A 144179-nucleotide genomic window follows, 5' to 3' on the forward strand; every position below is an offset into this window, starting at 1 on the left:
ACAAAGAGCACTTAGACTAGAACAGACACAACTACGTTAATCCTACCATAAAATAATAAGACACGGTATGACCTCTCATGCTCCCAAAGTGCTGTCTAATACACACAAAGTTTGCAGACTATCAAGGATCAAAACCTCTACCAATCTACAACTAATTACAAAACTCTAAGCATATATAAGTAAATATTTCTAAGCATAAATGACAATCAACAATACAAATCTAACAAAAACATTTAACACTTTTGAATTTGCTGTGTACTTGTGGGCACATGATGAATATGAGGGTCGTGAAAGAAAGAGGAACCCTTGACCAATTTGTTGTCCACCAGGCCACGGCAGAAGCAGATATGGTATGTAAACATTGTTGTTTTTTTAAACCCTCTGGTTAAGGTTAATATGGGCATGTGCAATGAATATCAGCACTGTGTGGCCAGAAGTTTGATAATATAATTTGTTTTGTGTAATAAACAAGGATAGATGATTACAACAAATAGATGACTAATACATAAAAGTAATACATAGATGAATAATGATGATGAGTTATGATGCGTAATCATGGGAACAAGCGGGTTTACAAACTGGAGCAGCTGATTAGCATTAGAAAAGCTGAAATAATACCTCAACTGAAGCCACAAAGCCCGAATAAGTTGACACAGAAGAGACTTCAGTTTCAAGGCAAGGCAGAGATCCTTCCTTCCCACAGTGATTGTGGTCTTCAACAACTCTTTGAAGACTTGATTAGTCTGAGCTGCAACAACACCTAATTTCCCTCTGGGATTAATAAAGTATTACTGAATTGAATATATATAAGAATACACATTATATTGAAAACATACATATATATGACCATACCCATTTCTTACAAGTTGCATGCGTAATTTATACTTTAAAGTCAGTTGATAAACTACACAAACTATACAGATATACTGTAATATATATATATATATATACAGTGGGGCAAAAAAGTATTTAGTCAGCCACCGATTGTGCAAGTTCCCCCACCTAAAATGATGACAGAGGTCAGTAATTTGCACCAGAGGTACACTTCAACTGTGAGAGACAGAATGTGAAAAAAAAAATCCATGAATCCACATGGTAGGATTTGTAAAGAATTTATTCATAAATTAGGGTGGAAAATAAGTATTTGGTCACCTCAAACAAGGAAAATCTCTGGCTCTCACAGACCTGTAACGTCTTCTGTAAGAAGCTTTTCTGTCCCCCACTCGTTACCTGTATGAATGGCACCTGTTTGAACTCATCATCTGTATAAAAGACACCTGTCCACAGCCTCAAACAGTCAGACTCCAAACTCCGCCATGGCCAAGACCAAAGAGCTTTCGAAGGATCTGGGGGTGGGCGTCCGGGTACACACCGGCTCACTCCTTGGCGGCCGCTTATTGGGGCTCGCTCGGGCCACTTTGGAGGTGGGGTGCCCCCGGCCTCTCGGCCTGGGGCTCGGTCACTCAGGCACAGCTGGCTGCCGGCGGAGCTCACGGGCGCGTCACTGCAACTCCCCCTGGCTTCTGCTCCGCGGCTGCTGAATGAGCTCTCATCTGGGACTCTCCTTAGCTCTTACTGGGACAGTGGCGCGGCTGCCCCTCTGTGGGTCTTCCTTGGTCTCTTGTGTTCTGGGGGCCTCTGGATGTCTGGAGTTTTGATCTCCTCCATACCTGCTTGATACCATAGAGGACAGGGCTGTGGCTCCCCACACTCTCTAGCAGATCATTACATGGAGAAACCTTTGGAATGCAAGCATGCTGATCCACACAGGTATGCACACAGGTGTACACATGGGTATTCACAGATGCGGACTACAGCTTTCTTGGCTGCTGCCTCAAAGCACACTGTGCGCTGTCTATCTTGCGTGCTGCACAATATTGTTTATTATTTAGTAACTATTGATATCTATGACTAGCTAGTTTATTGTGATGGTGCTTTTTTTTTTTATTATTATGTTGCTCTTTGTTGTTTGCTGTCACCCCTGTTTTTTTTGTTTTTCTTTCTCTCCATACAGGTGACCCAGGAGTTTTTTTTTTTTTTTCTCTCTTCCCCCCCTTCTCACCGTCTCTTCTCCCCTTTGGTTTTCTTTCTTCCTCTCCCCCTCTTTCTTTCATTCTTTCCCCCTGTCCTATTAAAAAAAAAAAAAAAAAAAAGGATGACAAAGGATGAACTGAAGCTCCGCCATCACGTGATGTCACATGCTGCTTGTTTCTGATGTCACTTCCAAAAAAAAGAAAAAAAGAAAAAAAAAAAAGACCAAAGAGCTTTCGAAGGACACCAGGAAAAGTATTGTAGACCTGCACCAGACTGGGAAGAGTGAATCTACAATAGGCAAGCAGCTTGGTGTGAAAAAATCAACTGTGGGAGCAATCATCAGAAAATGGAAGACATACAAGACCACTGATAATCTCCCTCGATCTGGGGCTCCACGCAAGATCTCATCCCGTGGGGTCAAAATGATCATGAGAACGGTGAGCAAAGATCCCAGAACCACACTGGGGGGACCTGGTGAATGACCTGCAGAGAGCTGGGACCAAAGTAACAAAGGTCACCATCAGTAACACACTACAACGGCAGGGAATCAAATCCCGCAGTGCCAGACGTGTTCCGCTGCTGAAGCCAGTGCATGTCCAGGCCTGTCTGAAGTTTGCCAGAGAGCACATGGATGATACAGCAGAGGATTGGGAGAATGTCATGTGGTCAGATGAAACCAAAGTAGACTTTTTGGTATAAACTCAACTCGTCGTGTTTGGAGGAAGAAGAATACTGAGTTGCATCCCAAGAACACCATACCTACTGTGAAGCATGGGGGTGGAAACATCATGCTATGGGGCTGTTTTTCTGCCAAGGGGACAGGACGACTGATCCGTGTTAAGGACAGAATGAATGGGGCCATGTATCGTGAGATTTTGAGCCAAAACCTCCTTCCATCAGTGAGAACTTTGAAGATGAAACGAGGCTGGGTCTTCCAACATGACAATTGATAGGTTTGTAGCTTGTACCTATCCGCTGGAACGTTGAAGACAATATAATTACACTGCAAAGCAAGACACAAGCAGGCTGGTTTACTCATGCATGAGGGAAATCTGGCTGGAGCCAAGTGTCGTCCCACCACCTAGCCTCCATCAGACTCTCAGCCAGGCTCCCCATAGCACTCCTTTTATTGTGGTTACATGAATATGCATAGGGTCATTAACATATGACATCTTACATAGGTATACATGTGAACAAAGAATACTGTGTGTGTGTGTGTGTGTGTGTGTGTGTGTGTGTGTGTGTGTGTGTGTGTGTGTGTGTGTGTGAGGTCCAGATGTGACCCTGTGAAGACTCCCCAAAGCTGGTGCCAGGAGTCTAGCGGTCCATCTGAACAAAAGGCTCTTATACTTAAACAGATATACGTGTGTTTGCTATACCATATATGTCATGATTCGGCCGTGTGGCAGGCAGGATGAGGACCCAAATTGCAAACTCACAGACACGGGGGATAAACTCAAAATGCAGCTTTATTGCTGACAGGTGATAAACAATAACGATGATACAAAAGCAATGCAAAACTACACTAAACTGGAAAAAGCTAAAGTAACATATACCGGAAGACATGGGGAGAACCACACACGGCATGAGGGAGAACGCGACGCCGAACAGAGGGAGACTCAGACAGAAATACACAGAGGGTAAACGAGGAAAGTTTGAACACACGGGGAACACAGGTGACACTGATAATCATAACGAGACAGGGCGGGGTGAACTGAACATGACATGTACAGGCACAGAGGTTCAGACAGGAGGAGAGAGAGCACGGGGAAAACACAGACATAACGGGCTGGGGAAACATGAAACAACCACAAAGGGAGACGAGGGCTCATAAATACATAGAGGGCACACAGGGGGGAGAGAGAGCACGGGGAGAACTTAGGCAGGGGAAACATGGAATAAAACATGGAATAAAACATAAGGAGAGACGAGGGCTCACAGATACACAGATGGGCACACAGGGGGTAAAAGCCATGAAGGGAAAACACTTAGGGAACAACACAACAGGGCAACTCAGAAAACATGGCCTAAATAAGAAACGAAATACAAAAATACAAGGAACTAAGAATACTGGGCCCACATGGCCCAGGACCACGACATCACCCCCCCCTAAAGGGCTGGCTCCCGACAGCCCAAACCCGAAAAACAAAACAAAAACGGAAAACAACCCACCCAGGGCGGGAGGCGGGGGACCAGGACGGAGGGACCAGAACGGGAAACAAGACAAACAACAGAAAACACAGGAGCACATGACCATAGTCCAAATAAAGTTCAGGGGGCTGACCCAGAGCCCACAGGCACAAGAGTTCACGGGTCACACGGTCGGGGGGCCGACCAGGCGGGTGGCACAGGTGACAGAGCTGGTCCGGAGGCCGGCCGTGCGGAAGGCAGCGGCGGCGGCGAAGGAGACGACGGAGCAGTTCAGGAGGCCGGCCGCGCGGAAGGCAGCGGCGGCGGCGAGGGAGACGACGGAGCAGTTCAGGAGGCCGGCCGCGCGGAAGGCAGCGGCGGCGGCGAGGGAGACGACGGAGCAGTTCAGGAGGCCGGCCGCGCGGAAGGCAGCGGCGGCTCTCCAGTGTCCGGCGTGCTGGCCATGGCTCGGTGGGCACAGGACCAGACGAGGCACAGGCTGAAGACTCAGAGGCCGGGCCAGACGAAGCACAGGCTGAAGACTCTGAGGCCGGGCCAGACGAAGCACAGGCTGAAGACTCTGAGGCTGGGCCAGACGAGGACGAAGACTCTGAGGCTGCAGCAGACGAAGCACAGGCCGGAGCTGCAGCAGACGAAGCACAGGCCGGAGCTGCAGCAGACGAAGCACAGGCCGGAGCTGCAGCAGACGAAGCACAGGCCGGAGCTGGACCGGGAGGAGCAGAAGCCAAAGCTGGACCAGGCGAGGCAGAGGTGGCCGCAGGTGGCGGCTGGACAGGCTCCTCGGGCCCTCCAGCGGTGACAGGAGGCTGAACGGGCCCCTCGGACCCTCCAGCTGACGAGGCATGAGGCTGGACGGGCTCCTCGGACCCTCCAGCGGAGACAGGAGGCTGAACGGGCCCCTCGGACCCTCCAGCTGACGAGGCATGAGGCTGGACGGGCTCCTCGGGCCCTCCAGCAGAGACGGGCGGCTGAACGGGCCCCTCGGACCCTCCAGCGGAGACGGGCGGCTGAACGGGCCCCTCGGACCCTCCAGCGGAGACGGGCGGCTGAACGGGCCCCTCGGACCCTCCAGCGGAGACGGGCGGCTGAACGGGCCCCTCGGATCCTCCAGCTGACGTGGCAACAGGCCGGACGGGCTCCTGGGGCCCTCCAGCTGACGTGGCAATAGGCCGGCTGCGTTCACATGACATCTTATAGGTATCAGTCCAGAAAAAAACAGGTGTGAGATGTCCTGAGGCAGAGACCAGCCCAGTCACTGCAAGACTCATGTTAGTTGACATAATAGGTTCAGAAACAGAAAGCCCTGTGTCTACATTCCGCCCTTCAGACTCAATCAATGACATAACGTTATGGCACAGGTAAGCAGGGTCAGCCACAGGGAAAACAAGGATTACTATATTACCCACAAAAACATGACTTAAACCTCCAGGGGGAAGTCCCTGGGTGAACATGAGATATTCAGATATGGATCTGGGTGATGAGAATTGACCAGTCTGATAGCGGTAAGTGGTACATTGACTTGGGACCACGCTAGAGGTGGACTGTAACTCAAGGGTGTTATGTAGAGTGTATGGTGAAATGGGTACGGATAATGCTGTGCTAGCAACCATAGCCGAGACGGGTGACATTTCCGGCTGTGTGCTGGTGTTAACATTAACCTTGGGACTCAAAACCCTGTCTGATAATGTGCTCACAGAAACCTCGGAGAACTGTGTCAAAGTAACTCCGTGAGGGGACGCTACATGGTCATTAATAGTGGAATTGTATCTCCTGGTCTCAGACTCAATCCTCTGAGTAGAGGCGGCAGGGATGGAGGTAAACAGTCCAAAAACACCCTGCTCACGACTGTGGGGAAAACAGAATTTAGGTGGGGACATTTCACAGTTCGTGTTACCCTGATTAGAATCCCTGTTGTCACCCTTAAGTCCCAACATGAGGTCATGACCAGCATTCTTATTTTTAAGTTCATTGGACACAGGAGCAGCAGGCAAAACATGATCACACCTCGTCTCACCCTCCGTTCTTATATGCTCTGCGACATGACCCTCCTCTAAAAAGTCCTCACTCGCTGTGAAAGCACAAGTGTCTACTTTAAGCACCTCGTAGGTGAGCAGAGCAGACTCAGGAAGGGAGGCGTTAGCCACAGGCAACTCAGCTTTAGATGGAACCCCAGGCGAAGCAGCGGACAACGGAGGAAATTCCTCCCCCCCTCTTGTCACACAATTAGCTTTTAGGTCTGTGGAGGTCTCCCTCCCTCTAAGTGTTACACCAGAGGTCCCTGCCAAATCACTAGGTCTGTCTACGGGTGTCTTCGGGGCAAAATCCCTGGGCGGCGGCCCGGTTAGCACTGTATTACTCAGCTTACAGTTAGCACTGGCTGTCTCTGAAATAGTGTCATTGTTTTCGCTGCAAGAAAAACACGGAACAGGGGATTCCCCGGTCGGCTCAGAGGCTGGACCGTCAAACTCCTGTTCCGGTGGCGGTGACGAGAACACAGGCTGAGGTTCTCCAGTGCTGGGATTTACAGTCTGTGTGGGTCTTACTCCCTGTTCATGGAAGCCAGACGAACTGACCACATCAGTCACAGTACTGGAGTCCGCCGCCTCCACACTATGTGTCTCCTTTAATGGTGACCCTTGAATCTGTAAACTTGAATCTAGTTCCTCTTCTACGGCTTCAACGGAGGCTGGTGATGGGAGAGTGCGTTCACTCACCTCCGGTTGTCGCGCAGCGCGACGGGGACGCGAACGCCGTTTCTTCTTGACTGCAGCTCCCGATGAACCAGACAACGGCGCTTCATGCGCGCCGGGCGGCGTCGCAGAGGCTGGTGAACTGGGTGCTGATGGAGCGGTAGATGAGAGTTCCTGGAAGCTCAGGGGACCCCCGAGAGCCAGGCGGGTTCCCCGGAAGATCTCCTCATAGTCAGGAGCTAGCCACGGCTTCCACCGGAGCTCTTCATCCAGTTGATCGCATGCTGCACGCTGCCGCTCCTCCAGGTCGAAATCCATGACCTCCCCCGCATCCTCGTGTGGCTCGTTGGAGGGCGAAACATGCCGTAGCGCTGGGCGACGGCGACGGCCGCTTCCTCTTTGAGGTGGTCGTGGATGAAACTTTGATTTCTGTGGCAACCGGCTCCTCGTCTTCTGACCACATCCGTGCCAGATAGGAAGCGGAAGACGGGTAGGTCGGTCGAGGCGGTGAGGGTGAACGACTGAGCTGCGACAGCGAAGTGGAAACCGGCGAGTAGAGGGACGGCGCCAGCGTAGAGGAGTGTGGTGCCGTGGCGAACCTCAGCGTGCCGACTTGTATGCCTACAGCAGGCGGAGGGGAGGCTGCGCGGCCACGGGGCTGTGGTGACGCAGTCCGCACACCGGACCGTTGATGCTGCCGAGGGCAGGCTGGGAGGATGGTGCGGAGGAAGTCCGAGATCAGAGGGGGTAGCGCCTCCCATAACCAGGGAAAAACCGTGACGCTTGTCCCCAACGAGTAAAGCAACTCCTCCCTCTCCTCCTCACTAGAGCTTCAGCTCCACTGGTAGCATAACGACTCCACCGCTTGGACTACGTCTCTGCCAGGAGTTGCTGGGTCCGACATGGTCAGGTCGTACTGGAGGTCCGCGGAGGGGTTGTGAACTGCTGGGTCCCTATCGTGGGCGCGTTCTTCTGTCATGATTCGGCCGTGTGGCAGGCAGGATGAGGACCCAAATTGCAAACTCACAGACACGGGGGATAAACTCAAAATGCAGCTTTATTGCTGACAGGTGATAAACAATAACGATGATACAAAAGCAATGCAAAAACTACACTAAACTGGGAAAAGCTAAAGTAACATATACCGGAAGACACGGGGAGAACCACACACGGCATGAGGGAGAACGCGACGCCGAACAGAGGGAGACTCAGACAGAAATACACAGAGGGTAAACGAGGAAAGTTTGAACACACGGGGAACACAGGTGACACTGATAATCATAACGAGACAGGGCGGGGTGAACTGAACATGACATGTACAGGCACAGAGGTTCAGACAGGAGGAGAGAGAGCACGGGGAAAACACAGACATAACGGGCTGGGGAAACATGAAACAACCACAAAGGGAGACGAGGGCTCATAAATACATAGAGGGCACACAGGGGGGAGAGAGAGCACGGGGAGAACTTAGGCAGGGGAAACATGGAATAAAACATGGAATAAAACATAAGGAGAGACGAGGGCTCACAGATACACAGATGGGCACACAGGGGGTAAAAGCCATGAAGGGAAAACACTTAGGGAACAACACAACAGGGCAACTCAGGAAACATGGCCTAAATAAGAAACGAAATACAAAAATACAAGGAACTAAGAATACTGGGCCCACATGGCCCAGGACCATGACAATATATCAGCAAGAGAAGATACGGCCTTTCCTAGGAGGTGTGTAATCTATGCCGGAACACTCTGTAGAGGGAGTGAACGCACTCCCCCTTCATGCTACACAGAGCTGTTACTTTAGGATGAAACATCCTTTCAATCCACCAATGATTATATACACTTCTAAGCATATATGAGTAAATATTTCTAAGCATAAATGACAATCAACAATACAAATCTAACATTACCCCCCTTTTTGACCTTTATGCTTGAAAAGTTCCCAGTTATGAATACCCCATGTCTGACAGTTTCAATGCAAACATTGTTATATTCAGCATATGTCAAATCACCCTAAATTACTGAAAAAATACACAGTTTAACAAATGTATTAGCAGTTGTCTCATTCCTCATTGATCTCATCTCATGGCAAACTGCATCCTACAAGCAAACAAAGAAATTGTCAATTTAATAGTGAAAACAAGAAAGTAACATTTTCAAAAACATCTCAGCTTGGTGATGCTTCCTGCGGGTGTGCAAATCACATGTCTCTCTGCAGGGTGGTTTGAGTTCTGCAGGGCGTCATGAATGTCTCTTCCAGATGTTTCCATCATTGTCCATAGGACCAGAGTCCAAATGTATGTAGAATAAACATTCAAACATACCAGTTGGTTTTGTTGTTTGTCAACATGGGTCTCAGCTATTTCCAGAGCTGCAGACCTCTCAGCACTCTAGTTTTATGGCCTCCACCAACCCCCATCACCTCATTTCAGGCCTTCGTCCTGCGAGGGGGATATTTATGACTCCTTCATTGTCCACGCTCTGCAGAGAAACACCTCTGTGAAAACGGTGCAGGGTTCAGTTGTCTTACTGCTGTTATGATCCCAGCAGCCTTCAGAGTGTCATCGTATGTACAGTATAGTGGCACCGCATTAGGTGATGTTCATAGGAAACTGCTGTCATCACCACCATAGCTTCTGGTTCCTGTGCTTTCACAGAATCATGATGTCATCCTCGACCTCCTTCTGCGCTGTCGATGGAGCTTGGCACGCTCCTCATCCCTCGAGTTTTTATGTTCCAACGCTGCTGAAGGTTTAAGGCAGAGCACGTCGTACACCTTAGCTGTCTTCCTCAGCGTCAATATTGAATCTTTCATTTTATTTAAAATCTCCTGGAAGCTCAGTAGCACAGCTCTCTGTGTCATGTCTGCTGTGCTGAAGATGATCTCTGATCCTCCTGAAGCCTCTCTCCTGGCCTCAGCTCCCATCTTGTGGACGATCCTCTCAGGCACTCCTTTTCGTCACGCATAGTCCTGATTTTGGGCCTGCTGGATCTGTCTCAAAACACTCAGCTTCTCCGCCTTCCTCCTGGTTCAGCTGATTCAGCCGTCACGCCTCGCACTTGGTTGCCTTAGAGTTGATCAGAGGCTGGAGGTTGAAGTGCGAGCTTACCCTACGGGGGCTCAATCAGCACTCCCCCCTCACCACTGAAACAACCAAGTGTGAGATTTCTCTATTGTGCTGTCTTGGGGGTGCCGGGGTTTCCTGGGACCTCGACCTCTTTGCAGTGGCTCCAAGGTCTGATCTCATGATGGGCCCCAACCAGCTTGACCTTTGACCTCAACCACTGCCTGGGCTATGCCTGGAATGTTTCTTGCTTCTCACTGCTGCACCTGTATTTCAGAAAAACTTCTATTTGGAGAGCATGTCAACAATCATCAAACCACATTCTTTAGTTCAGTGAACTTCACTTATAGGCCATCAAAGCCTCATCTGAACATGGATGCACCACTTGCATAGGTTTAATACTTGTAAATAAACGGCTAATCACACAAATCACTGCAACAATAATAGTAAACATTGTTTAATGTTAATTCTGGACCCCACCTCTTGACGCATGGACACTCTCATGCGTCAACTCACCAAACCTGGATCCCTGTCTTAAAAACTGGCTCCACCAGGAGCCTGCATACACAAGATCTGGAAATAAAATCAAACTTCACACGTATAAACAATTATATCAAAAGAGTAATAAGCATTCAGCACGGGCAAGACAAGTGTCATGTGCAGGTTTTCTCAAATCATTAAATCACTATTATTACCATAATTCGCCTCAAACATGGATCATCCCATGTGCTCAGTTAACATTAATGTAATCGGTGACTTCTCTTAAGCAAAGTCACTCCACTCACATATTATTATTATGGGCTCAAAGTGGCCAGCAAAGAGCCCATAATAAACTATTCCATAAATACCGTAATCTCTTATTTGTTTTACTCATGTCACTTGTCCATTTCAGCTGAATCTTCCACAGCATTCTCAAAGAAACAAACATTAGCAATACACATTGACTGTGGTCAGATGGAGGTCAGACACAGGTCAACAGGTTCCAGAGGTGCCATAAAAACACCATAAAATCAACCATCAAAGTAACGTCACATTTTCCCAAAACACAGTGTAACAGCATCACCACTCCTAACCTGTAAACAGTTTTCCTCACACATAAACCCAAAAATCCTGTAGTAGGAAAAACATCAACCAGGTGTCCTGGTATAAATCATGTGAGCAAACCACATGAAGAACTGTAATGCTCGCTGAATCCTTTTTTTTTTTAGGCTGGGACATAATTGTCCCAAATAAGTGGCTTTCTCGATCGGTCGTATAGCACTTTCAATTCCCGACGTGCAGATCTGCTTAAAGAAAAGAAATAAACAAACAAAATCAGTGCCTGTTCAAAAGATAAAAAATGAAAAATAACAAATTATCAAACCAAACTTTCAGTGCACTGTGAAAGTATCAAAATAAAAAGGCCTTATTAAGTCATGACACAAGCTCCTCATCAACTTCACAACAGGAGAAGAATCATCAGCTAGATTCACTCCAAACCAACCATCAGCTGCACAACACACAACATAACCCTAATGTCATATTAACTATGAGTTTAATCACCAGGTCTGTGCTCTTCACTCATTTAGGCCACAGATCTATTTTATTCAATTTTCCTTTTTCCCTTCATCATAAAACATGTGACATGCTGTCATGCACTTCACAAAAGACGTTTGTTCTGACGTATTCAGAGTTGTATATCTAGATACAGAATTCACTCGCACATCAAAGCAGGGAACTCAGTGTTTTAGAGTTTCCACTCAAACACATCTCATCCACTCGTGCTAGAATTCAGTCACCTTTCATTAATCTAAAACCGATCAACTAATTTGCATATCAGCCATTAACCCACTAAGTTGACAGGACAACAGGAAAGCATGTTCAAAATAGTATCACAAAAGACAATTTCCCTCATACAGTAAATTACTTGCTGCATCAATCAAGCAGGAAGCTTCTCCCAATTTACCATTTTAACACTAAATTTATTGCCTGATCACTGATTCATCAAACCAGGATTTTTTTGTTTTTTTTTCCCCACAAAGGTTAAATTGTTGTCCTGCAACTTGGAGAGTCAATTTTTTTTAGGATAAATTCAGTATTTGATAACAAGTGTCTGCTAAATTGACACTATTTTAACACTGATGAAAGATAACAAACTAATTTTCATTGCAGGTTTGTGTAATTAGACAGGTCTAATGCATGTCTGTGGAGCTGCATATCCAGCAGAGCATGTTCTTAAAGCTGCCTTTCCTACACACTTCTCTGCTATTATTTGATCATTTCTTAACTAATGTGCTATGAGTCTTCATGAGTCATTTTGTGTTTGGAATTGTTAGTAAAGTTAATTCATGTTCTGCTTGTTTGTGTGATTTTGTATGTTTCTATCTGTTTCAGACTCCTTCACAATTTTCCAACTTAAGCAGTCAGTTTTCTTTTCCCCAGATTTGCTAACCCAAATTTTCATTTCCCACATTTAATAACAGCATTCCTCTGTGTTTCCACTTACTCTCACTCTGTTGTCATCTCACTCTGTTGTCCTCTCCCACTTGCAACAGTCCCCAGCCGGCAGTTCTCCTTCAGCTTTGTCCTGTGTTCCACTGTCTCTTCTTGCCATTTTACTCCACAGGTGGCAAATGTCAAACTCCAACAGTCTCCTCAGTTCTCCTCAAAAGTTTTCTTCACATGCATAGTGAAGTTGCAGCTTGTTGTAAACACAGTGCCATTCATCCGATCAGTCAGGATGATGGGTTTGCATTGCTGCTGCTTGCTGAGACTTTTTGCTCAGGACTTGATGCTGTCTCTTTATCTGCCATGTTATTGCTTTGGAGCTGCATTCTTCAGGGAGGAGTGAGCTTGCTTGTGAGTTTGTGAGGTTGAGAAACACATTGCGCTGTATATAAGTCAGCCAGAACTTGGCCTGCATGTTTCCAATGATGTTTAACTATAAATTTCTTCCGTCCGACCGCTGCATGTGGAAAATTGATACAGGTCTGCTTTTCACCTGAAAGTGACAAACTAAGACATGTTCTGAAGGAAATTGCCTTCCCGGGTTTCCTCCGTGGCGTGAGCGATAAGCAGAGTTCTGTCCTTTCCTTATAAGATTCCTAATTATTTAAAGTAACACTCAGGTATGCCATTCAGCTGGGTTAGTTACGACGTCGGGAGCAGCTTGGGAGAACAAGGAAACACAGACTGCTTCAGGTTGTCTTCCCAAATCGACTCAAAGGTTTATTTGATACACAGCAGTTTATATAGAGGAAAAAAGGTTCGTGTGTCAGCTTTCCCAGTTCAAACCGGTACAGACTAAATAAGGAAACGTCTTCCTGCCTTCTGAGCAAAGTATCCCTTGTGTAGTTTATCAGTTCAGCTATAATTTATGATCATCCCAGCAAAATACACTCCTAGACATAAAATACAGAGTTCTTTCATTAGTGAATTCTGAAACGAACCACCTAGCCTTTAACGAGCCTTTTCCAGGAGATAAAGAAAAAGGGAGGATGGGAGTAAGGAAGTGGTCTCATCTCTGTGGTGTTTTTGACCTTCAGGTACCAGCTTGTGAGTCTTACACATTAATTCTTGGGTCACAGAGAAAGAGAAAAACAACTAGTAGATCGGCCTTATTGAGTAACAGTTTTCCTGTATAAAACAATATCCTGTAAATGCTTACCGTGGTATCAAAATATCACAACAGTTCCCCTCTTTTATTATTTTTTAAAAATAATAACTCAAATAGAAAGGAAAAATCACAAATGTAATAACATAATATAAAAAGCAAATCATAAAATGTAATAGTTCACAACCTAATGTTCAATATACACATCAGGAACATCATTGATGACATCTGACACATAATCTGGGTCAATTTGTGCCAATTGCAAATACATTGAAGTAGCTGTACTAGTAGCTATACGGGTTATCATTGAACGTACACAGGGTACTACACAACAGACAATAATCATCAAAAACATGCTGCAACGGTTACAAAGGCTACAATTAGTTCCTTCCATCTCCCAAACGTGTCCTGTAGCCACTTATGTAGCCACTGACCGTGACCTGTATTGGCAATTAGTTCTATCTGCAATGCTTCAAGTCTATTCATAGCTTGTGTGAATGAACCGTTAGGAGCGGTGTTATTGGGAATGAAAGTACAGCATATATCAACGGTTACTAAACCACAGGTACCGGTCCAATTAACAGGTAAAGCTAATCTAAGAGTATTATTGCACAACCAATAAGCATGTGGGATTGCTCTAGTTAGGCGCGTGACCATGTGTGATTTAACTAACTCCCCCCAGTCAGTGTCATTTAATACACCCTCTGGGGGAACAATGATCGATTCTCTGCTCGAACTTGAACTGTGTGTGTGTTCCTCCAGATATGATACAACTTCAGCCACAGAGACAGCTAGCCATGTCTCATTACAGCGTGCACCTGGGGAGTCAGAGAAGAATGTATAGTTATCCTTTGTATAATCTATGTGTGTGTCTGGGCCAGTTAACTTTAGTCTGCGCAGACATATCATACTAGTATTAAAATGGAGAGGGATCTGTCCTAAGGGCAGTGAGGGCTTTAACCTATTCTTAGGGCGTTTCATTGGGGCGCAGGTCCCTGCGGTGTCATTAGATAACTTCAATAATTCGCCTAATGGAGTCTCAGGGTTAGTTGGTGTGTGTGTGTGTCTAAGTAGGCAGTCGAGAGGGCCCAGAGTCAACTGTAAAGCGTCTTTAAAGAGAGCATTATTTCCGCTGATTTTCTCTAGTCCCTCAGTGAGGGGGAAACCGGATATGGGGTATCCTACTATTACCTGTTCTGGATTAGCCTTTGAACAGACATAACAGTTACTGTTTCCTAAATCACGAGCGGCTGTTCTGGCATTTTCATACCAGGCGTTAGCTCCTGTTCTAGAGGGCGCATAAAATGGTTTATTAGTGGCGTCTATGTTGCTATTTACTGATTTTAGGGAACGTGAGGAGTGCATTAAGTAGGTGTCTTGCAAAATGGAGCATGAGGTATAGTCAGCAAAATATGACCTGCAGAAGTGTGAACATGGTTGCAGTTTACAATACAAAATAGCAAAGAGAAATCCTAAGGTTAATGCGATAGATATAATAAATAACCTAAATATATAAGAAAGTATATAAGAAAAACAGTTCTTCAGTTGTCTCCTGGCCTGGTCCCAGGTTCGAGAGACATTGAATAAGCGTCGTATGATGACAATGGGCATTTCATTTTCTCCATTATCAGGATGAAATGAGTCTGGCTTTATCAGGTTAGACATCATGTGGTACTTTTGGCTTTCTGTTCCTGCTGGATGTTTGAGTACCTTGTTGTTGTTCAGGTGAAGCATCAAAGAGCTCTCTGAGTCTTGGCTCTTTCAGGCGTTGTGTGTTAATCAGTGATTGTGTGTGTGTGTACATTGGATCCGGGCGCTGGCTCGCCTGAGATGTCGTCTACCCGTGTGTTTATTTGCTCTAGTTCCGGGCGCTGGCTCGCCGGAGATGTCGTCTGCTTGATCCGACGCCTGAGATGGTCCGATTGGGCTGGTCTTAACCCTGCTGGCATGAATCCACTGAGGTTGTCCGTCTGTGAGGATGCTGGTTCTTCGTCACTGCCAGTAAAGCCTGGGGGCTGGAAAACGCGGCCTCCCAGAGTGTCCTTGGTTTTAGTGGCTTCTCCAACATGCGTCTCCTTGTCTCCACTGGTGGAACTGTGGAGGGGAAAAGCTGAGAGAGACAAACTTTCTGATAGTTATTATTCAGTTTTTCTACCAGGTTGTGAACATCAGTGGACAATGCAATATACATCACCTTCTACTAGCGGTGCCCCTCTGGAAGCTGACCATGGTCTTGGAAATGGTCTTATTTCAAATGGAGATAATTTGGTTACTGCAGATTGAGTCATTCCAATCTCACAGAGGACTTGAGTAAGTAATTTGACCCAGGTCATTAAAGTTTTAGCACATTTTTTAATTACTTCTCATGTGAATGAAGGTCCTCTATCACTGTTAATTTGGTGAGGTATTCCGAATCTGGGTATTATTTCATTGCTCAACTTTTGACAGACTACTTCTGCAGTTTCTTTTGAGGTTGGATAAGCTTCTACTCATTTACTAAATTGATCCACTATTACCAGTAAGTACTTGATGCTTCCTTGTGCTGGCATATGTATAAAATCAATTTGTAATGTATGAAATGGAAAATCTGGTTGTGGTAAATGCTGATGTTTTGCTTTTGATTTTCCTACATTAGTTCGTGCACATGTTAGGCAGGTTGCTAATATGCTTTTTACTGCATGTGATGTTTTCTCAATTACAAATCTTGATTTTATTGCCCCTATTACCCCTCTTTGTCCGACATGACTCACACAGTGAAAATGTCGGGCAAGGACTGGCATCAGGGAATATGGGAGGGCAATCAAACGCTTAAGATTTTGTATAAGCCATCTCCGTCATCTAAGGTACAGTCATTATTCTCCCAATAGGTGTAATCACATGCAGAGGCTTGCTCTTGTATGAATTTTAAATCAACATTTGTGTCTAAATAGTCTGGGAGTGTAACAAGTGGCAGCTGTAGGGGCACAGATAATACTTCCTGCGGCGGTGGGAGCTGTGATGCAGCTGCAGCCTTGGCTGTCACGTCTGCTAAGGCATTACCTGTTGCTTCGTCTGTGTCAGCTGTACTGTGTCCTTTCGTTTTTACAACTGCAATGGCCGATGGCAGCTGTATAGCCTGAAAAAGTCTTTGAACAAAATCAGAATTTAGCAATTTATTTTCCATCAGCAGATCTAAATCCTCTCTGTCTCCACAATGTGCCAAAGTCATGCACAACGCCAAATGCATAGCGGCTGTCTGTGTAAATCGTCACATGCTTATCCAAATGTAGCTCACAGGCGCGTATTAAAGCCATGAGCTCTGCTTTTTGTGCTGAGTGAAATGGTAATGAGTGAGCCTCTAGTATGATGTCAGGCACTGTTACCACTGAATAGCCACAAAGAAATGAGTTGTCATTCGGCCTTGAACAGGACCCGTCCACATAAACCGTGGCTGAGTCTGGGATAGGTGTTTGCTCTAAATCTGGACATGGTGCTGTGGATTCCTGTATACGTGTCATGCAGTCATGAACGTCAAGCCTGTCTGAGCCATCCTGTCGGTCAGAAGAACACAGCATAGGATCAATAAATGTGCTGGCGAATCGGGTGTGCTGCTCGCTTTTATAGTGAGATTTGCATATGTTGTTTAGTTATGTTTGCTACAATGGTCGTGACCTGGTGATTGGTGTGTAGAATAGTGTCATGTGAGAGTGTGAGCTTCCCGCAGTCCCTTATCATGATAGAGCAAGCTGCTACTGCCCTCAGGCAGGCCGGCATTCCTGAACAATTCAGGCAGCACCTTTGAGTGGCGGAGGTCAGCACTCCCTGTAATGCATTGAAAGAGGCAGTCATTTCTGTGGACCACAGTATTCGAGGAGGCTTGTCTTTTTTTTTTTACAACAGTCACGCAGAATGTGGTCATGAAAAGAACAGTCTGGTATCCACTGTCTGCAATAGTTCACCATGCCTAGGAAGGACAACATTTCCTTCTGTGTAGTGGGACGAGGGACGGAGGTCACAGCTTTGACCCTGTCTGCAGTCATGGAACGTTTTCCGTGAGACAGTGTGAATCCCAAATATTGAACACAAGTCTGACAGTACTGCATTTTCTTTGCTGATGCTTTGTGGCCAGTCTTTTGGAGGTGCTGGAGAAGCATGTGTGTAGCAGTTTGACATATTTTTTTCACTTTCAGCACAGAGGAGGAGGTCATCCACATGTGGATCAGGGTGCAGCCCTGGAGGAGTGAAGCACCATTGAGAAAGCAGCAGAGCTGTCTATCATGCCTTGGGGCAAACGAGTCCAAGTGTACTGCTTATTTCTATGTGTGAATGCAAATAACGGCTGTGTGTCTTCATGAGAAAAAGGAGCGGAGCATAAATCCACCACGGTAAAATGTGTATGCAATGCATGTCAATATGCTGTGAACATCTGAAACGAGAGGTGGCAGAGGAATGTTGACTGCATTAATTTGCCTTAAGTCTTGTATGAAACGCCATACGCCAGGTTTGTTAGGCTTTGGCACAGGATTGACAGGAGTGTGGGCTTTATTACTCCTGTAGTCAATAAATCTCCTATGATGACATCTAGAGCTGCGGCTTTTTCCGTGGAGAGGGGATGTTGCTTGACATATACTAGCTTGTTGTGTTTTAATAGGTGTACGTGATAAAGTGTACAGTCAATAAATCCTATATCATTCTCACTTTTAGACCACAATGTCATATTCTGGTATTCAGCTGGCAACGTAAGTGCAGAAATAGTACAGTGGATAGGGTAGGTTAGATCTATGTGTCGACATATTTCGTAACCTATGTCTGAGTTATGTAACAAGATCACTGTTTGACCTTCACTTGTGTGAGCAGTTATCATGTTGTTGAACAGTGTGAGAGAAACAAAAGTGTGGCTCCCAGTCATGGGATTACCTGTTAGTGGCGTCTGTACACGTTTTTTTTTTGGCACAGTGTGTGACATAGAGTACCGGACAAAAAGGATGTTGAGTTCATTCTCTGCTGAGGGTCCAGCTGACACAGAGGATGTTCCTTCTCCATCATGTCGGTACATAGGGCAGAGAAAACATAAGCTGTTATCAGTGTCAGCAAACATTTCACCCTTTATGTTAAATTAAATACACAAATTCATTTTTGCCTTGGGTGTCTGCGGCTGCTGGAAAACTGAGCTGAATTTGCACCTCTAGCTTGTCCAACAGTGCATAAAGCGTTTTATGAATACTAGGATAGATTCATCAGGCTTCTGTTTACACATAGTTACTGCATTTAAGTCACTTTTGTCTCTGGACATTGTTAGCAGGAATTTCTTTAGATTCTTAAAGAAATCGGCGACTTTGTCATTATTTACCCTCCTTTTGTCCATAGCGGTAACATTTGATGCATCACGTCGCGGCATTCTATCATATATTTTCTACAGGACTTTTTAAGCAGACTACTTTTCTTATCACAAATGATATTCAACATTTCTACTGACCTGTTTTCTGGCGATAATCGTTCGGGATAAGGCTCCGAAAAGAAATTAGAATGCATTGAACTTCTTAAGTTGTAAACAAAGTCAGTCACATAAGCACTTCCGCATGTTCTGGATACGTGATCATGGACGTCTTCACCGATTCGCGGACGTAGGTTACACGTAACCGGAAATGGGAGTTATACTGAGCCGTTATTTGAGACTTTATTTTGTATTTTATTAATTTTTGGTTTTACAGGTACTTTAGATTTTTTTATCGGACCTGTCTGTGGTCTTTGAATAATTCTGACCCATGTTCAGTGATTTCCAGAGGGGTTTACACGCTAGGAGGATTTAGGTTAGTATTTTCGCTGCGGCACAGCTGAGGTCACTTTAAATTTATTGCTAGCAATTTTTGTTTGGGTGAGCAACTCTCACTTAGCGAGCAACTCCTCGCAAAACAACAGGCAACTCCCTGTGTCTTTCTGCTTTTAATTTACTGCTTTTAACCCTTGAGACCCGTGTTTTGTTTTGTTTTTTTTTTAAAGAAAAATTAAACAATTAATTATTATTATTATTATTATTTTTTACGTATAAATGTGTTGTCTTTCCACTTGATTATAACTGATTTATTTATAACATTTTATATAAAAGAAAAACGAGAAGCACATTAATTCATAGTAATTTAACATAAAATTGTTTGATAGTGTTAATTTGGAAAGCCACAACTCTAGCGGGTCACAAGGGTTAATCTACTTTATTCGGGGACTGAGGAAGTCAGTCAGTGTATCTCTCTGGATCACTAAGTGAAACTTCGTCAGCATATCCCGTTTCTTTATTCGGGGACTGAGGAAGTCAGTCAGTGTATCTCTCTGGATCACTAAGTGAAACTTCGTCAGCATATCCCGTTTTTTTATGGATCGATCACTGAGAGAGGTATAATAGGTCTTTATATAAATATGAAAGACGCATATTTACCTTCTGTCAGTAATCCCACTTCTGACACCAAAATTGAAGGAAATTGCCTTCCCGGGTTTCCTCCGTGGCGTGAGCGATAAGCAGAGTTCTGTCCTTTCCTTATAAGATTCCTAATTATTTAAAGTAACACTCAGGTATGCCATTCAGCTGGGTTAGTTACGACGTCGGGAGCAGCTTGGGAGAACAAGGAAACACAGACTGCTTCAGGTTGTCTTCCCAAATCGACTCAAAGGTTTATTTGATACACAGCAGTTTATATAGAGGAAAAAAGGTTCGTGTGTCAGCTTTCCCAGTTCAAACCGGTACAGACTAAATAAGGAAACGTCTTCCTGCCTTCTGAGCAAAGTATCCCTTGTGTAGTTTATCAGTTCAGCTATAATTTATGATCATCCCAGCAAAATACACTCCTAGACATAAAATACAGAGTTCTTTCATTAGTGAATTCTGAAACGAACCACCTAGCCTTTAACGAGCCTTTTCCAGGAGATAAAGAAAAAGGGAGGATGGGAGTAAGGAAGTGGTCTCATCTCTGTGGTGTTTTTGACCTTCAGGTACCAGCTTGTGAGTCTTACACATTAATTCTTGGGTCACAGAGAAAGAGAAAAACAACTAGTAGATCGGCCTTATTGAGTAACAGTTTTCCTGTATAAAACAATATCCTGTAAATGCTTACCGTGGTATCAAAATATCACAACATGTTCATTATCATCACTGCTTAATCAACACACATCTCTCTCTCTCTCTCTCTCTGTCCGTGTTTGTGTGAACAATCCTTTCTTAAAGCAGAAAATGACATTGTAGTTGTTTTTTGGCTGATCAACACAAAACCTTTTTCCTATGATTATTTTTCTTCGTCTACAATGTAATTTGTCTCTTTTTCACTCTTTTTTTTTTTTTCCCTTTACAATAGCTTGTGATCCGCAAAATCACTGCTCTCACTCACAATCAAAGGCAATTACTTTTGCACAGTGCACAAAAACACTGTGATGTCAGACACATTCACACTCACTTTTTCATCTGCATAAATAAATTATATGGCTGGAGATATGTGCCATGGTGATCCATAGGCATGATCACCAGTTTATTTAATTATTTTTAATCCAACAAAACAAATAAACAAAAACATGATGCTGATGCTACACACACACTAGTCAAGGTGCAGGAAAACTGCTCACGGAAACGCTGCACACTCTCTGTTTCCCCTCTCTTTGAGTAGTTCTCAGACAGCTCTTGATCTGATAATGTGTAGCTTGCTCATCAGCTCAAAAAACAAAAACAAAACTGCAACGCGACATCACACAGTAGTTGCAGCATATTAGTTGTTTTCACAGATGTGCTCTATATCTCAACAATGGCTCATAATAAGACGACAGTCTTCCACACAGGTCAAGTGCCTCTATGCACTTCATGAGTGTAAATATTTACCTATATCACTTCACCTCACATGTCATTGTACTGAATTTGAGCAACCACAAGCTTAATGTAGGTTACTTTTAACAACTATCCACCTCAATGGTTTGGCACACAGGCTGTTGTCGAACAGGGCAAGCTAAAGAGTTAACATTTTGTGTCAGCAAGGGGTGGGGGGAAAGCCACCCACCAGAGCACAGCTGCTGATGTGGGCTGGCCTTTTCCACACACTCCTGGCTGCTTAGGAAACCATGATAACAACAACAGTCGGTGTCGCAGACCACGTGTTCTACTCCGCACACACTCACACAACAACAACAACAACAAATATCCTCACTCACAACCAACAAAAATTAGGCCTATTGTCTCAACGCAGTCTCACACAGTGACCACGTGCTCTGCCGCACACAGTGGCAAAGACTTACATGATAGCAGTGATCACGCGCTTTATCGCACACAGTGATAAAGACTTTCAACGCAACCTCACACAGTGGATGCGTGCTTTGCTGCACACAGCGGCAAAGACTTTCAACACAACCTCACACAGTGACCGCGTGCTTTGCTGCACACAGCGGCAAAGACTTAAACTTACTCGGTGTTGCTTAGCGTGTAATGTAGCCTCGAATCCCGCCGATCGTCATTCATCGAGGAGAAAGGACAGACAGCGAATCCACAGGAACTTCCTGGCTGACGTCAGTCTTTCAGCGTGCCTCTCCCCCCCCTCGGTGAATGCGATCCCAGGGCTCCGGCATCGAAGGACCAATTAATGATAGGTTTGTAGCTTGTACCTATCCGCTGGAACGTTGAAGACAATATAATTACACTGCAAAGCAAGACACAAGCAGGCTGGTTTACTCATGCATGAGGGAAATCTGGCTGGAGCCAAGTGTCGTCCCACCACCTAGCCTCCATCAGACTCTCAGCCAGGCTCCCCATAGCACTCCTTTTATTGTGGTTACATGAATATGCATAGGGTCATTAACATATGACATCTTACATAGGTATACATGTGAACAAAGAATACTGTGTGTGTGTGTGTGTGTGTGTGTGTGTGTGTGTGTGAGGTCCAGATGTGACCCTGTGAAGACTCCCCAAAGCTGGTGCCAGGAGTCTAGCGGTCCATCTGAACAAAAGGCTCTTATACTTAAACAGATATACGTGTGTTTGCTATACCATATATCAGCAAGAGAAGATACGGCCTTTCCTAGGAGGTGTGTAATCTATGCCGGAACACTCTGTAGAGGGAGTGAACGCACTCCCCCTTCATGCTACACAGAGCTGTTACTTTAGGATGAAACATCCTTTCAATCCACCAATGATTATATACACTTCTAAGCATATATGAGTAAATATTTCTAAGCATAAATGACAATCAACAATACAAATCTAACAACAATGATCCAAAACACACCACCCGGGCAACAAAGGAGTGGCTCCGTAAGAAGCATTTGAAAGTCCTGGAGTGGCCTAGCCAGTCTCCAGACCTCAACCCCATAGAAAATCTGTGGCGGGAGTTGAAAGTCCGTGTTGCTCGGCGTCAGCCCCAAAACATCACTGCTCTCCAGAAGATCTGCATGGAGGAATGGGCCAAAATACCAGCTACTGTGTGTGCAAACCTGGTAAAGACCTATAGTAAACGTTTGACCTCTGTTATTGCCAACAAAGGTTATGTTACAAAGTATTGAGTTGTATATTTGTTATTGACCAAATACTTATTTTCCACCCTGATTTACGAATAAATTCTTTACAAATCCTACCATGTGGATTCATGGATTTTTTTTTTCACATTCTGTCTCTCACAGTTGAAGTGTACCTCTGGTGCAAATTACTGACCTCTGTCATCATTTTAGGTGGGGGAACTTGCACAATCGGTGGCTGACTAAATACTTTTTTGCCCCACTGTATCTCTATTTTATAGGTGACTGCTGCAGAGGTGACCCATGTCTACCACACTGTAAAGCACGATTTAAGTTATAACTCGGGTGACTGTGCACTCAAACTGACTGTACGAATGCTGAATGACTCCAGTATTGCCAAAAAGATGTCCTGTGGGAGGACTAAAGCTGAAGCAGTTGTCACAGATGTCCTGTCTCCAAAGGCAATAGAAGAGGTGATCAAAAAATTGAAAAGTGGTGCAACTCCACTCCCATTCTCTCTTCACACTGATGCTTCAAACAAGGGAAATCGGAAGATGTTTCCCTTGGCCTTGCAGTTTTTTACACCAGAGGCTGGAGTTGTCAACAAGATGTTGGATTTTGTTGAAAATTCAGATGAGTCTGCAGAGGGAATAGTAAAAATAATACAAAGCTCTCTTGAAAACGTGGGGCTATCCTTAGATCAGGTTTCTGCATTCAGTGCTGACAATGCAAATGTAAATTATGGCATCCACAACTCAGTCTTCACAAAATTGAAAGAGACCAACAGTGAGATCCTTCGTGGCAACTGCCATGCACATATTGTTCATAACACTGTGAAAAAAGCCCTGGACAAGCTCTCAGTAGATGTGGAAAATATTGTCCTGAAGATATACAGCTTCTTTTCCACCTCTGCCAAAAGGAGAGAGTCCCTGAAAGAGTTCTGTGAATTTTGTGACGTTGAATTCCATGATATCCTGCGCCATGTTGTGACGAGATGGCTGTCACTCAACCCTGCAATCACCCGCCTGCTGCAGAACTGGGACCCGCTGAAGTCATATCTCATCAGCATTGGTGAGGAATGTCCAAGGCGCCTGAAGGAATTGCTGAAGTTGACAGAAGATGCTGCTGGAGTTGAGGGAGAGGCAGACATTGTGGAAGTCTACCTCCTCTTCTGTAATAATGTCATGTGTCTGTTTGAAGAAGTGGTGAAAAAACTGGAGAAGAATGTAACCACGTCTGTTGACCTCTATTCCATCATGGAGTGTTTCCTGACAAGACTTATTCAGAGAAGAGATGATGGGTTCTACGGGTACCTAACAAGACAAAAGCTCCAGCATCTATCGCCATCTGATTCTGATGGTGCCAGGCAGGAGTTTACAGCCGTCCTAGGCACTGCCATCAGTTATGTCCTGAAGTGGTTTGACTTTTCAGAAGAAAACTGGCTTTTCCACCTGCAGCCCCTCTCTCTAGCATCTGGGAAGATTTCCTTTGATGACATTGAGAAGATCATTGAACGGCTTCACCTGGCTGGCAGGTAAGAAGAAAACATTTGCCAGTGAAATGATAAACCATGTTTTAATAGTATTGATGGTTAAAAATAAACAAATACAATTGATAGATAACATATATAAATAAAACCATAATCATTAACTTTGTTTGGAGTGTATATATATATTAATTAGAAGTGAGCTCATTGTCAGTCTAAATTATGATATGTCTTGCTCAGAGTTTTACTCTGCAGTACTGAAAGACAAACAACTCCTAACTGCAGCAAGAGCTAAAAAAAAAAAATACAAATGGAAAAAGTAGTCTGTTTCCACATAATGTAGCATTGAGCTTGAGTTCATGAGTTTGTTGGGTTTTTTTTTACTTCAACTTTCAGCTACAGTCAAGGCCTTTGAGGCACAAATGTTGCGTTTACAGGTGTTCCACAAACTTTTTTTGCACTTTTCTAATTGCACTAAATGTGCACTGTTACAAGAATGTTTTTCTTTCTATTGTTTTCTATTAATTTATATAATTTTAGGTTAAGCAGGACAGAGTTCTTTGTGTTAATTTTGTCATTTTGCACAAAAAGTGAAGCGTACCAGTCTTTCGTTTAGGAAAGAGACCTATTTTATTGTGTTAATGTTGTCATTTTGCGTTAAAAATAAATGGATAAATGATCATTTGTTTCCCATGTGTTCATATCACAAAGAATATGCATCTACTTAAATCAACTTCAAGTCAAATGGTTAAAAAAAAAATTTCACACTCAAAAAAAAGAGCTAAAAAAATTCACCACACAGGGAAGGATGATGACAATTGGGTCGCCCGGCCCTGGCCACTAGGTGTCCCTTATTTTTTTTTCAGGGAGTTGGCAACCCTAGCTACGCGTACTCAGCTCTGAAGCTGTGTCAAAGTTTGCTGTGTCTTTTTTAGATTTGGCGTTTATGATTCCTGACTGCTGCTCAGTTTGCTCATCTGATGGTTATGCTGATATTTTGTTATCATTATTTTCATCTACCCCTGATTTGGCTGTACCTGATGACTGTTCTTTCTGCTCGGTTGATGGTTGTGCTAATATCCTGTTATCTTTTTGTTCTTCTATTCTTGATTCTGTTGCTCCCATCAAAATGAAGCACTCTAGAACCTACTCTCATTGCTGGCTAAATGATACTACGCGTGCCTTACAACGTGTTTGTCGCCGCGATGAGAGGAGGTGGAAAAAAGATAAACTTCAGCTTTCTTATGACATGTTACAGACAGTTTCAAACTGCTGCTAGAATGGCTAAGGCATCTTTTCTTTCCAAAGTCATTCTGGCTAATGGTCACAACCCCCATATGCTATTTAAAATTTTTCATTCTGTTTTTAATCCCTGTCCTGATATGCCTTTACTGTATTCACAAGCTCTTTGTGAGCGTTTTCTTTTTTAGATGAGGTTTCATCCCTTAAGCTTTCATCTTCGTCTGCCTCTTATCCCGTCTTTTCTTCTGAGTGTAATTCAACTTTTCATCAATTTGAGCCCGTGTTACTTTCAACTCTGAAGCAGCTGGTTGATCAACTGAAAAACACCAATGCTCTGTTTGATATTCATTGTTAAGGGCTGCTTTGATGTAATTGGACTGAGCATTCTATCTTAATGAATTTTTCTCTACTCTCTGGATCTGTCCCACTGACCTTTAAGCATGCTGTAGTCCAGCCTATTCTGAAAAAAAAAAGAATCTTTATTGTTATGATCTTTTGAACTATAGACCAAACTCTAAGCTTCCGTTTCTGTCCAAGATCCTGGAGTGACTAGTTCTTTCTCAGCTTCAGGCGTATTTAGACGCGAACAACATTGCAGAGAAATTTCAGTCTGCCTTTAAGCCATGGCATAGCACTGAAACAGCCTTGCTTAGAGTTCTCAATGACCTTCTTGTAAGCACTGACTCTGGACGCTCTGTGGTCCTGGTTTTATTGGACCTTTCCTCTGCTTTTGATATGGTCGATCATAACATTCTTTTACTAAGACTTGAGCATACTGTGGGTATAAGAGGCACTGTCCTCAACTGGTTTAAATCTTATCTTGCTGACAGGTCAGTTTCTCGGTTAATTTGGGCAACTTCTCATCTTCCTCGGTACCTGTGCGCTGTGGTGTGCCTCAAAGATCTGTATTAGGACCTATTCTCTTCTCACTATATCTGCTCCCTCTTAGAGCAATTTTTGAGAAGTATAATATTGCCTTTCATTGCTACGCTGATGATATACAGATTTATTTTGAGATTACTGACAATCTTGCTATGTCTTTTCACTATTTTCGTGAATGCATGCATGAGGTTAAAGATTGGTTCAAGAGTAATTCTCTTGTCCTGAACGAAAAGAAAACGGAGATCGTGGTGTTCGATAGTAAAATACCCCACGTGTGCTGCTCTGATGCCTTTTGCTAGCTCCCCTTCTGATTATGCAGGTAATTTGGGCATATTACTGGATAGCTCATTTAAATTTGACAAGCAAGTGTCTGCTGTTGTGAGGTCTAGTTTTAATCAGCTGTGCCTCATTTCTAAGGCAAAGCGCTATATTCCGCACAATGACCTGGAAAAACTTATTCACACATTCGTGACTTCCAGGTTGGACTACTGCAACTCTCTTTACATTGGCCTTTCCTCCTCCCTTCTCGTTAGATTGCAGACTGTCCAGAATGCGGCGGCACGCCTTTTGACAGGTAGTAGGAAGTTTTCTTCTATCACTCCTGTTCTTGCTGGTTTGCACTGGCTGCCAGTTAAGTACCGTATTCAATTTAAAATTCTACTTTTCACTTACAAAATTTTTAATAATTTGGCGCTGAGCTACCTCAATGAGCTTCTTAGGTTACACACTCCTGTCAGACCACTGCTACCCAACTTCTTCTGGAGCAACCTCGTTCTCGGCTGAAATCTCGCGGCGACCGTGCGTTTGCTGTAGCTGCCCCAGTCTTATGGAACAACCTTCCTGTTGCTATCTGGGCGTCTGACTCTATGCCACTGTTTAAATCACGGCTGAAGACTTATTTATTTAATCTTGCTTTTCCACCTAGTTAACATTTGGTGTGCGTTGGTACATTTTTTTGCGTTATGCTTGTTAACTACTTTTATATATTATGATTGTCAAGGTTTTATAATTGATACGTGCCATGTCCTTTCTCTTTTCCCTCCCATCTCCTTTTTCTTATTTTATTTTTTGTCAAGCACCTTGGTATACCCTTGGTTTTTTAGTGTGCTTTATAAATAAAGTTTATTATTATTATTATTATTATTATTATTATTATTAAGTGACCAATCACCTTCTCCTGACGTCATCTGCTAACTCGAAAAAACAAACGCCTTCAAAAAATCTACTTCACTTGCGAGAAGAGAAACTGCCCCTGTAAGGACAATATGTATAATGCTTACCATTTATTAAAGAAAGGTATCCTGAAATGCAAAGAAGTTCCTGGATCGGCGGACAGAAGCGGTTTCTCTTCTCGCAAGTGAAGTATATTTTTTTAAGGCGGTATTTTTCAAAGGTACAAAAGGGGGACATCACAACAATGTGATTGGTCACTTGCAATGTTGAACCTGGAACAACATTTATTATGATGATGTGGGAACAATACCAACACAAGGATATCAGATCGTCCTTTTTGGAAGACATGTATACCTATATACCTGTATACACTATATATCTATCTGCATTGAACATACATACTATAACGTTCCCGTAGACTCTTAAGCACGACAATTTTTGCCCTTACCATGGGTTATTAAGGTAGTACAGTAACAGGGCAGATAATGCTAGGGAGAGTCCTTCCAAACACCTCACTCTCCAGCTGTCAAGGCTCGGCTGTGTGGCAGGCAGGAGGAGGACCCAAACGCAAAACTCACAGACACGGAGATGAACTCAAAATCACAGCTTTAATGCTGGAGTGGCAGAACATAGGAAATACAAAACTAAACTGGGAAAAGTAAACTAACATACGCAGAGACACAGGGAGATCCACACAACATGAGGGACGACGTCACACTGAACAGAGGGAGACGCAGACAGAAATACACAGAGGGTTAACGAGGGAAGTGGGAACACACGGGGAACACAGGTGACACTGATAATCATAACGAGACAGGGCGGGGTGAACTGAACACTGACGGGAGAGGTGAAACAGGAAGTACAGGAGGAGAGAGAGCACGAGTAGAACACCAACGTAACAGGCAGGGGAGACATGGAACAAACACGAAAGGGGACGAGGGCTCACAAATACATAGAGGGCACACAGGGGGAAGAGAGAGCACGGGGAGAACTCAGACATAATGGGCAGGGGAAGCATGGAATAAAATACAAACATACAAGGAAACTAAGAACACTGGGCCAACATGGCCCAGGACCATGACACCAGCTCCAGTAACTAACAGAGGTGGGACCAAGTCATTGTTTTGCAAGTCTCAAGTAAGTCTCAAGTCTTTATCCTCAAGTCTCAAGTCAAGTCTCAAGTAATGTCAGGCAAGTCAGAGTCGAGTCTCAAGTCACTGGTGTAAAAGTCCGAGTGAAGTCACAAGTCTGAAATTTTGAATTTCAAGTCCTTTCGAGTCTTTAAAAAAAAAAAACGAAAAAAGCATGTTGCAGTTATATGCTAAATGTAAATATTAGACCATGTAATTTTTAAATCTGTGTTTTTCTCAACACATGACAAAATAGTGAACTTAGAAAATATACACAAATTGTGAAATTGCACCTCTTTAAAATGCAGCTCAATTAAACCTAGCTCCAAGAATAATTTTCACCGACAGTTCTGAGATAAGCTGCATGTTATTCTTGGATGCGGTTGTAGGACCGGCTTTAAAATCGCATGACAAAAATATCATACACATTAAAAAAACTGCATCACCAACGTAGCCTGAATAACATTTGCTAGTTAGATGAAGTCAGCTATCTCATTGTAGCATATTTATATGCATATTTATAATCATACGGTTCTTGGAGTGAGTGCACACACTTATGAAGTTTAGTAACTTCCGGTCACTGCAACAAGCCCAGGTACAGTTTACCGCCGGATGGGTACAGACCCTTGAAATGCACCGTGTAGAACAAAAGACCATCGTACGTATCATAAGTTTACCAGTCTCACAAATCGTCTTCATAAATACACATTCGTTAACCGTTTATTAATAGGACCTTTGAGCTCAATGGTAATTAATTAGCAGTGGAAATAATTTCTGGTACGCATCACAGAAATGTAGCAGTGACAATAATATTGTATGCTGTAATCGCACTGGGCAATTAGTGATACAAAACAACTGTTTTATCCTGTGAATAAAAGTATATGTTTTTGTCAATGTACCATGGTAATAACAGAAGTGAAACGCAATACTGTGTCAGGACAATTCACTATTTATGCACAATAAACAAAGGAGCATAGCGCGACAATTTCTGTTCAGCGCCAGACTTGCTTGTAACCTATATCACCAATTATGTTAAGAAAAATGACGCATTAACTACAACAGAAGACTGACCTTTGTGGGAATGCTTGGAGCAGACTAACCTGTGAGCTGGAGGGTTCTGGGACGTTATATTTGATCTTTGAATGGCTGCAATCCAGGCCATCCGTCGCCTGTTTGTCAGTGCCAAGAAACATCATGTTTCCGCTGCTGTTATCATTTTGTACATAAAACATGTTAATTTAAAATCAGGATAGTGTCGTGGTTCCGGGTCATTTGACCAAGAGTTTTGAGTTTACTTGTGTTTTGGTGACTGTTGTGTATTATGATTTCAGTTAAACTGGTTAGTTCTGAGTTAATTCTTATTAAGTCTCTGAGTTTAATTGTAATCAGATAGTAACACATGCCAGATATGTTTCTAAATAAAGTTCATGTTGTAAAATAACTCCAATAATGACTTTAAAATACTGAAATACTCACCTAAAACAAACAGGGGAATCAGAAACATGCCGACTGCCTCCATGTTCACAGACAGGCTACTCTACTGCCTGGATTAAAAAAAGAGAGATCATTTCACGTATGGAGCTGTAACACTGTGCTTAATATTTTTAAAGCAATTTCATAATAAAAATGTTCCTTGTCCATTCATACATTCCTTTTTCTTGTAGTTCTTTCTTTTTAAAATATGTTGAAATATATTTTAAAAAAAGCCTCTGTTCCAAGTCCGCTTGCATCTGCCAATCCCTCGCAACCTTCAGCGGGCCCAGGTCTGAGGTTGAGGGGCTTGTCCTTGGCTTGTCTCCTTCCCGGACAAATGTTGATGAAAACTGACGCTCCTCTTGGTTCTTGAAAGGTTGAGCGTTGATGGATTTTCTTTTGCACTCCACTTTCTCAGCTAGAGACCTGAGAACCTGGTTGTGTCTCCATGTGTATCTGCCCTGAGTAAGGCTACTCCTACAACTACACTCAAAAAAATAAAACATTAGATTTACTTAAAAAAGTTATGTCAAGTGGTTCCACACAACTGCTTTAAGTAACTTTTAAGAAATGTTGTTACTTAGTTTGAACTCAATACTGTTAAGTTAGATTTACGTAAGTGTATTGGCTAAATGTAACTTAATTGCAATGCTTAGCTGATACTTATCTTTGTTGCTTTAAGCCTACATAACTTGTTTAGGCAATATCTTTGTAATACTGTTACTTAGCTGGTACATAACTTTTCTGCTTTAGAAGGACATAACCTGGTTAGGTAGTATCTTTGTAAAACTGTTATGTAGCTGCTACATAACTTTGTTACTTTTGAATTATATAAAATTGTTAAGTAATTTCTATTCAATACAATTACAAATAAATCATTTACACTGGTTACTTCCATACAAAATAGCAAAGTTTCTTAAAAGTTACTTAAAGCAGTTATGTGGAACCACTTGACATAACATTTTTAAGTAAATCTTAGGGAGATCTTTTAGGAAGAAATGAAGACAGCACCCAAATTATCAAACACAATCCTGCCTTTAATAAGCACATTCAGTGCATATAAAATACTTTTTTCCAAGCACAACAGCTTAACACAAAGTGCAATCAATGCAACTTGTTACAAATTCCAAGTGAATATTTTGTGCAGAAAATGTAGATCAGTATAAAGTGCTAACCAACTTGTCGTCAAACTAAAATGATTAAAAAAAATGATCCAACAAAGTCCTGTCTTTACTAAGCACATTCAGTGCATATTAAATACTTGTTGACAGACCGAAAAGACTGTAGAGCCGTAGCTTAACACAAAGTGCAATCAATGCAGACAACTTGTTACAACTTTAACTAAATACTTTGTGCATAAAACAATATTTTACTTCAAAGATCAGTGAAGTGCTAACCAACTTGTCTTTCAACTGGTCCAGAAAGCATCCAAATTATCAAAAAAAAATCCTACATTTTACAGGACGTTTCAGGAATTATTTTCAAACACTGATAAGCATGAAAGAGCAAACTAAACTCATTTAAAACAGTGAAAATTGGCTGTTTTGTTCAAAAACTGTACTGTAAAACAGTGCTACTCAGTTTTTCAAGTTATGGTTACATCCCAAGTTGCAGACAGCTGCCAAATGTCACATTCTTTGAAATATCAAATCACAGCGGCCTAACCGCTAGAACTTTTTAAAATGTCTGTCATTTTCTGTATGTTGTCAAGTAGCAGTAGAAGAAGTGCAACACCAATTTTTTAAGTAACAGTATTTTGCTAAAATGCAAATGAACATTATTGTTCTCTAAAACTGGTGAATGTTCCCAAGAAACAGTACTGACAATGAAAAAAAGTGTTTATGAACAACTTAACTATACCTGAACGTAAAGCATTCAAACTAAGTTAAGCAATAAGGGCCTCCCGCTTCCTCCTCTTTATTCAAGGAGTTTGTTTCTGAGCACTTGAACTTTGTTTGATAGCTTCTTAGCATCAAGTCCCATCAGTACTTTCTGAAAAAACTCAAAAGTGTACCTGAGGTTGGATGGGTAGCTCATGTTTAAAGTGTAGATCAGGCCGAACAACAACACAACAGCAGTGGCAACATCAGGAAGATCTCTGAGCACAGCGACACCCTCAATTATGATACCAATGTCTTCTGCCGGGTCAAGGTCACGCTCTCCTTCTGGTTTGATGACGTAGATGCCAATGAGCGTCTTCTCCATTTCACTTTCGGCCTCATGGAAGTCCACATCCTAAAAAAATTAATAAGTAAATAAACATAATAATACAAGTTGCAGGGTTTCATATCAATTAAAGGGATATTCCACCCAAAGTGGAAATTTGTCTATTACCATAAATTGCCAAGAGTTAGATAAGTGAGAAAAAAGCATTTTGTAACCAGCAAAGTACATTTCTGATCTTATACCCATTGTTCCTGGTGAGCTCAATAATCATGTCGACTGCAAATGAAAAGTAAAAAGTAACACGACGGATTTGCAGGAGGAGGAGATTTAGACTTGGGCCTACATTACGGTTACGCCAAAGCACCCTGTAACCCGCCATGGCATAGCACTTGGATACAACAACAGTGGTTGAAAAAGCCTCTGGTTTCCATAAATAAACACATATTCGAATATCCATGCACCATGCAGCGGCGGCTTACAGTGTTGTATGTGGTAACCATAATGTATTCCCAAGTCTAAATCTACTCCTCCAAATCCTTCAAGTTACTTATTACTTTTCATTTAAAGTCGACATGATTATTGAGCTCACCAGGAATAATTCGTACCATTAAAGAGTCATTTGCAACCAAAATGCTTATAGTTCCCATTCACTCCATTTTTTAAATGCTAGGCAAAAGCAAATAGACTGCTGCCGGATCAGGAGAATTATTGCACTGGTTACAAAATTATTTTTTCTCACTTATCTTACTCTGGGTAATATGGTAATAGACCAATTTTCACTTTGGGGTGGAATATCCCTTTAAGCTGCAAAACAGTAGACAGCTCAGAGCGAGATGAGAGGTGTTGGTCCATCATCTAGATTACACGGCAGAACAACAAAGCAGAAAGACAGTACACTCAGCCCACATTACACCCCAACTGTAATGGCAAGGGTCACTCCCGCATAAGCTTGTGCTTTTATATCTCCAATAATGTTCTAATTTTAACTTTTTGTTATAATCTAATGAATGTGTGTGAGGAAAAATTACCGTCAGTTAAATTTTTATTACTGGAAATTGTTTCTATTTGATTACTTGCCTGATATTCTTTGATCAAGCTGTTCGGATCTTCATTGAGGTAGACTGCAAGTCCTTTCAGCGTACACACTCTTCTCATTGCAACTGTGTCGTTCTGTAAAACATAAAAGCAAATTTTACTTAGCTAAACTTTAAAGACATTTTCAGTTAACTTCAGCAAAATAAATGTATATAATGCTTTGAGAAAAAAAGTCCATGACACACTACAGAAGAACAACAAAATTTAAAATAAAAAAAATTAAGGAAAGAAGGAACATTATCATTTGAAAAAATGTGACGAGCAAAAAAAGGTAACCACAGGATCCCAAAAAAAACAGAAACCCGACCAAAAACAGCAGCATGAAGAATCCAGTGAGGAAGAGGATGAACAAGAGGTCACACCAAAGCCAGCCTGAACAGAGGATTTTTTTTTAAAAGTAAACCACTGAGTCCACTGATCTAAGGCTTAGGAGGAGAGTTCCAGAGTTTGGGGGCCACAGCAGCAATGATCTGTCACTTTTGGTCTTTAGACTGTTGTGCACTACCAGGCTTTGATCACTGGACCTCAGGGACCTGCTGGGGGTGTTGGGACTGAGAAGATCTCCATTGTATGATGGTGCTTGTCCATGTAAGGCCCTAAGGACCAGAACCAGGATCTTGAAATGAACCTTGAAGTTGACCAGCAGCCAGTGACGCTGGAAGAGAAGCGGGGTGACGTGGGTGTGTTTGGAGGACTTGAACAGGAGGTTTTGCAAGGACAAATGAAAAAACAGTTGTAGTACTAAGCTCAGAGACCTCCCTTTATCCCGTCTTGGTTTGAAAGGTGCCTGATGGCAGTTTATTCTAGCTTCAGCTTTTCTACTGTAAATGCCAAAATTCTCCCCAGGGAGCCGCGGCAAATCCCGTTTTGGAAACGCTACTGTCCTGTAAAAACAGCTTTTAATTCTGGCAATTTTTTTTTATAAAGTATCCAAATCAACTTAAAACTTTATTACTGTGACAACACTATCATGAAAAGGACAAAGAATAAACAATCCCATAATACCAACATTAAACTTTACCTTACAATAGAAGGAGACAACAAAATCATATGTATTAAAAGAGGGAATGAAGCATTGAAAAAAATTAATTCCAAACCTCATCAATTGCAGCCATGATTTCTGTGATCTTGCGTCCAGATGTTCCTCCCTTGTTTCTGAAGACTTTGGTCAGTTTGGTTGTGTTGTTGTCCAGCTGTGCCATAAATGTGGATGTTAGCGGGATCGTAGTGATGCGCTGGAATTCAGCATTTATCTGTAAAATAAACAAATGTTTAGCGTGATGGGTTTAAAATATTGCATGTGGAGTGCATTTGCAGATCAACTGATTCAGTTACCTCACGTGGAGAAAAAAGAGCTGGCCATCGGCTTTTAAAGTCAGCTACGAAGGGCATGTCCTGAAGAATTTCTTGCCTCCGGTGAGGAAAGGTTTGGGCCATTTTTGCTTTGATGGTTTCATTGTTGTTCTTCTTCTTGAACTCTGAAAGCAGCACCAACCTTTCTTCTTCCTGACTCTCTCGGGTTTCTCCAGCTGGATAATCAGGGCAGAAATTCACCTCTGCTCTCCTGGGTTTCTTGACTTGGTTGGGATGCACATTACTGTTCCCTCTTCTTTTGAGAGAATTGATGACCAACTCACTACACCCTAAGTTCTTCAGTTTTCCACGATAGTTTGACATTTTATACTTCAAACTGATCTTCCATGCAGAAAATCCAGTTTCTGAACCCTTCTCTTTCAAGCATGGATGCTTTACAACCAAAGCTTGGCAAACATCACTAAGATTGCTGTCTGAAGGGTAAGCTTTGTACTTCATAATTTCTGAAGACAAGCTCTCTAAAATGTCAGACTTGAGCTTTGGTTTTAGGGTTAAAAGTGTTCCATTGGCTTGGAATTCCTGGTTGCCTTTTGTCAATTGCAGCTCTACATCGAAGCTAAACTCAGGTATGCGAAAGTCCAGTGGCCAGGCTTCTGATCGCAGCGTGGAGTTTGCTGAGCTCGAGGAGCTTGATGACCTGGATTCTGGCGATGACAGTATATCTGTGTCATAATCAGGGTTGTGGCCAGAGCAGGGGCTACCCAAGTTAAATGAGGACACACTGCTTTCATTACTACCAGTGGATGTTTCTGGAACACCTGTTTTAATCACTTTTATTTTGTCCATGTCTTTTAGATCAAATGTGGATGTCATGTTAAGGAACTGATTAAAATCTGTGTCCATGTACTGCAATCTGAACTGTTCAGAAACTCCGCACTGATTTTCAATCTCCGCTTTGAGCTCGTTAACATTCTTTGGTATCCCCAAAGGAAGGGTTAACTTGAGTGCGTTGTTCTCCCCCAGGATTATCAGAAGCTTTGTTGGGGCTGTCATTTCTGATGTCCCAATCTCCAACTGTTACTCTAAAAAATAAGTGCAAGAACATGAGCAGGTGGTTCCCAAACTTCAGTACATGTTACATTTTTTTAGTGGTATTCAGAATTTTGCAGCACAATTTTTTTTCTAGTATTTTTACAAGGCTTGAAACATATCCGAGTAGATTTAAGTTCTGGTCCAACTATTTTTAAGAACCAAACTTTGAGAAGAACTGCTATACAGCACAAAAATTAAATCGGCAACATGGACATTAAAATTACCTGAACAGTGTATGTATCTCTTTAATGTAACCATGCGAGAAGCTCCGACTTGGTAGTCACAAAGTGGATAACAATCCACCAGATCCTCATGTGCAACAAGAGAAATTTCCTTTGGAGATGGGTCAATTTTGAAGGATCCATAGTGTTCAGTGTACCACGAGCTCAGTTTTTTTACTATAAACACCAACGAATCTGCCAAAATACACATCTGCAGGATTTCAGCAAACTCTGGCAGACCCCCCAGTGATCCATGTACTATTAACATGCCCTTCCTGTAGTAGATGCCTGCAACAGACACACTCTGGGCAAGGCTAACTACAGCTGTGTCAGGGTACTTTTCAGCAAGACAATGTGCAATTTCACGTTTGAGAAGTTCTACTGGGACTGCCGAGACTCGTGAAACCTCAAAAGTGGCTTTGCTACAGCCTGATGAATGCATGTAATGGCCAATCATGAGCTGGTGTTTGGTTGACAAAGACAGGGTTATGTTTTTGAAGCAGTTTGTGTGTCTAGCAACTTTTTAAAAAAATGTGTGCTTTGCCTCGAATCTGATTGTCCATAATAAGGCAAGTGGACCAAAATGGCGAATTATTGAGGGATAATGAGCCAGAAAGTGATGTTTTGGCAATGGTCTTCTATCTGGGCATACTTCTTTGTACCTTTGATGGTGGTCTAAAATCTTACTCTCCAGGTATGCAACTGAGTCACTGTTATGAACAGGACACACAACAAGCTCAACAATATCCTTCAAATCTAGTAGAAGTTCCCAAGCTGGTTCGTTTTCAGGTATGTGTTGTCCAATAATAAGTGGCAGAAGTCTTAGTAAACACCAATTTTCATGTGCATTGCCACCAACAGTTTTTTTACTAAGAAAATTGTGAGGCAATTTCTGAGGGCGATTAGTCTGATCCCCTCCTTTGTAGGGAAATGACTGAACAAGTCTATTTAGATTTTCAAAAGTGATGTACTTCTTGCCTATTAGTATTCGAAGGCACTCAGCTATCTCAAAAGGCACAATACCTTCAAAAAGGTCATGTGCAAGATCAGGGGGGAATCCTGTAGTGACCTTGAAGAAAGACAGACTGTCTGCTAAGACACACGAGCTTTTCACACCACAACAAGCTACCCCTGTCTCACGTGCAGTTGCTATGTGTACACGATGGAGCTCCTCAGTTCTCAGAGAAAAGTCACTATTTGTAGCTTTTGATTCAATTTCTGAGCGTGTAGCAGTACAAAACCTGCAAAAGTAATCTCCAGAAAAACTTTCCACAAAACCGGCCAATCCATGAGCTCCGAGGCTGTCTGCCACTACATATTGGACAGTGCCTTTAAAGTTGACCCCTAAATTGTCAATGAACACTCCCTGCTGCTCTAAAATGACAAGGTCTTGCAAAAGTGGCTCAAATATTTTTGAATAGCCAAAGGTCCTAAGGTCCTCACTTTTGCACAAGAGAGCCAAATAAATAGAAGAGAGGGATGAATGACTACCTGGTGGCAAGTTACCTAAAATCCAGTAAACTGAGCAAAGTTTATGCTTTTTCCGTGATGTCCCCAATGGATTGCAAATTTCGAAATCATCAACATAAAGACAAATAGAGATTCTTAGTTCACCGCCTGAGAAAAACTCATTATTTTGAAAATGTAGACCATCTTTATATGATGTATACTTTTCCTTATTTACAAAAGGATTCTGATTGTGGCTAGTGACAAATTTGTTCAGTATGTTTTCTTGTTTAAATATCTGCTGTAATGATTTTAGAATAGGAATATACTGAAAGGTCCTCTTGCTTTGGGAGTCGAGAATGTATTCAATTGGATCAATTACTTCAAAATGTTTTCTGTAATACTGTCTGCGTTTGAAGGCAGTGGCAAGTGTGCCGTCCTTTTCTATGGCTTTTAACAAAGGGTTAAAAGAAACTGCCTTTGTCAGTTCTTCAATAACAGGCTGGTCTAGACAAAGGTTATGATTCTTGAGTATGTCTACAATTACTTGATTTGTCAAAGGCACTGATGCACAGCTTATCAGGTAGTGTATTTCTGAAAGCAACTCGTCAATTGCTATGCTGGGAACATGAAAATAGTTTTCCAACTTAAGTAAAAGAGATGCAAAATTAAGTTCTATTACATTTGCCAAATCTTCAGTCTCACTTGTAGTTGTATCGTGATCAATATTTGCACTTATGTCCTCTTCTACAATAGTGTCTGTACTGTCATCAGCTGATGTTTGGCCTACAATAGTGTTAGCAATACCGATTTTAAAGTCTTTTAAGGTATAAGGATTGTGTTTCCTATTTCGATGAGACTTGAATGTACCATAGATATTTGTTTTGAAAGAACAACCCTCAAACATGCAATGCACAGTCTCGTTACATTTTAGATGGTTGTTAATGTGAGAAAAATACTCCTGCTCCGAAGCTATGTTGCAGCAGGAACACAAATGGCAGTTAAATGTTGCCAAACTCACAGACTTGTCTAGAGTTCTTTGGGTATGTGATCTGCTTAAGTGGCTATGTAGAGCATTCCATGTTTTGAAAACACAGACACAATCAGAATAGGCACATGGATACTGCTGTCTACTATGAACTAACCTGTAGTGTTTTAATAACAGAGCTCGTGATGACACCACTTTTTTGCACAATTTGCACTGCCACATCAACGTATCTGGGGGAGAAGCACAAAAGACATTTTCATTCCACTGTCCCTGAAAAAAACTAAATAATTTGCACATTGTTAATGTTTCATATTAATCAGTTTTATTTTTAATATTGTATGCTACAACAATGAATTTATTGATCTACATCATCACCACTGCATATTGTGTAAATGTGTGTGTAATCTGACATTAAAAGTCGAGTGAGAAATCCCATGGACATTGTACAACATTAATGCAGTTCATCTTACACCAGCTTACTAAATGCTTTCTGCAAGCTACATCAAAACGTAAGCTGAAATATTAGACAGAAAATACACCCTAACCTGTCTGCTAGCGAGGAGCGCTTCTCCACTGTTGTTGGCTAAAGTGCAACGCAGTCAGGCGTCCGAGTATAAACTTGGCGCGAAAGTGCGTGCCGGACCGAATGCGCTGCCTGTACCGACGCGTACCGACTCATACCGACGCTAGCGCTACACTACATTTGGGCTGAAAACAGAGCTTTGCTATTGCAATGGAGTCCCCTCCAAAATCATTTGGAAACTCACGTGCAGCAAGTCCACGTTAGCAAACCTTTACCGGGCAAAACCCTGCCTGTACTCTTTTCTTAGTAGCACTTGCGACATTAACTGACGTGTGAACATATATATGTAGACGGGCTTTACAAGAAAAATGACTTCTTACCTGATTTTTGGACAAAAATGCGGCTGAACCAGTCCACATGGCGAAGAAATAGCAAGCTTGAGAAAGAGGGTGGTGCGCATGCGCATTGGCCCTTATTTAGGCGGGCTCTGCACGCAGCAGTATGTGCAGAGGGACAAACCTGTGAATTTACTCAACAATGTTACGTTGACACAGTTCAATGACTTTGTGTAACAACAAAAAGTAACAACATTTCATTAAATTTGCACAAACACTTTAAGGATTTTTGCAAAATCGAGTTTATTAAGAACAAACAACAAAATCTACTTTAGTAAAAGCAGAGATAGGCTGAGTTCATTTTTTTGAGTGTAACCAAGATGTGCTTGAATGTTGCTGGGACTGTACACAGGGGGCAAGATAGGTCCTTTCAAAACCACAGCTGCAGATTTATTGGGGAAGGTAGCACATCGTATGTCGCTCGGATGATGAAACTTAGTCTATTAGATTCCACGCCCCAGATTTCACTCCATGAGAGTTTCCTCTTTTCCACACGCTCCCAATTCACCCAGCAACCTTGTTTGGCCAGTGCCACGGCTCTGGCATGTCTGGCTGTTTCCTCCTGTCGACGCACCTCCTCCACCACCATTTTTCGACATTCGGGTACAGATGCCTGTTGCCACCGAGGTGTTACTGCGCCAAGACCAAATCCTCCTCTGCCCTGTTGGACGTGACCCATCACGTCAAGATGCCGTAGAGCGGATTTTGCCTGTAGCACAGATGTGGCTGGGGTCCACTTCCTCCCCGTTGCTAGGGTGGGATCAGTGCCTCTCACTATGGGGTCCCGGGAGTCCGTGAGTGACATCGCAAGCCTCACTTTTGCACATTTAAACTCCTCAACCAGGCTAGGGACAGGCAATGACAGTATACCGTTGCTGTAGAGTCCAACACTGCTGAGGCATTTGGGAAGTCCGAGCCACTTCTTAACGTAGGAGCTCACTAGCCTCTCTAGTCGACTGGCATGATTGAGTGAGACCTCGTACATTGTCAGCGGCCACAGTAGTTTGGGTAATAACCCAAACTGGAAGCACCAGAGTTTCAGTTTCCCTGGGAGTGCAGTGTTGTTAATCCGCTTGAGGTCATCAGCCAAGTTCTGCCTTAGTGGTTCTAGTTACCATTTATCATTGAGGTCTGCATTATACCACCGTCCCAGGCTCTTTATGGGCTTCTCTAAGACTGTTGGAATTGGTTCTCCACTGATATAGAATTGCCCGGCTGTCAGCTTTCCTTTTACGATGGAGATGCTGCGAGATTTACTTGGCTTAAACTCCATTCTTGCCCATTCTATGTTTTTTCTGGAGCTTCTGTAGCAATCGCCTAGTACATGGTTTTGTTGTTGTACTGATGGTCATGTCATCCATGTAGTCTCTAATGGGAGGAAGACGAAGGCCACTCTTGAGTCTCTCACCTCCTACTACCCACCGGGATGCCCACATGACCAACTTCATTGCCGTGATAAATGCCAGAGGGGAAATCGTGCAGCCTGCCATAACTCCAATTTCCAGGTGCTGCCAGACTGTGGTGGTGTTCTCAGATATCACACAAAACTGTAAATCCTGAAAGTAGATCTTGACCAGTCCTGTAATGTGGTTTGGTACGCTGAAATAGTTGAAGGCCATCCACAAGGTCTAGTGCGGAACTGACCTAAAGGCATTGGCAAGGTCTAAAAAGACCACATGAAGGTCTCTTCGTTCTTTCTTGGCAGTTTGAATCTGGTGCCAGATGATGCTGGCATGCTCCAGACATCCCGAGAAGCCCCGGATGCCAGCCTTCTGCACTGATGTGTCAATATAGTTGTTTCTTTGCAGGAAAGTAGATAGCCTTTGGGCCAAGACACTGAAGAAGATCTTTCCCTCTACGTTCAGCAGGCTGATTTGGCGAAACTGGCTGATGGATGAGGAGTTCTTCTCCTTAGGGATCAGAATACCTCCTGCTCTTCGCCAAGCCTTTGGAATCACTCCTTTCTGCCACGCTACCTTTATCAAAGTTATTGAATATGTGCAATACAATGTTTGCTAACCAAATAAGGCCAGGTGTAGTCTTATCCCTTAACAGTTTTAGCAGAATTACAGTGAACCGTGTTGGCCAGCCAATGTTAGAAAGAAGGAAATGCAAAGACAGAACTTGCTTTTTAAGAAGGTGCATTGAAGTCAGTTTATCACAAAGCTGCTGAAATAAACTCTTCAGTTCTGTTAATGTTCTGTGAAAGAGGAAGTCTGACACATATTTAAAGATGCAAATTACCGACACACTGTCAAAGACCTTTTTACTCACTTGAGTTTTTTTCAAGCTATGCAAACACAAATGATGTTGAAATAAGTAAGATTCAGAGTTCCTGAAAACTAACATTTTCAATTTCACTTTCCTTATATATTAAAAGTGTAGATATATGTTATTAAATATATTTCATATACTTATTTGGTGGAAGGTTTGCTGGTCCTATCCCCTGCAGGTTAAATTTTTTATTTAAAAAAAAACTAAGAAAAAAACACTCATCTTCTCATGGAAGCAGGCCCTGCTGTGTGACCATGTTTGTTTTTGTTGGTGTTGGTGTTTCCCGGAGGCATCTGGCTCTGAGGGTTTCCTGCCATTAAACCAGCCACACGTGGAAGACCATGACAGTCATCTGTTGCTGATCAGCCTCTTCTGAGTAGCTCCTTAAAAGAGGAGCTGAGCCTCAGTCGATGCTGGATCGTTAAGAGAAATCATTTAGTTCAGTTCCCAGCAAGTGAGTGACAGTGTTTCCGGAGTGAAGTGTGGCGTGTACTTACCGGTTGCTTGTTGTTTTCCAGAGTGTGCCAACACAAGTAGAGGGAGTTAAGTACTTTGTACATATACACCACGAGGAGGAAGGAAACTCACCACTTACACTAGAGAAGTCACAGCACAGGAATATGGAGCAAGCACAAGGGGAAAAAGAAACTCACACATGGAGGATTGTTTTACTTATCGTCATTGTCATTCACTGTAAATAAATTCAGAGTCCTGTGTTTCAGTCCTGCATCCACACCGCCCTTGACACATCTGGCATAATTATTTTAAGGTTGCCAATACCAGGAGCCACACACTAAAAATAAAAATGATTCATAATTTGGGGCATAATCAGGAGCAAAAAACAACAACAACAACAACAACAAAAAATAGAATGTAGCAGGGAAACTGAAAAGTACCACGCCAAAGACAATGGGTCACGCCAGAACTTCCAGCAACATGCCCCCCAATCCAACAAGTACCCGAATCCCAGGAAAGGGCAGCAAGTAGTGGTATAGGGAGAGGCAACACCACTCTCCATGACCAGGTGCCACAGTATTTCTATGTATCATGGTGACTTGTTATGTCGATTAATAATAATAATAAATTTCTGCTACATCCTGGTAGGATTTCTACTGTGCTTTAAATACTACAGAAATGCTGGAACTGCATTTTAAAGTTATCAGACTCAGTAAACAGTTAAAAAAAATGTACCCTTTAAAATAAGCATGTTTTAGAAAAAGAATAGAATACCCACTTTATTTTCCATTCAGAACACACACCAGTTAATGCACATCAGAGGAAAGTATCAGTGCATTTACTCACCATCAGACTGCACAATATGGTCTTTCCGTTTTCATGTATTGGCCTCCTTGACTGGAGACCATTACAGAGGCTGTTTGGGTTCCCCTGGCAATCCTCCTGGGACTTCACAGCCTAAACTATGTTACTCTGTTTGTGACGGGGGGAACCGATCCTTGGGGTGGACCAATTTCATCAAATTGTAATGAATATTCTCTAGATCAGACATGAAGACAAAGAAACAATCCATTTTCTTTTTTCCCCCTCCAGTATTCAGTCACTCTCCATCTCACATCCAATTTCCAATCAGAGAGGAGATTACTCTGACTGAAAGCTTGTTGTTGAAATCTAAAATAAACTGAGGTTCACACAAACAGGTTGTCTTTATAAGTTTTATTTACCTTTGCAGAGAGGTCAAACAACAGCACAGACAGCAGTCTGCATGCGCTTTTTTTTTTTTTTTTAAAAAGCAAGTGGAATATTTACAGAGAGACAGTATCTACCTCCCATGTTCACAGAATACATTCAGAAAATTGTGTATAAATGATAATTTATTCACCAATATGTGGTTTAAAGATGACAGCTAGAAAGGATTAATTACATTACAGCTTTAAGAGAAAAGATGAACACAGACTATTAGACAAAGAGTGGTCAGTGGTTTTCTACACCAACCCTCTTGAATATTAATTTCAGGGAATTCCTTACTGAAAGCGTAAAATAGCAAGTACAATATTTGAATCAAGTACACAAATGGATTTATAAAATAGTTTGATTCATGATCTCCAGATAATTGTTATAATGTAGCTACATCTTAATTTCTCCCTAGGATTAATCCCCAGTTAGTTTAAGAGCTTAAGCTAAGTTGCGTGACTGGCAGATCAGACATGTCATACCGAAATGAACTGAATGTGCCTGTAAAACTAACCAGACCTATCAGAAACATTTGGCCATGATATTTTGCTCTGTTTAGTAAATCTCGCTCTAAAGATGCAAAACTGAACAGTTCAATTTTGGGAAGACAGCACCATCTCTGTACTCAGAGTATGATGGTCATGTACAGCTGTTGAACAAACAAACTATAAAGAATGTAAAAGATTCTACTAATTCTACAACATTGGAGTGAATTAAGTGATATTTTACAGTGGAGTTTGTCCTGCAGACACTTTAGTTGATGTGTTGTGATGTGACTCTGCTCATCTGACAGCTTTCTGTCTCTGGATTGTTGGAGCGACTTGATCTGAACCAGCTGAGGGATAAAAACAAAACAAATGAGAAGCAATAACTACTTAGTATATAGTTTTAAATCTCCCTGTACAACTCATGCACTTAACACACTGTTTACTGCAACAGTTACACCCTTCTTGCATATGTTCTTTTTCAGCTATTTATTAATAAGTGACTTTTATGTATATATATATATGCCTATATTGTGCTATTCTTAGTTAGTGTATTGTCTGTCTCTGTTAATGTTTGTTTATAATGGAGCACTGTAACGAAAAATAATTTCCCCTAGGGATCAATGAAGTATTCTGATTCTGATGATTCTGATTAAATGAGCAGAGGTGGGAAATAATGAAGTGCAACTCTTTATGTATGTGCGTATTTTACTTAAGTAGTTTTTTAATTAAATCTTTTTTACTTTTACTCCCTAAATTTTACAATAAATATCTGTACTTTCTACTACTATAAAACCACGTGGCATAGTCAGAGGTTAAAGTAGGCTGCAACTTAGTTGTTCTCCACGCCTCCTCCTCTCTTGCTCCTCCCACCCTTCTGTCTCTCTTTCACTCGGCCATCTCTCCAGGACGCACCTGCTGTTCATCACCCTCGTTTGGCACCTCGACCCAGTCAGCAATCACCTCGGAAGTTATATAGGCTGGGGAAGAACTGTGTGGTGCAGGTTGTTTTTTGTCCTGTGATTCTACACTATCTTTCTAGGTGTCGGAAAGGTCCAATTACATGTTTGGTCTGCCTGTGGCGTTAAATTGAGTGAGTAGACGGGCCCGTGGGCTCCGTAAGTGTCTCCCCGTGGTGAGGAGTGAAGTGGGAAGTGCCTCGTTTATTTGTTTGGGACTTTCGTCCCATTAGGTTACATAAAGGACAGCCGAGATTAATATGAATTATGGCTGATAATGAATTCCACCTTCATACCAACAGTATATGGCATAATATAAATACAGCATAAACAGTGTACTGTCAGTATAGAGGATGGAAATCAGTCAGGACAACTCATGAAACATTGACATACATCTGTTTAAATTTAGTTGTGTAAATCCACAAAAAGCAGTAAACCTCAGAGCAGCAGTTAAAACTGGAGCTCTCAATAGAAATTATTCTGTTGATGAATTTTTTCCCCCCACACTGAGCCACTCCTTCTTAGGGTTCCCCCACCCTCTGAATCCGACTTTAACCCCTGAATGTGCTCATTTTCCTGTTTAGAGGTAAACCCACCGGTTACAATGTGATCAACTGAAAATTTAGTTATTTTTAATTTTCCTTCTTTTTCTCTGCTCATGTTCTACTTAACTGATACTGGCAGAGATAGTTTATTTCAGTCTAATACCAAGACTGAAATAAAGTTTGTATTGCTATTTACCAATATAATGTTATTATTACATTAATATAGCACATTGTTCATTTAGCTTTGCATAAAAATAGGTAGTAAAAAGGTTCTTCTAGGAGTTCATTTTACATTCTTACTTTGAGTATATTTCAGAGCCGGTACTTTTTGACTTTCACTTTTACTTCCAAACAAGCTGAATTGGCATTTCAACTTTTACTCAAGTATGTTTTAGCACAAGTATCGCTACGTCTACATAAGCAAAGACTCTCTGTGCCTTTGACACCTCTGCAAATTAGTGTATCATAGAAACATTTTTCTTACCACTCAAACATGCCCAGTGTGCTCACAAGCATTATGATTCCCACAGTCTTCACTATAGTGTAGATACCATCCAGTGTTTCAGCTGTAATGCAACAGGATTGTAGAGCAAAGAAAAACTGTAATTGACAGAATAACTGATTAACAGTAAATAAAAGTTTTTAAAGTGAATCAAAATCATAATTTTGAAATAAGGCTGAAAAAACCCATGAAGAAGGATCTTTAAAGTTCATTAAACTAAATTCAGTCTCACTTAAACACATTTCCTTCTCTCCACTGTGGTAAGGTATGATGCAAAGACAATTTAGCAAGAAGGGGGGGGGGGGGGGGGATAAACACTTTATACACTTTGATGATTGAATTCATTTTAAAAAAATCAAGCTAAATGTTAGCTGTGACTGACTTTTACCTTCACAGTAAGTAAGAGTTAGATGAATCTCTGCTGATGTCTGATTACCCAGATCATTAGTGGCCACACAGTAATAAACTCCTCCATCTGTTACATTGAAGCTGTAAATCTCTCCTTCAGATACTTTCACAGCTCCATCTCTGCTCTTCTTGAACCAGGTGAAGCTGCTGACTAGAGGTTTGGCTCTGCTGGAGCAGGTCAGGTTCACCCAGCTGCCTGCTGACACCAAACCTGATGGACTGATGGATGCTGAGGTGTACTTGGGAGCATCTGAAGAAAAGGAGTGACACAGATTACATTTGTTACAAAGAGCTGACTTCCCATAAATCATGATATGTTGACAGGATCCAACAACAAACTCTGATTGTCTTACATGAAACACTGAGAGTCTCTTCTGTCTCTGCTGTCTTGGTGTCTTTTCCTTGGTTCACAGGATATCTGGCAGAGCAGCTGATCTTCTTTCCATCATGTGTGTCTGACAGAGTGATGTTCTGCTGGATTTTAGTTGTAAAGCTTCCATCTGTGTTTTCCTCTATTTCGTTAGCAGAGTCTTGTTGGAGATTCCAGGTGAGTTGAGGAGGGGAGTGTGGACAGGGAGTGAGAGCTGAGCAGGTTATAGTGACAGACTCCTTCTCCTTCAGATCACCTGGGATTGTAATACTGGGCCTCCAAGGAGAATCTGTGGTTTGACAACACAAACATCAATACTACAGAGCAGACTGCACCTCATACCAGCTTTTAAAATCTTTAAAAATCTGTAAAATGCAACTCTTAAATTCAGATGTTTAGAAATGTAATCAAGTACTCAGAATAATAACAGTGCACAAACTGAAATAAGAAAGTAGAAATGTCCACTCAGTGGACTCCGTATAAAAATCATTATAAGTGTAATATACAATTATCAAATTGAGTTTAATTTTCATTGATAATATTAATGAAAATTAAAATATTAAAAGTAAGTTTTTAAATGAGTGTAACTATATTGTATAATTATCTTATAAAATAAACTTGAAATTTCTTTACCCCTGACTGTTATTTGAAGAGGATCACATTCTGCTGTTGCCTTGAATGGTTCACTCTCTACTCTGAAGAAGTATGTGTCTGTGTATGTGGTGGTTAAATTAGAAAATAGAGTTGTGCAGTCTCTCTGACTCAGGTTCCCAGTAATACTGATTGGATAAATCTTAACTGCTGCACTACTGTTGAAGATCACATTGTTTGGATTTTCGCCAAATTTGGGTCGATTTTTAATCCACACTCCAAAGATTTTTCTTGGGCTCTTAAATTTCTGTTCGTCTTTGGGTCTGAAGCTACATGGGATTTGCAAACAAGATCCACTCAGTGCTTCCAGCTTCTTTGATGCATTTATGAAGACTGCTGCTTCATCAGGACAATCAGCCAAAGTACCTGTAAATACAACTGAATAATTATTACATTAACACCCTCATTATTCTTCTTTAAACATTATTAAATGTTCATCAAACTACACTTATACATCCTAGTAAGTCACTGAGATTTTCATATGTAAAGTTTTAACAGATATTCCTGAGGTGACAGCCATTTATCCTCCACCATTTAAAAAGTTGGATTCATTGTAAAAACTCAGAGTAACAAACATTAAAGACAGTGATCATATATAAAACAGCTCACCTGAAAGAAAGAGGACAATCAGTAACATGCCAACTGTCATCATGTTCAGATTGAAGTTCAGTGGAGCTGTGTGCACTGAAAAACAATAACAAAACACAGAAAACTGAATTCATACAGATAACAAAACATCAATAAATACCCACTTAACATGTTGATGCTGAATAGCCATCAGCTGACCCCCTTTTGTTTCTTGTCTTGGTTGAAAAACAGCTTCAAAATCAAACTTCTGCTGACACCAAAATAGCACAGCAGTAAGTTTAATGTCTGCTGAACATGTTTTTGTAACTTTGCTTGGATGTTACTGAAAGTAAATCTTTATGCTGGTGGTGTTTGTGACAGTGGCTGCATTAAGGTGCATGAAACTGGATTTTTTTAAAAAGTTTTCTACATACATGTAAAGTTCACCATTAAACAAAAGGCCCGATTAATAAAAAGGCCCAGAATCTGCATGTAGATAATCAATAATGATTTTAAAGTGTTTATCTTTAGACAAACAACCATTTAGTAACCAAACCAGTTGTGAATCAAATGTATTTTTAAAAAAAAGACATGTGTTTCCCTGCTTTCAATATATACTGCAGCCATAAATGTCTCTTCCTCTGAAATAATACTACTGTTTTAAACATGATTTCTGGCTAACAATACTGTGTATCTGTATTAGATGAATTACAAATTTAAAATTTAATTTAAGAAGGAAAAAACCAAACACGAAAGGATCTCTTACCTAAGGAGCTCAAGTGAAGTCTTGTAACTGTAGAATGAAATGAAGCAGAATTACAATAAAACATGAACTAGTTGCTGCCAATGTCAGAAGAAGAACTAATGAAACACCCAGAGACTAAAACAATGTAAAAAGTTTCTTGTCCTTCCTGATTATGTTCAGCAAAAGAGGAAGTTACTGCAGCAGTCTTTTTTTCTGCCACTCACTTGTAAGTTTAACCTTTTAACAGAACTGCACAAAAAGTAACAGACAACGTACATGCTGTTTAGAAAAGTGCAGTTTTTTTGGGATGCAAAGTGAAATATGTTCTTATAAATTAAGAACAGTAGCGGTTATTGATACGGGCGACACGGGCGGTTGCCCGGGGCAGCATCGTGGTGGGGGGCGGCATCACGGGCATCGGCAAAAAAACAAAAATAAATTGCTCGTACTCATTCTGCCCCGACATCAGCCAGCGCATATTGGGAATGTCATAGGCACCTATTGGTTTTCTGTCGCCCATTTGCTGGGAGTAAGGGCGCCCTCTGTTTGCGAGGTGCGCCTGCTGCTTGCGGCACAGGGAGGAGAGGGCGGGGCGGTGAGGGATTCACTGGTGGCTGGAGCAGCATCTAATAACCAACTCGCAAAATAAAACAAAATAAAAACAAACCAATAAACACGAAAACACCAGACATCATGATACAGACTTATAATTTGCACCGATTTTTTTTCGAAATTCTGTATGCGAAAAGTGAGCACGAGAGCCCTCGGTGCGCCTGCTGAAGTCAAAGTAAACTTAAACCCCGCTACATACAGTCCAGTATGTAGAGAGACGAGACGACGAGGCTCCAGTTACAGCAGTGCAAGTAAACAAACAATAAATATAAGAAGAGTAAGAAAATAAATATACACTTTAGGACTCGTGGTAAAGGGATCAATAACAATTTAAATTTTATAATTTACAGTTTGCTGTTTTAAAGTCTCACACACAACCCGTCGAAAGGGAGGGGGGGGGCGGCTGCTTCCAAATAGAGCACATTTCATTCATAGTGATGTAAATCCAAGCCCATTATCTATTCATGATTTGAATCCTGGGTTGTGTGCACTGTAAGAAGTCATCTATAGAATTTACCCAATAAATCTGAGGTAACAATTTGCATAGACTTTTTTGTGGTAGATTTAGTTCAATATATTGTGTATAAAATAGCTTCAATAAAAAGCTATGGAATACTTAATTAAATTGGGTAAAATTTACCCCATATTTATGTATACATTCAACAGCTACTTACTCATTGAAATGAGGTAAAATTATCTCTTGTTTGCTAGTTGGTAATACCTGATAATTACTAATAAAATTTAATTATTATCAGTTGATAAACATTACCTATTCATATAAGGTAAAATGTACCCCCCCAAAAAAGATATTCAAATGGTTCATCATCTCAATGTTTTTATTCCATAAAAAAACAGAATAAAGTGCAACACAACAGCTAATGCAGACAACACTTTCAAAGGCCACTTAGTCCATTTTAAAAGCCAAAAGCACATACAGAAACTCTACGAGGTTGTTTCTGTGCATGTACGTTATCAAACATATGTATAGATAGAACAGAACACTAACACCAACATTCAATAGTTTCTGTGCTTGCTGTCAGCTCCATCAAGCTATGTCTGGACAAAATATCCTCTGGGAACAAGAGGGGAAATGTGTGTGCATTGCATAAGCTTATTTTTGAGGCCGTGGACCCTTTTCAGTAGTTTCGTACCGTCAAGTTCCAAAAAAGTTTTTGAAAAGTGTCAGATGTGTTCTTCAGCTCCTTCGGATATTCGAGGTTGAGGGCATATATCAGTCCCATCAGCAGTACACATGCCTTTGTTCGACTTCCACATCCCTCCATCACTTGGTTTCCCTCAATCACAATGAACACATCTGATGGATCCTCCTCAGCCATGATGTTGTGGATCACAATCACCTTCATCATATTGTCTGTGTAATCCTCACATTCCTACGTGTTAAAAAGAAAGAAACAGAAAGCATACACGTTTTATTTTATTTAAGATGCTTTTTCAATATATTTCAGTTTATCTAAAGAGGGGAGCAGACAGAAGATGAATGGAGAAGGGGAGAACAGGGGATAGGAGAGGACAGGAGAGAAGAACATTCGGATCCCTTGAGTTAGTAAGTAATCTGTTATCAATATGACAAACCTGGCAGTCATGAAAAAGATCTTCTTGTCTTTCCCCGAGGTAGCTAATGAGGCAGCAGATAAGGAGATCCCTTTTCTTCTCAATGCTCTGTGTCTGTAGGGAGATACCATTTAGTGAAAAGACTAAGTGGAGTGATTTACTTACATTAAGACTGAATTACTTCAAAACAAAAACATGGTTGATGCCTCTCTCCAGCTTTCAACAGGTGAGAGGCTGGGTACACCCTGGACAGTCAATCACAAGGAAACATAGAGACAGACAGGATAAACAACCATGCACGCACACACTCAAACCTAAGGTCAATTTGGAGAGACCAATTAACCTAACAGTCATGTTTTCTTAATTTGATCTGTTATTGTATATTTTACATGTTTGTATGGGATATTGTATTTGTTTTAAATGTTATATACCTATGTGGTATGTGACTTTTGTTGTTGGAGGAAGCCGGAGTACCTGGGGGGAACCCACACATGCACAGGGAGAACATGCAAACTCCATGCATAAAGACCAGGTTTTGAACCCAGGACCTTCTTGCTACCCACTGCCCTCCATAATTACATATTTGTGAAAAAAGTCAAATAACATAGGTCTTTCAAAGTGTCCAGCAGAGGTTTCATCTTGGAATCAGCAGCTCCTCCTTTGGCACGCATAAGCTGCAAAAGATAATCACAATCCTCAAAAACACATGGCACAGTTTCAAACATTTTTAGATGGCCACCAGAATGTTCAAAAAACTGCCTCTCATTGTCAAAAGAGCACGAATTACAGACAATGCATGTGAACGAAAGGATGTTGCCTGGCTAGGATGACTGTGAATGATGCCTTGACAAATGTGTCCTCAATGCACCCCATGTCTTGACAGTGCAAGGGCAATCTGCATGAAGGCAGGGTATGGAGTGGACTCGACCAAAATATCCATGTATTAGCCTGATGTGTTTCAGCAGGTCTAATCTTTTTGTGGTTGTGAAGTTGCACAACTTGCATTTCCAATTCATTTTCACATAACTGAGGACTTTGGTTAAGATTAACCACATTTTCAAGGTCAATGTGATTTATTTATTTAGAAACTTGCATACCTATAGGGCTTTGGAGCGTGATGTCACGGGGGGTGGGCGTGGAAAGGATTTTGGCCCGATCCGCCATTTTGGGGGTCTAGCGCAAGTGAAAAGGGAGCGAAGTCACACACAACAGCCATGGTTCGTATTTGCTGTGTGGTCAGCTGCAATGTTCGATCACATGACCGGCAAGAGAATAAGGTTGAAAATGGTTTATCTTTTCATTCTTTCCCAACCTGGAAGCAACATGAGGCAGCTCGTGTATTGATGTTACCAAACGAAGGCGTCTAGCCTGGATAGCAGCTGTGAGACGAGCTGACGTGCAGTTCTCTTCCATCTCCAAATATCTGTTGGTGCTTCAGACATTTTCATTCCGGTAAGTTCTAAATATGTTCATATCACTCTTTATAGCCTATTAGTTTTATTTTCTATGCGCTCTGAGCTCATAGCAAATTAGAACAAATATCCTACTGAGTGATTTTGCAGAACTACCTTCTATCTATAGAGATGCTAATTATTTGGCATTATTGCAGCAAACCAGCCAATGAAATGGATGAAACACATCATGACTGGGTTCCAGCGCTACACAAGGGACCTGCTGCAAACATACCACCATGCCAATCAGATTACTTCTTCCATGTGAGGGTGAAGAGTTGACCCTTCTGGATAAGATGGTGAAGGTTTGCTGCGTTTTGGTGAACAGTGTGATAATAAAACCAGGGAAGAATGAAACCTGCTCCTGTTAAATATTCTTAAGTCTTGTGCTGTTAAAATTGCTGTATTTTTTCAAAAGATACAGTAAATAAAGTAATGTTAGTAGTGGGTGATGTCATGTAAACACTCATGATTTTGTGTAAACATTTTGTCATTTGTAAACTATAAATGACATGGATTCTACATTGTAACTGATGTGATGTTCTATAAGGTGGTTTCAATTAACCCTTGTATGGTGTTCGGGTCTGTGAGACCCGTGTTCAGTTTTTTTCAAAAGAAAAATTAAACAATTAATTATTTTTTCACGTGTAAATGTGTTGTGTCTTTCCACTCACTCCACTTGATTATAACTGATTTATTTATAACATTTTATATAAAAGAAAAACGAGAAGCACATTAATTCATAAATGTGATCTAACAAAGGTAAAGGGAAAAAATTAACCATGTTTGCTGTTCATATGTCTTGTAATTGGGATGAAGTAAACATCTGTTGAGTAATTTAACATAAAATTGTTTGATAGTGTTAATTTGGAAAGCCAAAACTCTAGCGGGTCCACCAGACCCATGAACACTGGCTGAGTAACAAAAATACGAACATCACACAAGGGTTAAAAAAAAAAAGAGGCAAAAATTAGTTTGTTTCTTTATTCAACTTTTGAACAGTGGTACTCAGTCAGTATATATTCAGTAAATGCAAATTATTTACACGGCAGTGCACTACAGGCATAAATGTAGACCCCTAGATAAAACATTATGGGTCATTCCCACAACCCACAGCTTTACTGTGTTCCAGCAAAGTATCCAATAGCAGTGACAACTCCTCCAAAGTAGCAAGTGGGATTTTTCTGTTTTGAGGACGGCTCCTTTTACCTGTCACTACAGATGGTCTGTTTATGTTTTGATCAAGAGCCTTTTTTTGGGCAGCTGAAGAGGAGAAGTCTATCTTATGGCCAACCTCTGGCTGTATCTTGGTCATATTACCCAGCAAAACCCAGTATGCAGGTTCATCTGTAACAGTCCTTATGCCACAGATCAACACTGCTGCTTCTACATTAAACAGAAGAGCAGCGACATGGCTGCAGGTCTCTGCGACTCCGGCCTTACAGCTGCAGTGGGCGGCTTCAACCTTCCCTGTGATGCTCACAGTGACCCATGGCTGCAATGCTGGTTCATTCAGTCTTTGAGAGTGCAGGACCTGAAACACACACAGACAAAGTTCATTTAAAGACAAGAACTATGAGCCAAGGCCGACGTAAATGTGTTTTATCTACTTTATCATAAATGTAACAAAGTGTTTAGAAAGTTAGCACATACATGTAATTTTTCATTTCTTTATGTGTCCATCTATAGAACGCTGCATGTTATAGTGTAAATCTGCCTGCAGAAAATGAACCTAAAGTATGTACCGGTAATGCAAGGATGTCATCACTTTAGAGATGGAGAAAGCATAAAGTGACAATTATGAATCCCTTAATATGATAAGGAGATTCTGCAGGTCATTGATCAATATATAAAATTAAAATAAAATGTATTTTTAGTGACACAAGATACAAACATGGAAGCAAGATGTTTAATTAGGATTATTTATAATAAATATGAATAAATTAGTGCAATTTCTTTAACCATAAAGAATAACAATCCTTCAGGAGAATGTCACATCAATGCACTGAACTCGCTATGTTATCCACCTAACAGCCTCCACATGTTGTCACTGTAATTTCCCCTCATGAATGAATTTATGCTGCACTAATTTGAATGTTTGCAGGGAAATCAAACGCATTTCACTCGCAGTACTCGAGCTGACTTACCTTTGCTTGAATGACGACTTGTACGCGCTGATTCCACAGATAAGGTACGAAAATATGTCAGGCTACGTCAATAGCGGTTGGTCTTCAGGGTTTCTACTCCACGGCCGTATTTCATACGGGTCCACATTTCCAATGCACGCTATTTTCTGCAAGTACCGCTGCTTCGCCTCTGAATGAAATCGGTCTCTATACAGTTCATTCTCTTTTGAGCTGCTTTTAAGCATCTTTCTTGTAGTCGTCGTTCCAACACAGTGTGTTTGGTTTGATTCGTAGACCCCGAAAATGGCGCTGCGCTCCCATAATGCATTGCGGCGTGACGTCAACTCCAAAGCCCTATTCCAGCAGCAGCACAGCTCCCTCTGCCTTTCGCTCGCTGGCTGTCGCATGCCTTCGCCACATACTGCACAGTAGTGATGTGTCAGTCACGAACAAAATGGCTCTTAGAGCCGGCTCCTTATCGCAAGCCGTGGGTTTTTGGTTTTTTTTCTTCCCTTTATCTCACCCTCTCTCACACTTTTTTCCGCTTCACTCCGCATGTGAGCTTTGTGCTTTGCGCTGGGCAGAGGGGGGAGGGGCGGTAGTCACACTGGCAGTAGCACAGGAACAGAGCGGGAGAGAGAGAGCCAGGGACAACAACGTCTAATTTATATTTAATTGTGCTGCGGTTTGCAGTGTTTTGAGTTGTTTCACTTTAAATTGGTTTAAAAGGAAAATGCTGAACATTTAAATAGTTAAAAGTTGAACTGTGACTAGTTGGTTTTTGTATTATATGAATATTTATTACATTTTATGTGGAGTGAATAAATAAAAGTATATTTACGGTGGCCCCTAAAGACAAAGCACGTAAAAACTCCAAAACACGTACAAACTCTGAAGCACGTACGAAACACAACAGAAGTGCTCCAGAATGCTAGGCGCAGTGTTGAGCTTTTGTTACCTAGTGGCTACACAAGCCTGCAAGTACCAACGACAAATGAACATTTTTTTATTATTATTTGAATATATACGAGTGCTTGTGTATAAATACACATATGCTTTCAATTGTGTAATTTAAGTGATCTAGGTAGCTCTGTTTTGGAAGTTCAGTTAACTCTGGGAATGTGCTTTGGAGTTTTTACGTGTTTTGTCTCTAGGGGCCACCGCATATATTTATATATAAACATATATAAATAAAACCACTTTTTTTTACATAATGTAATTCCTTTTGTGCATAATTTTATATTATTGTTAATAATAAATTAATTAAAGCAACAAAACAACATGAAGAGCCGGTTCGGAGCCGAAAGAGCCGGCTCTTTTTAGTGAGCCAAGCCGAAAGAGCCGGTTCTCTAAAAAGAGCCGGAAATCCCATCACTACCGTCTCGCCTGTGTGATTAGCATCCGCTGTGTTTCCCGGGGTTTCCTCTTTGCCCTGTTCCCTTCTCATATTTAGTGTCTGTTTCTTTCTCTGCTCGTCGTTGCGTTCTTTTTGTTATAAAATTTCAGCACTCATCTAGATGACTTCCTCAGTCTCAGCTTTGCATATTGACGGTATGGAGTCAACAATGCCAATGAAACTGACCACATCCCACTGTTGGTGGTGCTGTTTGTGATCTGAGACTGACAAAGTCACTTGGATAAATGATGAAACTTTCTCCCATTGAAAACACAACCATACCTGGATGACTAAGCATGCTTTGAGTTATTATATGTTATAATTGTATTTATTATATGCACACACATTTTTTAAAACCTTCTCATTGATTTTATTTTATTTTATTTTTTTATTGAGGATGAAGACTATGAGCCCCGACGGCCCTCATCCTCTACATGGCGACATGCAGCAGCTCTCACACCCAAGCAGGCCAAAAAGGTGAAAACTGGAAAGGCTAAACCAAAGTTCAAGGAAAATGGGTCTCCTGGGGTGGGAGAACTGTGGAAAGACAGGAATGAGGAGGACAGAAATCCTAACCCCTTCAGGTTTAAGCCAGCAAGGGACCCAGGCCCTACATTTAACACCACAACAGCATGGTCTCCTCTGTCGCTGTTCCAGCTATTCTTTTGTGAGAACGTTGTCAGAACAATTATTGAGAACACAAATGCCAATGCTGCAAAGAAAAGGAGGGCTGGCAGCAAGTTTCCATGGACTGCTCTCACGGTGAAGCAAGTTTACATCTTCTTGGCAATTCTTCTTTACACAGGCCTTGTAAGTGTACACCACAGAGCTGACTATTGGAGAAAAAAATGGCCTTATAACTTGGCCTTATAACTTTCACTTCCCTCGTGACACTATGTCAAGAAACCATTTTGAAGCCATCTTGTGGTCATTGCACCTTAGCAGCCCAAAAGATGACGAGGACAATTAAAATAAAAGAAACACCCCAGAGTACGACCGGCTTTCCAAAATAAAGCCACTCTACAACCAGATTGTGACTGCCTGCAAAGCCCTTTTCCAGCCATATAAAAACATTTGCATCGATGAGAGAATGGTGGCATATAAGGGTAGGATATCAATGAAACAGTTTATGAAGGACAAACCCACAAAGTGGGGATATAAACTGTTTGTCTTGGCTGATTCAGACACTGGCTACACCAGTAAGAGTGAGGTCAGCACAACATATGGGCTTAGCTACTCAGCTGTTATGGATCTTTTACATCTGTCATTGCTTGGGCAGGGCTACATTTTGTATGTGGACAATTTTTACACAAGCCCTACACTCTTCAGTGACCTATATAAAGAAAAAAAATGGCTGTTTTGGCACTATTAGAAAAAAACAGACAGGCTTTCCGCGCACGCGCAAAAATTACTTTCCTAAGAAGGCTGAGAGGGGAGATGTGCGCTGGATAAGGAAAGGCGAACTGGTGTTTGTGAAGTGGACTGACACTCGAGAGGTCACAATGTGCTCCACAGTGCACAAGGCCTTCAGCGGGAAGACTGTGAAGCAAAAAGTGAAGGAGGCTGCAGGTTGGACAACAAAGGCTGTACCTGTTCCAGATTGTGTTGTAGACTACAACAAGAACATGGGTGGTGTTGATTTGTCCGATGCTCTGATTGGTTATTACACTGTCCTTCATATAACTATGAAATGGTATAAAACTTTGTTTTATCATTTCTTAGACATTGCTGTTGTTAATAGTTTTCTTTTGCATATGGAGTTATGCAAGAGGCAAGGTAAGGAGCCAATGACACAAAAAATGTTTCGGGAGCAGCTTGCCAAGGAGATGCTGGACTTTGCTCCTGCCTCAGCATTACCACCACCAACACCATTGTCTAACCTCACCTGCATGCCATGTTATTTTGGCAGCAATGCAACAGATCTGAGGAGATATTGCTGGAGGTGCCAGGATGTTGGCATCCTGAGGGTGAAAACCCCAATTTATTGTAGGGCTTACGACGTCGCTCTGTGCCTCACATCAAAAAACAACTGCTTTAAAGACTGAGAGTCTCTTCTGTTTCTGCTGTCTTGCTGACTTTTCCTTGGTTCACAGAATATCTGATAGAGCAGCTGATATTCTTTCTGTCATGGTCTGGGTGAGTGCCAGTGTGTATCTCTTGAGCCGGCAGTTCAACCTCTCGGAGGAGCCACTGTGTTCCTGCTCATTGCTCTCACCTGTGGGTAATTAAGCTGTGGACTTTAAAGGCCACCACACTCAACCACTCTTTGCCAGATTCTCAGCTAACTACAGTTAGTGCAGGCCACCACTGTGTTTTGTACACTTTAATAGCAAACTACCTTGTCTCACCTTTTATCGCTCTTTCATGACTACTCACCAGATTACCAGACGCAAATCTCCACCATACTACAGTGGAGAGCTCTACCTGGATAGTAGGTAGGTAAAAGGGTCTGCACACTGACAATTACCCTACAGTACACCTGTTTGGGTTATGACAAACTTTGAAGGAGAATTCAGGCTGGACAATTCAAAACTTCAGGACAGAACACTTTAATTTGTTTTATTCATTCAAAAGATTGTTTAAAAAACCCATAGAAGTCACCTTTTTATTGTTGTATTTATTAAGAGATATGTATTACTTACAAAAAAGCCACCACACAAATAGGATTTGTAGAATATGATGGTGGACATTTAAGAGATTATACAGTGTTTAAAATCTGTTCACCTTCAATAGTTGCATAGTCTGTTTAACACTCATCGACAGCATGTTTCTGCAGAATAATTACAACTTACTAATTATATTACGTTTTGGTTTTTTTTTAAATGCAACTTGCTGCCACAAGATAGTGACATCAAAACTAAAGACAGATATTCAACATGCTCATGGAGCTGACATCCCACTTCATTCAGAAAGTTGGAGCAAGTGAAGGAGAGAGTTAAAAATCACATTGAGTTCTTTTCTCCACCAGAATACTAGCATTGATGTTTGCATTCTAAAAGCTGTCTGTGTCTACTTAAAGGAAAAGCCAGATGACCTATTAAAGAAATTCTTGGTAAGTTGGAAAAGGAACTGTTGGCAGTCACAACGACATATTTTCATGTAAATGCTCCACATTTATATTTTATTCTTCATAGACTGTAAACAGATACTTCTCATTTTTTCTTCACCTCAGCGTAGAGTTCCTCTTGGCCATTAACTCTCTGTGTTAAGCTGTTTTCTGGCTTGTTGACTTTCACCTGTGCGTACACCGTACCCTGCTGCTGCCCTCTGTCCTGCATTGAGTCAGAGGATGCTTCATATCCCAGCTTAGAGAAGCTGACCTCTCCATAATGGATGTTTTCTTCCTCTTTTTCTGTGTTATTTGCTGGCCCTTCAACAACCTGCTCTTCATGAGGTTGAATCTATTTAAAAAAACAAATAAGAAAATCTGTGATGTAGACCTGTTGAGTCCATTCTTAATCATGTTTTTAGAAATTTGAAATCATGTGACTGTGGCTGTTATAGAAATACAGAAGTAAATATTCATGGAAACAGGCAGGTAAAGTGATTGAACAAATTTAGTATCTTCTTACCTGAGTGTGTTGTATAGTTTGACGCATTGACTTTAAGCACCTGGACATAAGAGGCAATAAAATAAAATATTTTTATACTAAATATATGTATGAGTAAATCTAAGCTTGGTGGGGGAAAAAACACATTTTATTGTGCAGCTAAAATATGAGTGACAAAATATCATGTTTCCTACTGTCATGTGTGATACTTGCCAAAGAAATATTGTCAAGAAAATTAGTAAGATGGTCCCAGTGATTCCTCCAAGAACTAGTCCCAGTGTGAAGTGATCATTCTGCTCTCCTGGTACAAGATAAATATGAAACACCATGTGAGTCAAACATTGTATAATAATCTAGACACAGAAAGACAGCCATTGCTAAAGTTTTTTCACATCCTCTTTAAATTTCAGTGTAGCAATGTAACTGAGAAATAAGTAAAAGCATCCAGTCAAGAAGAAAAGGGCGCCAAGGTCTGTGCCTATAGACTGTGTTGCTTTTGATGGGAACCCAAATATAGACAAAACGAGGTGTGGAAACAAACTTAAATTTAACCAAGGGTGAGACGTTTATTTAGGCTTAACACAAGAACACAAACTAAAGAGAAAACTAGAACACAAAAGTAACCTAAACTGGAAAACTACAAGGAACCTAGAAAACTATGAAACCTGGAGAGACAAGGAAAGACAAGAATGAGTGACAACTTACAACATAAAAACAAAAGAGGGTGATGAGGGAAAAGGAAACAAACAGGGAACACGACCCTGTCAAAGTAAAACAGGAAACACTAAGGTGCAGACTTAAAACACGTGGCCAGACACCGGGCCAGGAGGAAGGAACACACAGGGGAACGAGACAGACTGGGGAAAGAGGGAAACATGGAAACAATTAAGAAAGACAAGACACAAGGAGTGTGTGTGTCTGAGAGAGAGAGAGAGAGAGAGAGAGAGAGAGAGAGAGAGAGAGAGGAAGGGAGTGAGTGACACTGAGGGAGAGAGAGACAAGATGGGCTGGGGAGAAGAAATATGATGCAGGAGACAGGGGAGACATGAAATATGAGGAGTATGTGGGAACAGGAAAGAGAGACCCAAAGGGGAACACCTACAAGAGAGAGAAACATACATGAACGGGAAGACAAATTTTCACAGGATGCAGGGATGATGGAAACGCAAAAGGAGCCTAACACAAGAAAGCATAACACAGGCAAACACGAAAATTTCAGACACAGAGTCAACTAAACTTTAGGATGACTGTAACACTAAATCGTAACCTGTCTTAAAAATGCAAAAGTCACAAAACCCCAATAACCTCAAAGCTAAAAAATAGAAAACTAAAACATGACAACACAAAGAAATCACAAATCACAATAAAATCAAAATGACTCAGAGCCATGACAAAAGAGGAGAAAAGCAAGTCATCGGTTCTTAACAGCTCTGTTAAGAAAGAAAAACAAAAACAAAATAAGGGAAAACAAAAATAAATAAACAAAGAGAAGACAACATTACCTAAAGAAATAATAACAATAATAATAATAATAATAATAATAATAATAATAATAATAATAATAATAATAATAAGTAAGACAATTTAAGGTGAATAAATATTTTCAAGTCTAACGCATGAACAACCACACATTATAGGATAAAGTACAAGATTTGAACTTCATCAAGCTAAATGTACTTCCTTCTCAACTCAATTTTAATGAATACGTCAAAAAATTATTAAAAAAACAGCTTATGAAACTTAGTGCTGAGTAATTTTACCTCCAACAGTCATGTTAATCTCTGCTGATGTCTGATTACCCAGATCATTAGTGGCCACACAGTAATAAACTCCTCCATCTGTTACATTGAAGCTGTAAATCTCTCCTTCAGATACTTTCACAGCTCCATCTCTGCTCTTCTTGAACCAGGTGAAGTTGCTGACTGGAGGTTTGGCTCTGCTGGAGCAGGTCAGCTTCACCCAGCTGCCTGCTGACATCAAACCTGATGGACTGATGGATGCTGAGGTGTCTTGAGGAGCATCTGGAGAAACAAAAATGGAAAGAATTATCCCATAAATCATGTTGGTCTCCTCAAACTTTCACACGTGTCCCTGCTGCTAGACACCTGAATAAAATTAGTAGGTCATTAGCAAGACTTGACTGAATGCTGAGGTGGCAATCCCAACCCAACTCAAGTAAATTTAAGTAAATGTCAGTGCTTGGAAAAATGTACTTCTAAAAGTAATTTTATTGCACCATGTTCATTCACTCATGTGCTGCTGTAACATGAAACAAATGGCTGAATCGCCACCTCAGCATGCAGTCAAGTTCCACATAGTCTTGCAAATGACCTACTAATTTGATTCAGGTGTGTTGCATCAGGGATACGTGGAAAGGTTTCAGGACACCAGCCCTTCGGGACTGCAGTTTGACACGTGTGTCTTCAACAACAAACTCTGATTGTCTTACATGAAACACTGAGAGTCTCTTCTGTCTCTGCTGTCTTGGTGTCTTTTCCTTGGTTCACAGGATATCTGGCAGAGCAGCTGATCTTCTTTCCATCATGTGTGTCTGACAGAGTGATGTTCTGCTGGATTTTAGTTGTAAAGCTTCCATCTGTGTTTTCCTCTATTTTGTTGTGAGAGTCTTGTTGGAGATTCCAGGTGAGTTGAGGAGGGGAGTGTGGACAGGGAGTGAGAGCTGAGCAGGTTATAGTGACAGACTCCTTCTCCTTCAGATCACCTGAGATTGTAATATTGGGCCTCCAAGGAGAATCTGTGGTTTCACATAAAATCACACTGCTCTTTGCACCACTGATTAAAATCTGCAAACCTAATGCTTTCAAAACCTGTTCTAAATTCATACTTTGATTTATAAATGTAATCAAGTCTTGAACATAAAAGTGGAGCAGACGTTATAATAAGAAACAATTTTCTGAGTGTCATGCTGGGACAATCATTACAACTTTAATACAAGATTTGCTCACGTGATATTGATTATATTCAAAAAATAGATCAAAGACTAGATAGTCAGTACTAAATGTTAGTTTAATGTTAATGTGATACATAAACAAAAAATAAACAAACAAACATACTATTACCTGTGACTGTTATTTGAAGAGGATCACAAGCTGCTGTTGCCTTGAATGTTTCACTCTCTACTCTGAAGAAGTATTTGTTTGTGTATGTGGTGGTTAAATTAGTAAACAGAGTGGTGCAGTCTCCCTGACTCAGGTTTCCAGTAATACTCATTGGATAGATGCTAACTGCTCCACTACTGTTGAAGAGCACATTGTTTGCCTCGTTGGCAAATTCGGGATTATTTTTAATCCACACTCCAAAAATTTCACTTTTGCTGTTAAATTTCTGTTCTTCTTTGGGTCTGAACCTACATGGGATTTGCAAACAAGATCCACTCAGTGCTTCCAGCTGCTTTGGTGCAGTTATGAAAAGGTCTGCTTTATAGGAATAACCAGCCAAAGCACCTGTAAATACAATTTAATGATTAATCCATTCACATATCAGTATTAAACAAAATAACTACATGTTTTTCTACTCCCAAACAAAACTCTCATCTCTGATTAAACTATTTGCTACACTTTAGTTAGCGTGAAATTTTTTTTTGCATATTTCCATTTTAAATTAAACATTTAGCTGATATTCCAGAGATGGTAGGAACATTTCCACCACCATCTGCTGTTTGGATGTAAGATGGAAATCTTCATAATCAGAGTTTCAAAAACTGTCTAGTGTAATGCTTGAAAGTGCCACCAAAGTTTTTTGTTCCTTAGGTGTTAACATTTTGTACAAAAACATTTTAATTTAAAGTCAGTACAAAAAGTAGGTCTATGTTCACTCTGTTAGTAAATGAAGTTTACGTTGTAAAATAACTCCAATAATGACTTTGAAATACTGAAATACTCACCTGAAACAAACAGGACAATCAGTAACATGCTGACTGTCTCCATGTTCACACACAGACTACTCTACTGCCTGGATTAAAAAAAGACAATTTCATGTACGGAGCTCTAACACTGTACTTAATATTTTTAAAGCTGTTTTATCATAAAAATGTTCCTTCTTCATTTATACAGATCTTGTTTTTATTTTCTTGTAGGATTTTGCTTTGAAACATGGTGAAATATAAAAAATGTAACACAAAGCAGTTCATATAAAACTTGAACATCAGTAAGTAAGATTACTTTACATGTGCCTGTCAGTGCAATGAAAGAAAAGTAAAAAGTTATTGAATAAAAGCAATAAAATGTTTCCTTACCAAACAATCCCAAGTGTAGAATTATTGTTTTGCAGTTTTAGAAGAATTACAGTGGACCGTGTCGCCCAGCTGATGTTGGAAAGAAGGAAGTACAGAAAGAGAACTTGTTTAAGAAAGTGCAATAAAGTCAGTTTATCACAAAGCTGCTGGAGGCGTCACTCGATGCCTCTGACAAAAACTCTTCAGTTCTGCTTTTCTACAAGTAGGCTACTTACATTTACATGTATCTTTTAGCAAATCTGCAGTGACTGCATCAGCACTAAAATTAATCACAAAGTGTGGGAAAGAGCACAGTAACACTACAATTTGGTTGTTGAGCAGCAACACCAGGCATTTGATTTCTGGCACATAAGTTTAGTTGTGGAAAAATCTTATTTTATATCTGAGCTCAATAAATGTTAAGCCATTTTTAATTTAGCCATGTTGTAATGAGGCCACAAATGTAAATTTGGATTTGGGAAATATTAATTATTATGATACATGATAAATATAAACTATTAAATCCCCCCATCTAATGAACTAACATGTATCTATAGATATAGATACATGTATAGATACACTAAATGACAAATACTTTCTAATTTTACTGGTCAAAATGCAAAACCCTAATCAGTCCATCTAGTAGATTATTTAATAAAACATTATGGTACAAATATTACAAATTGTTCATCTGAATTAGTTTATTCCCAAAATCAGATCTCAGTGAATACACGTACTGGCTTGCTGTCGTAATGATCGTTTAAGTGGTCCAGTCTACTTAAGATCAAAGTGGGCCATATGTGGCCTGTGAGGTAAAATGAGTTTGACACACCTGATGTAGAGTTCTTCATGGAATTGGTTTCCATGTTCAAGGAGCTTCATGGGTTCATCACCAAGCACAATGCAAAGCATAGACTACAGTGGCATAAAGCACACCAGCACTGGACTCAATGCAATGGAGACGTGTTCACTGGAGTGATGACCTTTGACGTTTACCAGGATTTGCTCATTCAGTGCTGTTCTGCTTGTCTTGTGGCCTGTTGATATCCAGCTTTAATAGTAGTTGTTAATGGAAGATCGCTGAGCTAACAGGTGCTTTACAGTCAGGGTGGAAACTGGTCTTCTGCTCAATCACACGTCTCACATGTGTTACACGTCATGCATGTCATTGGTTCTGCTATTATAGTACAGATACAGTGACTTAAAATGGACAGCAGATCTGTGATGGGCCCTTAGCTGGGCCTTGGCTGGTCTTTGAACTTAATAACATCTCTTCTAGTGACATCAAAGAACAACTCAGTCTGAAACTAAGAACATGTATTCTTCAGTGTGATCTATGTGTACAGTACAGTTGTAAATTTTATAAAGTTTCAATTCACACGTATCCATAAAAGACCCAAAGTTCTTCACAAAGAAAAAACAAAAACAGGTTATTGGAGTATTTTATAGATTTAGTGACAATTAAAGCCTAAAATACTCTTTTCATAAACACTACAAAGAACACTTGTGACACTCACAGTGCAGCTCTGGTGAAGCCTACTTCTTACTTATTCAATTTGATTGATCGGCCAGGAAGCCAAGAACCCACGCATGCACTGGTTTATGACTAAAGAATTACGGCAGATCTTTCAAAAATTGCACGAACAATGGAAGACCTGCATCTAATTTATTATGAAATTGTAGCTCTACACATAGCCATTTGAGAAAGAAATACTTTGGTTCCTCTATTGCGTAGTGTTTTCTTGAGATTGCAGAATAAAATGAAAGAGAATTACAATAAAACATATAAACTAGATGCTCCCAATGTCAGAAAAAAGTAGTAATGAAACACCCAGAAGACTAAAACAACGTAAAAGTAGAGTCAGTCTTGTCCTTCCTGATTATGTTCAGCAAAAGAGGAAGTCACTGTGACAGTCTAAATCTTCACCCTTAAATATTTGTTTTTTCTGTCACTCACTCAAAGCTTGTAAGTTTAACCTTAGAAATTTAAGGACAACTAAACAGCAGGTACAGACAGAGTACACGCTGTTTAGGAAAGTGCAGTTTTCTTGCATGCAAAGTAAAATATGTTCTTATAAATTAAGAACATACGAACAAGAAATTCAGTTGCTCTGTGACAGATTCACAGCCTCTGTCTCACGCTATCTCCCCCTATTCTAACTTTGATAGGCTGCACTGCCCAGCTGGCTGCATTTATAAAATCAAACTTCCAGTGTTAAAGCTGAAGAGAAAAATTTCAATCTTTGTGTGTACATCAGCTTCAGTACTAACCAGTGTCACAGCAAAGCATTTACTGTGGTATTATGTGGTTGGTTTGATCTACCATATCTATGTTTTCCATCCTGCAGTGTTTTGCTTAATGATATGCTTTTAGCTTCTACACTGTAAAAAAAATCCGTAAAAATACAGTACAATCTACTGTATAAACGTGAAGGAATTTTCCGTATTAGTCATTTACAGGTATTTTTATGTATTTCTCAACTACTGCAATGCATTGTGGGAAAAAGAACCTGAAAAGGAGGGAAAAGTAAGCGCAAGAGCAGCCATTAGGCTTCTTTCAGGCTTCATCTGGATTTTGGATTCTGAAGTTGGAGAAACTGCCTTCAAATTTCTGTGGTAAGTATTAAAACTCATGTTTCGTTTTATTAAAATAATGTTTTTCAAAAGACTCCGTGTTTTTATTTAGAAAGAATTGTTAATTTATTTGTTAACTGGTTTCGGCTGTCTCCAGACAAGTCAGGAATATTTTGCTGACTCATTTTTTAAAATAATTGTTATTTAGGTTTAACATGACTTAAGCTTTATTTTAGTTAATGTTAAAATAATTTTTACTGTGATACCACCAGTTTTGCCCTTCAGTGGCTGAACCAGTTTTCATAAATATTATAGTTAGCTGTCTGTGTCTCTCTGGGTATTACACAGCTGTGACTGCTAACTAGCTAATTAGCGAAAGTCAGCGATGTGGATAACTGGGAAAGTGAGAACTTCATGGTTCTAGAAATTATTCTAGGACTCTAATAAGTACTGTATCAATACCTGTGTTTTACAGTTGGCTCTACTGTACACTTTAAAGGGTTTCAGGCAAAGTTACACTAACCCTAGTTTAAGCCTCAGACCTTCCTGGCTGACGCTAGCAAATGCTAAAGTTAGCCTCTGATTTGGGCTGCTAAATCAGAATCAGAATCAGAATCAGAATGGGTTTATTGCCAGATGTTGAGGTTTACAACATTAGGAATTTGCTGCGGTGCTTCAGTGCAAACAATAAGAATTAAAGTGCTATGTAGAAAGAAAGATATGTGCATGAGATATACATGAGATATATACATGAGAATAAGAATTAAGAGTGCTACGTAGAAAGATATATACATGAGTGCAGGTGGTGATCAGTGCCAGACATGAAATGATGCAGTGACACAGCGTAGGGTCATGTGTTCGTGGCGGGGACAGTCATGTGGTTATTGTTCATGTGTCCAACAGCAGAGGGGAAGAAACTGTTCTTGTGGCGAGAGGTTCTGGTGCGAATGGACCGGAGCCTCCTGCCTGAGGGGAGCAGGTCAAACAGACTGTGTCCAGGGTGAGAAGGGTCAGCTGAGATCCGGGCTGCACGCCGCAGTGTCCTGGAGGTGTACAGGTCCTGCAGAGATGGGAGTCTGCAGCCAATCACCTTCTCAGCAGAGCGCACAACACACTGCAGTCTCTGTTTGTCCCTGATAGTGGCTCCAGCGTACCACACGGTGATGGAGGAGGTGAGGATGGACTCGATGATTGCAGTGTAGAATTGCATCATCGTCCGTGTTGGCAGGTTGAATTTCTTCAGCTGCCTCAGGAAGTACATCCTCTGCTGGGCTTTCTTGATGACGGAGGTGATGGTGGGCTCCCACTTCAGGTCCTGGGTGATGGTGGTACCCAGGAAGCGGAATGAGTCCACAGAGGTGATGGGGGTGTCAGTCAGGATGATGGGGGGGAGTGGGGCTGTGTGCTTCCTGAAGTCCACAATAATCTCCACTGTCTTCTGGGCATTCAGCACCAGGTTGTTGTGGCTGCACCAGGACACCAGACGTTCAACCTCCCTCCTGTAGGCAGACTCATCCCCGTCAGAGATGAGCCCAATGACGGTGGTGTCATCTGCGAACTTGATTAGCTTGACAGACTGGTGGGTGGAGGTGCAGCAGTTGGTGTACAGGGAGAAGAGCAGAGGAGAAAGAACACAGCCCTGAGGGGAGCCGGTGCTGATGGTCCGGGAGTCCGAGACATTCTTCCCCAGCCTCACATGCTGCTTCCTGTCCGTCAGGAAGTCAGTGATCCACCGGCAGATGGGATCAGGCACGTTCATCTGGGAAAGCTTGTCTCGGAGATGGTCTGGAAGGATGGTGTTGAAGGCAGAGCTGAAGTCCACAAACAGGATCCTGGCGTAGGTTCCTGGGGAGTCCAGATGCTGCAGGATGAAGTGTAGGGCCATGTTGATGGCGTCATCTACAGACCTGTTGGCTCTATATGCAAACTGCAGGGGGTCCAGGAGGGGGGCCGTGAGGGTCTTGAGATGGGAGAGAACTAGGCGCTCAAATGACTTCATGACCACAGATGTCAGAGCCACGGGTCTGTAGTCATTTAGTCCAGTGATCCTAGGTTTCTTGGGGACAGGGATTATGGTAGAGGACTTGAAGCAGGCAGGCACATGACATGCCTGCAGTGAGGAGTTGAAGATGCCAGAAAACACTGGGGCCAGCTCGTTTGCACAGTGTCTGAGGGTGGCAGGAGACACACCGTCTGGGCCGGGAGCTTTCCGAGCATTCAGATTCTTAAACTGCTTCCTCACATCTGCTTCATGAATATGAAGAGTTGTGGTCGGAGGAGGTGGTGTGAAATCCTCTTTTGTGTGGGGTGAGGAGGGGGGTGTTGTAGGTGAACAGTTTGAAGGTGGTGATGGCTCTATGGAGGGGGGAGAGGTGGGGGAATGAGTGTCCAAAGTGCCTCTATTGTTGGGGTCGTTGGAGGTGTGAAGGCTGCCTGATGGCTCGTCAAAACGACAGTAGAAGTCGTTGAGGGTGTTGGCTAAGAGCAAGTCGTCAGTGGAGTGGGGGGTTTTAGGCTTGTAGTTTGTAATATTCCTAAAACCTTTCCACACAGAGGCCGAGTCATTCTCTGAGATCTGCTGCTGCATCTTCTCAGAGTTCTGATGTTTGGCAATGTCCACTTCCTTAGTGAACTTGTACTTGGCCTCTCTGTAGCAGTCCCTGTCTCCGCTTCTGAACGCCTTACTCTTTTCCAGCCACAGCTTTTTGAGTTTAGGGGTAAACCAGGGTTTGTCATTGTTATAACTCACCCTGGTGCGTTTTAGCTAGCTGACCAGCATAGATTATTTCGGTGGTTAACAGACTGTAGTGGTAAAATTATTGAAAGTATAGTTTCACCTCAGCACATTTACAATTACAGTATGTCTATTTTGTAGCACATAGAAATGTTTAGTTAATATTTACAGACAGACACATTTTCCCTGTAACTGTGTTTTTACTCCAACATTTGTTGAAAATGTAATTTATGAAATGCTGAGCAGCATTTCTTGTATGTGGAATATTTTTGTCACCCCACTGTGCTAATGTGATTAAATACTAAAAATTATTACTAAAAAAATTCAATAATAAATCAATAATAACTATTTCTTGATTGAACTATAATGGTTTTTTTTTTTTTTTTTTTTTTTTGCCTGTCCCATTTGGTTCTTTAGCCATCAGAATTGTTGTCTGAAGACCAACAAGGATACCCAATGGATTTACTTTGCCAAATGGATCATCGTGGCATTGCCGTATTGGTCCATTTGGTCGATCTTTGTTTTTATTATTTATTATATTTTATTTTCAGATGTTACAGACGGGACAGACATGAGTGAGGGATAGGAAAGGGAGAAAGAAAGAGGAAGGAAAGGAAAAACAGAAGGGGAGAGGGACAGTGAGAAAGGGGGGGAGAAAAAAAATAAAAATCTCCTGGATCACCTGTTGAGAGAAGAATAGAAAACAAGCAGAAAAAAAACAAAGCAACATACTAAACACAACACCATCGCATTAATCTAGCTAAGTGTAAACAGCAGTAAATACTAAATATTCAATGTTGTTGCAGCACGCAGGACAGATGTGCTTCGAAGTAGCAGCCAAGAAAGGTGTAATTTGGGTCTACGAGCAGTGAACACCCGTGTGCATACCTGTGTGGATCAGCGCGCTTGTATTCCAAAGGTTGAACTATAATGTAAGCGCAGTGCTGGTGTGCAGGGGCTCTATATGCCTTGTCTATATCAAGCTTTTAGCCAAATATAAGCAGAGATATTTGTATCTTTCTTAAAAATCCAGATCCTTACAGATTATTTGAGAAATGGATCAACAGCTAACACTACTTGAAGCACTTTAAGTCCTGCAGTGGAAAAATATCCCTTATTTCACCTTTGATCACACACTTTGGTTTTCCAGTGCAGAGCAATGGCCAAGAAAAGGAAAGACTTCCCCGAGTGGAAAAAAAAGATGAAGATACAAGCTGGTGATGATCCAGAGCAGCTGGTCTCAGGAAATGAAGAAAAACCCTGATCACCTTCTCTACAAACACAAGGTGAGTTTAATGTTGTGGTTGATTTAGTTTTTCAAGGTATGTATGTTACTTTAATTATAAACTGCTTTTGTTGCAACAGAATGGTGTTATGTGTATGCAACTCTACGTGAATTATAATCCTTTGTAGGGCTGCGTGATATGACCAAAATCTCATATCCCAATATAAGACGTATCTCTCCTGATAACGATATATATCACAAAATAGTGCATTTTCTGTAAATTCTGTGATTCTCGGGCAACTCGACTTATGTGAAATGTTTTCAGTTGGGTGTCGTGTACCTGGAGTCGAGTGTTTTGACCGATGCATGAAACTATACATTTTTAGACATGAGTTTAAATGGCCGCCATTTTCTTTCTGAGTATTTATTACACGGCGTGCTGCAAGGAAAAGCCTGTTCTAACGTTTGAGTCTAAGGATTATTTTGAGCACCTGACGACTCTTTTTTGCTTTTCATTCGTAAACTCTCTCGAAACTCTTTCATGTGATTCTTGTGTAGGTGGTTAAAGAGGTTTGTCGTGTTCGAGTGGTGGTGGGGACCAGTTTGTGGCATAATTTGCATAGTACAGTTTTCTGGGGCGTGTCAGACTTTTCATAACCAAACCATGTCCATGCTACAGAGGTAGCCCCTCATTTAACAATAAGGTCCTTGATTTCTTTTGACTGGTCCTTCTGGTTCTGCCTCATCCTTGCTGGCCATGCTGGTATTCTCTGTGCCTTCATCTGCGTGGTGACTGTAAGCGCCATTTATAGTTACTTGATGTTTTTGTTTGAGGTCATTTGTTTGATGCATATTCTGAAATTTTATGTTTGAGAATAATGTATATCATTTCAGTTTAGTTTGAAAAGTCTCAACAGAAACTTGAGCTTTATTGTGAAAGGTTTATGTGGAAAATAAACAAGCGGACGGCGGAGCCACACGATGGTTTTATCCTCATTGTTGGTAACGAAAGTACGCGTAAAAACAGTCACTTGTCCGTCCATAGTGTGGTTATTTTAAGTATAAGAGAAGGAGAGAACTTTAAGAAATTAATATAGCCACTACAGTGACCATCAAAACCATGAAAAAAATATTGCCGTAAACAGTTTATTTTGCAACACCACAAAACAAAGAATAGTGTATAATATGAAACGATAGACATTTTTATATCGTAATCTGATATATATCGTCATATCGCACAGCCCTAATCCTTTTTTTGTTTATGTTGTTTATGCTCTAGGTAAAAAAAAATTATAAAAATACAAACTTTTTAAAAATGTCTTGTTGTTTCTCTTTTTTTCCTCAGAATAAATTGCGACTAGTCTCAATGGCTGACACGGAGGAGCAACACAGCGACACGTTAACTCCGACTGCTGCAGTTCCTGTATGAACTGAGCAACTCTTAAAATCCAAGGAAAAGCTGTGTGTATTTTACTTAAAGCTCAGATGGACCTTGATGTACTAACATGCAGGCTGCATTCAGGACTTTGTCACACTGTTATATGAAGAGCGGTAACACGTAACACCTTTGTCACGTGGTGTGAGCAGAATCATCTGCAGCTCAACGTGGCAAAGACCAAGGAACTGATCGTGGACTTCAGGAAGACCAGGAAACACTTGACCCCTGTTTCAATCCAGGGGGTCAGTGTTGACATTGTGGAGGACTATAAATACCTTGGAGTACACATTGACAATAAACTGGACTGGGCTAAAAACACCACAGCACTTTACAGGAAGGGCCAGAGTCGTCTCTATTTTTTGAGGCGACTGAGGTCCTTCAACATCTGCCAGAAAATGCTGAGGATTTTCTATGAGTCTGTGGTGGCCAGTGCGATCCTCTATGCTGTTGCATGCTGGGGGAGCAGGCTGAGGGTCGCAGATGCCAACAGACTTAATAAACTGATCCGTAAGGCCAGCAATGTTGTGGGGATGGAGCTGGACTCCCTCAAGGTGGTGTCGGAGAGGCGGATGCTGTCCAAGATAAAGACAATGTTGGATAACACCTCCCACCCACTCCATGACATGTTGGTCAGTCACAGGAGCTCGTTCAGTGAGAGACTGAGATTACCGAAAAGCACCACTGAACGACACAGGAAATCATTCCTGCCTGTGGCCATCTCCCTGTACAACACATCCACTTAACACACTGTTTGCTGCTACAACTACACATGTTTCTTTTCCAAATATTTATTTATAAGTGACTTATGTATGTATGTATGTATGTATGTATGTATGTATATATATGTATATATTGTACTATTCTTAGTTAGCGTATTGTCTGTCTTGTCTTAATGTTGGTTTAAAATGGAGCACTGTAACAAAAAATAATTTCCCCCAGGGATCAATAAAGTATTCTGATTCTGATTCTGATTCTGAAGACTTTGTAGTAATTTGTCTTACTATTGTCTTATTTGTTGTGATTTAGGGTCTGTGCGCACAAGCAGAGGTTTTTGTTTGTAACTGTAACCTCGTTTTCAGAGCCTTGTCTAACATTTAATGGTCATGAAATATGTCAGACTTTTTCCTCTACTTAACCAGCTTAGAGAATTTGAACACCGTGGAGAAAAAGGTGTGCATTAAGGATTTTGAACTATGATGTTTAAGTGTTGTCACTGCTGAGGATTCGTGGACACAGATCCTTATTCACTATGCTGCTGTTTACAGTTTAACTTTTCATCAGAACAAGCACTTCTAATTATACTTTGCTCCTCACTGACAAAACAAGTCCCGTAAATACACTTTTATCTTTGTTTGGGACAGTAATCTGTCTTAATTTATTATGTGTTGTAGTTATCATATGGGGAAAAGTCCTGTGGTTATCCATCAGTCCTGTTCGAATAAACCCAAAGTTCAGGAACATCTTCTTTAGATCTGTTCAGTTGTATTCATGTGGCACCACTTAAACAGTCAACAAATTTTGACTCAAGTATGTTATATTGTAAGGTAAAGAGCCCAAAGAGTTAATCTCAGACAAATGTTCACACAAATGTGAATTACATTCACTTCATTAATGAAGTGAATGCAATTCAGTAATCAAAGGTGTTTGGCTATAACTGACTACATGTGTATACTGTATCATAAGTGGACAGAGATGGATGTAAACCACACCTTAACCATTTGGCTGAGGCAAAACTACCACAAGGCAGTGATTCTAACTCAAAGGTACTCTGGATATTATTAAATGTGAACATGTCGTTAAATATGACATTTTTTGTTTGTCAGGTGTCCTGTTTGAAGAAAACACTTGGTAGCCACTTGAATGAATGTAAATAAACACATTTACATGAGGGCAACCTGATTTCAAGGAAATAAAAATGCTCAAATTTGAAAGCTTGTGAGTTATTTTGTTCATGTATCAGCTGTTTAGTAGTTTTATGACAAGATGGATGCTGTCATTATATTTTAGTATAGTGTTTGAGTTAAGGAGAATAAAAGAATATTTAACATTAATTGTACCAATGTTGTTGTGTACGAAGCACAAATTAATTTAAGTTTTAATTTATGAATTTTTGAGTACATGGTGTACTAGGTTGTAATTGCATAGAAATGTACGTTTAAGGATATAAAGAACTATATTTAATGAGTTACAGTGAAAAGAAGTGCTTGGAAATAGTAATATAAACAGAAATTTCAATTTTTCTATTAACGGAAAATATCAGTTAATGATACAGAAAATATACTGTGAATAAACGGAATTTTCTGTTTTATAGCTGAAGGAAATGTCCGTAAATAGTACAGAGAGTATACTGTAAATCTACAGAATTTTCCGTTTTATCATTTACAGAAAGGTCCGTCAAACCTCCGTAAAAAGACAAAAAATGTACTGGCAGAAAATTACCAGGACATTTTCTGTTTTTCTACGGAATATTTTTTTACAGTGTAGTCAGTATTAAGTCATTACAATTTTATTTATACAGTGTCAAATCACAAAAAACAGTCGCCTCAAGATACTTTACATTGTAAGGTAGATCCTAAATTAATACATACAGAGAAAAACCAAAATAATAATTTAACCCCCTATGAGCAAACACATTTGAGAGAGTCTGATACTGTCACGGTTCTGGGTCCGTTGGACCCAGTATTTTCAGTTTTTTATGTTTTGGTTCACTTTTGCATCATGGATTATTCTTTGTTTCTCTGGTACCTTGTGTTTCAGTTATCTTGGTGTTTTGGATTGTTTCTCATTCTCTTGTTGTGATTATTATTATTATTATTATTATTATTATTATTATTATTATTATTAGTTTCATGTTTCTATTATCCATGTTTTAGGAATGGTGGTTTCATGTATAGTTCAGTTCCATGTTTCATTTTCTGTCTCTGTGTTGAGTCCATGTCTCTGAGTTGTGATTCATGTTTCCTGTTTTATTGTGAAAGTCTTTGTCTTATGTTAGTGTGTGCAGCTTTGTTCCCCATGTCTCGTTAGCCCTGATCTCTCCCAGCTGTGTCTCCCTTCTGTGGCCCATTTCCTCATTACTACCCTGTGTATTTAAGCCCTGTGTTTTCCCATGCCCAGTGTCGTGTCGTACCCACAGATTATGCCTGTGTGTCCTTGGTCTCAGTGTTCCATCCTCACTTCATGTTTGTTTTCCTGCCAGCAATAAAGCTGAGGTTTTTGAGTTACATTCCGTTTTCCGAGTCCTGCATTTGGATCCTCATCTCTGCCTGCCCGCACACAGAGCCCTGACAGATACATTTATTAACAAAGTGCTCAATTTTTACATACTGAAATTATATTTCAAACAGCACCAGGCCATAAAAGGGTTAATCATCAGTAAATGTCTAAGCTGTAACTTAAGATCAGCAAACAATATGTGTTTCATTGCAATGCAAATGATCACACCAAAGCTTTGAAGGAACTACATTCAGTTCACATGTACATACTCTGCAAACAAGTTAGGCATCAGTACTCGAGTAAAATTAGAAATGTAAAATTAGAAATGTATATCACATGAAGCAGATTTTGAAGGAAGTGATGAAAATAGTAGAAGTTACTCTGCTCTTACAAGAGCAGCACCCAGATGTTTTGATGTGATTGCCCTACATGGCTAAGCTGAAGGACAACAAAGAGTCACTGCTGAACACAAAAAATGTCCATTAAAAAAATTTCCACTCACAATATGAATGTCAATATTACAAAAATCAGTGTAGCCAGTGTATTTAAACCCTCAGTTTCCACCAGTTCCTTGTCGTGTCATTGTAGATATTATGTTGTCGTTCCCACATGTTGTCAGTTGTTCAGCCAGCCATTCAGTCTTTCAGTCAGTCAGTCCTGTCGTTCCTGCTCTGTTCTTTCACTCGCTCCAGTAAAACATCATCATTCTACACCGTGAATCCAGTGTTTGGGTCATCTCTTCCTCGCCTCCACACACAACCTCTGACACAGTCATAAATCTTAAAAGGCTGTACCTACAACCAGATCAAAGTTTTCCATGCTGTTGGTTTAAATCTCAACACATTCGTGCATAAACTATGTGACCACATTGAAATGTCCAAAGACAAAAAAGCACCATCACCACCCTCAATCAGTAAATAAACTGTTATTATAGTAAGTTATATTCATAAAACCCACAGATCCTTTACCCAGAAAACTGGCACCACACCCAGCTTCCATAAATCATTGCTCTGCTAGTCAAAAGGCAGATACACCACTCCTTTACAACACACACCAAATCATTCCACAAAAATTCCATCTTTGTCCTTCATCTTTCAGTGTACCAAGGTATATGCAGCAACCAATTACTTTACGTGTGTCTGCAACCAAACCTCCTCGTTTTCACTCCCAGCACTGGACAGTCTTGCGTCAGTTGTTCTCAATAGGTCACATGATAGGGTGAGGCAGGGTCTCTTTGACTGTTATAAGTAATTACCTAGCAGTGTCCAACATTTGAAACATGGAGAGTTTGAAGACAAAATAAATTTCTTACCCACTTATTTAGATAAGAAAAAGACATCCAGCACTTCACATCACAAAATACGGAGTAAACCTTCAGCACAAATTATATTAAATATCACACAAAAACACTTTAAATTAAGTAAACATATTTTATTGAACACAAATTTACATGTTTTGATGCCAGCTTGCCTGCAGCCATTTAAATTACCTGTGACAAACTTTTTCATTTCAACATGTCTACAATGTAAATAATAAATCATTCAAGAGCACACACAACATGCAAATACTGTATGAGCACGATGAAAGCTAAAATAAGTTTGTAAGTGGAGGTTTCTAGTCATCTGCAGAAATGTCTCAACTGTCATGTAAAGTAGTTCCTTATTGGAGTGCTGCAACATCTATTTACACGTATTTAAGAAAAATCTAAACAAAAAAGTCGACTGAAAACAGCCGTGTGAGATTAAAGCTGAACATAAAAAGCTGCAGGATTTTGTTTAAGTAACTACTTAAGAACAACACTAAACCGGAAAAATGACATTTGTATGTGCAGGTTCTGTGTGTGTTTCTTTAATACACTGTGTTAATGTAATGTTACTTTTTTCTTCACCTGAGTGTAGAGTTCCTCTTGGCCGTGAGCGCACTCTGTGTTTTCGTGCTTTTTGACTTTCACCTGTGTGTACACCGTATCCTGCTGCTGTCCTCTGTACTGCACTGAGTCAGTGGATGCTTCATATCTCAGCACAGAGAAGTTGATCTCTCCATAATGGATGTTTTCTTCTTCTCCTTCTGATTTACTTGCTGGCTCTTCACTCACGTTTCTGGGGTTCCTGCTTGAAAATCAAATAGCCAAAATGAATAGAGTATCTTTCTGCTATTACAAACGCTGTGTAAACAATCTTGGTATCAAAATATAGCTAAACCTTGTAAACCTTGTTCATGAGCTGTTTAAGTATCAGAGTCAGAGTCAGAGACACTTTATTTATCCCCAAGGGGCAGTTAAGATAGATGATACCTTGCCGACCGTACATACAATACACAAACATCACACTGGCAAGACAGGTCAGGCTAGGTAGCACTGGCCACATGAGCAGCGACCTGGAACCAAAACAATGGAAAATGCACAACATGAGGAAAGACGAGGAGAAAAAAGAACTCCGCCCAGACTGAGCTCCAACGAGGAGATCAGTTTGAGAACAGAAAAAAAGCCCACCTCAGCACATAGCACATAAATCATCACATCTCACAACATAGAAGACATAAGCTTCGAAGGCATTTGGAGGGGGTGGGGGGGTAAGTGTAGGTCTGTGTCAGAGTACATGCATATGTGTGCGTGTGTGTGTCTGTTCCGTGTTCAGCCGAGAGAAAGTGTCCCTTCACTTGGTTGGGAAAAAGTCAACAATCTTCGGTCGACGCAGGTAGCCTTGAAGGAGGAGGGAGAGAGTCACAACATAGTCTTGTTATCTAAGGAAGAACTTTGTTATTCCCGTCAGCTTTTGCCTTGAGCATCCAGCTGGCACCAGGGGGGCCGCATGAGATGGAGATGGTAGTTGTTTTGGTTAGTGCGAAGAAACTGCTTCCAATTTTACAGTTGGTCTAATGTCTGTCACTGGTCACCAGGTCTCTCAGATCCTGTTGTTCTTCTCCAAGATCTTATCCATATTGCAAAGCCGTGAACTTCTTGAAGATCTTCCCATATGGTGTTCAATAAACACAGTCTGAGTACTCACAGCTTGCACATCGTCAATCATGTCGGCCAGCCTAATGCAGGTTTTGAATAGCTGTAACTAGGGATGGGTATCGTTTAGGTTTTATCCGATACCGGTGCCAAACCGGTACTTTTGAAACGGTGCCGGTGCTTAAACGGTGCTCAAACCGGTGCTTAAAGAATGGAGAACACAAAATTGGTCCAAAAACCTCTCATGTTCAGCTGTTTTTTTGTAAAAAGATAACAATGTTAGCCTTTTCTGCAGCTATGGGGCATATATGGTATCACTCTTGGCTGGAAGCAGTGCTTAAACAATGGAAAAAACACAAACTTTGTCCAAAAACCTCTCATGTTTAACTGTTTTCCACTTTTTCTTTGGTCATTTTAGCCTTTTTGGCCAGGGTGAAGGGAGTATCTGCCATCAAACAAGAAGACAGCTGCATGTAGCTACGACGGTGTTTGCTAGTTCACCTTACATGCATTAATATAATAACGTGGTTAGCCTACTCAACGTAAATTACACATGAACAACATTAAGATACTCACGCAGAGAAGAACGGCTGCTGCTGCATCATCATCCTCATCATTTCTGCTACACTGGCAGGGCTAGGGGCCAGGACTCTCCTCTTCGTGTTTTTGGGGATGTTGCTAACTCCGAGTCTGATAACAGGCACCACACCCGTAGTAGATGTGCTCGGTGTGAGGTCTCGCAGCAAGTTTGCATATTTTGCTGTGAAGTACAGCCACTTTTGACCGCTTGCCTTGGGCATTTTTAATCTGTAACTCTGCTCTAAAAGAACGTACGTACCTGGACCCGCCTACTATCCTCGGAAACGTAAAATGATTGGCTAGAATCAAAAGTGTATCACAGCTCAGGAAAAAAAAAGCACCGAAATAAAGCACCGAAATGTGCGCTGCTTTTCGGTCTGGTTACTACCGTTTATGTCAGAACCGGTGCCATCATGGCACCGGACACCGGTACCCATCCCTAGCTGTAACTGCTTTCTTTGTTCTTCGATAAGCCACGTCTGAGCCAGCTCTGATCAGCCAGAACTCTGTTATCATCTTTCCGAATGGTAGATGTCATTCAGTGTCCTCTATCACGGGTGTCACCAGGCACGCGACACAATCGGGTATCCGGCAGCAAACGACTCTGAAGAACAATCGGGCTCTCCTGAGTAGGGATGGGTATCCTTTAGGTTTTATCCGATACCGGTGCAAAACTGGTACTTTTGAAACGGTGCCGGTGCTTAAACGGTGCTCGAACCTGTGCTTAAACAATGGAAAACACAAACTTTGTCCTAAAACCTCTCGTGTTTAGCAGTTTTTTTTGTAAAAAGATAACAATGTTAGTCTTCTCTGCAGCTATAGGGCATATATGGTATCACTCTTGGCTGGAAGCAGTGCTTAAACATTGGAAAAACACCAACTTTGTCCAAAAACCTCTCATGTTTAACTGTTTTCCACTTTTTCTTTGGTCATTTTAGCCTTTTTGGCCAGGGTGAAGGGAGTATCTGCCATCAAACAAGAAGTCAGCCGCATGTAACTACAACGGTGTTTGCTAGTTCACCTTACATGCATTAATGTAATAACGTGGTCAGCGTACTCAACGTAAATTACACACGAATAACATTAAGCTACTGACCCAGAGAAGAACGGCTGCTGCTGCCATCATCATCCTCATCATTTCTGCTACACTGGCAGGGCTAGGGGCCAGGACTATACTCTTCGGGTTTTTGGGGGATGTTGCTAACTCCGGGTCCGATAACAGGCACCACACCCGCAGTAGATGTGTACGGTGCTCGGTCTTGCAGCAAGCTATCAAATACGATGCATTTCTCTGCTTTTAAAAAAACACTATGCGTCACCAGGTGTTTCATCAGATTCGAGGTGTTACCTCCTTTGCACAGTATCACAGTATCACCTTAAAGCACTTGTTGCAGGCTGCTGAGTTTGCATCTTTTGCTGTGAAGTACAGCCAGACTTCTGACCGCTTCGCCTTGGGCGTTTTTAATCTGTAGCTCTGCTCTAAAAGAACGTACGTACCTGGGCCCGCCTACTATCCTCGAAAAGGTAAAATGATTGGCTAGAATCCAAAGTGTATGACATCTCAGGGGAAAAAAAGCACAGAAATAAAGCACCGAAATGTGCGCAGCTTTTCGGTCTGGTTACTACCGTTTATGTCATGGCACCGGACACCGGTACCCATCCCTACTCCTGAGCCCAGGCTTTTCGTCTAGAGTAGAGTGCCAATATCCATTGAGGAACCAGTTGATCAGATCCACAATTCTTTGGGTTTTAGAGAACAAGACTGAGAAACTCTGAGGGTTAGAGTTAGACGAGATTAGACAAGGATATAGAAGCCAAGCAGGAAAGATAAGGGAGGGAGAGGGTGAGAGATCATATTTTCTGCTGTAATGTAATATTTACCAAACAAAGATAATCAGGCAGACGAGTAAGATGAACCCAAGGATTCCTCCAAGAATTAGCCATGTTGGGAAGGAGCTACCATTCTGCTCTCCTGAAAAACAAGATCAATAAGAAAAAACATTTCAGTTAAAGAGTTAAACAGAAGCCATATACGGATTCATTTTATATTTTTTATAGCTCTGTTTAGAAAAAAAGAAATAAACAAAGAGAAGACAACAGTAGATAAGATGAAGAAAAATTGGATAAGAACATGCAACACATTAGTGGTTTCGACCTAAATTTACCTCCAACAGTCACGTCAATCTCTGCTGATGTCTGATTACCCAGATCATTAGTGGCCACACAGTAATAAACTCCTCCATCTGTTACATTGAAGCTGTAAATCTCTCCTTCAGATACTTTCACAGCTCCATCTCTGCTCTTCTTGAACCAGGTGAAGTTGCTGACTGGTTTGGCTCTGCTGGAGCAGGTCAGGTTCGCCCAGCTGCCTGCTGACACCAAACCTGATGGACTGATGGATGCTGAGGTGTCTTTAGGAGCATCTGGAGAAATAAAAGAGAGAAAGTGATATCCCATATACCATGGTGTCCTGAAGGATTCAGTTCAACAACAAACTCTGATTGTCTTACATGAAACACTGAGAGTCTCTTCTGTCTTTGCTGTCTTGGTGTCGTTTTCTTGGTTCACAGGATATCTGGCAGAGCAGCTGATCTTCTTTCCATCATGTGTGTCTGACAGAGTGATGTTCTGCTGGATTTTAGTTGTAAAGCTTCCATCTGTGTTTTGCTCTATTTTGTTGTGAGAGTCTTGTTGGAGATTCCAGGTGAGTTGAGGAGGGGAGTGTGGACAGGGAGTGAGAGCTGAGCAGGTTATAGTGACAGACTCCTTCTCCTTCAGATCACCTGGGATTGTAATATTGGGCCTCCAAGGAGAATCTGTGGTTTCACATCACAAACGTATTAACACTAAAGCATACATGCAGTTTGAACTACTATGGAGTCTCAGTTTTGTCAATATAAACAACAACTGACAGTCAAATTGATTAAACCTGAAACATCACTGGTTAAAAGTGAGACATTTGATGTTTTTTGTTAATATGGACACATTTCTGCACCAAGAATTTCAAATTGTTCGTCTATAATGAAAAGAAAAAACATATCTACAAGAGGAACCACACACACAGCTGCTTTCTCTGGGCATGTTTGCAAAAAAATGAAATTTGGGTTGTTGTTACATTTACAAGAGTCCAAAGTGAAATTTGAACAAAATACTTTTATGTTTCCACGGTGAACTGAATTAAATCATCGACGATCTGCATGAAATTCAACAACTTAAAACTAGTTAATTGTATTCTTGTTGAGATGACATGATACAATTGAATAGGAGTGGTTAGTTGCCTGAACTTGTGATGTTACAAGATCACGTGAGATTTCCAACCACAGGAAAATCACTGGGGTTATGAGAGGCAGAAAAGCGTACACACTCCACATGTCTGCTGTTGCTATTGGTAAATGGACTGATTCTTATGTAGCATTTTTCTACTCTCCCAGACCATAAAGCGCTTTATACAACATGCCACACAAGCACTTTCTCAATGCTTTTAAGTGCTTTCAAACTAACATTCACACCTATTCATACTACGATGGATGCATCGGACAGCAATTTTGCCCAAGGACTTTTGGCATGCAGACTGGTGGAGCCAAAGGTTGAACCAGCAACCTTCCAATCAGCAGACGACCTGCTCTACCTCCTGAACTACAGCCACCCATATTGTGGCTTAAAGCTCAATAACTGGCAGAGCAGCCAGTCTGAGCGGCCTGTCATAGACCTGTCGAGGACAAAGACGTAAAGAAAATTCTGTATCAAACCTTGTTGGCTTTAAGTAAATGATTCTAAATTGCCCATAGGTGTGAGTGTGAGTAGAAATGGTTATCTGTCTCCATGCAACAGACTGGTGACCTGTGCAGGATGTGCTCCACCTCTCGCCCGATGACAGCTGAAATAAATCCCTGCCCCCTTGGATATCTGATAAGGAAAGGAGGAAAAGGACGGATGGAGTGACAGGTATGTTCTAAATCCATTAAATTGGAGGAAATCTGGGTATGTATTATTGGGCCTCCAAGAAGAATCTGTGGTTTCATATCACAAACATGTTAACACTAAAGAACAGTATATTACATACATGCAGTTTGAACTGCTGTGCATTCTCAGTTTGCTGAAGTAAACTAAAACTGACGTAGAAATGAAATAAATCTGAAAAAACATCTTCTTAAAAAAATTACAATAAATTTTCTCTTCTTTATCTCATATTATGTTCTTTTATAAATGTTTTGTAAATGTCTGCATTCATTAAAGAGAGTATCAGAACAAAGGTTTGTATTATTTTTTGATATAAATGGATTAAAAACTTCAGTCTTTACCTCTGACTGTTATTTGAAGAGGATCATGTTGAGCTGTTGCCTTGAATGGTTCACTCTCTACTCTGAAGAAGTATGTGTTTGTGTAGTTTGTGGTTAAATTAGTAAACAGAGTGGTGCAGTCTCTCTGACTCAGGTTCCCAGTAATACTCATTGGATAGATGCTAACTGCTCCACTACTGTTGTAGATCACATTGTTTGGATTTTTGCCAAAGTCACCATTATTTTTAATCCACACTGCAAAGATTTTTATTTTGCTGTTAAATTTCTGTTCGTCTTTGGGTGTGAAGTTACATGGGATTTGCAAACAAGATCCACTCAGTGCTTCCATCTGCTTTGGGGCAGTCATGTAGAGTGCTATCCAGGGAGGATAATCAGCCAAAGCACCTGTAAATACAGTTTCATTATTAACAAGCTGCTGTTCATTGTTTGTAAACTGTTTACATTTTCAATCACAACACAAAGCGCTGGCTCTGTGTTTCAGGTTGTTTTAAAGTGGGTGAAAGTTAAATTACAAATGAATCCAATAATGTCTTTGAATAACAGAACAATCAGCTCACCTGAAACAAAGAGAACAGTCAGTAAAATGCTGACTGTCACCATCTTCATCTGGAATCACAAAATACAAACAAACAATAAAATCAACAAAAAAGTGAATGATAATGATTTAGTTATTATTATTTATATCTGTGGTGCTGTGTGCTTTGAAAATAGCTGAAATATTAAAACAAGGTAAAATCACATGATGTGTCAGTCAGTTGACTGAAGGAAAAATAAGAAAAAGGTTAATTTATAAAGTTAATGAATACAATGAGTGAAATGTGTTTTACTGTAACATTAGGCAGTTTGTAAGGAAGTTTATAAAGACGACATGCTCTTTAAGAAAGACAAGTTCAAAATAATAAATGTGTTTCAGTTTAGAAATTTAAGAAATAAAAGCAGTAAAATGTTTCTTTACCCCACATTAGATCTGATGATTGTCTTATGAGTGAAACAAAGCAGCCTTCAGCAGAACTACTATATACTGTAAAATACAAATGGTCATCTGAGGAAGTACATGTAGAGACACCCACTGACTGTAGCGCTGCATAATGAAGTCTGTTTTGTGCCGCCTGCTTATTTCCTGTGAAAAAAGTCAGATGTTGCCCTTAAAGACATTTTTAACTTTTGGTCTGTCGAAGCCTCTGACCTTAACCTTACACAAGTGATTGAATCATTCTTAGTATGATATATATGTACAACCTGTGCCAACACAAATCATGATGATGGACTATGACAGACTGTATCTCTCTCGCTCTACACACACACGTTATCTGGACGTCCAGTATCAAGTGTTGCTTGCCTTTGACTGCTGGGCCTTGAGAGGCCATGCGTGTGCTGCTGGAGTGGTGATACTGGAAGATAGAAGTGGCAAAGCTGTGGGACCTGTTTATTCTGCTGTTTGGTAAAGTGATTCATTTATTAGTAGAAGCTTGGTAAAGGTTTTGAATTAAATTTTCTCCTTCAAGCAATGGAAACACAAAATTGAATTCAATGTAATTGTTCTGTGAGGTATTTGGCTACAGAGGATCCTTGTGGTGAATCATCAATCGTGTAGCACAGAGGTTCCCTGATGTTCCAACTTCTGGCTCGCTGATGTCATAAAATGTATGTTTTAGGTCATTTATAAGAGGGGGGGTTAGAAATGTTGGTGAGATCAGTAACAGCATGCTGAGGCTGAACTCCTCCAACCTACGCGTGCCGCTCTGTCTCCAGCTCCTGGTTGAACCTTTCCAATGGACCTTTTAATTGGGACGTATTCAGAGGGAACATTTCTCTGTAACAACATTTGTTCAACTGCACACTCATTTACTCAAATCAAATCAAATCAAATCACTTTTATTGTCACTCTGTATACTCTGCACTTCTCTTCTGCTCTCAGTCTTGCACACTTACTTGCACACTCAGTAGATACAATGAGAGTTCATACTCTCTGGGCCTTCACGTCTCGGCGTTACGCTGTTGCACACGTTGATCTGTGAATGCACTAAATCCTGCTTCTGTGTGCTGTCCTGCACTGAGACTAAAGAAGGTCTCTGCTTTGGTTTCATCATAATGAACATCTTCATTTTCTGCTGTTCTGACTGCTTCTTAAAAAAGACACACTCTGTGAAATCACACAGACCAAACACATCAAACAAGCCCTGTGCTGCAGCCAGAGATCAGGCTGACAGTGATTACCACAATAGACAATGAGGAGCTGGAGGAAAACTGTATTCCACCTTATTTTGTTTGTTTCTTCATCAGTTAATAATTATGCAACGAGTTGATACCATCTAAATAACCACTACAATGTGTGACAGTCGGCATATATCAGTAACGTGGTCAAACACAGAAACTAGCTCCGTGCGGTTGCAAACAAAAAAAGGAAGTACAGACAGAGAACCCGCTACTTAAGAAGATGCAATCTTACTTTAGTTGCAAAGCTGTTATAGGCCTGACGTGATGATACCAAATACAACACTGCAACAACAGTTTTGTCCTTTCTGCAAATATCCTGTAATAGACAACACTAGATAATTACTTATCACAGTCAAACAACCTTTTTACTAACTTAAGTTAATTCCAAACCTGCATTGCAGCTTACAGAATACATATAACTCTCAGTATGAATGTCACATTATATCTGTAGACATCAAATATGCAGGTATTGTTAAGCTATGAGCAGTCACAGCACCACCACAGGAGCGATGCGGTAAATGGCCTGTATTTGTATAGCGCTTTTCTAGTCCCTAACCGGCAACCTTCCGATTACAATGCGAACTCCCAACTCTTGAGCTGCACAGCCCAACACACAAAATTTGAGGTCAATAAATACAAAAAGGCATTTTATATTTTAGTTGCATGCCAAGAGCAGTAAATAAAAAAATATCTGAAAAAATAATAAATGTGCTTCATCTTCATTCTAGGAGAGTTCAAGACATTTGTACAAAAAAATATGTTTCATCAGGGAAAGACATATTTCAGTGTAAATAAACTGCTTTTGTGACTTCAATTTAATGCCTCCTTTTTAAAAGAGTTTATTTTCAAGTTGTGTGGAAGCACTGCTGACACTAACTTGTATATACATCACACATGAACATGTCAGGGCTAACAGATGGATTCAAGTGCAGACTGCGTTGTGGTAAGCAAAAGGTTGACAATTTATTAACACAGAAGGGAAACCATAGTGATGTGTATATGGAGTGAATGGGGCAGGAAGGAATCCACACTTGCTCTCCACTCAATCCAAACTCCACCACTCCTCTTCTCACGCACACTCGCCCACAGCCACTCTCGCTCCAAATTCCACTTATGTCGACACACACAGGGATCAGGGTCCACCACCAGTTCCGGGGAGATCTAAACACAAAGAGTCCGATTAGATCAATACGCCACACAATACCGAGAGAGTTTCTTTGAGGAGAACTGAGAGCACGAACACGTGAGGTTCAACGTTCCAGTGCTGACTTAAATAGGCAAGGGAGACTCCGCCTGATCAGCAACAGGTGTAGTAATCACCGCAGGTGCGTGGGCCAAGGGTGAGAGCCCACAATGACCTCCACCCAGGGAAGCAGGAGAGAAAAGAAAACAATCCTGTGGCCAACATGAGTGAGCCGGAGAGGCACAGGGACCATGACAGAACAATCTGAACATGATGAAGAGAACATCCACACATTTCTTCTGCACCAGGAGGTGTTGTTTTAAGTCTGTCCAAAATAAGAACCATGTTGTTGATATTGTAACTAGGGCAGTTAACTTTATCTGGGCAAGAGTTCTGAGTAATAGAAGGCTTGGTTCACTTTTGATTCACTAAAGCGGAGCACTTCATGTTACTAACACTGCTGGGTTTTAATTCTTCTCTCAGAGAGGAGAGCTTCCCATACATAAGGAGACATACCCAGAAGATGTTGTTGCATCAGTTATGCTTAGACCAGAACAAGTGTGATAGCAAAGCATTCATTTCTAAATTCACCCCTGTACCACTGCTTCCTACAGTCACTATCTACTCCCATATTTGAGGTGCAGTGCAAAGAATCAGACCAAGTGTCCTGTGTTTATGTATCAGTGTTCTTCCTCAGTAGATGTAGATTTGACTCAATATATAAGATTCTTATATTTCCACACATGGCATCCTTTATCCATTTTCCTCTTTTTCTCTTTTTTAAAAAAGGTCATTATCTTCTCATTCACTGAGCGTACATAACATATTAGCTAAGAATTATTTTTAATGATAGGCAGCAAAAATATCCATGTCGAAAAAGCCTAAATGAACATGCTGTAGAGATTAGATTGATACACTGGCCCTGGAAAGGCCAAGCATTCCCCTGAAGATGGACAAGGTGGGAAAAAGGAGGTCTGGGCTTCCCTGCTTAGACTGCTGCATACTTGAAATAAGCTGAAGATATTGCATGGATGATTTATCATTTATGTTATTTTAGATTTGAACTTTGATTGAAGTGGTTGTCGTGAACTTTTGAACAGAGTGCGTCATTCATAATGCACAGTACAATGCACCACACTTTTCAGTCATTTTTTCAGGTGTTTTAATTTGCCATGTGTGTGCTGCTGGAGTGGTGATACTGGAAGATAGAAGTGGCAAAGCTGTGGGACCTGTTTATTCTGCTATTTGGTAAAGTGATTCATTTATTAGTAGAAGCTTGGTAAAGGTTTTCCGACATCTCTTGTTTTTGCATTATTTTAGCATTCATATTATGGTTTCAGATAGTAATGTTTCTTTACTTTCCTGTAAGAGTGGAGTTTTTACTTTGTTTTTCTGACCTAGGAGATGCTGCTGTTGATTTGCTTCCTTTTTCATTCCTATTTGTTTCAATGTTGTTAATTTTAATTGGAAAAATCATGAATTGTAAATTAAATTTTTATTTTTAGTCCACAACTAATTTGTTTGGACGTTCAGTCTTTGGTTTGCTCTGCTGACACTTTGTGTCCCAATACTAGTTGTAAAAGTCTTTAATGGATTACATTTTCTCCTTCAAGCAATGGAAACTCCAAATTGAATTCAATGTAATTGTTCTGTGAGGTATTTGGCTACAGAGGATCCTTGTGGTGAATCATCAATCGTGTAGCACAGAGGTTCCCTGATGTTCCAACTTCTGGCTCGCTGATGTCATAAAATGTATGTTTTAGGTCATTTATATCAGGGAGGGTAAGAAATGTTGGTGAGATCAGTAACAGCATGCTGAGGCTGAACTCCTCCAACCTACGCGTGCCGCTGTGTCTCCAGCTCCTGGTTGAACCTTTCCAATCTTTTAATTGGGACGTATTCAGAGGGAACATTTCTCTGTAACAACATTTGTTCAACTGCACACTCATTTACTCTGCACTTCTCTTCTGCTCTCAGTCTTGCACACTTACTTGCACACACAGTAGATACAATGAGAGTTCATACTCTCTGGGCCTTCACGTCTCGGCGTTACGCTGTTGCACACGTTGATCTGTGAATGCACTAAATCCTGCTTCTGTGTGCTGTCCTGCACTGAGACTAAAGAAGGTCTCTGCTTTGGTTTCATCATAATGAACATCTTCATTTTCTGCTGTTCTGACTGCTTCTTAAAAAAGACACACTCTGTGAAATCATACAGACCAAACACATCAAACAAGCCCTGTGCTGCAGCCAGAGATCAGGCTGACAGTGATTACCACAATAGACAATGAGGAGCTGGAGGAAAACTGTATTCCACCTTATTTTGTTTGTTTCTTCATCAGTTAATAATTATGCAACGAGTTGATACCATCTGAATAACCACTACAATGTGTGACAGTCGGCATATATCAGTAACGTGGTCAAACACAGAAACTAGCTCCGTGCGGTTGCAAACAAAAAAGGAAGTACAGACAGAGAACCCGCTACTTAAGAAGATGCAATCTTACTTTAGTTGCAAAGCTGTTATAGGCCTGACGTGATGATACCAAATACAACACTGCAACAACAGTTTTGTCCTTTCTGCAAATATCCTGTAATAGACAACACTAGATAATTACTTATCACAGTCAAACAACCTTTTTACTAACTTAAGTTAATTCCAAACCTGCATTGCAGCTTACAGAATACATATAACTCTCAGTATGAATGTCACATTATATCTGTAGACATCAAATATGCAGGTATTGTTAAGCTATGAGCAGTCACAGCACCACCACAGGAGCGATGCGGTAAATGGCCTGTATTTGTATAGCGCTTTTCTAGTCCCTAAGGACCCCAAAGCGCTTTACACTACAGTCAGTCATCCACCCGTTCACACACACATTCACACACTGGTGATGGTAAGCTACATTGTAGCCACAGCCACCTTGGGGCGGACTGACAGAGGCGAGGCTGCCGGACACTGGCGCCAACGGGCCCTCTGACCACCACCAGTAGGCGCAATGGGTGAAGTGTCTTGCCCAAGGAACCAACGACTGAGACTGTCAAGCCGGGGCTTGAGCCACGATCGCCTCGGTGACACTCAGAGATGTTACAAAGGAATCCAGTGTTACTGCACAGCCCAACACACAACATTTGAGGTCAATAAATACAAAAAGGCATTTTATATTTTAGTTGCATGTCAAGAGCAGTAAATAAATAAATATCTGAAAAAAATAATAAATGTGCTTCATCTTCATTCTAGGAGAGTTTAAGACATTGTACGAAAAATATGTTTCGTTAGGGAAAGACATATTTCAGTCTATCATTTTTCAGGTGTTTTTATTTGTCATATTTAGTTTTTGACATTAAAGTTTCCAAAGTATAACTTGAGTATTTCTTAGTTTTAAACTCGTCAGTTAGTCGACAAAGACATTAGTCGCCAGCAACATCCCTACAGAAAAACTAGTTAAAAGAATTGATAATGATTTATATAAAATGATTAATTTATTTGGGATTTAGACTCTGATGACCCATCATGTTAGAATGGAATACCAGAGATTTTGAACACGACCCACTGAAGGCTAGAAGCTGGCGGGGATGAATTTGAAGGCTGAAGCTTGGATGGAGCTCTGAGGTGTCTGTGAAGTGGAGATGGGGAGGTGGTGTGTTGCACAAAGAGAGAATGACAGAGAGCACAAATGTAGAGCACACAAAGTGGTGGCTGATTGGCTCAAATAAGAATATGCTTGGACTAGAGTATAACTGTGTCAGTATAAGAAACAGGTAGTGATGTAAAGAGAAAAGCAGCCTAACACCCATGAAAGAGGGCAGATGAGTGATCACAGATCTTGTTGGACTTCTCTGCCCTCAGCTGTGGGCTTCTATTTATCCTATGCATCAAGCTAAACATTTATGGCTTCATTGAGCACTCAGGGAACTGTTGCATTCTTCAGAGCTTTTACTAATGTACCTTTTGTAGTACTTTCATTCTTGTGAAATGATTGCTTGGAGTAAAAGCTCCACTCCAGCCATTACATGGTTTTTCTGCTATTCCATTAGATGACGGGCCTTGACATGACCAGACCAGGAATACAAATATTTGTTGATACAAAGATTCAATTACTTAAAAGAAATGACTATGACTGGTGTTATAGCTACGTATGGCATTTGCAGGGAGTTTATAGATTAGCTGAACAGACCAAAGGGGGTGCTGCTGCCACTGTCACAAGTAATGGACTGGTTAGACTAAGAACGCAGACTCAGAGGATTAAGTTCAGTGTGTTTATTCACAGTGAAGCAACAACAGAATGTGACAACAGAATGATTTCCAATTAATGATTCCAGGGCTCCAGTTCAGACAGGACCACAGGAAGTCTCTCTCTCAGTAACTCACTCTGAAGTGTTGACAGAAAAGTCCAGACAGGAGAGATAAAGAGAAAATGGTTAAGTCAGCATGGGACGACTGCAGGATCACAAGGAGACCATTCACATACAAGTGACTTTGCACTGTTAACAGATTCTGAGGTTGTAGAGCTAGATCATCAGTGTAATTAAAATCACCTACCAAAGGGATTTGGTTTAATTTTGCAACAATGTATTAAAACAGATCAAAGAATTCATTCAGAAAGTCATCACAGGTGGATAATACTACAGCAAACTGGACTTTCATGGTTAACTTTGAAGGAATGAAATGAGCTCAGAGTAAATGTATCATAACTGAAGTTGTACTTGTAAATCACTGCTATTCCCCCAATGCAGCCTGAACACTTCAGGGCATTACAAATGTTCTTTTGTGTAGTCCACAAAGGGGGCAGCAGAAGCTGTTATTCAATAGTCAAGTCAAGTCAAGTCAAGTCATCTTTATTTATATAGCACATTTAAAAGACATCAAGTGTCGGCCAAAGTGCTGAACAGAGGGATAATATAATAAAAGAATTGAAATAGAAAGAAAACATTTTAAAAAAGAATTGTAAGACATGTAAGAGTATATAGCATATAATGTACATGCAAATATGCACATACATATACAAAACTGTACACATTCACACACAAGCACACATATGTGAATATAACGTATATACACATACAACACCATCCATAATATAAGAGACCAAATAGACAGAATAAAAAAAGATATCAAAGAGATCTGAAAGCCTTGGAAAATAAGTAGGTCTTGAGAATCGATTTAAAGACTTCCAAGGATGAAGAGAATTTTATGAAGGGGGGAAGACTATTCCAGAGTCTCGGGGCGGCAATGGAGAAAGCCCTGTCCCCTCTAGATTTGAGCTGGGAGCGTGGAACTGATAAAACCATCTGACTGGAGGAGAGCAGAGATCGAGTGGGTAAGTGCAGGCTAAGAAGATCTGAAATGTAACCTGGAGCCAAACCATGGAGAGCTTTAAAAACAAATAGTAAAACCTTAAAATTGATTCTATAGTAATAGCAAGAACACAGCTGTACCTGTAATAGAGTGTAAAATTGCGTGCATCTCCACACATTATGCTGGATCAGTCTTACAGAAGTGTGGTGTTAGATCAATATTCATGGATACACTATAAAAAAATAAGATGGTCAGGCTGAAGCAGCCCCTGTTTAACAGACTCAGGGCAGCGAAGGAATGATATGAAATTATCCACAAAGTAAATGTTTCGATTTCTGCAACAGCATCTCTACATTCAAAGTAAAATGGTCATGTACAACTGTTGAAAGTCACTGAAGGGAATTAAGTGATAATTGAAGGTGGAGTTTTTCCTCCTGTGGAAACTTTAGTTGATGTGTTGTGATGTGACTCTGTTCATCTGACAGCTTTCAGTATCTGGTTTGTTGGAGAATCTTCATCTGAACCAGCTGAAGGGAAAAAACAGAATCAAATCAAAGAAACCAGAAAGACTGAATTATGTTGTTTTACGACGAGTTAGTTGGTTTCAAATGCGTGTGTCACAGAAACATTTGTCTCACCACTCAAATACGATCAGTGTGCTCACGAGCATTATGATTCCCACAGTCTTCACTATAGTGTAGACACCAACCAGGTTTCCACCTGTAATGCAGAAAACAGTGAATAAGATTGTTTTAGGTGAAAAAATAGTTTTCAAGTCTAACAGATGAACAGCCACGTTGTAGGATAAATTACAAGATTTGAACTTCATAAAGCTAAATTTGCTTCCTTTTCAACTCACTTTTAAGAAATACCTCAAAAAATGATTAAAAAATAAATTAAAAAAACAGCTAAATGCTGAGTAACTTTACCTCCAACAGTCATGTTAATCTCTGCTGATGTCTGATTACCCAGATCATTAGTGGCCACACAGTAATAAACTCCTCCATCTGTTACATTGAAGCTGTAAATCTCTCCTTCAGATACTTTCACAGCTCCATCTCTGCTCTTCTTGAACCAGGTGAAGCTGCTGACTGGAGGTTTGGCTCTGCTGGAGCAGGTCAGGTTCACCCAGCTGCCTGCTGACACCAAACCTGATGGACTGATGGATGCTGAGGTGTCTTTAGGAGCATCTGGAGAAATAAAAGAGAGAAAGTGATATCCCATATACCATGGTGTCCTGAAGGATTCAGTTCAACAACAAATTCTGATTGTCTTACATGAAACACTGAGAGTCTCTTCTGTTTCTGCTGTCTTGGTGTCTTTTCCTTGGTTCACAGGATATCTGGCAGAGCAGCTGATCTTCTTTCCATCATGTGTGTCTGACAGAGTGATGTTCTGCTGGATTTTAGTTGTAAAGCTTCCATCTGTGTTTTGCTCCATTTTGTTGTGAGAGTCTTGTTGGAGATTCCAGGTGAGTTGAGGAGGGGAGTGTGGACAGGGAGTGAGAGCTGAGCAGGTTATAGTGACAGACTCCTTCTCCTTCAGATCACCTGGGATTGTAATATCGGGCCTCCAAGGAGAATCTGTGGTTTCACATCACAAACGTATTAACACTAAAGCATACATGCAGTTTGAACAACTATGGATTCTCAGTTTTGTCAACATAAACAACAACTGACAGTCAAATCTATTAAACCTGAAACATCACTGGTTAAAAGTGAGACATTTGATGTTTTTTCTTAATATCGACACATTTCTGCACCAAGAATTTCAAATTGTTCGTCTATAATGAAAAGAAAAAACATATCTACAAGAGGAACCACACACACAGCTGCTTTCTCTGGGCATGTTTGCAAAAAAATGAAATTTGGGTTGTTGTTACATTTACAAGAGTCTAAAGTGAAATTTGAACAAAATACTTTTATGTTTCCACGGTGAACTGAATTAAATCATCGACGATCTGCATGAAATTCAACAACTTAAAACTAGTTAATTGTATTCTTGTTGAGATGACATGATACAATTGAATAGGAGTGGTTAGTTGCCTGAACTTGTGATGTTACAAGATCACGTGAGATTTCCAACCACAGGAAAATCACTGGGGTTATGAGAGGCAGAAAAGCGTACACACTCCACATGTCTGCTGTTGCTATTGGTAAATGGACTGATTCTTATGTAGCATTTTTCTACTCTCCCAGACCATAAAGCGCTTTATACAACATGCCACACAAGCACTTTCTCAATGCTTTTAAGTGCTTTCAAACTAACATTCACACCTATTCATTCTATGATGGATGCATCGGACAGCAATTTAGTATTTTGCCCAAGGATTTTTGGCATGCAGACTGGTGGAGCCAAAGGTTAAACCAGCAACCTTCCAATCAGCAGACGACCTGCTCTACCTCCTGAACTACAGCCACCCATATTGTGGCTTAAAGCTCAATAACTGGCAGAGCAGCCAGTCTGAGCGGCCTGTCATAGACCTGTCGAGGACAAAGACGTAAAGAAAATTCTGTTTCAACCTTGTTGGCTTTAAGTAAATGATTCTAAATTTCCCATAGGTGTGAGTGTGAGTAGAAATGGTTATCTGTCTCCTTGCAACAGACTGGTGACCTGTGCAGGATGTGCTCCACCTCTCGCCCGATGACAGCTGAAATAAATCCCTGCCCCCTTGGATATCTGATGAGGAAAGGAGGAAAAGGACGGATGGAGTGACAGGTATGTTCTAAATCCATTAAATTGGAGGAAATCTGGGTATGTATTATTGGGCCTCCAAGAAGAATCTGTGGTTTCATATCACAAACATGTTAACACTAAAGAACAGTATATTACATACATGTAGTTTGAACTGCTGTGCATTCTCAGTTTGCTGAAGTAAACTAAAACTGACGTAGAAATGAATTAAATCTGAAAAAACATCTTCTTAAAAAAAATTACAATAAATTTTCTCTTCTTTATCTCATATTATGTTCTTTTATAAATGATTTGTAAATGTCTGCATTCATTAAAGAGAGTGAGTATCAGAACAAAGGTTTGTATTATTTTTTGATATAAATGGATTAAAAACTTCAGTCTTTACCTCTGACTGTTATTTGAAGAGGATCATGTTGAGCTGTTGCCTTGAATGGTTCACTCTCTACTCTGAAGAAGTATGTGTTTGTGTAGTTTGTGGTTAAATTAGAAAACAGAGTGGTGCAGTCTCTCTGACTCAGGTTCCCAGTAATACTCATTGGATAGATGCTAACTGCTCCACTATTGTTGAAGATCACATTGTTTGGATTTTTGCCAAAGTCACCATTATTTTTAATCCACACTACAAAGATTTTTATTTTGCTGTTAAATTTCTGTTCGTCTTTGGGTCTGAAGTTACATGGGATTTGCAAACAAGATCCACTCAGTGCTTCCATCGTCTTTGGTGCAGTCATGTAGAGTGCTATCCTGGGAGGATAATCAGCCAAAGCACCTGTAAATACAGTTTCATTATTAACAAGCTGCTGTTCATTGTTTGTAAACTCTAAACATTTTCAATCACAACACAAAGCGCTGGCTCTGTCTTTCAGGTTGTTTTAAAGTGGGTGAAAGTTAAATTACAAATGAATCCAATAATGTCTTTGAATAACAGAACAATCAGCTCACCTGAAACAAAGAGAACAGTCAGTAAAATGCTGACTGTCACCATCTTCATCTGGATTCACAAAATACAAACAAACAATAAAATCAACAAAAAAGTGAATGATAATGATTTAGTTATTATTATTTATATCTGTGGTGCTGTGTGCTTTGAAAATAGCTGAAATATTAAAACAAGGTAAAATCACATGATGTGTCAGTCAGTTGACTGAAGGAAAAATAAGAAAAAGGTTAATTTATAAAGTTAATGAATACAATGAGTAAAATGTGTTTTACTGTAACATTAGGCAGTTTATAAGGAAGTTTATAAAGACGACATGCTCTTTAAGAAAGACAAGTTCAAAATAATAAATGTCTTTCAGTTTAGAAAGTTAAGAAATAAAAGCAGTAAAATGTTTCTTTACCCCACATTACATCTGATGATTGTCTTATGAGTGAAACAAAGCAGCCTTCAGCAGAACTACTATAAACTGTAAAATACAAATGATCATCTGAGGAAGTACATGTAGAGACACCCACTGACTGTAGCGCTGCATAATGAAGTCTGTTTTGTGCCGCCTGCTTATTTCCTGTGAAAGAAGTCAGATTTTGCCCTTAAAGACATTTTTAACTTTTGGTCTGTCGAAGCCTCTGACCTTAACCTTACACAAGTGATTGAATCATTCTTAGTATGATATATATGTACAACCTGTGCTAACACAAATCATGATGATGGACTATGACAGACTGTATCTCTCTCTTTTTTTTTTTTTTTTTCTTTTTTCTTTTTGGCCTGTCCCGTTTGGCTCTTTTGCCATCAGAATTGTTGTCTAAAGGCAAAGAAAGATGCCCAACGGATTTACTTTACCAAACTGACCATCCCAGCCTTGCCGTAATGGTCCATTTGATTCACCTTTTATTGTTTATTTTATTTTCACTTACTGAATACGGGACAGACTTGACTGGGGGAAAGAAGGGGAGAAAGAAAGAGGGAAAGAGAAACAGCTGAGAAGAGGGACGGTGGAGAAGGGCAAAAGACAAAAACCAACAGAACGGGCAGAGAAAAAAAAATGCATATATCAATCACCTGGATCACCTGCTGAGAAAGAAAAAAGAAAGCAAGCAGAAGAGAACAAGAGTAATAGAATAAACAACATCACAATGATATATGGGAATATGACAGTAAATACTAAATGTTAAACATTATTGTGCAACACATAAGATCAACAGAACACAGTGTGCTTTGAGGTAGGAGCCAAAAAGGGTGTAGTTTGTGGGTGTGATCACCCGTGTGTACACCTGTGAGCATGGACGCGCTTGTTTTTTGTTTTTTAAAAGGTTCCTTCATGTAATAATCTGCTAGAGGGTGTGGGGGGGCCACAGCCCCGTCCTCCAGGGCGTGAAGCAGGTGTGGAGGAGATCAAAACTCCAGACATCCAGAGGCCCCCAGAACACAAGAGACCAAGGAAGACCAACAGAGGGGCAGCTGCGCCACTGTCCCGGAAAGAGCTGAGGAGAGTCCCAGATGAGGGCTCACTCAGCAGCCGCGGAGCAGAAGCCAGGGGGAGTTGCAGTGACGCGCCCGTGAGCTCCGCCGGCAGCCAGCTCTGCCTGAGTGACCGAGCCTCCGAAGTGGCCCGAGCGAGCCCCAGGCTCCAGGCCCCAATAAGCGGCCGCCAAGGAGTGAGCCGGTGTGTACCTGGACGCCCATCCCCGGACACAAAGAACCACCAACGCACCGATGTCTGAGGGGGTCCGCCACTGGCAGGGGAAGTGGTGGTAGGGGGAGAGAGGCCTCCAAACCTTGGAGGGCCTGAGATGTCCCCAGAGAGGTGGCGCCTGACACCCAACCTGACATATAGACACAGACATACAGGCACACACAGATACAAACATCCATTCCCACCCTCATGCTCTCATATGCACTTACTCCACACTCAACCAACGTGGAGACAGACATAAAGAGACGTTGTACACACGATCACACTCCCCAAGCGTACTCTACAAACCGGGTCTAGGTGCCCCCGCCCCTGGAGGGGGGAACTGCACCCAGACCCAGGTGGTGTTTCCCTTTTCCCTGCGGTGGGGGGAGGCAGACCACCCCGACTCCGCAGCAGCAGGAAGGCTCCACACTCCAGACCGCAGTCGGACGGCCAACTCCTCCTCCTAGTCCTAGCCCCCCTGCTCCAGCAGGTCGCAGAGAACGGGGGTGAGAGAAGACTCCAAACTTCCCTCCACGCGTTCATTGTAATGTTGATGCATGTGTGTTCTAAGGTGCATTTAAAACCCAGGAGGGCTTGGAGCTACCTGCCAGAGAGCAGCAGGTAAGCGCATGGTCCCTCCTGCTAGCCCTCAATGTCTACGTGTATTTAAAATTGAGAGGTGGGCAACGATGCCAGGGGTGGGGTGTACACCCTGATGGTACTTTGGACTATGGACTTTGGATCCTATATGTATGTGTAATGAGAGTGTGAGTAATGTGAATGTCTAAGTTGTGGGAAAAAAAAAGACTGTATCTCTCTCGCTCTACACACACACGTTATCTGGACGTCCAGTATCAAGTGTTGCTTGCCTTTGACTGCTGGGCCCTGAGAGGCCATGCGTGTGCTGCTGGAGTGGTGATACTGGAAGATAGAAGTGGCAAAGCTGTGGGACCTGTTTATTCTGCTGTTTGGTAAAGTGATTCATTTATTAGTAGAAGCTTGGTAAAGGTTTTGAATTAAATTTTCTCCTTCAAGCAATGGAAACACAAAATTGAATTCAATGTAATTGTTCTGTGAGGTATTTGGCTACAGAGGATCCTTGTGGTGAATCATCAATCGTGTAGCACAGAGGTTCCCTGATGTTCCAACTTCTGGCTCGCTGATGTCATAAAATGTATGTTTTAGGTCATTTATATCAGGGAGGGTAAGAAATGTTGGTGAGATCAGTAACAGCATGCTGAGGCTGAACTCCTCCAACCTACGCGTGCCGCTGTGTCTCCAGCTCCTGGTTGAACCTTTCCAATGGACCTTTTAATTGGGACGTATTCAGAGGGAACATTTCTCTGTAACAACATTTGTTCAACTGCACACTCATTTACTCTGCACTTCTCTTCTGCTCTCAGTCTTGCACACTTACTTGCACACTCAGTAGATACAATGAGAGTTCATACTCTCTGGGCCTTCACGTCTCGGCGTTACGCTGTTGCACACGTTGATCTGTGAATGCACTAAATCCTGCTTCTGTGTGCTGTCCTGCACTGAGACTAAAGAAGGTCTCTGCTTTGGTTTCATCATAATGAACATCTTCATTTTCTGCTGTTCTGACTGCTTCTTAAAAAAGACACTCTGTGAAATCAAACAAGCCCTGTGCTGCAGCCAGAGATCAGGCTGACAGTGATTACCACAATAGACAATGAGGAGCTGGAGGAAAACTGTATTCCACCTTATTTTGTTTGTTTCTTCATCAGTTAATAATTATGCAACGAGTTGATACCATCTAAATAACCACTACAATGTGTGACAGTCGGCATATATCAGTAACGTGGTCAAACACAGAAACTAGCTCCGTGCGGTTGCAAACAAAAAAGGAAGTACAGACAGAGAACCTGCTACTTAAGAAGATGCAATCTTGCTTTAGTTGCAAAGCTGTTATAGGCCTGACGTGATGATACCAAATACAACACTGCAACAACAGTTTTGTCCTTTCTGCAAATATCCTGTAATAGACAACACAGTCAAACAACATTTTTACTAAATTGACTTAATTCCAAACATGCATAACAGCTTACAGAATACATATAACTCTCAGTATGAATGTCACATTATATCTGTAGACATCAAATATGCAGGTATTGTTAAGCTATGAGCAGTCACAGCACCACCACAGGAGCGATGCGGTAAATGGCCTGTATTTGTATAGTGCTTTTCTAGTCCCTAAGGACCCCAAAGCGCTTTACACAACCAGTCATCCACACACTGGTGATGGTAAGCTACATTGTAGCCACAGCCACCTTGGGGCGGACTGACAGAGGCGAGGCTGCCGGAACCTGGCGCCAACGGGCCCTCTGACCACCACCAGTAGGCGCAATGGGTGAAGTGTCTTGCCCAAGGACACAACGACTGAGACTGTCAAGCCGGTGCTTGAACCGGCAACCTTCCGATTACAAGGCGAACTCCCAACTCTTGAGCCACGATCGCCTCGGTGACACTCAGAGATGTTACAAAGGAATCCAGTGTTACTGCACAGCCCAACACACAACATTTGAGGTGAATAAATACAAAAAGGCATTTTATATTTTAGTTGCATGTCAAGAGCAGTAAATAAAGAAATATCTGAAAAAATAATAAATGTGCTTCATCTTCATTCTAGGAGAGTTTAAGACATTTGTACGAAAAAATATGTTTCGTTAGGGAAAGACATATTTCAGTCTATCATTTTTCAGGTGTTTTTATTTGTCATATTTAGTTTTTGACATTAAAGTTTCCAAAATATAACTTGAGTATTTCTTAGTTTTAAACTCGTCAGTTAGTCGACAAAGACATTAGTCGCCAGCAACAGCCCTACAGAAAAACTAGTTAAAAGAATTGATAATGATTTATATAAAATGATTAATTTATTTGGGATTTAGACCCTTGTTACGTCCCCCCCCCCCCACCACCATGGCGGAGGCAAAGGTAGGAAGGAGACAGCAACACTGGACAACCACAATCAATGAAGGAGGAAGACCACAGAGCAGTTAGGTATCAGGCAGAATTTAATGGTTGGACAGTCAATCTTAACAACAGAGAAAAGGTGGGGGGGGAGGAGGACTGGGCGGTTGATCCAAATCAAAGAAAGTAATAAAACAAAAAGAGGTCGGTAGCTTCCAGGGCCTAGCCTAACTGAAAGAAAAATGCAAAACAAAAGGCCTACCTAGCTACTTGATAAAAGTCAGTGAAAACATACAAGGGTGGCATCAACCGCATAACCTAGTGTGTCTAACAGAGTAAAATCTACAACCAATGTATAGGGTACCCCGGCTTACCTGTCCAGCCTCCCACCACACACAACATACAGAAGCCTGTTCGCAAATGTTTGTCGAAGCAGAAGCCAGCAGCCCCCAGCTGGCCAGGGAGCGGCTCATTTGTAGTGTTCCTTGGAGTGTGATTGGCCAACTGAGCCCAGTCCAGCCAATAGACACCTGCCAATCAACTTCGAACTGGCCAATCAGAGGAGGCCTGACGCCTGAAAGATGAATAGAACACAAAACAGAGCACAAAAGCAAAGCCACACCCCTTGGCACGTAAAACCCTGATGACCCATCATGTTAGAATGGAATACCAGAGATTTTGAACACGACCCCCTGAAGGCTAGAAGCTGGCGGGGATGAATTTGAAGGCTGAAGCTTGGATGGAGCTCTGAGGTGTCTGTGAAGTGGAGATGGGGAGGTGGTGTGTTGCACAAAGAGAGAATGACAGAGAGCACAAATGTAGAGCACACAAAGTGGTGGCTGATTGGCTCAAATAAGAATATGCTTGGACTAGAGTATAACTGTGTCAGTATAAGAAACAGGTAGTGATGTAAAGAGAAAAGCAGCCTAACACCCATGAAAGAGGGCAGATGAGTGATCACAGATCTTGTTGGACTTCTCTGCCCTCAGCTGTGGGCTTCTATTTATCCTATGCATCAAGCTAAACATTTATGGCTTCATTGAGCACTCAGGGGACTGTTGCATTCTTCAGAGCTTTTACTAATGTACCTTTTGTAGTACTTTCATTCTTGTGAAATGATTGCTTGGAGTAAAAGCTCCACTCCAGCCATTACATGGTTTTTCTGCTATTCCACTAGATGACGGGCCTTGACATGACCAGACCAGGAATACAAATATTTGTTGATACAAAGATTCAATTACTTAAAAGAAATGACTATGACTGGTGTTATAGCTACGTATGGCATTTGCAGGGAGTTTATAGATTAGCTGAACAGACCAAAGGGGGTGCTGCTGCCACTGTCACAAGTAATGGACTGGTTAGACTAAGAACGCAGACTCAGAGGATTAAGTTCAGTGTGTTTATTCACAGTGAAGCAACAACAGAATGTGACAACAGAAGGATTTCCAATTAATGATTCCAGGGCTCCAGTTCAGACAGGACCACAGAAAGTCTCTCTCTCAGTAACTCACTCTGAAGTGTTGACAGAAAAGTCCAGACAGGAGAGATAAAGAGAAAATGGTTAAGTCAGCATGGGACGACTGCAGGATCACAAGGAGACCATTCACATACAAGTGACTTTGCACTGTTAACAGATTCTGAGGTTGTAGAGCTAGATCATCAGTGTAATTAAAATCACCTACCAAAGGGATTTGGTTTAATTTTGCAACAATGTATTAAAACAGATCAAAGAATTCATTCAGAAAGTCATCACAGGTGGATAATACTACAGCAAACTGGACTTTCATGGTTAACTTTGAAGGAATGAAATGAGCTCAGAGTAAATGTATCATAACTGAAGTTGTACTTGTAAATCACTGCTATTCCCCCAATGCAGCCTGAACACTTCAGGGCATTACAAATGTTCTTTTGTGTAGTCCACAAAGGGGGCAGCAGAAGCTGTTGAAAGGTTATTCAATAGTCAAGTCATCTTTATTTATATAGCACATTTAAAAGACATCAAGTGTCGGCCAAAGTGCTGAACAGAGGGATAATATAATAAAAGAATTGAAATAGAAAGAAAACATTTTAAAAAAGAATTGTAAGACATGTAAGAGTATATAGCATATAATGTACATGCAAATATGCACATACATATACAAAACTGTACACATTCACACACAAGCACACATATGTGAATATAACGTATATACACATACAACACCATCCATAATATAAGAGACCAAATAGACAGAATAAAAAAAGATATCAAAGAGATCTGAAAGCCTTGGAAAATAAGTAGGTCTTGAGAATCGATTTAAAGACTTCCAAGGATGAAGAGAATTTTATGAAGGGGGGAAGACTATTCCAGAGTCTCGGGGCGGCAATGGAGAAAGCCCTGTCCCCTCTAGATTTGAGCTGGGAGCGTGGAACTGATAAAACCATCTGACTGGAGGAGAGCAGAGATCGAGTGGGTAAGTGCAGGCTAAGAAGATCTGAAATGTAACCTGGAGCCAAACCATGGAGAGCTTTAAAAACAAATAGTAAAACCTTAAAATCGATTCTATAGTAATAGCAAGAACACAGCTGTACCTGTAATAGAGTGTAAAATTGCGTGCATCTCCACACATTATGCTGGATCAGTCTTACAGAAGTGTGGTGTTAGATCAATATTCATGGATACACTATAAAAAAATAAGATGGTCAGGCTGAAGCAGCCCCTGTTTAACAGACTCAGGGCAGCGAAGGAATGATATGAAATTATCCACAAAGTAAATGTTTCGATTTCTGCAACAGCATCTCTACATTCAAAGTAAAATGGTCATGTACAACTGTTGAAAGTCACTGAAGGGAATTAAGTGATGATTGAAGGTGGAGTTTTTCCTCCTGTGGAAACTTTAGTTGATGTGTTGTGATGTGACTCTGTTCATCTGACAGCTTTCAGTATCTGGTTTGTTGGAGAATCTTGATCTGAACCAGCTGAAGGGAAAAAACAGAATCAAATCAAAGAAACCAGAAAGACTGAATTATGTTGTTTTACGATGAGTTAGTTGGTTTCAAATGCGTGTGTCACAGAAACATTTGTCTCACCACTCAAATAAGATCAGTGTGCTCATGAGCATTATGATTCCAACAGTCTTCACTATAGTGTAGACACCAACCAGGTTTCCACCTGTAATGCAGAAAACAGTAAATAAGATTGTTTTAGGTGAAAAAATAGTTTTCAAGTCTAACAGATGAACAGCCACGTTGTAGGATAAATTACAAGATTTGAACTTCATGAAGCTAAATTTGCTTCTTTTTCAACTCACTTTTAAGAAATACCTCAAAAAATGATTTAAAAAATAAAAAACAGCTAAATGCTGAGTAACTTTACCTCCAACAGTCAAGTTAATCTCTGCTGATGTCTGATTACCCAGATCATTAGTGGCCACACAGTAATAAACTCCTCCATCTGTTACACTGAAGCTGTAAATCACTCCTTCAGATACTTTCACAGCTCCATCTCTGCTCTTCTTGAACCAGGTGAAGCTGCGGACTGGAGGTTTGGCTTTACTATAACAAGCTAGGTTCACCTGACTGCCTGCTGGCACTGAACCTGATGGGTTGATAAATGCTGTGGTTTCTTTGGGGAGCACTGGAAAAAAAGGGGGGAAATAGCTCTAATACGGATTCCTATTATCCATTATAAACATTTAATATTCCATTACTCATAGTTTACTCACAGGATCCATAAAAACACTCTGATTGTCTTACATGAAACACTGAGAGTCTCTTCTGTCTCTGCTGTCTTGGTGTCTTTTCCTTGGTTCACAGGATATCTGGCAGAGCAGCTGATCTTCTTTCCATCATGTGTGTCTGACAGAGTGATGTTCTGCTGGATTTTAGTTGTAAAGCTTCCATCTGTGTTTTCCTCTGTTTTGTTGTGAGAGTCTTGTTGGAGATTCCAGGTGAGTTGAGGAGGGGAGTGTGGACAGGGAGTGAGAGCTGAGCAGGTTATAGTGACAGACTCCTTCTCCTTCAGATCACCTGAGATTGTAATATTGGGCCTCCAAGGAGAATCTGTGGTTTCACATCACAAACGTATTAACACTAAAGCATACATGCAGTTTGAACTACTATGGATTCTCAGTTTTGTCAATATAAACAACAACTGACAGTCAAATCGATTAAACCTGAAACATCACTGGTTAAAAGTGAGACATTTGATGTTTTTTCTTAATATCGACACATTTTGAAGACCATTTCTGCACCAAGAATTTCAAATTGTTCGTCTATAATGAAAAGAAAAAACATATCTACAAGAGGAACCACACACACAGCTGCTTTCTCTGGGCATGTTTGCAAAAAAATGAAATTTGGGTTGTTGTTACATTTACAAGAGTCTAAAGTGAAATTTGAACAAAATACTTTTATGTTTCCACGGTGAACTGAATTAAATCATCGACGATCTGCATGAAATTCAACAACTTAAAACTAGTTAATTGTATTCTTGTTGAGATGACATGATACAATTGAATAGGAGTGGTTAGTTGCCTGAACTTGTGATGTTACAATATCACGTGAGATTTCCAACCACAGGAAAATCACTGGGGTTATGAGAGGCAGAAAAGCATACACACTCCACATGTCTGCTGTTGCTATTGGTAAATGGACTGATTCTTATGTAGCATTTTTCTACTCTCCCAGACCATAAAGCGCTTTATACAACATGCCACACAAGCACTTTCTCAATGCTTTTAAGTGCTTTCAAACTAACATTCACACCTATTCCTACTACGATGGATGCATCGGACAGCAATTTAGTATTTTGCCCAAGGATTTTTGGCATGCAAACTGGTGGAACCAAAGGTTAAACCAGCAACCTTCCAATCAGCAGACGACCTGCTCTACCTCCTGAACTACAGCCACCCATATTGTGGCTTAAAGCTCAATAACTGGCAGAGCAGCCAGTCTGAGCGGCCTGTCATAGACCTGTCGAGGACAAAGACGTAAAGAAAATTCTGTATCAAACCTTGTTGGCTTTAAGTAAATGATTCTAAATTGCCCATAGGTGTGAGTGTGAGTAGAAATGGTTATCTGTCTCCTTGCAACAGACTGGTGACCTGTGCAGGATGTGCTCCACCTCTCGCCCGATGACAGCTGAAATAAATCCCTGCCCCCTTGGATATCTGATAAGGAAAGGAGGAAAAGGACGGATGGAGTGACAGGTATGTTCTAAATCCATTAAATTGGAGGAAATCTGGGTATGTATTATTGGGCCTCCAAGAAGAATCTGTGGTTTCATATCACAAACATATTAACACTAAAGAACAGTATATTACATACATGTAGTTTGAACTGCTGTGCATTCTCAGTTTGCTGAAGTAAACTAAAACTGACGTAGAAATGAATTAAATCTGAAAAAAACATCTTCTTTAAAAAAATTACAATAAATTTTCTCTTCTTTATGTCATATTATGTTCTTTTATAAATGATTTGTAAATGTCTGCATTCATTAAAGAGAGTGAGTATCAGAACAAAGGTTTGTATTATTTTATGATATAAATGGATTAAAAACTTCAGTCTTTACCTGTGACTGTTATTTGAAGAGGATCATGTTGAGCTGTTGCCTTGAATGTTTCACTCTCTACTCTGAAGAAGTATGTGTTTGTGTAGTTTGTGGTTAAAATAGAAAACAGAGTGGTGCAGTTTCTCTGACTCAGGTTCCCAGTAATACTCATTGGATAGATGTTAACTGCTCCATTACTTCTGAAGATCACATTGTTTGGCTTTTTGTCACCATTAATTTTAATCCACACTCCAAAGATTTTTCTTTTGCTTATAAATTTCTGTTCGTCTTTGGTGCTGAAGTTACATGGGATTTGCAAACAAGATCCACTCAGTGCTTCCATCGTCTTTGGTGCAGTCATGTAGAGTGCTATCCAGTGAGGATAATCAGCCAAAGCACCTGTAAATACAGTTTCATTATTAACAAGCTGCTGTTCTTTCCTCTGCTGTTCATTGTTTGTAAACTGTAAACTGTAAACTGTTTACATTTTCAATCACAACACAAAGCGCTGGCTCTGTCTTTCAGGTTGTTTTAAAGTGGGTGAAAGTTAAATTACAAATGAATCCAATAATGTCTTTGAATAACTGAACAATCAGCTCACCTGAAACAAAGAGAACAGTCAGTAAAATGCTGACTGTTACCATCTTCATCTGGAATCACAAAATACAAACAAACAATAAAATCAACAAAAAAGTGAATGATAATGATTTAGTTATTATTATTTATATCTGTGGTGCTGTGTGCTTTGAAAATAGCCGAAATATTAAAACAAGGTAAAATCACATGATGTGTCAGTCAGTTGACTGAAGGAAAAATAAGAAAAAAGGTTAATGAATACAATGAGTAAAATGTTTTACTGCAGCATTAGGCAGTTTGTAAGGAAGTTTATAAAGACGACATGCTCTTTAAGAAAGACAAGTTCAAAATAATAAATGTGTTTGAGTTTAGAAAGTTAAATGGTAAATGGCCTGTATTTATATAGCACTTCACTAGTCTCTAAGGACCCCAAAGCGCTTTACATATCCAGTCACCCACCCATTCACACACACGTGATGGCAGCTACATTATAGCCACAGCCACCCTGGGGTGCACTGACAGGCGAGGCTGCCGGACACTGGCGCCACCGGGCCCTCTGACAACCACCAGTAGGCAACGGGTGAAGTGCCTTGCCCAAGGACACAACGACCGAGACTGTCCAAGCCGGGGTTCGAACCGGCAACCTTCCGATTACAAGGCGAACTCCTAACTCTTGAGCCACAATCGCCCCCGTTAAGAAATAAAAGCAGTAAAATGTTTCTTTACCCCACATTACATCTGATGATTGTCTTATGAGTGACACAAAGCAGCCTTCAGCAGAACTACTATAAACTGTAAAATACAAATGATCATCTGAGGAAGTACATGTAGAGACACCCACTGACTGTAGCGCTGCATAATGAAGTCTGTTTTGTGCCGCCTGCTTATTTCCTGTGAAAGAAGTCAGATGTTGCCCTTAAAGACATTTTTAACTTTTGGTCTGTCGAAGCCTCTGACCTTAACCTTACACAAGTGATTGAATCATTCTTAGTATGAATGTACAACCTGTGCTAACACAAATCATGATGATGGACTATGACAGACTGTATCTCTCTCGCTCTACACACACACGTTATCTGGACGTCCAGTATCAAGTGTTGCTTGCCTTTGACTGCTGGGCCCTGAGAGGCCATGCGTGTGCTGCTGGAGTGGTGATACTGGAAGATAGAAGTGGCAAAGCTGTGGGACCTGTTTATGTGATTCATTTATTAGTAGAAGCTTGGTAAAGGTTTTGAATTACATTTTCTCCTTCAAGCAACGGAAACTCAAAATTGAATTCAATGTAATTGTTCTGTGAGGTATTTTGCTACAGAGGATCCTTGTGGTGAATCATCAATCGTGTAGCACAGAGGTTCCCTGATGTTCCAACTTCTGGCTCGTTGATGTCATAAAATGTATGTTTTAGGTCATTTATATCAGGGAGGGTAAGAAATGTTGGTGAGATCAGTAACAGCATGCTGATGCTGAACTCCTCCAACCTACGCGTGCCGCTCTGTCTCCAGCTCCTTGTTGAACCTTTCCAATGGACCTTTTAATTGGGACATATTCAGAGGGAACATTTCTCTGTAACAACATTTGTTCAACTTGCACACACAGTAGATACAATGAGAGTTCATACTCTCTGGGCCTTCACGTCTCGGCGTTACGCTGTTGCACATGTTGATCTGTGAATACACTAAATCCTGCTTCTGTGTGCTGTCCTGCACTGAGACTAAAGAAGGTCTCTGCTTTGGTTTCATCATAATGAACATCTTCATTTTCTGCTGTTCTGACTGCTTCTTAAAAAAGACAAAATCTGTGAAATCAAACGGACCAAACACATCAAACAAGCCCTGTGCTGCAGCCAGAGTTCAGGCTGACAGTGATTACCACAATAGACAATGAGGAGCTGGAGAAAAACTGTATTCCACCTTATTTTGTTTGTTTCTTCATCAGTTAATAATTATGCAACGAGTTGATACCATCTGAATAACCACTACAATGTGTGGCAGTCGGCATATATCAGTAAGGTGGTCAAACACAGAAACTAGCTCCCTGCGGTTGCAAACAAAAAAGGAAGTACAGACAGAGAACCCGCTACTTAAGAAGGTGCAATCTTACTTTAGTTGCAAAGCTGTTATAGGCCTGACGTGATGATACCAAATACAACACTGCAACAACAGTTTTGTCCTTTCTGCAAATATCCTGTAATAGACAACACTAGATAATTACTTATCACAGTCAAACAACCTTTTTACTAACTTAAGTTAATTCCAAACCTGCATTGCAGCTTACAGAATACATATAACTCTCAGTATGAATGTCACATTATATCTGTAGACATCAAATATGCAGGTATTGTTAAGCTATGAACAGTCACAGCATCACCACAGGAGCGATGCGGTAAATTGCCTGTATTTGTATAGCGCTTTTCTAGTCCCTAAGGACCCCAGAACGTGCTACTTAAGAAGATGCAATCTTGCTTTAGTTGCAAAGCTGTTATAGGAGAGTTTAAGACATTTGTACGAAAAAATATGTTTCATTAGGGAAAGACATATTTCAGTCTATCATTTTTCAGGTGTTTTTATTTGTCATATTTAGTTTTTGACATTAAAGGTTCCAAAATATAACTTGAGTATTTCTTAGTTTTAAACTCGTCAGTTAGTCGACAAAGACATTAGTCGCCAGCAACATCCCTACAGAAAAACTAGTTAAAAGAATTGAAAATGATTTATATAAAATGATTAATTTATTTGGGATTTAGACTCTGATGACCCATCACGTTAGAATGGAATCCCAGAGATTTTGGACACGACCAGTGTTGGGAAGGTTACTTTTAAAATGTATTCCATTACAGAATACAGAATACATGCCCCAAAATGTATTCTGTAACGTATTCCGTTACGTTACTCAATGACAGTAACGTATTCTGAATACTTTGGATTACTTAATATATTATCATGCTTTTTACAACAACGTGAATGTACTATTGCTGTGTGATTTATTACTATTACTGAAGGTCCGCGACTCCGAACTGTAGTAAAGGGACCTCTGACTAATACGGCGGGGTCCCTGTCAGCTCGTAGCCGAAAAATAGCTTTACTTTGTTGTGTGGGTCAACTTTTATTGACAGAGAGAGGCGTTGAAAGGCTGCTCCAACGGAACTTATTGTTTCCGGAGGAAAACACGAACACGGTGTACAGTCGAGTCTTAATAGCTTACTTACAACTGGGCTCGTCAGGCACTCTTCTTGGCTGAAGTGGTTATTATTATATTTACATGCTTCCAGCTCCCGTTTTTCCTCGATGACAACTCGTACCTTTCCACTCCCCTTTTTCTCCCTCCTCGCGCTCACAGACCCATAACGTGTATGGCAGTCCATTCTCCCTGCAACACGGACTACACTGCCCATGATGCTACATTCTTTAGAGCTATGCTTGTAGCATTCTGCCTGTTAGCTTAGCACAACAACAACAACGAAAAGGCGCTCTCTCACCCAGGAAACACGCAGTCGCAGAGAGAGAGAGGGCTTCGCCCTGTAACCATGGCAACCGTAACGCTGCCACCTGGAACAACAACAACAACAATCTTTATTTATAGAGCACATTTAAAAGCCTTGGGCATACCAAAGTGCTTTACATAAAACAATAAAAGGTTCAAACATTGATAACGGATAAATAAAAATAAGGAGTTATGTTCATAGATAAAAGCTACCAATAAGAATGACTACAGCACATGGGTAATAGCAAGATAAAAGCTGTACCACCATAATAAAAAAACACCAATAGAAAGATAGGAGGGAATTAATACAAGAGGTCAATAGGTCACAGCAACCAACCAAACAAACAAACAAACAAACCAGCAATTAAAAGGTGGAGAAGGCAAGTTTAAAAAGATATGTTTTAAGCTGTGATTTAAAAGAATGAATAGAATCAGATGCCCGGATGCCAATCGGGAGATTGTTCCAAAGCACAGGTGCAACAAGAGCAAACGATCGATCACCTCTAGTCTTAAGTCGAGATCTGGGCTGAGCCAGCAGTAACTGTGACGATGACCTTAAAGCCCTGGCAGGAGCATAAGGGTTTAAAAGGTCCTTAAGGTAGCTGGGTGCAGTGTTGTTAGTAATTTTAAAAGTAAACAACAAAATTTTAAATTGAATACGATATTTGACAGGCAACCAGTGCAGATCGGCAAGGACAGGAGTAATGTGGGCAAACTTGCTGGTTTTAGTTAGAATGCGAGCTGCAGCATTCTGAACTGTCTGTAATCTCTGTAAAAGGGAAGAGTGGAGACCACAATAAAGTGAATTACAATAGTCTAGCCTCGACGTTACAAAGGCGTGGATGAGCTTTTCGAGATCTTTATGCGGGATATAGCGCCTAGCCTTAGAGATAAGACGAAGCTGGTAAAAACTAGATCTGACAACAGCAGACACTTGTTTGTCAAATGAAAAGGAGCTGTCAAATAAGACACCCAGATTCCTGACAGTATCAGAGAGAGAACAACTAAGAAAACCAAAGGCATCCCGGAGTTTGGCACGAAGGGCATTACTACCAAAAATCATAATCTCGGTTTTCTCCTCATTAAGGATAAGAGAATTCGACAACAACCACTTCTTGGCCTCAGACATGCATTCTCGGAGGCTATTCAGAGACAGAGCAAGATCGTCGTTTAGCTCAAAATAGAGCTGGATATCATCTGCATAATAGTGATAAGCAATATGGTATTTCTCAAAGATGGCACTTAAAGGAAGCAAGTATAATGAGAAAAGGGTAGGGCCCAGCACAGATCCCTGGGGGACACCACAGCAAACAGGTACAGCCGAGGAAGAGGATGTAGCCAGATGTACCGTAGAGAGCCGATTGGAGAGATAGGATTTAAACCAATCCAGGGCAGCGCCCTTGATGCCTACAGTGTGCTCAAGTCTCGCTAATAAGATATTATGGTCAACCATGTCAAATGCCGATGATAGATCCAAAGGCACTAAGACTGAGGGGCGTCCGTTGTCAGCCATTAGTAGGAGATCATTGAAAACACGAAGCAATGCTGATTCTGTGCTGTGATGTTGTTTGAAGGCTGATTGAAATTTATCATTTATATTATTCTCATCAAGGTAGGTCTGCAGTTGGAGCAGAACCACCTTCTCAAGTATTTTAGCCAGAAAGGGAAGCTTAGAAATTGGCCTAAAATTGGCAAAATCACTAAGCTCAAGGTTCCTTTTTTTTAGAACAGGTTGGATTATGGCATGCTTGAGAGCTGAAGGTACATAGCCAGAAAGCAAGGAGAAGTTCAATATGGACAATAAACAAGGTCCAATTACACTGAAACAATCCTTAACAATACGGGATGGGAGAGCATCATGTACACAGTTAGTATTGTTCAATTTATCAATTAGACGCTTCAGAGTGGAGAGAGAAACGGGTTCAAATTGATAAAAGGTGGCCGAACAATCAGGAGTAGACATACAATCAGTCACCAGAGGAAGAGTAGATCTAAGGGATAAAACTTTATCTAAAAAATAGTTTGAGAATTTTTCACAAAGACCCGGGGAAGACAGCAGTGGCATAGAGGGACGGGGGTTCACCACAGAGTTAAAAATTTTAAATAGAATTCGTGGATTATCACCATTAGTGGTAATAATTTTAGAGAGAAAAGCCGCTTTAGCCGTTCTGGCAGCAGTTTGGAACTTCGAGCGGCTAATACGTAAAATATCATAAGAAGACTGAAGTCTATCACTCCTCCACTTCCTCTCATCACGCCGACATATACGTCGTAGGGCACGAACAGAATCATTTAACCAGCATTGTGAGAAAGTTCTAGGGCGTTTCATTTTGATGGGTGCAACAATGTTAAGAATCGAGGAACAGGTGGTAAAAAGAGTATTAGTAGAGTTCTCAAGTGTGTGTGGGGAAGAACAATCCAGCATACTAAATGGGGAGTTAACAAAAGACGTAATAAAGTTGACCACAGTATTAGCATTAATAGTGCGCGTAGGATAAAGAGGAGAGTTTAGGTATTGTCCAGTATCACCCAGGTCTACATCGAAGATGACCGGGGAATGATCAGAGAGACCAGTATTCCTGATTTCCTTAATGCAAATGTCCACATTGAATGAAAAAACCAAATCAAGGGTGTGGCCTTGAACATGGGTAGGCTCATTCACCCACTGAATAAGATTAAAAGAATCAGTCAGCACAAGAAAGTCTTTAGCCAATTGGTCATTCATACAGCAGACATGAATGTTAAAATCTCCAGAAACAATAACAGAATCATATTTAAAAAGAACGGATCCCAAAAAATCAGCAAATTCAGAGATAAACATCTTATGATATTTAGGCGGACGATAGACCACGACACACAAAGTGGTCCGAGAGCCCATCAGTTCCAATAGCTGAACTTCAAAACTGGAATAGGTTGGAGAGGATAGCAGCCGTGCATCATGTTTATTATTGAAAACCGAGGCTAAGCCACCACCTCTACCAGTTAGCCTAGGTGAGCTAAAGAAGGCACAGTCAGGAGGTAGAAGCTCAGAGAAGGGGATGAACTCACCCGGAGAAGTCCAGGTCTCCGTTAGAAATAGGACATCCAGTCCCGAGGTGAGAAAAAAGTCATTTAGGAGGAAGGCCTTATTTGAAAGAGACCTGACATTAAATAAGGCCATCCGAATCCGGGGGGCCAGGACCTTTGTAGTAGCCCGTCGCAAGGAGCAAAGGTTGTTATGTTGAACACCGCGGCCAGGCGGTGTTATCCAAAATCGGGCAGAGTGGTAAGCCACTGGGCGAGCAGGGTAGGTTTGAAGGCCGACGGAGCAAATCCAACGGTGGGTTAGCAATCTAGCCGCAGAGTGGCTGCTGAGATAGTGGAAGAAACAGGATAGCTCACGGCTTGTAGAAGGGAAGTCCATAGCCATGGCTCTGATATAAGCCTTAACGCGGACACGGACGCCGCTCCTCCTACCCCGTTTCCTGAAGCGTTTCCTACGGAGCATGGGAAGAGGAGGATAGGTCACATAGGTAGGGGAGACAGGCATCAGGGGGATAGCGGCACCGGCGGTCCCAAGGCAGTCAGGTCGTTGAGAGCAGGAAAACCGAAGATTCAGGAGCGTGTCTCTGTCATAAGTTATTAGTGTACAATCACCTAGAGAACATAAAACCAAAGATAAAACAACGAGAAGTACAACGCCGAGGCAAAGACGTGGTCGGAGACGGTCAGCCATGCACACCGGCGCCATCTTGCTCCAAACAGAACGTAGCTGTCAAACAAAACCCAAACAGTCCTGACCCGCGACAAAATGAAACAGGAAAGTACCGCAGTGTAATCCATTTATTTCAACAAAGTAACTGTATTCTTAATACCACCTTTTTAAACGGTAACTGTAACGGAATACAGTTACTCATATTTTGTATTTTAAATACGTAACGGCGGTACATGTATTCCGTTACTCCCCAACACTGGACACGACCCCCTGAATGCAGAAACGGCCCTAACCAATCTGGCGCCCTAGGCAAGATTTTAGGTGGCGCCCCCCTACATCAGCAGTGTAGTGTAATGTTGTAACAAATAATATTTCTATTAAATAAGCTTTACTTTGCATTTTAATTAACGTGGGATTATTTTTTGTATTTAGAAATAATAGTACCAACTTTTTTTTTCTTTTTTTTAAACATTTGTGGCACTGGCGTGGCGCCCCCTCATGGACAGCGCCCTTAGCATTTGCCTATACGGCCTATGCCACGGGCCGGCCCTGCCTGAATGCTAGAAGCTGGCGGTGATGAACTTGAAGGCTGAAGCTTGGATGGAGCTCTGAGGTGTCTGTGAAGTGGAGATGGGGAGGTGGTGGGTTGCACAAACGGAGAATGACAGAGAGCACAAATGTAGAGCACACAAAGTGGTGGCTGATTGGCTCAAATAAGAATATGCTTGGACTAGAGTATAACTGTGTCAGTATAAGAAACAGGTAGTGATGTAAAGAGAAAAGCAGCCTAACACCCATGAAAGAGGGCAGATGAGTGATCACAGATCTTGTTGGACTTCTCTGCCCTCAGCTCTGGGCTACTATTCATCCTTTGCATCAAGCTAAACATTTATGGCTTCATTGAGCACTCAGGGGACTGTTGCAGTCTTCAGAGCTTTTACTAATGTACCTTTTGTAGTACTTTCATTCTTGTAAAATCATTGCTTGGAGTAAAAGCTCCACTCCAGCCATTACTCGGTGTTTCTGCCATTCAACCACTAGATGACGGGCCTTGACATGACCAGACCAGGAATACAAATATTTGTTGATACAAAGATTCAATTACTTAAAAGAAATGACTATGACTGGTGTTATAGCTACGTATGACATTTGCAGGGAGTTTATAGATTAGCTGAACAGACCAAAGGAGGTGCTGCTGCCACTGTCACAAGTAATGGACTGGTTAGACTAAGAACGCAGACTCAGAGGATTAAGTTCAGTGTGTTTATTCACAGTGAAGCAACAACAGAATGTGACAACAGAAGGATTTCCAATTAATGATTCCAGGGCTCCAGTTCAGACAGGACCACAGGAAGTCTCTCTCTCAGTAACTCACTCTGAAGTGTTGACAGAAAAGTCCAGACAGGAGAGATAAAGAGAAAATGGTTAAGTCAGCATGGGACGACTGCAGGATCACAAGGAGACCATTCACATACAAGTGACTTTGCACTGTTAACAGATTCTGAGGTTGTACAGTTAGATCATCAGTGTAATTAAAATCACCTACCAAAGGGATTTGGTTTAATTTTGCAACAATGTATTAAAACAGATCAAAGAATTCATTCAGAAAGTCATCACAGGTGGATAATACTACAGCAAACTGGACTTTCATGGTTAACTTTGAAGGAATGAAATGAGCTCAGAGTAAATGTATCATAACTGAAGTTGCACTTGTAAATCACTGCTATTCTTTTGTGTTCTTTTGTGTAGTCCACAAAGGGGGCAGCAGAAGCTGTTGAAAGGTTATTCAATAGTCAAGTCATCTTTATTTATATAGCACATTTAAAAGACATCAAGTGTCGGCCAAAGTGCTGAACAGAGGGATAATATAATAAAAGAATTGAAATAGAAAGAAAACATTTTAAAAAAGAATTGTAAGACATGTAAAAGTATATAGCATATAATGTACATGCAAATATGCACACACATATGCAAAACTGTACACATTCACTAATCTGTTAAGCGTTTTAATTTACAACCAGGACATGAAGAGTTGGCTCTGTCCTCAGATTCTTTTAGCTTTGTTTCTAAAAGAAATTGAGATTGTAAAGATACAGACTATTTTAACAAGCTCTGGAGCAGGTCAGCTCACCTCAAACAAAGAGAACGATCAGTAATGTGCCTACTGTCAGACAGAAACTGACTCCCTGGATTGGCAAATATACAAAATACTAGCTACTTCATTGTTTGTTGATTACTACACAGTTTTGATTGTCTTTAATTCACAATAAAAAACTTCCCCTCTGCAACCAGAGTTGAATCATGTCTAGTAAAGGTGATTATTCACTTCTGTGAGTACAAGGTGGCTGAAAAATAAAAACTATAATAACACAGTGTTCGAGTTTTTGAGAGCAAAATTCAAACGCCTGTCAATGAAATTCCTGAACATATCTGTCAGTGGAATATGAGAGAAATGACAAAATACAGCTGAGAAATCAAAACATTTCAGTACCAAAGAAACTGAATATTAAGTTCTATGATTTCAGAGCAAAATGAATTTCTTTAACACAGTTACAATAAACCATACTAACAAGTTTCATGATAGAAAGAGTGTCACATGCATCAACTGACTATCACACTGCATAATGAAGTCAGTTTTCTCTTTCCTGCTTATATCGTGCAAAAGAGGAAGTCTAAGAAAAGCATTTTTTATCATTAATTCTCTCATCATGTGTTAGTAGAGCTCATCAATGACAGCTGCTATTACAGTACAATGTGGTATTCAGACTGGGAGAAATTAAACTTATTTTGTAAGATTAAACTTGGAGGCTTTCTTCTTTTTCTTTTTTTGAGGCTGTGCACATCATTTTAGACTTTTAAGAAACAAGAATCGCTGACTTCCTCATTTAACACATATAACAATAAAGGACAAAACTAACCTCTTCATGCAGCGTGATAGTCAGTTGATATGTAAAGGTCACTCTACCTATCATAAAAACAAGTAGTCAGCATGGTTTATTGTAACTGTGCTAAAGGTGACAAATCAGTACCAAATCAGCTTGTTTGGTACTGAAATGTTTTGATTTCTCCGTTTTATTTTGCCATTTCTGTCATACTACATATACTACACACACACACACACACACACACACACACACACACACACACACATATATATATATATATATATATATATATATATATATATATATATATTTGTATGAAAGTACTACAAAAGGTACATATATATATATATATAAACACCCAGCACGCCCCTGCGGGCGGTTTATCCTTCAAGCTCGGGTCCTCTACCAGAGGCCTGGGAGCTTGAGGGTCCTGCGCAGTATCTTAGCTGTTCCCAGGACTGCGCTCTTCTGGACAGAGATCTCCGATGTTATTCCCGGGATCTGCTGGACCCCGTCGCCTAGCTTGGGAGTCACCGCACCTAGCGCTCTGATTACCACGGGGACCACCGTTACCTTCACCCTCCACATCCTCTCGAGCTCTTCTCTGAGCCCTTGGTATTTCTCCAGCTTCTCGTGTTCCTTCTTCCTGATATTGCTGTCATTCGGAACCGCTACATCGATCACTACGGCCGTCTTCTTCTGTTTGTCTACCACCACTATGGTTGGTTAGCCACCACCATTTTGTCCGTCTGTATCTGGAAGTCCCACAGGGTCTTAGCTCGGTTATTCTCCACTACCCTTGGGGGCATCTCCCATTTTGACCTCGGGACTTCCAGGTTATACTCGGCACAGATGTTCCTGTACACTATGCCGGCCACTTGGTTATGGCGTTCCATGTATGCCTTGCCTGCTAGCATCTTGCACCCTGCTGTTATGTGCTGGATTGTCTCTGGGGCATCTTTACACAGCCTGCACCTGGGCTGGTGTGATAGACCCCAGCCTCTATGGATCTTGTGCTCAGAGCTTGTTCTTGTGCTGCCATGATTAGTGCCTCTGTGCTGTCTTTCAGTCCAGCTTTGTCCAGCCACTGGTAGGATTTTTGGATATCAGCCACCTCCTCTATCTGCCGGTGGTACATACCGTGCAGGGGCCTGTCCTTCCATGATGGTTCCTCGTCTCCCTCCTCTTTCTTGGGTTTCTGCTGCCTGAGGTATTCACTGAGCACTCGGTCAGTTGGGGCCGTCTTCCAAATGTATTCTTGGATGTTCGTTGTCTCATCCTGGACTGTGGTGCTGACACTCACCAGTCCCCGCCCCCCTTCCTTCCGCTTAGCGTACAGCCTCAGGGTGCTGGACTTGGGGTGAAACCCTCCATGCATGGTAAGGAGCTTTCTTGTCTTTATGTCAGTGGCTTCTATCTCCTCCTTTGGCCAGCCTATTACCCCAGCAGGGTACCTGATCACGGGCAGGGCGTAGGTGTTGATGGCCAGGATCTTGTTCTTACCGTTCAGCTGACTCCTCAGGACTTGCCTGACCCTCTGCAGGTACTTGGTGGTTGCAGCTTTTCTAGCGGCTTCTTCATGGTTCCCATTCGCCTGCGGGATCCCCAGGTACTTGTAACTGTCCTCTATGTCTGCAATGTTGCCTTCTGGTAGTTCAATCCCCTCAGTTCTGACTACCTTCCCTCTCTTTGTTACCATCCGACTACACTTCTCCGGTCCGAACGACATTCCAGTGTCATTGCTGTATAGCCTGGTAGTGTGGATCAGTGAATCGATGTCTCGTTCACTCTTGGCATACAGCTTGATGTCATCCATGTACAGGAGGTGGCTGACAACTGCTCCGTTCCGTAGTCGGTATCCGTAGCCAGTCTTGTTAATGATCTCACTGAGGGGGTTCAGGCCTATGCAGAACAGCAGTGAGGTTCTGCATCATTGAGTTCCTGATGAAGGCTCTTAGGGTCCCATTGATCTTGTACAATTCTAGGCATTCCAGTATCCAGCTGTGGGGCATTGAGTCATAGGCCTTCTTGTAATCAATCCAGGCAGTGCACAGGTTGGTCAGTCTGGTCTTGCAGTCTCGGCTGACTGTTCTGTCTACCAGTAGCTGGTGTTTTGCGCCTCTGGTACTCTGGTACTCAAAGAAGGTGCATAAGAAATACAGCAAGCTGTCCATACCTGAGGACTTGGAAACTGCCAAGCAAAGACTCACAGCCTTGGCCAGCCGCTTGAGGAGGTACACCAGAGAGATAGAAGGCAGGAGAATAAACCAGCTGTTCTCCACAGAACCAGCAAAGGTGTACTCTCAGTGGCAAGGGAACAATAATAATAAAAGAACAGCACCACCAAGGCTGGAGACGGAGCAATACTGGAAGAGCATATGGGAGAAGGACGCAACCCATAACGGCAATGCTCAGTGGCTAGTGGATCAGAGGGCAGACCATAGCGGCCTCCCTGAACAGGGTCCAGTAACCATCACAGTGGCAGATATCCAAGAAAGGGTCTCCAGTATGAAGAGTTGGACAGCACCAGGGCCCGACATGGTTCACGCCTACTGGCTGAAGAAGCTGACTGCACTCCACGAGCGTCTGGCAGCACAAATGAACCAGCTGCTAGTTAACGAGAGACACCCGGAATGGCTAACCGAAGGTCGGACGGTCCTGATCCCCAAGGACCCCAAGAAGGGACCGGTCCCCTCCAACTACCGACCAATAACCGGCCTCAGTACCACATGGAAGCTCCTGTCAGGCATCATATCGGCTAAGATGAACAGGCACATGGGTCAATACATGAGCGGGACACAATATATATATATTAGGGGTGCAACGATATTCGTATCGATATTGAACCGTTCGATACAGTGCTTTCGGTTCGGTACGCATATGTATCGAACAATACAACATTTGTAATTTATTTTATCAATTTTCCTTCTGACGATGCTGTCTGTGTTGAGCGCTCAGTGAATCTGTGTTCGACTACTCCACCTAGGCTGCACTGTCCAGCGCAGATCCACTGAGCGCTCAACACAGACAGCATAGTCAGAAGGAAGAGCGCAGGGCAAGCTAGCGAGACAGAAGTTAAGCTCTCCTTGCAACAGGCAAATTGAACCTCATTCAGATCTGGCGTTTGGAATTATTTTGGTTTTCATGTGACATATGACCCTGAAGGTAAGCGAGTCATGGACTAAAGTAAAACAGTATGTTGGATGTGCCATGCAATGCTCAATTACATTGGTGTGAACTAGTGTGTTAGCGCAGTTAGCTCGTTAACGTGTTGGCCGTCTAGCCCCATGCATGGAGCGATCGGCGGTAGCTCGTTAACGGAGATTTGCCGTGTTGTGGCGTTAAGGTCGTTTCAACGAGATTAACCTGAAAGCACTAGTGGGAACACAACGAATATGACTGCACATTTACGCCGACATCATCCTAGTGCAAAGACAAGTGGAAGCAGACAAAAAAAAGCAAGCATGCTACTAACTTTAGCCGAGTCATTTAGACAGCTGTTAGCACATGATTCTCCTTATGCTGCTGAGAATATAGCCCAGAAGAAGCGGATAGTATAGCTTTTATTTTGGAAAGAGCCATTTCTCTGTAATAAACTCTCTTTTCCAAAGATGAGTGATTCCTCAATCAGATACAGGGCTTGCAATATCGCTAGCCCGACGTCCCGGAGCTAGCGATTTTTTTCAGTCGGGCTACCAAAATCTATCTCTGCCCTGCCCGTCGGGCTATTGTAGGAAAAATATATGTCAATGCTTTTGCATTCTTTCAGAAATGTAGCTGGGTAATTATGTCATTGGCATCGGTGAGCCACTGTCAATATGTGACATATTGAAGTCGCGTTTGAATTTGCGCTTGTTTTTTGCTTTCACTTTGCAATCGTGCGAACTGTGTATAGAGAGCGACAGCACTGATCTGTGAGTGATGATAATTTGTGCACCAATTCCTCTGACATCGTCTTATTAATCGTTAGCTTACTATGCAAACATGACAAGTGAAATCTCCCGCAGCAAGCTTAAACATGTGAGAGGTTGATCGCGCAGAGAATCGCTGAGCTTATGTGAGTGCGTGTGTAAAAGCATTTCAGTTCTGCTGAGCCAAATAAGACAGGTCGGGGTGAAGAAGTGACAGCCAAAGAAAAGCTTACCACAAAACGGAGAAGTTATGACAAATCAGACTATAAGGCAAAAAGAAAATGCAGCTTTATGGTTTCATGGACAAAAGAATTTCTGTGGCTGCAATATGATGAGCTAAATAACCAGGGCTGCACATAAGTGGTCCGCAGGTGCGCATTCGCTGTCAAAATAAAAAACACGCACAAGGGTTAGGGTTAAATTTAAAAACTGTACTTTTGAGTTAAAATATATATTTATAATTTTAATAAATGACAAATTAAAAATGCATGAACATTTTTTTGTATCGAAAAAATATCGAACCGTGACACCAAATCATCAAACCGAACCGTGAATTTTGTGTATCGTTGCACCCCTAATATATATATATATATATATATAGGACATGGAGGAAGTGCAGCTGCTGCTGGTGGGCCTCTTACCAGGGCGTGTTGTGGGTCAGGTGAGGTCAGTGCAAATGTGGGTGCCCAGAAACCTAAAGGTGGAGACAGATTCCACCCATTCTTCATTTATAATGACAGGGGAGTGGACCTGTTTGCGCCTCCTAAAGTCGATTATGAAGAAGACATAAACATGGATGAACAATTTAAACTGTTGACCAGAAAGCACAAATAACCTTCCAACACACACTCTGATTGAGCCAAATAAGTATCGCTGGAGCAGTGAGATTAAAGAATCACTAACACATGCACATGTCTTGTGGATTGAATAAAATACATTTTGGCAGCCAAGGGGTGGTAGATGAGGTGCAAAGAAAGTTGCAATGAATTTAGTTATTTACGTTACCTCCAGTGTTGAGAAACATATGAAATGCATGAATTTAAATTTTGAGTGAAAATAACCTGAACTGACTAGAAAATAAACAATAACACTGTTTTACATTTGCATAACTCATAAAACAAGTAAAAGTACAAATGCGTACTTAATAAATTTACACAACTTTTTTTTGTAATAATTGTATGTTAAAGGAGATAGAGAATAGGATGTAAAATACAGGATGGAAAGTCAGTCATCACTAAGGGAAGTCCAGGTGCTGGTTTTCCTTTGTGCCTGTCTGATGCCACAAAGTCATAACATCCTTCATGAATATGGCATGAATCTCCAGCTTTGCCTGGAGGCAGGAATATAAGGACTGAGAGAACTGAACGCTATTATTTTAGCCACGCTATATCAGTTCTTTTCATTCTAAGTATCAGAAGGCAATGTGGTAACATCTGAACTGATGTGTTTACATATAGCTCTTTTAATTCTGATTTTAAAAGCTGTAGGTTGCAGCCATCGCTCTAACACTTTGTAAAAATATAACAGGGATCAGTGCTGGTTCTAATAATCTATTCTTCATATATTCATGCTTGGCAAGTTGTAAATAGTGAGGCTGAATGGCCTTTGTACAAGTGCACGTACATGGAAAGCTATCAGCACAAACAGCGGTGTAGAAAAAGCCAGGCAGCAAGCCTGTGTCTGTCTAACTCAGGGGTAGGCAACCTTTCTGATGACGAGTGCCCTTTAAAATTTCCTCAGAAGTCAGTGTGCCATATGATTGCATTAGCAATAAATTTAATAACGCTCTATATTAACAGTTACACACTATATAGAACCACTTTATAGAATTATATTTGTTCGCAGATGTTGGCAGCTATCAGCGAATAGTTATCAGCTATTTTGAAACAAAACATGTCACGGTCTGGCTGGCAGACCGTGGGGGATGTTGGAGAAAGGACCCAAACGCTGGACTTAATGGAATGAGCAGTGGGTTTATTTACAGTGAGGTAAATGTACACCACACAATAAATCTCCAAAGTGCTCCCTCGACTCCCGTGACGTGTCTTCTCCTAAGTGCTGGTATTTCGTGCTCTCTGCCCCTGTGCCTTCGCACACCCCGTGTGTCTTGCAGCCCTGTGTTCCGTTGTCTTCCTGAGGAAAAACAACAGACACAGCCGTTATGGCGCCAACTCCGGCAGGCATACACTGAACAGCACTTTAAACACTGACATGGAGTCTAACTCAACGATCCTGCGCCAGAGGAAGCTCCATCGCACTGTTAAGTAGCTCCTCCGACGAGCCTGATCAGAAGCAGGTGTGTGAGAACCTAGGCGTGACTGGCAGCCGGCAGGGCCACGCCCATAAGGCCTGCAGGTGGCTGTCCTTCATCCTTCAGCCACACCCGCAGACACCCACACGTACACACACCAGCATGGAACACAAGAGCACAGTGCAGCAAATATACATCCAATACAATAATAACAATAATAACAATAATACTAATAATACTAATAATAATAACAACAACAACAGCAATAGTAATACTAAAGGTCCACACTGCTCACGGACCCCAAGTCCCCGGAACCGGGTCCGTGACAAAAAAGACACTTTTTATCCATAACAAGAACTCCATAACAGCAAATGAACTGTACAACAGAAAATACAAATGCTATTTATGGTCTCCTCACAAGAATGATATGAAAAATAAACTAAGCCAATATGGCATGTCTGTTAATACAGAGACACACATGTTAATATGATCTCTGGTCTCCCACTCAGAGACACAGGTCTCCGAGTGTCCAGCATTCAGACGGCTACCTGAGGACTCATGTGAGGGAAAATCTGCTCACACAGACATGCAGAGCCAAATCCTGTCAATAAGGCCTCTGCAATGTTCTGAAGACAGTCAAACTTGTCAGGTAGTGATGTCCAGCAGGTGAAAATGCAGCTCCATGAACACACACAGCTATGGATTCCAGCTGCTTCGATGTTGCATTAACTGGCATTAACTCAGCCAGTTAATGCAAGACAAATCTAGCTGCTCATTAAAGATTTCTAGTTTGATCAGAAAATAAAACATTGGTCCATACACCTGAAAGTCCCAAAAATCCATTGTGTCTCGTGTCCACAGATGTATCCGTGTTTTTCCTGGATGCTGATGCTGTGCTGAGCGGAAAGCTCCTGAAGCTTTTGAAGTGTCGGAATGTGGAAAGCTAACAACGACCCTCTCACCAGTAGGCTAAGTTATTTTTAGCCAATTACAAGTTGAATCTGGTAGTTGGGGTTGTTAGCTAAGATACTGTCATTAAGAAGAGGAACAACTAATGTGTGTATGCGAGCTGATTTGAGATGTGCACCGCTGGCGCGGCCAATTATTTTTTGATGCACCTTCTCAGATTATTTCACTGCGTGTCGTGCCCAGGACTGGACTGGGACAAAAAAAAAAAAAAACAGCCCGGGCATTTTGACTAAAGACCGGCCCACCAGGTATTGAAGCCATAAAGCCTTTGAATGAAAACAAATGCTGTTGTGACAGTGATGTACAATGTTGTTGGTATATGTATGATTTCTATTCATTTTATGTCAGATAAAAACTTTGGTTGTAAGCTTCAGATAATTATTTAATAACAGCCAGACATTTTAAATGAGAATAAGAAAGTATTTCTTTGTGCCCCACTTTCCCTGTTAATGCCCTACCTGGCCCCCTGGCAAAACTTTGCTAGAGCCACGCCTGCACAGTTACCAGCTGTCAGCTACTTAGAAAATGATATTGGTGTTATTTGTCTCTTAGAAACAGTTCATAACTTTCCATCAACTCATTAATGTCACCTAAAAGGTAAACCTGTTTCTCCATCACCTGTTCAGCTCTGATGATTCAGTAAGGACATCTCCTGGTTTCATCTTCATGTTTCCCTCTCACAAGATAACCAAACCGATATCATGACCAGCAGCTTTTACAGCTGTGGCTCCAGCAAATATCAGCTGATACTAGAAATTAATATTAAATAAATTCTAAAAACAGCTGATCAAGCTTAAACGTGCTGCTGTTGTTTAGCACGACATCTGGCGCAAAGTGGGCGATAAACAAACAAGAGAGCCGATCAGCTGATCATTGATCAGTTTCATGATTAAAGTAGCAATAGGAGAGAGAGGGAGAGAAGAAGAGGCAGCTGTGCAGCTCCACCTTTGTGTCTTTTTTCATTCTAGCTGACGTCCGGGACAAACTGCGTCCCTTCTCAGCTCAACACGAAACGAGTAATAATTTCTCTGAATGCTGGACAATTCCGTCTTTTTACAGGACGATGGCAACTCTACTAACTAACCTTATGAATTAAATAAAGTTCACTATTAGTAACATCATAGCACCCACCCAGCTGTATAAAACTCCATCATGCTAGCTAGTACGCAGTACGAGTTATTGTAACTGACTGTAAAAAGTCAGCACAACGAAAATAAACTCCACCTAAACTTGGTTTATATCTGACCCAGATAGACTGCAGGTCATAACTTCTTACCTGAAGTTCAGTTCACCTGACACTCGGACCGGCGGCCGCCTCGGGTCTCTCATTGTCCTGCCTCCCCTCTCCCTGATCCACCTGCCAGCCTCCACCACTTGTTAATGTTACTGAATCTGTGGAAGCTCCGCGATGCCACCACCAAACAACTGAGTTATTTTCACACACCGGCCAGCATCTGGCCGATCCACCACCTTTCGTTGTTTATACCGTTACAAAAAAAAATAAAAAAATCATCGGGCCACCTAGCAAATGCCCGGTATGCCCGATGGCCAGTCCAGCTATGGCCGTGCCATCAGTTAACCCGTTCCTAGGGTTGCCGACCCCTGGTCTAACCAATCAGAGAGCTCCTTACAATGCACCACTCGGCTACTTCATATTTCTTCAGAAATTTGGAAATAAGATAGCTAATCCAATAGTTAATCTGTTATCTAATTTTATAGCTAATCTGATAGTTAATTTGTTTTCTAATTGTTCAGGATAAACCAAGCAGATGGTGTCTTGAAGAATGGCTAAAGCAACCTGTAACTTGCCAACAGACAGGCAAGGATCAGATGACTTGAGAACAGTTGCTTGAGATGTCCCCAGAGAGGTGGCGCCTGACACCCAACCTGACATATAGACACAGACATACAGGCACACACAGATACAAACATCCATTCCCACCCTCATGCTCTCATATGCACTTACTCCACACTCAACCAACGTGGAGACAGACATAAAGAGACGTTGTACACACGATCACACTCCCCAAGCGTACTCTACAAACCGGGTCTAGGTGCCCCCGCCCCTGGAGGGGGGAACTGCACCCAGACCCAGGTGGTGTTTCCCTTTTCCCTGCGGTGGGGGGAGGCAGACCGCCCCGACTCCGCAGCAGCAGGAAGGCTCCACACTCCAGACCGCAGTCGGACGGCCAACTCCTCCTCCTAGTCCTAGCCCCCCTGCTCCAGCAGGTCGCAGAGAACGGGGGTGAGAGAAGACTCCAAACCTCCCTCCACCCGCTCATTGTAATGTTGATGCATGTGTGTTCTAAGGTGCATTTAAAACCCAGGAGGGCTTGGAGCTACCTGCCAGAGAGCAGCAGGTAAGCGCATGGTCCCTCCTGCTAGCCCTCAATGTCTACGTGTATTTAAAATTGAGAGGTGGGCAACGATGCCAGGGGTGGGGTGTACACCCTGATGGTACTTTGGACTCCGTGTATCGTGCCCACCCCCAAGATCCTATATGTATGTGTAATGAGAGTGTGAGTAATGTGAATGTCTAAGTTGTGGGATAAAATTGAGGCAGAGGCAGCCAGAAGGGGACAGGGGGGGGGGGGGGGGGGGGGGTAGGCTCCTCTGCACCCTGGTGACATACCCCTACTCCAAGGCCCTGCATGTGTGGGTGGTTGTGGTGGAGCGGGAAGAGGGAGGCAGCTGGAGATGGGGAGGGAAGGAAGGGAGGGGCAAGTGACCCCTCCCTGGGGCCAGCTCCCCCGCTGACCCCAGTAGGCACCCCCATACTCCGCGACCCGCCAGGGAAAGGGGGCCCAGGCCCATCCAGACCGGGCCCAGTGCAGCAGCGCCGCCCGGCCCCACAGAGCCCGGGACAGTCCACCCAACCCCACCACAGAGAAAACTGCACCCACCCCACCATCCACTCATCTTCCAGACTACATAAGACAATAAACACCCAGGCTGAGATCTTCCTCCACCTCTCCTGTATCTCCCCCTCCTGCAGAGGGAGCTCCTGAGGAGAGGAAAGCTCCTGCAAGATGTGACAATCTCCCCCACCAGTTGAAGAGCCCCCCAGGTGGCTCGATGCACCGGCGGCACCCTGCTCCAGGGCTGGGCCCCCATGCACCCACCCACCCACAACCCCGGCAACACACCAACCAGGACCCAAGCCCCCGAGGCCCGGTCCGGGTCCCAGCCCAGAGACGGAGCGCCCCCAGAACCTCACGCCCATCCCGGACCCACCCAGGGGCAGCCAGGCTACCAGGTCAGTAACCCACGTCCGTCAGCACAGACCCTCCCCTAGCCCCGCTGCACGCAGCCGCGAGGAAACAGTCACCGGAGAGCCAACAGAGCCCCTAACCGGACATGACCGCTACCCCGGGTTGAGCCCCCCAAGGAAGATGCCTCCGGGGAACCCCCCGACGCCCTAAGCCTGTCCCTACCCCCACACCAATCACAACAGTGAAGGTGGGACCAAACTATGACCCCCCACCCCCACTAGGTGATGGAGCTGATCAAAGGAGCCCAGAGCAATTGATCTGATGTGGTGGCAGAGGCTGTATCAAGACTAATGTAATCTAATAGATAATTTCTATATTGGTTAGAATTAAGATTATTTTTATTTTTCCAGTTCATGAGGACTGTTTTCTTGGCTATGCATAGGGCAGTGAAAACCATATGGGCGATATTCTTTTCTGAAGTGACATTATCTAAGCTGCCCAACAAACACACTAAGGGGGAAGTTGGAATGTTACATTTCAGACACTTCGATAAGTCTTCACATATCTCGCGCCAAAACTTCTGAACTGGTGGACAGAACCAAAGAGCGTGGATATAATTGTCCGGTGAATTGGTTTGGCAGTGTGAGCAGTTGTTGGTAGACGTAAAGCCCATCTTGAACATCCGATGACCTGTATAGTGCACTCTATGTAATATTTTGTATTGAATTAATTGAAGACTGGCATTTCTAATTAGATGAAAGGTTTTTAAGCAAATCTGAGACCAGAAGTTTAGGTCTAAGTTAACTGATAAATCCGCTTCCCATTTTGCAATAGGAAGTGATATTGATTCATCTGTTTTAGAAAGCATTCTGTATATTTTGGATAGTAATTTGGGGGGTTTAAGAGTAAGAAATTGAACCACACTTGGTGGTGTTTGTAGTTCAACTTGACCCGGTTTAAATTTCTTTTTTACTATGGATTTAATTTGTTGATATTCTAAAAATCTTTTCTTGTTGATCCCATATTGTGTAACTAGTCCGTCAAATGAAATAAATTCTGTTCCTTCTAGTATATGTTCTAAATATTTGATTCCTTTATCACTCCAACCTGAAAAGTTTATCATATTATTGTTTTGTAATATGTCAGGGTTGTTCCAGATAGGTGTACGTTTGCATGGGATTAATGAAGACGCCGTCAATTTTAGAAACTCCCACCATGCTGTCAGAGAAGAGCTGATGTTGATGCTTTTAAAGCATTCATGTCGTTGGATGTTTGAGCTGATAAATGGTAGGTCTGAGATCTCTAGATTATTGCAGAGTGCTTGTTCTACATCTAGCCAAGGTTCATCTAAGAGGGTGTGTTTTAGCCATCCTGAGATAAACTGAAGCCTGTTGGCTAAGAAGTAGTGCTGAAAGTTAGGCAGTTCTAGTCCTCCTTTATCCTTGGTCTTTTGTAGTGTTTTTAAGCTTATACGTGGGGGTTTATTTTTCCAAAGGAATTTGGACATACATGAATCTAGAGATCTGAACCAATCTTGTGGCGGTTTAGTTGGGATCATTGAGAATAAATAATTTATTTTTGGTAAGACCATCATTTTTATAGCGGCAACCCTTCCCATGAGTGATATGGGTAGACATTTCCATCTAGCCAGATCATCTTCTACCTTCTTTAAAAGTGGGATATGGTTTAATTTAGTTAGATCTGCAAGCTTGGGAGAAACATTAATACCTAAATATTTTATATTTCCCGATTGCAGTGGTGTAGAAGAGGAATTATGGAAGGAGCAATTAATCGGTAGGACTGTAGATTTTGACCAGTTAATTGAGTAATCTGATATTCTTGCAAAAGAGTTTATCAATTCAATCACCCCATCAATTCAATCACCCCATACTTACACATCTAAACACTCACACAGTTCTGACAAAGGAGGAAAAATGAGAAAAGTCTTGTCTTATCTTTGCTTCAGTGTTATTTCTTATCTGTTTTCACCCTATCACAGCCCTGAATTGGATGGATGGATAGATGCTCATCTGTGTCTGTTGTTTCATAATTTAAAAAAGAAACAAAAATGAAAAAGTTGTGCTGAATAAGATAGAGACTGTGAGAGCGGATCACCACATATTGAAGGTGCCCTCATCACACTGGGAGAGCTTATGTTTTATCACAGGCATCCAGGAACAACAGCTGCTTCCAGGTCACTAAAGGGCGTAGGGTCGCCATCTATATAGAAGTACTTTGGTTGGTGTCCACATATTGCTATGAAGAGACCCATCCACCCACACATACGCACATATATAATAAGTCGATATTTATAAAAATGACAGCTGCAGATGTGGCTGAGAAGAAATGTCCATGTCACTACTGTGTCTTTGTTACCAGCACCAGACCTAAGCAAATCTGGACCGGCAGAAAGCGGCTCACAGGCTAGAGAGCACTGCGTAGCCAAGTATGAACACACTGTGGATTAATAGAGAGGAAACCGAAGTTAGCATCTTGCTCAGGCCGGAGCTCATTTATTTCTACAACATATACACAAATACAAGGCAGCACGGTGGCACTTCCTCCCACCGTCCAAAGACATGCAGCTTGTGGGGATAGGTTAATTGGATAATCCAAATTACCACTAGGTGTGAATGTGAGTGTGAATGGTTGTCTGTCCCTGTGTGTTGGCCTGCGACAGACTGGCAAAACAGTTGTTTAATTTAGGAGCCAATGCAGTCCACAATAAAATCATGCAGTTGGAAATGAGTGTAATAGAAGTGTAATAGATTCATTTTCAATTACAGGCATGTACTCATTTGTTATTAAATAAATAAATAAATCCAGATAGCATTAATTTTGAAAAAGGCCGTTGTGTTTTTCTGCACATAGTGCGTTGCCACACTTTTTTTTCCCACACAGGGACTAATCCTCTTTGAAGGTCCCGTTTTAGTGAAATATTAAAAACATTTAATTATTAATCCTGCAACCTGTCATCCTCTCTTTAGTTCAAAAGACATTCAAATAAATCCCGTTCCTAATAGACAATGCCAGATATGAAACTGACACATAGCTTTTGTAGCTTCCTTTGCACTGTAAATCATCAGTGACAGGTTAATGAATGCCCCAGTGTCTCTCCACGTGCAGTCACACTGATTGAACTTCAACACGTACACAAAAGTTGTAGAAATGCCCTGAATTTTCTTTGCTGCAGTTTCATTTGAGATAGCTTGGAGGGACAGATTCACCTTCCACTGCTTCGCCCTGCGTGACACCCGATTGTATTTCGTCTTTCTGGTGCTGATGGCGGAGACACGGCAGAGACTTGGCAGCTATGCAGACTGATTCCCTGATGGGTGAAGGAGGGACATATGGCCAGTCAGTATTCCTGAAGGTCTTTTCTTTCATTCCCGACAGGCTGAACGTGCCTACCTGATCTCCTGTTGTTGTCATCACCTGTGTGTGTGTGTGTGTGTGTGTGTGTGTGTGTGTGTGTGTGTGTGTGTGTGTGTGTGTGTGTGTGTACTAATGTGAGCATCCCAAACTGTTTTGTGTGTTTAACACATAGCATGCATAGCTGACTGTCAAGGCATGCAGCCCTTACAACCTTTATAAGGGTACTAAATGATAAACTCACAGGAAGCTGCTGCTGCTGTCATGTTGATAATAACTGACAGTGACACCGATACACACACACAAAGAATTTTAAAGGGCTGTGAGCACTGGTGCATTTCTGAGAAGCAATGCCAAACCTACAACATCAATCAGCAAGGCTCAATGTGCTGTTTTATTTAAAACCAGCACCACTGTCTACTGCTACAAATTAGCCTTTTGTATTTATACCCATTGTTTTATTATGAATCCAGACCTAATCCCTGACTTCCATGGATGAAGACAGCATGGTGCGCTCTTACTCTATACGCACCTGAGAGATAAAAGCTTTCCAGTACAGGGAGATGGTTTTACTTTTGCAGCTGAGACTGCTTTATGCTGTAAAATGTGCAAAATGTAAAAGATGAACTGATGCTGCGTTCGGTTTGCCATTATTTCTAACAGGCTACTACACAAATGCTCTCCAACCCCACCCACTGTTTCAGTGAAGCGTTGTTAGGGCACTTTCACGCACTCAAAAAGGGATTAAGCATCATAAAAGGACCGTTTCACTTTATAATAGCTTCGGTTGCCTGGTAACACCTGTCTTTATTAGGCTTTTATTGGTGGATAATAGGCAGCACATGAAATAGCAGTTTGGTGTGTATTTTCTCCTCCACCGTATACAGAGGGTGGCCCGAAGCAACAACTCGGTCCAAGGTTTTTGACTCTGTGCAAGACCACTTGGTTCATGCAAAGCAGCTGAAGTCTGTTCATGAAACAGGAACCAGACTCTCAACTGTGTTTAACTGGGAGGACATATACCCTGATTCCAAAATACAAAAACATGTGAATCACTGAAGCAGCGTGTACACTTTCGTTAATTGCAAAAACACACATTCAGTGAACCCATTTATTACCCATATCTCCTTTAGAAAATCCTTAAATAGTCTGCACGTATTTTAGTCTTTAAACACATTCTTGATGACTTTAAACTTTATGACTGGTACTTTAGTTAACTTGAGTATAATGAATGAATTTTGTCAAAACAGCATTAAACTCCCTCATTTCTTTATGTTTTCCTGGAAAAATGGGAAAGAGTTGCTGTAATTTATTAAAACATGCAAAATACATGGAAACAGAAGGCAAAAACAGTTTGAACGTCAGCTTTATGGGAATAAAAAAATCTCATTTTGTTTAATCACAGCATGAAAACGGATTATAAATCCAGTTCTTGTGTAATCTGGCAAACCTCTGCCTTTTCTCCCTGTTTCCCCGACCTTAAGATTAAGATCTTTTTTTTATCTAATGTCTAATTTTTGATATTGTTCATAGATTGAACTAAAGAAATGGGAACAAATTATTTGTTTCTGTTACAGGGTGAAGAAAGAAAGTGCCCAAAAACCTGATGCTTTGCCAAGTTGTCCATTATGTGTAGACACAACTGGTTCATCCCACGATTCAATTCTGCTATGATGGGTCATCTGAGTTTAATCACCAGACAGCTTCATTAAATTCTGAATGAACTGGTTTGTATTTACTGTGCTTTCCATTAAACTCTATTTCTTGGACTTTGATTTGCTTAACACATCTGAACCACTGGCTTGGTGTTATTTCCTTGCCACAGCTCAGTGCTCTGTATTCCCCTCCCTCCACATAGAGACTGGTCACATATGGATTATTGGTCCCTTTTTGCAGAGGTGTGGACTCGAGTCACATGACTTGGACTCGAGTCAGACTTGAGTCATTAATTTTATGACTTTAGACTTGACTTGAAAAAATCTTCTAAGACTTGTGACTTGACTTGGACTTTTACACCAATGACCTGGGACTTGAATTGGACTTGAACCGGTTTACTTGAAAAGACTTGATATTTCACCCCAAATCTAAAATTTAACATACATATTATATAGAAAGTGTGCACCATTAATTCAATTCATTGATTCATTTATTCAAACCACACTCCGTACGTATGTGTGTGTGAGCTGTAGCACAGCCAATCAAATTAACCAGATTTAAAAAAAAAAAAAAAACGCTCAAAAATGCTGCAAGGAGTTATTTTTTTCAGGTACATAAACTATGAAGTAGTCAACAAAAAACCAAAATGCAATATGCAAAACATGCAAGAAGAGAATCACAGACAGAGATGGAACAACTTCCAACTTTCTCCGACAGTTGAAGTTGCATAAAGAACGGTCGGTGGTGCTTCTCTTTTGCAACGATGAGATCATGACTTCATCTAACAAGCAAATGTTGTCCAGGCTACGTTGATGATACCGTTTTTTTTAATGTGTATGATATTTTTGTCATGCGATTTTAAAGCCGGTCCTACAAGCACATCCAAGAATAACATGCAGCTTATCTCAGAATTGTCGGTGAAAATTATCCTTGGAGCTAGGTTTAATTGAGCTGCATTTTATAGAGGTGCAATTTCACAATTTGTGTATATTTTCTAAGTTCACTATTTTGTCATGTGTTGAGAAAAACACAGATTTAAAAATTACATGGTCTAATATTTACATTTAGCATAACTGCAACATGCTTTTTTCGTTTTTTTGTTTTTTTTTAAAGACTCGAAAGGACTTGAAATTCAAAGTTTCAGACTTGTGACTTTACTCGGACTTTTACACCAATGACTTGAGACTCGACTCTGACTTGCCTGACATTACTTGAGACTTGACTTGAGACTTGCAAAACAATGACTTGGTCCCACCTCTGCCTTTTGATGGTATAGCTGGTAATAAAATGGTCAGGCGTATTTACAATGATGAGTCATGACTCGATCATGATTCATCGAGTCATGATGAGTATGAGTGTACATCCCTGTACCTCTGGTGGCAGGCTGCTGATGTAATTGTCTCTGCTTAGAGATGTCTTTTCCTTCATAGTAAAGTTTAAAGGTGATACATTTGCACTAGAGAGTGCTGCTAAGCCTGATTCTTGGGGTCATCTGTTTCTGCTTTTGTTGTTCCTAATATCACATATATCCCTAACTGCTCAATTATTATAGGATAGTAACATTGCATGTCACAATTACACTAGCACATGTAATTATCTCACATCATGTAGACTGGTTATCAGATAAAATAAGACCTCTCGCAACACCTCTGTGTCTTTGAGCGTACTCTTGTGGCAATACAATAAAAAAAACCAAGACACCATTCATGTGGTAAAAAGAAAGTCACCAGTGAACGCTGTTAAAAGTATCCATCAGGGTTTTTTCATCCTTTGGCTCTTTCTGCTTTTTATCCCACCTGCTCAGATGTTACATAACAAAGACCAAGACAATAGCGCTGAGTTCTCTCCTCACGAAAACAACTCCTTTCAGCTTGAGGCAACAGCTTTATGTGGTGTGATGGGATTATTTTCTTAGGTTCAGCGTGACTCATCGCAATCTTTGTCCTCTCTGACACACTTTTTTCAGTCACAGTTTCTTCTAGTCCAGTCTTCCCAATGTCGTGATAAAAGTAATTCAAATTTCTTAGTGACAAGCTAATAGTACTACCACAGTAAGCTTGCCATTATTCTTTGCTTAGATTTGAACATATATGTGGTTAAAAGAACAAACAAAAACACTCCAGGAGATATATAATGTCATGGTCCTGGGCCATGTTGGCCCAGTATTCTTAGTTCTCTTGTATTTTTGTATTCAGTTCCCTGTTTAGGTTCTGTTTCCTGAGTTGCCCTGTTATGTGGTTCCCTGTGTGCTTTCCCTTTGTGACTCTCACCCCCTGTGTGCCCCTCTATGTATTCATGAGCCCTTGTCCCCTTTCGTGTTTTATTCCATGTTTTCCCCAGCCTGTTATGTCTGTGTTCTCCCCGTGCTCTCTCCTCCTGTCTGAACCTCTGTACTTCCTGTTTTACTTTGACAGTCTCTCGTCAGTATGCGTCATGTTGTGTTCACTCCTGCCCTGTCTCGTTATGATTATCTGTGTCAGCTGTGTTCCCCGTGTGCTCCCACTTCCCTCGTTAACCCTCTGTGTATTTATGTCTGCGTCTCCCTCAGTTCTGTGTTGTAGTCTCCCTCATAGCTGCGTGGATTTCCCTGTGTCTCTCTGCAAGTATTAGTTATTGTTCCCGGTTTAAGTTTTGTATTTCTTGTGATCTGCCTTCCAGCATTAAAGCTGTGATTTTGAGTTTATCCCCTGAGTCCGTGAGTTTGCATTTTGGGTCCTCATCCTGCCTGCCACACAGCTATCATGACATATAAGCTGATGATGTAACAGGAAATCCTGCTGGGAGACAGTTCAGCAGGTTGCCTGGCACACTATGGGAGGACAACAAAAGCTGTGATATGAATATGAAACATGAAATACTTGTAAAATAAAATGCTGTGTGTGCATGTGAGGGTTATACATGCGTGAGTGCGTGATATGTATTTCAGTCATAGAGAGACTGTGTGTATTGCTTCACATGAGTAACTGTGTGTGCGTGTGTGTAAGTGCGAGAATGGGTGTAAACAGGAAGACAAAACTGGAGGGATCTCTGCTTTCAGAAAAAAGCTCCTTTGAATCCACTTTTGTACTCACAGCAGCAGGATGCAACACCCATAATACAACAAGGCACAAACGCGTCACCGGAAAAGTGAAACTCACTTCTGAGGCTACAAATACCTCAGAGATGCACTTAAACCGCTCTATAAATACATAAAACACTTCCTACTAACCAATTTCATGTCATACATAATTCTCTTAGTGGTCTCTTAGTTTCTTAGTTTCTAGGCCTCTGCACATGTGACAGGATTTCTATGAGGGAGGGAGGATGAACTGATTTTTTTTTCTTTTTTTTTTGTGGTCAAAGGTCACATTAAACTAAACTTGTTCCTGCCTATAACTCAGTAACTGATACACACGATAAAACTGAGTTATGTTGACACAGACACAAAAATTCACTGTGACATCATGATGCTTTCTTAAAACATAAAAAACGACTTTTTGAAGATTATTCAACATCATAATTCTGGAGTCAAAAGGAAATATTGTGAAATGTAAACAAAGGCCATGTTTAAAATGTGGTGACTGTAAAGTCTCAAACCAGATCTGAACACCAAAGATGAAAGTTTAATAGGTTTATTGGGGATTTTGCAGATAATGGTCAATAGTTCAGGTGTAGTGAATTTTCTTTGGTATTTTTCAGAGTCGGGTGAACGATGTGGAGCAGGAGGGTCATTCCAAATTTTCAGTAAGCAGTCTACAAGAGAGGAGAGGAGGATAAATTATTTTCAAAAAAGAAAAGAAAGGGAGTAACAAAAACAAGAGCAGTAATCAGGAACACGTACAAATATCTGGTGCTGACTGAGTGGGACCTCCAGCTTTAAAATGACAGTATGTGAAATCTCACCACTAGTTGTCAGTAAATTTCATTTAGCTGAGTTCTGTTTTCTTAAAGTCAATGTATGACAAACAACTCTGGCCGCCATGAGTGGCTGTTAATATGCTGTTTCCTCGGCTGTTGTCCATGTCAGTTTATTCAGGAAGAGTCTGTGAAACTTTGTGAAAGGAGTCCGATATGAGTTGATGAGTCAGGAAAGTTCTCTTCTGTCCGATGACAACAATGCAGAGGGGAGTTGTTGACAATATCTTGAACTTTTTTCTTAATGCTAGCCTCCGTTAGCCTGCGTTAGTGAAAAAGGGATCAAACATTGCTGGACTCAGACATTTAGTGAATAGACTCTCATACAATGTGAGAATGTAATCAAATGTTTATCAGAGAGAAAGTGTGATTTTCATAGACTCTCACTACCTGATATAACATTATGTCTAATCTGCTGAAAATAAGTAATTGCAAAAATATCGGAAATAAAAAAGCACATTTATGCATGTTTGTGTAAAAGAGCCAAGACTTCAGTTTAGGAGATGAGGCTTAAGGTGAGGAGGAAGACTTTGATATTTTATTAAAATGCCAGACATGAAGACATGAAATGCAATTAGAATAGAATAGAATAGAATTCAACTTTATTGTCATTGCACATGCACAGGTACAGGGCAACGAAATGCAGTTTGCATCCATCCAGAAGTGCTTTAGTGATATAGATATATTACAATATATATTAGCAATAATATAGATATGTAAGTATATTACAGAAATGGGTCTATTATGGTATGTTATAATGTACACGGTATGAAGTATGTTGTGAATATTCTATAACTATAAGTATGTACAGGCTGTAGTGAGTACAAGCTATGTACAGGATATGAACAGGATATAAATATGAAAAACTATACAGAATATGAAATAAATAACTTTACAGAATCTGGGATATACAGCTATACAGAAATGGGAACTATGCAAGTTGTAAACAGTTGTAGGATTAAAAATTATCGAATGTACAGAATGATTATTTACACAGAGCTATACAGTAGTGCAGTTAAGATAAGTGAGGGTGTAGATAGTTTCTACAGAGGCTATATAAAGTGCTAGTGGTTGTGAGTGGTGGTTCAGTCCATGTTATTATTGTGTGTTTGAGGGTACAGTTGTCCATTGTGGGGGTGTGTATGTTCAGTCCATGAGTTTAACGTGGGTCAGATGTCAGGAGGCAGAGTTCAGGAGTCTGACAGCTGTGGGGAAGAAGCTGTTCCGGTACCTGGTGGTCTTAGTCCGGAGGCTCCTGTGGCGCCTCCCAGAGGGCAGGAGGGTGAAGAGTCCATGTGATGGGTGACTGGGGTCTTTGATGATTTTCCCAGTATGATTTTCCAGTATGTGGCGGCTTCCATATACTGGAATCCACCTCTTTTGTATTTTAATAGATTAATTCTGTTCATGAGAATGCAGTTTTTGATCAGTTTTTTTAAAAGAAAAGCAAAATTAAAAAACTGATGAGAATAAAGCTCGCTGAATCAAACCAAATGGTTGCTCAAAAGTAAAAATATTCAACTTGGAAACTAATTTATTGTTTGACTGCTTCAACTACTGTGATACAAACAGTTGCAAATAGTGTGTAGTCAGTTGGTAAAAAGCCTAGCAAGGACATCCTGATGATTATATTCAAGAAGTACATCCAGCCAATGGTGAACTTATGTCAGCACAACTTTCATATTAGAAGCATTTTGCAAAAATAGACTTTAAGAAAAGATGGTTAGCCGTCAAAGATTAACATTCAATCTTTGCTACGTAACCATTAATGCAAGTGTCCGTCAGCAGTCTCTGCTGTGTTGTAATCATGACCCACTGTACATACGTGATGCTGGAGCTACAATTTGCATCAGCATTCAAACAGATATGCCACATCATTAGCTGCAAATGTTCCATCATCCCTTTTTTCACTGTATAAATACACTTCAATCATACGTATACAGATTAATCTTGAACAGCACATATAGGCCTCCAAGGTTTGGAGGCCTATCTCCCCCTACCACCACTTCCCCTGCCAGTGGCGGACCCCCTCAGACATCGGTGCGTTGGTGGTTCTTTGTGTCCGGGGATGGGCGTCCAGGTACACACCGGCTCACTCCTTGGCGGCCGCTTATCGGGGCCTGGAGCCTGGGGCTCGCTCGGGCCACTTCGGAGGTGGGGTGCCCCCGGCCTCTCGGCCTGGGGCTCGGTCACTCAGGCGCAGCTGGCTGCCGGCGGAGCTCACGGGCGCGTCACTGCAACTCCCCCTGGCTTCTGCTCCGCGGCTGCTGAGTGAGCCCTCATCTGGGACTCTCCTCAGCTCTTTCCGGGACAGTGGCGCAGCTGCCCCTCTGTTGGTCTTCCTTGGTCTCTTGTGTTCTGGGGGCCTCTGGATGTCTGGAGTTTTGATCTCCTCCACACCTGCTTCACGCCCTGGAGGACGGGGCTGTGCCCCCCCCACACCCTCTAGCAGATTATTACATGAAGGAACCTTTTAAAAAAACAAAAAACAAGCGCGTCCATGCTCACAGGTGTACACACGGGTGATCACACCCACAAACTACACCCTTTTTGGCTCCTACCTCAAAGCACACTGTGTTCTGTTGATCTTATGTGCTGCACAATAATGTTTAACATTTAGTATTTACTGTCATATTCCCATATATCATTGTGATGTTGTTTATTCTATTACTCTTGTTCTCTTCTGCTTGCTTTCTTTTTTCTTTCTCAGCAGGTGATCCAGGTGATTGATATATGCATTTTTTTTCTCTCTGCCCGTTCTGTTGGTTTTTGTCTTTTGCCCTTCTCCCCCGTCCCTCTTCTCAGCTGTTTCTCTTTCCCTCTTTCTTTCTCCCCTTCATTCCCCCAGTCAAGTCTGTCCCGTATTCAGTAAGTGAAAATAAAATAAACAATAAAAGGTGAATCAAATGGACCATTACGGCAAGGCTGGGATGGTCAATTTGGTAAAGTAAATCTGTTGGGCATCTTTCTTTGCCTTTAGACAACAATTCTGAGGGCAAAAGAGCCAAACGGGACAGGCCAAAAAAAAAAAAAAAAAAAAGAGAGAACAGTTGCTAAACTGGCATAAGAAGCAACCTTCTTATTGCAACATTCTTATGCAGGAGGTGGAAGAAGCAGTTTCCAGAGAACTGCTGGGAGGATATGGAGGCAAAGGCATAGCATGAACATAGCATGCTAGGCTGGAGGGATCGAAGAAGGCATCAATGGCATGTAGAGATGCATGACTGTCTGAGAGCACTGCACCACATCCATGCAGCTAGTAGATGGAGTAGATAGTTGATCGTAGATAGAGCTAGTAGACCCAGACAGCACATAGGCTTGGTTCTGGTTCTTTTTCGTCTGCGAGTGATTGATTTGGAAGAAGCAGAAACCGTGGGAATTACAGCAATGCCATCGGCATTGACTTTTACACCGTGGGAAAGGGAAAGTGATGTAATGAATAGACAAGTAGCCAAACACCTGGGAAAGCAGACATATGACTGAATGTAGATCTCCCCATTGAACCAATGCACATGCAAATGCCCGGTATGCCCGATGGCCAGTCCAGCTATGATTACAAGCTTCTATGATAAATAGCATTGCCATAGAGTTAGCTGATAAAGAAATACACAATTGGATATATGAAAAAATAATATGTTACCTTACCTGAAGGTGTAGTTTTATCCAAAAAGTACAGAGAGGCCAAGAGTAGCTGCATTCATTTAGGTGATCCTGAAAGAGTGCAAAATTTTCAAAGAAGGCGGACCGTTGTGTAGCTCAATAACTTTGTGTTCTTGTAACAAAGACTGCTTTGAGAGAAAATAATTTAGGTTCACCACACGAATAATAATTGCAGTAATGCTGGAGTGCTACATTTGCGTTGAGTGAGATTAAAAAAAATGTTTAAGCTTAAAGAGGGGCTTGAATTTATTTCTTTGAGTTTACAAATACTTAAGTGCAAAAATGTACTCCTCCTACCCCTAGTGCCCCAACAAACTCATTCATTTTGTGTTCAGAATCAGCCTCTGCTGGTTTAGAATAATTTTAGGTTTATACAAAGAAATTCAAATTAATTTGGTAGTTTTTAATTGCATTTATGAACAACTAACACAATTTGGATGTGTTCTTTGAAAGAAGGACCTGAATCTGTTTTTTGAGTGTACATGAGAAGATGAACTGAAGAAGCTTCTCGGATGAGAGGTGAAACGTCTTCAAGCAACTTAAAGAAGTCCAGACGCTTTTCTTTGCAAGCTCCTTTGATGAAGTGCATGAGAGTTTTCCTCCAGCTCGTCATTACAATTCACTTTGGTATATTTGATTTCACTGAGTCTGTCTCCTCAAGAAGCAGAAGAACAGCAGAAAATGAAGACGTCCATTACAGAGAGACTGGCTTCTTCAAGCAGAGACCTTCTTTAGACTCAGTGCAGGACAGCACACAGCAGGATTTATTCACAGTTCAAAGACTGAAAATAGCTTAACACAGACAGGTGGTGGCACAGAGTGTATCTACTCTCAGCTTATACATTCTTGGAATAACTCATGGTAGTAAAAAGTATTTGAGGGTGAGGAAGTAATTTCAGACTTAAGCTGCTGTCATGTCTGACTTCCTCTTTCACAGGATTTTTGCAGGAAGCTAAAAACTGACGATTTTTTCACTGCTGTATTTCAGGGGCATCGTGTCACACCTCTAGCAGCTTTGCAACCAGACAAAACAGACTTGTTGAACTTTCTTGAACTGCATGTTTTTTTTGTACCTCCTTTTTAATCTAGTGACTTATATGTTAAGTTGACTAAATGTTTCACTAAAAACATTTTCATCTCACTGTGAGATCTTCACTTGGGTGTATTTGGTAAGGAAACATTTTACTGCTTCTTGTCACAAAAACTTTTGTTTATTCGTCTTTTGCTAAGAGAAGCATACATATTTTATTTATTGATGCTTCAGTTTTCCAGGAACTGTTATGTTATTGTTTTCTTATTTCAAGTGGTTTCAAATCACACAGCTCTTTAGATTTTCTTCATCTTTGGTAATAAAAATGGAAAATCTGCTGATAAAAGTTTTGATTGTTAACTTGTTTTGAAACACACCAGTAGAGTATAAAAGCTCCATGTGTGAAATCATTTAAATAAAAAATCATTTTTGTTCACAAATGCAGGGAATGAGTTTCTGAACATGGTGACATTCGGGATGTTACTGATGGTCGTCTTTTTTTCAGGTGAGCTGTTTATTTAGTCAATCTAAGACATTTTTGAATCATTTATAATATTATTTGTTTCTTCAAGCAAAGTGAAAACAGAGACTTTTTCTCTTTATGTCTTGAAAAGCTTTATGTAGAAACGAGAGGGAAAATGTCAGTTTGTTTCTACATAAAACATACACACACAGAAACATAATGATACTAATAATTTGATCAAAGTTTGTTTAAAGTTTTGTTGGGAGCAAAATTCTTTTTATTATTATTTTTTTAACAATATTTAATGTGTGAATGGGTTAACCATGAAACTATCCTTACAGGTGCTTCGGCTCACTGCCATGATGACCTTTTTGTAACTGCACCAAAGAAGCTGGAAGCACTGAGTGGAACTTGTTTGCAAATCCCATGTAGCTTCAGCCACAAAGCAGAACAGACATTTATCAGCACAAGAAAAACCTTTGGAGTGTGGATTAAAAACAATTCTGATATTACCAAAATCAAAAACAATGTGATCTTCAAAAGTAGTGGAGCAGTTAGCATCTATCCAATAAGTATTACCGGGAACCTGAGTCAGAGAGACTGCACCACTCTGTTTTCTAATTTAACCACCACATACACAGACACATACTTCTTCAGAGTAGAGAGTGAAACATTCAAGGCGACAGCTCAGTGTGATCCTCTTCAAATAACAGTCAGAGGTAAAGAAATGTGAGTTTATACTTTGTAACATGTTATTTTTAATTAATTTTAATTAAATTAACTGCTGAGGAAATGTTAGATGAAAGACATAATGATCATAACTAACATCCTGACACTAAAAGGATGTATGTATTTCTTTTAATTTCTGTGCTACTTTGTTCAGGACTTGATTACATTTCTGAACTTCTATGTGAATTCAGGAAGATAGCATCACATGATTAGTTTGAAAGATTTTGTCCTCTTCATTTTTAATATGTGTTTGATGTGAAACCACAGATTCTCCTTGGAGGCCCAATATTACAATCTCAGGTGATCTGAAGGAGAAGGAGTCTGTCACTATAACCTGCTCAGCTCTCACTCCCTGTCCACACTCCCCTCCTCAACTCACCTGGAATCTCCAACAAGACTCTCACAACAAAATAGAGGAAAACACAGATGGAAGCTTTACAACTAAAATCCAGCAGATCATCACTCTGTCAGACACACATGATGGAAAGAAGATCAGCTGCTCTGCCAGATATCCTGTGAACCAAGGAAACGACACCAAGACAGCAGAGACAGAAGAGACTCTCAGTGTTTCATGTAAGACGATCAGTTTGTTTTTTCATCCTGCAAACATATCATGATTTATAGGATAGAATTTATTTGTCCAGATGCTCCTAAAGACACCTCAGCATCCATCAGTCCATCAGGTTTGGTGTCAGCAGGCAGCTGGGTGAACCTGACCTGCTCCAGCAGAGCCAAACCTCCAGTCAGCAGCTTCACCTGGTTCAAGAAGAGCAGAGATGGAGCTGTGAAAGTATCTGAAGGAGAGATTTACAGCTTCAATGTAACAGATGGAGGAGTTTATTACTGTGTGGCCACTAATGATCTGGGTAATCAGACATCAGCAGACATTGCTCTCTCAACTCTTACTTACTGTGAAGGTAAAGTCAGTCACAGATTTTTATTTTATTTTTCTTTAATGAATCCAATTTCAAAGTGTTAATATAATTTCTTTTCCTTCTTTCAAACTTTTTTGTGTTATACCTATACAAGAGACAAAAAGAAGTGTGCCTTATGTGAGCGTCGGTATGGTTTTTTGTTTATAGATTGTGCTTCATCTTTCAACATGTTGTTTTTCAGCTGTGAAATTTTAAAAACAAAACAATGCTTCTTCAGCAGTTGTTTGCACTGTTTGTTTCATAAATTAAAGTTTTCTTGACTTTGATTCACTTTAACAGACCTCAGTTACTCTTTAACATTTATTCTGCCGCTATTTTTCATCACTCTTTTTTTCATTACAGCTGGAAACCTGGTTGGTGTCTACACTATAACGAAGACTGTGGGAATCATAATGCTTTTGACCACACTGAGCATCTTTGAGTGGTGAGACAAATGTTTCTATGACAAACTCATTTGAAACGACTCGTCTCTAATAAAACAAAAAGGATTAATTGTTTCTCATTTGTTTTCATCCTTCAGCTGGTTCAAATCAAGATGCTCCAACAAACAGACATAGAGCTGTCAGATGAGCAGAGTAACATCACAACACATCAACTAAAGTGACTGCAGGATGATAAATGCTACCTGCTAAACCATTAAATGTAACATATTTGTTTATAGTTTGATGTTCAACAGCTGTGTATGACCATTTTACTTTGACTATAGGGATGTTATTACAGAATTATCTCTCCTCAAACCACTGCTGCCTTCCCTAAGGATGGGAATTGATTCATTTGTTGTGATCAGTGTTGGGATCAATACTCAAAAAAGTAGAAAAGTTATTACACATTACACAGAACTTTTCTTAAAGGTAATGCAGTATATTGCTTAAGTACACCCAGGTTCAAATGTTCAAAAAGTGGGTAGCTTCACTGAAAAGGACGTCCCCCACCCCACGCCCCACCCCCCTTTATCACGGTGCTGGGCAAGGTTCAGCATTTACTCAGCTTTAACATGACTCTGGATTCTTGGCTAACTTCGTGTTAGCATACTGTCTGTGCAGGTACTTGCAAAGAGCCGAAGTTGTGTTACCGGTATAATACTGTAGTTTCTGCATTATATCTGACCAAAATATTGTGTGGGCGCGATCTCCAAATGGTGCTGATAGGATAGGTGTGGTTAGTTTCACAAGCACCGTCAATTCATTTCAATATGAAATGTCCAGTTTGCCAAGAGCCACGTAACTTAGCGCAAGTTTAAATATTAACTGGGGATTTTTGCTTCAGTGGGAAATTTACAGCATAGCTATATCGTAACAATTAGCAGGAAATTGTAAACCATAAAAATGTTTGAATCGTTTGTGTACTTGATTTAAATATTCTCCTTCCTATGTTATGCACCTTGAGAAAAGAACTCCCTGATATAAATATGCAAGAGAGTCTATGTTCATCATTTCTCCATAAGATGTATTATAAGATTCTTCTGCTTATGTGTCAAGCTGACTTTACTGAATGAAAGGCTTCATATTGTCTCTTTCTGTCATCATGTAATCTTTGGCAGGTAGATACTTTGATTCTGTATATATTCTAGTATTACTGTAGCTCTTTGTAAAAACATAAAGTGCCGTCATGTTCTCTGTACTGTCATTTGACTTCTTTGCAAAGGCAAATAAAACTCATAAAGACAACCTTGTTGAATGAAGCATCCGACTCAAAAACACAGAGTGCCAACACTTTAATGATCACATGCAATGTTTATATAAAATCATAAAAACAGCTTTATTTGATCGTTTTAGTCCTAACAAAAGTTTATTTAAAATGGACTGAGGAAAAGTGGAAGTCAGAAAAATTATTTTGGAAAACACAGATGCTGCATCTGGCTTGTTTTCATTATTTAGTCCAAAGCCCTGCATATTTGGAAACGTTTGAGACTTCAAATCTTTGGATTCTGTTTTTACCCCTGAGCCATAAAAGGCTGACAGGATTTCAAATTCGTACCATAGGTGCATCTGCTAAAAATCTCAGATGAGCACGAATCCTGGTGACCAAGGTAAAGTAAAGAGATGTCACGTTTTCTAAAAATCTTGTGAGTGTAATAAATCGAGAATAAGGTAATGTGGGGTTTTTGAAAATGATACCCTATGTGTATTTATTATGAGAATGAAGTGAAGCACTGGCGGCCGTCAGTATTTTTAATTTCAATTTCACACAGTGTCAACTTTTTCTGAACTGGG

The 144179-nt window shown here is 41.1% G+C and overlaps 5 protein-coding genes, 5 long non-coding RNA genes and 1 pseudogene across 12 annotated transcripts; 4 read left to right on the forward strand and 7 right to left on the reverse strand.

Annotated features, from left to right (window-relative positions):
- Positions 1-22183: 22183 nt before the first annotated feature.
- On the forward strand, positions 22184-22636 carry LOC145431081 (uncharacterized). Its single transcript, XR_013911437.1, has 2 exons — positions 22184-22382; positions 22563-22636. It is a non-coding gene; the product is annotated as an uncharacterized LOC145431081 (long non-coding RNA).
- Positions 22637-31390: 8754 nt separating this feature from the next.
- LOC113023923 (uncharacterized) lies at positions 31391-39741 on the reverse strand. Of its 3 annotated transcripts, XM_080305951.1 has the most exons (6): positions 39600-39741; positions 38854-38926; positions 34971-36031; positions 34733-34888; positions 33618-33710; positions 31391-32609 (listed from the first exon to the last, which is right to left on the reverse strand). In XM_080305951.1, the coding sequence occupies exons 3-6, from the start codon at positions 36000-36002 to the stop codon at positions 32292-32294; spliced, it is 1599 nt and encodes a 532-aa protein (XP_080162077.1). In that variant the 5' UTR covers positions 36003-36031; positions 38854-38926; positions 39600-39741; the 3' UTR covers positions 31391-32291. The 3 variants fall into 3 exon arrangements, with proteins under 3 accessions (XP_080162077.1, XP_080162078.1, XP_080162079.1); XM_080305952.1 differs by lacking the exons at positions 38854-38926; positions 39600-39741 and adding an exon at positions 36266-38261; XM_080305953.1 differs by lacking the exon at positions 31391-32609 and having other exon boundaries at positions 32832-33710.
- On the reverse strand, positions 31391-39922 carry LOC145430917 (uncharacterized). Its single transcript, XR_013911260.1, has 2 exons — positions 39751-39922; positions 31391-31913 (listed from the first exon to the last, which is right to left on the reverse strand). It is a non-coding gene; the product is annotated as an uncharacterized LOC145430917 (long non-coding RNA).
- A 62-nt stretch (positions 39923-39984) lies between these two features.
- Positions 39985-41233, reverse strand: LOC113018433 (uncharacterized; annotated as a pseudogene).
- A 2405-nt stretch (positions 41234-43638) lies between these two features.
- On the reverse strand, positions 43639-46134 carry LOC145431085 (uncharacterized). The gene is made up of 2 exons (XR_013911441.1): positions 46051-46134; positions 43639-44412 (listed from the first exon to the last, which is right to left on the reverse strand). It is a non-coding gene; the product is annotated as an uncharacterized LOC145431085 (long non-coding RNA).
- Positions 46135-46300: 166 nt separating this feature from the next.
- Positions 46301-50788, reverse strand: LOC113018432 (B-cell receptor CD22-like). Its single transcript, XM_080306480.1, has 5 exons — positions 50695-50788; positions 47480-47863; positions 46774-47135; positions 46457-46736; positions 46301-46323 (listed from the first exon to the last, which is right to left on the reverse strand). Exons 1-5 carry the CDS (start codon positions 50786-50788, stop codon positions 46301-46303), a joined length of 1143 nt encoding a protein of 380 aa, XP_080162606.1.
- Positions 50789-58250: 7462 nt separating this feature from the next.
- On the forward strand, positions 58251-59277 carry LOC113018437 (uncharacterized). Its single transcript, XR_003271793.2, has 3 exons — positions 58251-58401; positions 58935-59018; positions 59139-59277. It is a non-coding gene; the product is annotated as an uncharacterized LOC113018437 (long non-coding RNA).
- Positions 58568-83431, reverse strand: LOC113018435 (vascular cell adhesion protein 1-like). The gene is made up of 9 exons (XM_080306422.1): positions 83332-83431; positions 82775-83158; positions 80984-81289; positions 80639-80896; positions 61967-62272; positions 61278-61538; positions 59731-59818; positions 59539-59578; positions 58568-59367 (listed from the first exon to the last, which is right to left on the reverse strand). The coding sequence occupies exons 1-9, from the start codon at positions 83378-83380 to the stop codon at positions 59119-59121; spliced, it is 1941 nt and encodes a 646-aa protein (XP_080162548.1). The 5' UTR covers positions 83381-83431; the 3' UTR covers positions 58568-59118.
- On the forward strand, positions 66227-71699 carry LOC145431080 (uncharacterized). The gene is made up of 3 exons (XR_013911436.1): positions 66227-66367; positions 70210-70345; positions 71630-71699. It is a non-coding gene; the product is annotated as an uncharacterized LOC145431080 (long non-coding RNA).
- Positions 83432-91000: 7569 nt separating the features above from the next.
- On the reverse strand, positions 91001-105893 carry LOC113029884 (B-cell receptor CD22-like). The gene is made up of 7 exons (XM_080306419.1): positions 105851-105893; positions 105271-105648; positions 103455-103760; positions 103075-103335; positions 92754-93059; positions 92388-92666; positions 91001-92184 (listed from the first exon to the last, which is right to left on the reverse strand). The coding sequence occupies exons 1-7, from the start codon at positions 105891-105893 to the stop codon at positions 92111-92113; spliced, it is 1647 nt and encodes a 548-aa protein (XP_080162545.1). The 3' UTR covers positions 91001-92110.
- A 34423-nt stretch (positions 105894-140316) lies between these two features.
- On the forward strand, positions 140317-143627 carry LOC113029885 (vascular cell adhesion protein 1-like). Its single transcript, XM_080306481.1, has 5 exons — positions 140317-140344; positions 141299-141604; positions 141676-141948; positions 142309-142390; positions 142487-143627. Exons 1-5 carry the CDS (start codon positions 140317-140319, stop codon positions 142521-142523), a joined length of 726 nt encoding a protein of 241 aa, XP_080162607.1. The 3' UTR covers positions 142524-143627.
- Positions 143628-144179: the final 552 nt, after the last annotated feature.

Source organism: Astatotilapia calliptera, chromosome 9, assembly GCF_964374335.1.
Source record: "Astatotilapia calliptera chromosome 9, fAstCal68.1, whole genome shotgun sequence".
Taxonomy (NCBI): domain Eukaryota; kingdom Metazoa; phylum Chordata; class Actinopteri; order Cichliformes; family Cichlidae; genus Astatotilapia; species Astatotilapia calliptera.

Excerpts from the sequence above, each read along its gene's own strand:
- LOC113023923 (XM_080305951.1), bottom strand. The coding sequence starts at position 36,002 with ATGACAGCCCCAACAAAGCTTCTGATAATCCTGGGGGAGAACAACGCA. Across the intron at positions 33,711-34,732 it reads TCATGGCTGCAATTGATGAG|AACGACACAGTTGCAATGAG; the intron begins GTTTGGAATTAA and ends TATGTTTTACAG. Across the intron at positions 32,610-33,617 it reads GCTTGATCAAAGAATATCAG|GATGTGGACTTCCATGAGGC; the intron begins GCAAGTAATCAA and ends TAATTTTTTTAG.
- LOC113018432 (XM_080306480.1), bottom strand. The coding sequence starts at position 50,788 with ATGATGAAGGTGATTGTGATCCACAACATCATGGCTGAGGAGGATCCA. Across the intron at positions 47,864-50,694 it reads AAACCAAGTGATGGAGGGAT|GTACTTTGGCTGATTGTCCT; the intron begins GTGGAAGTCGAA and ends TTGTATTTACAG. Across the intron at positions 46,737-46,773 it reads CATATCATGATTTATGGGAA|TTTTCTTCAGATGCTCCCAA; the intron begins GTCAGCTCTTTG and ends CTGTGTCACTCC.
- LOC113018435 (XM_080306422.1), bottom strand. The coding sequence starts at position 83,380 with ATGAAGATGGTGACAGTCAGCATTTTACTGACTGTTCTCTTTGTTTCA. Across the intron at positions 83,159-83,331 it reads GACTGTTCTCTTTGTTTCAG|GTGCTTTGGCTGATTATCCT; the intron begins GTGAGCTGATTG and ends CTGTATTTACAG. Across the intron at positions 81,290-82,774 it reads TCTTCAAATAACAGTCAGAG|ATTCTCCTTGGAGGCCCAAT; the intron begins GTAAAGACTGAA and ends GTGAAACCACAG.
- LOC113029884 (XM_080306419.1), bottom strand. The coding sequence starts at position 105,893 with ATGGTAACAGTCAGCATTTTACTGACTGTTCTCTTTGTTTCAG. Across the intron at positions 103,336-103,454 it reads AGAGACTCTCAGTGTTTCAT|TGCTCCCCAAAGAAACCACA; the intron begins GTAAGACAATCA and ends CTTTTTTTCCAG. Across the intron at positions 93,060-103,074 it reads GATTAACTTGACTGTTGGAG|ATTCTCCTTGGAGGCCCGAT; the intron begins GTAAAGTTACTC and ends GTGAAACCACAG.
- LOC113029885 (XM_080306481.1), top strand. The coding sequence starts at position 140,317 with ATGTTACTGATGGTCGTCTTTTTTTCAG. Across the intron at positions 141,949-142,308 it reads AACTCTTACTTACTGTGAAG|CTGGAAACCTGGTTGGTGTC; the intron begins GTAAAGTCAGTC and ends TTTTCATTACAG. Across the intron at positions 142,391-142,486 it reads ACACTGAGCATCTTTGAGTG|CTGGTTCAAATCAAGATGCT; the intron begins GTGAGACAAATG and ends TTCATCCTTCAG.